The sequence below is a fragment of the Numenius arquata genome, chromosome 7 (assembly GCF_964106895.1).
Source record: "Numenius arquata chromosome 7, bNumArq3.hap1.1, whole genome shotgun sequence".
Classification (NCBI taxonomy): domain Eukaryota; kingdom Metazoa; phylum Chordata; class Aves; order Charadriiformes; family Scolopacidae; genus Numenius; species Numenius arquata.
This window is the reverse complement of record NC_133582.1, coordinates 25,926,062-26,047,957: the sequence shown is the minus strand read 5'-3', so window position 1 is coordinate 26,047,957 and position 121,896 is coordinate 25,926,062. Positions and strand designations below refer to the sequence as shown.

The window sequence follows — 121,896 nt, the reverse complement described above, 5'->3', positions numbered from 1 at the left end:
CATGAAAAAATCCAGAAGTGGTAAGTCCTACTGTTTCATCTACTGGGGGCGGGGGGTGGGGGGGTGGGCAGGAAGAGTGTAAATGTTTTAACAACAGGGTTTATCAACTTTTTAAGTTAGAAAATTCTTCATCACAAGTTACTTCCAAGATAGTCTCTAGCCAAACAAGAACTAATTTCTGTATCATACAGGAAGGCAGCTCAGACCTGTACAGTGATCTCTTATTTTTTTTCTTCTGGTCAGCTTACCAGAACTAACTGGCTAACTAAGGGAGTTAACTATCCTAATTACCGTTAATTCCAAGTGACATCATTCCACTCATAGGCAAGGCTGCTGTTCAGAGGGACCTGCCAAAGGAGCAGGGCTGACAGGAATCTCATCGAAGTCAAGAAAAACACGAAGCCCTAGGACGAGGTAAACAATGCACTGGGGTAGACAGGCTGCTAGTCCCGGGCTTGAGGCTTCCTCCGGGCCTGTGCCGACGGGGCCTTTCCCCATGAGGGGAGGGAGAGCCGCCCGCAGCCGCCCGCGCCACAGCCCGCCTCTGGAGGCTCGCGCCTAACGGCTGCTGCCAACGGCCGCTGCCAAAGGCCGCGCCGCGCGCTCTTCGCGCGCAGGCCCCGCCCCCGCGGCGGCCGCTGGCGCCCTCACTTCCTGGGGCGGGCGGGTTGAACATGGCGGCGGGTGGCTGGGGCGGGCGATGCTTCATCGCCTGCGCCGCGGCCGCTCTGCTCCTCGCAGCGGTGCTGGGTCCCGCCGCCGCCTTCTCTTCCTCCTCCCGGGCGGGCAGCCCCGGCGAGCCGCGGAGCCGCGTGCAAGTGCTGGGCGGCTCCAACTGGAGCCTGGTATTGCAGGGCCAGTGGATGTTGGAGTTGTGAGTAACGGCCGCTGTCCCGCCCGCCTCAGAGGCACCGTGCCGCGGAGGGGAGGGGGGAGTGCCCTCAGCTCGGGGAGGCCGGTATGGCCGGTAACCGTTGGGGAGAGAGAGGGTCCGGGCGGTGCTGGCCTTCCCCACCCCGCGAAGGGCAGCGCGGGAGCAGCCGCGCACCTTCCCCGCCCCTGCGGTGGCCGGCTCGGGGCGGGGGGGCGTCCACCCAGGGACACCTAATACTCCTGAATCCCCTCTTCCACCAAGCGTTGTCGGGCCTGAGCTTTGCAGGCTCACGCACACATCATTGGGGGTGGTCTGATAAAGGTAGCTTTCCTTCAGGGTCTGGTCTTGCTCGGGCACGGAGCGCCTGAGGGCCCCAAGGTTAAACCGGGCATGTCTCGGTAAGCCCTGCTGTCATTGATCACATTTCAGTGGTGTTATCCAAGACAAGTGCCTGCTGGGGGGGTAGTGTCAGGCGCTGCACCTTGCACTGCTCACCCGGTTGGGGCTTTGGCTGCATTCTGTGCAAGCTAGGAAAGCTGAATTCGGTAGGTAATGTTCAGTAGGAGTAGGTTTCCAAAGTGGTAAGTGTTGCACAATATTCCCGTACGCCCTCACTTCCAGCTACGTTGCCCTAGAGTTCTTGTTCAAAGGAGAAGCATCAGATTTCATTAAGTTTTCAGTGCGGCTGTTGCTTTATCCTGGTGACAGCTAGAGGGGTTTGCCTAGTGTGGGCTAGGGTTTTGAGTGCTTCTGGTAGTTAGAAGTGCTGTCATGGCTTCACGTGTGACATGATGCTTTTCTTGAAGTGTGCGTGACATTTTGCGCTCACCTGCATGTAATTAGAAGGGGGAAAAGGAACTTGAGGCCTTTTTTAAGACAGAAGTTAAAAAAAAAGGTAGTTTAAGTAGGCTGTATGCTGGCATGATATCTGTGCTGTGCAGCTATGAAATAGGATTTTATTGTGGTGTGTGTGCTACTGCTCTGTGGAAGTGCTTGAGTTGGAACAGTTTGAAACAGTCTGGGTACCCTGTAAAATAGACTAGGTTACCTGTCAACATCTGAACTCATGCTCCCTCATAAATAGTTACCCACTTGCTTTAAGTTTTGTTTTAATATTGAATTTGTTAGCTATAGCTTCTTATTAGGCGAAGGACTATCACTTCCCCTAGGGCTTTAATGCTCAGGATCCTACTGGAAACCTGGTATTAATTAGTGAATAGACGGGAACAATCCTGAAATAGCTGATTGAGATACCCAGGGATGCCCACTGCTGTTGCGAAGGATTTGGGTTTGATTTTAAGTCTCTTTTTTTTTTCCTCCCTGTTTTCATTTGTTGTGTTCTAAATGGTGGGGAAAGAGATGATCTTGGGGTAGGAGAAAATAAATTTATTTTTTAAATTGAGCTTTTTTCACTTCTGACATCCTAGTCCTATGTGAAAGCTATTTTATCAAAGTTGCTGATTCATGTAGGAGTTAGTGAATCTTAAGGAGGAAAAAGGTTGTTTATGGTGTCTCAAAGTTTTTATTTCTAAGAGAAAATATTTGAATAATTAGTGGTGCCTGCCCCTGACGAAGCAAGAGGAGAGGAACTGTCTGAAATCAGAAGTGGTTAGGATAGCGAACAGTTAAAATCCTTTGTGAGTCTTTACTCCATTTGAAACATTGTACTCTGGTTTGCAGTGACAGGTAGCTGATAATTGCAATGGTGGTGAAGTTAGCTTTAGTGCTAGCTGAATATGGTACGTGTTGCTACATTACTTAAATTATACTTTCTTTTATGTAAGTGTTTATGTGAAAGATCCTTGGGTCTCCATGCTACTTTCTGTGGTACATTCTAGTGCTTTCTGCTTTTCTCTTAAGTGAGAAGGAACATTTGTCTTTCTTGCTACCTCAATGCTGCTGCTGTTGAACTCTTGAGAGTTTCAGATGCCCAGTTGTGGCTAAACAGGAGTTTGAGATCTAGTATTGATTTTTTACGATTCTTGCAGTTGTTTTCATGCTGATGTATTCTGGCTTCTACTGATTTTTGTTTGGTTTAGAGCTGGTGATCTGGACAGGAGTCCTGCATGTCAGTTATGATTCCTTCCGTGCTGTGTGGTAGGTCTGTTGGCAAGACTGCGATATTGTTCATCAAAACCTCACTTGCTCGAAGAACCTCCTGTTTGTTTATACGACCTTTGTTTTCCAAGTAGTAATTTTTTTTTAAATGTAAATGGTATTATAGGGTCCCTTTGAAAAAAAATACTTATTTTGGTCACCTGCTCTAGATTACTGGTTTGAAGCATTCTGCCCTGGTAGGAATGGGTACTACTATTTCTGTTTAATGTCATTTTTTCTACTTGTGAAAGTAGTGTTGCCAAATTGCTGTATGCTACTGCTTTTTTGTTGACCTCAGGTGCATAAATAGAGAAACTTAAGTCAGAAATGACTTTTGTGCAGGATTTGTAGTGGAAATTTTTCTTCCTTCATCCCTCCTAGCTAAAGTGTGTATACTTAGCTGTTTTTTTGTAAATATTCAGTTATTCATAGCTGGCAAAATTGCAGTCACTGGAACCCCTGCTGCATTTCATTGATAAAAATGTTCTGGGTAACCGTGTCTCTGAAAGACATTGCAACACTTTTTGCTTACTGTTACTATCGCAGCACACAGATCTGGGCTGAAGTGCTGTGAGTGTGATGCTGGAATGAACTGTTATAAAAGGTTTCCTTATTGACTAATTTCCAGTCTGTAGCTGCAAGATAATGGTACATTAATATGAGGAATTTTCTTTTTGTCTTTTTTTTTTTTTTTTAATATCGTGTCTATTAGGAATATGAAAAAAATAATTTCTGGTCTGTTTTTCTAAAAGTGCATTTTGCATTTGCAAACATAGCTTGTTCCAAGCTTGATTGATCTTAATTTAACATCATCTTCTTTTTGAAGTAGATTAAAACAAACACACACCAAAACCCCCTCAATAATAAACTTGTTGTCTTTATGCCTCCTGTTAAAAATGAAGCTGTTTAATATGCCCCTGTTGTACCTGCAGTACATTAGGCACTTGCCTATCAGGAAAATCTCTAGTTTAGTTCCCACACAGGGTATTAAACGTTTTGGTTCCTGTTTGTTTCAGTACAGACTTAGTGCTGTGTGTACCTAAAAAAGAATGTCTTAATTTTCTATTTTAATTCTAGCCAGGTGAAAATCGGGACAATAGTGTAAGTAGTAGTCATGTTCTCAAGGCTAGCTTATCATACGTATAGCATAGACCCATACTTTATTTTCTCATTATTGTTTATTGTTAAACATGGCCCTGCTATCTAGTAGGCCACGTTATCACAAGGGTTCAGTCCTCTCACTAGCACTTTGTCTGTAGTTTCAAGGGAGTGTGCTAAGGATCTAGCTGAACGTTTTGGTATTTACATGGTTTAATGCTTTTAAACAGTTGACATGAAACACTTTGTTAAATAATTCATGGAATTCTTCAATGATTGTAACAGATTTAGAGTTCAGTAAGATTGGGAATTTTCTGACACTTTTAAGAGTGTAGTCTTCTACTTCCTCCTGATTTGTTAGTATCCAGGCTTTTCTTTGTCTTAGTCTTAAAAAAACAAAACAAGACAACACCCCAAATAGCAGGAGGGAATGAAAATGAAGTCACCAAAGACCTGTTTTGGTTCTGAAGCTTCTGCAGCCCCGCTGAGTTCAGAGGAAGTGACAAAATTACTATGGACTCTTATTAAATAACCAAACATGTGGCTAATTACTGTGTCATGCGTTGGCTGAACAGAAACTGTTAAAATGGGAAACTGAAATATCCTTGGCAGCAGATGCTTTACTGTTATAGAAGGGAACAAATATATCTAGAATGATGGAAGTTAGTCTGTTCAAGTTCTAGAAGATTTCACATCATTTTTCAGTGATTGATTGGCTTTACATTTTAAAAATCAGTTCTCCGTCTTTAAAAAAAAAATGCTTGTGAATGTAAAGTTGCTGGGGTCTTTTTTTTTTTTTTTTTTTTTTAAGTTGCGGTTAGCACTCTTATGCTTTTCTTGTTTTTGAAAATAGAGACCTAAATAATTATGATATACCCTGCTTTGCTTCTCATCTTGTTCTTGGAAGTTTGAAATGCATCTTGTTACTCAGCTGTAGAACAAGTGGAAAGTAGCACTTGAATATTATCTGAGAGAATACAATTTGCTTGACTTTTAGTGCATCACAATGGTATGCAGTTACTTTTCCCCTTTATTCGGGTATTACTGGAAACGATATGCATGTCAGGTTACTGAAGTAGATATCGCAGAATGGGAATTCACAAGGTTGAGCCTGGATGCTGAAACAACTTCCCCAGAACAGTGTTGTGGTGTATTATCACTTCAGCAGGCCCATCTGTGATTAAAGACATTTGAGTGAAGCTTGGCAGGAGAATCCAGGGAAGAAACCTCCTTTGTTTTCTCTTTGAGATAGCGAGGGCTTCAGCAGTTTGTAAATTAAAAACTTGTTTAACTGTTATGGAGCAAGTGTTTTTGGGTTGGGAGGCCTTGTCTCTTTCGGAGGTGTTTTGCCACTGGAGAAAACTTTTTGTCAGCTTCCAGAGCCTGTACTATTGTGATAAAGGAATTAGTAGATTACAGGGACTAACTTTTGTGTCTTTGGCTACCACCTGCTCACTTGAAAAGTAGACTAAAACCATATAGTTGACTTTCTAAAGCTTATCTTTTGTTGAAATTCTGCCTCAAGAGCTATTTGTATTTAGGAACAAGAATGAAACAAATAGTAGTCTTAAGATAACACCCAAAGACATCGGCAACTGTCTTTTTTTTTTTTTTGTATGTTTAGGTACTCTGTAGCAATAAGAAAAAACTACTTAAAAGAATAAAAGTTATTTCATTCTGATATTGTTGTTACCATTCTATTAGGTACTGTCTCAACATTTGCACATCTATTTTTAATATTAACCCCAATCTGAAATCCAGCAAATAGCTTGGTTTACTGTAAGCAGTACCTTTTATAAAAGTTGTGTGCCTTGAATCGAGAAAAACTAGACTAAACAGGGAAAATTTCAACTTGGCCTATTTTGCTGTTTTCAGCAAACCCTCTCATGCCTATATATGTAAGCTGTTTTTTTCTTTTGTTCCTAGATTCTTGCAACTTTGTGAAATTATCATCAAAGTGTGGAATGTTATTCGAGGTTACATCTGTTCAACACTGATAGTTACTGGTAGTGAAAAAACAGATGAAAGAGTCAGTTACATTCATTTGAAAATGAGTGAATTGGTGAATTTCCTAGCCAAGCAGTTACAAGAAGAGAGATTAGTGACTTGGAATTGGAAACTGTGTATCAGTAAATCTTATTAAACTCATTCTGTGTTTACTGATCAACATTGTAGTGAAATGGCTGATTGGCATATTTGTTCAAACTGGTTTTAACTTAGGGTCGTTTTTTGTGGTGTTTTTTTTTTTTTTTTTTTTTGGTTGCAGCCATTGGTGAAATTGCTGGTATTTGGAAGCCAAACCTTGGTCTTTTATGCTTTAGATCAGAGTTATATTTTGCTTTCGACTTTTTTAAGAGCTTAACATTTTGCTTTTGGATTGTTATTTTTATGGCCTCTGAAAAAGCTTTGGGTATTGTAATGGATTGAAGTAGGCATTGGAGAATACCTGGCTACTTTGAAATAGTGATTTTTGTCCACTTAAGAAAATTGTTCTTGCAATGAACCTGACCAGTAGATAGATATTAGTTGACTCATTTGTGGAGGGTAGACAGTGCATGAGGATATTTCAGTTGTAAAACTTTGTACTGTAAGAGTACCAAACCTGTAAGAGGTTAGGTCTGGTAACGCCACAAATGAGGTGTATGTTGAGAGATGTGTGATACCTGCTTGCAGTGAATAACTTGGTAATGTGTAATTAATAAGTATGTGGTGTTTTCAATCTGATTTCTAAACGGTGGAGGTCAGTAAATTGCTTTTTAATGTGTAACAGGCTATGAAAAACTTTCTTTCCTTAATCAAATGCCCAGCTCTTGATTTAAATTCCAGTGGACTTTGATTTTAAATTGGAAAGACCCAAGTGCTGTTTTCTTCGCACGCTTGTATGGCATAGGGCAAAGTGCAAGCAACTTAACAGCTAAAGGTGTCCCCTTGTGCAAAGGGAGAAACTAGAGGCGTAACACCTAAATTTGGTGGTGTTGATGAGGTGCTAATTATATCCTGCTCTGTCTGTGGAATATAGCAGAAGAAATTTGGTTACATCTGCTTTTGTAGGTGACCTGGTCATGCATTTTGTGACTTGAGGAGGAGTAACGAAGTCTGGTTTCACAGCACACACGTGGATCTGTTTTCCTGCTCCTACAGATGATTTTTTTTTTTTTTTTCCTGGGGAAGATAAGAATGGTAGTTGTACTGTGACTCTTGCAGAAATACAAAGTGGCCACAGCTCTAAGGGATTCATTAGAAGCCTACGTTGAAACAAAGTACCTCCTAAAGCTTCAGTTCTTCAGGGTGCAAAACGTTTTTTGAAGGTGTTGATAAAGGTGACCTAAGTGTGAAATATTTTACTCTTCTGTATCTTACTGAAAGAGAAAGTGCAAGGGGAGGTATTTTAAGAGTGAGAGGGAGACGCAATAAAGCTTTGGCCATAGAATGTTTTTGTTAATCCAGGAGGCACTACTGAATTCTTAGTGCTTCAAGTGCTGCATAACAAACGCCAACATCAAAGCTTCAGAACAGTGAGGATGTTGAAGTAAGCAGCAGTGATAACTGCAAAAATCTGATGTTTGTTGCAAGTTCTCTCTTGTATATGTAGGGACAGGGTGTTTCCTGGCTGGAAAAACATTGAACATGTAATTTCAGGAATGAAAAACAAATAGTTTAAGCCTGATTGTCTGTGCCGATGTTCAGCTGGAGTGGCTGGATCTTGTAGCACTGTATGTGACTGTTGCCATCCCACATCTAATATTGGTAATAAAAACTAAGTAGCCAACAACTAAGTCTTTTTGTGAAGTTCATTTTTATGTTCTGTCACTACCAAACTGTGATATGTGTGGATTTTAATGCTGCTTTGAGCTAAAAGAAATATTTATAATCATATGAATATTAGCCATGTGTGTAATATTCTGCTTATTTTCATTTAGAAGAAGTGCTTATGGATGTCAAATGTAAACATAAATGTTGATAGATCCCAAATTTCTGTTTCAAGATCAGATAGTACCTTAAACAGGCTAAAGGGTGTGTTAATCTTGAAAATCTCATGGCATGAATTTGATGCATCTAGAGAAGCTGGATTTAGAAAACATGTCAACTTCTGTCTTTAATTTTGTAGCACCATGAGCAGGATTATCTCATGGATGTATGCAGTTTCTTACTTATCAGTCAAGCTACTGTAATAAAATAATACTGTTTGTAAAGTACAGTATCTGTCAACCTATTATTAAAAGCACTCCGTATGCCAGCAGCACAATGGAAAGCAATTCTGCATGTGAGACTTGTTTCCAACATCTTTTTAAAAGATACTGAGGGGCTGTTTCTTGGCAGGGTAAGACTTACGTACATTTTTTAAATACTTTCACACAGAATGATGTTGATTCCAGAAAACAAGGTATTGACTTTCATACTTAGAGACATAAATTTCTACTACAGTTAAATGCAACACATATTTTTAAATTGTATTCTTTTAACTTCTAAATGATAAGATTCCTTTTTTAAATACTTAGGTTTCAAAATTGCCATTAGTACTCAGAGTAAACTTGATTCTACCTCTTCTATGTGAAATTACCTAGTTTCGGTTCAGTCTTATTAATATGAAACGTTTGTGGGTGACTGGGGAAATCTCTATCTGCATCCACTAAGTAAGTAAGCATTTCTTATCAGAAGATGGCCAGACAATAGGAAGTGCCGCTCTTTAAGTCAGGTAGTAGTACTGGCAGACAAATGGAAGGAGCAAGGGGGCTCCTTGTAGAGGTTCCCAGTTAGAGTCTAGTGGTTATGTGGGCTGTTAAGGTTATCAGACTCTACCCATGAAGAAATTTGTTTCTATTGTTAACAATGAAAGAGGAGCATGGTAGCATTATCTGGAGTACTGTGAGAAGTACTGTGCCTCTAGACCCACTACTTTTGTTCCCTTTCATTTTGAAATACCAGACATCTGCATATATACATTTCCACCTCCTTCCCCCCACCCTCTTACCCCCACCCCCAATAAATCAGGTTAAATCACATGAAGGTCTTTTTTTCATTTGTAAAAGGTTGTCTGTGTATGGTCAATTGCTGTAGCTCAGTTACACGCTATACCTAGCTGTTCTGTGTTAGCTTAGTTGTGTATGTGGTAGACCATTGCAAGCTGCACAAGTTTGATACAGGCTTTGTAAACCGACTTAGGGTAAAATACATAAAGATAGCAAATGGTGTTTTATCAGCATTTAAGCTGATAATTATCCTTTATCAGCTATCTGTTGTCTGATATTATCCTTTTATATTAAAACCTCTGTCTCCATGTTGATATTATCAGTAAGAATTGCAAACTTGATTTGATTATTCTGATTGGTAGTATAGAAAACTCAGCTCTTGAAACAGGCTTTCTTGTTTTCCTGAGATTATTTCTGAGAAAAAACAGAACTTGAGAGAGACAATTGGTATGAGCAGTAGGAATTTGATGTGCACTTTTTTAAATCTCTAAAGAGTGCTATCCAAAAGGGCATGCTTTGATGTATTGAGTAGTAGGCTAAGGCAAATTTCCAGAAGTATTGAATTCCCACACCTCAGAACAAAATGTTATGTTGAAGGCTACCGCTTTGGATAGCTGCCATGGAAATGGATTTATTGCATATGTAAATAGAACAAATCACAAGCGTGAGGGTTTTGGATCTGAATTTCTCAAACTTGTGGAGATTTGCTTTTGTTTTAATAACATGAGGAGGAACGTAGGGATTGATACAAAACCACTTGATTATCATAGAATCATAGAATACCAGATTGGAAGGGACCTCAAGGATCATCTGGTCCAACCTTTCTTGGCAATAACACAAGCACTAGACAAGATGGCCCAGCACCCTCTCCAGCTGAATCTTAAAAGTGCCTGGTGTAGGGGAAAACAGTAGACCTGATTAAGAAAAATTGTAGGTTTTCTTCCTGTGTGATTGATGTGTTTGTATTTTCTCTGTACAGTAAATCAATTTGAATGTCTATAAGTGTAAGAATATTAAAATATTTAACCTGTCTTTCCCCTTTAGCTATGCTCCTTGGTGTGCAGCTTGTCAGCAGATTGAATTGACGTGGGAGAGTTTCGCAAAGGAAAGCGAGCATCTAGGTATCGCTGTGGGAAAGGTAGATGTCACTCAAGAACCAGGTATAGTATGAAATTGATGATTTTAATAAAAGGTATTATTCAGTATAATAACACTTAGTATCTGGGAGTGTGCTTTATTTTACTGGAGTACCTGGGATACCAGCCAAGTCAGAAAAGAGGTTTCTAAATCAAAATAATATTGTCCACATTTTGCTCCTCCATGTAGTTTATATCTGTGAACCTAAGTTTATAATTTCAGTTTGAAGGATTAAAGAATTGGGGAGTGATCTGGCTTAATACTGTATTAAAAGGGTCTTATTTTCTATTTTAATCTACTTCACTGAAAGCTATGGCCTGTCTCATTCCTCTCTCCTCCAAACTGCAGAAGAATCTAGTTCTGTAGCCTCCAGTTACCGAGAGGTTCAGGGTGTGGTAGCATTACCATGGTGTGAACCTGCTTTAATAAGTTCTTAACTGTTTCCATGATGGTGCTGGTTTATTGTCCTGTTTAATTGTAGTAGTGTTTTAAAGTACAGACATTATTATTTTTTTCCTGTTGGTGATGCACATATGCAAATGTGTTTACAAAAAGAGTTTCCTTACTATCCACAGAAGCAGGGATCTTAGTTATTCCTTTAGTGACTCCCTTCAAAGTTTTGAATACGTGTTTGTGTAAGCAGTACCAATATTGTCCAAACCTCTGCATGTCTTGCTTCTGACAGAGTTAGGAAAAGACTAAGCTTTACTGATTTTTTTATTATTTTTTTTTTATTTTTGTTTGCCTTATAAAGTGTGTGGAAAATATGTCCATTTTATTATTTGAAAGCATGCCAAACAAGTTAGCTTTATCAAGTTAACAGAAGGGAAATGACTTAAACTCTGGTCTCAGAGAAATTTAAGTTCACAAAAAAATACCAACTGTTCTAGACCTTGTGTAAGTTAATGTTTTGTTAAAAGTTTAGAAGTATATAAAAACTCTGGTAATAAAAAGCTGTTGATGTGGGGTTCTCCTTTAGTGCCTATGTTAATCATGAACAGTTTATTAAACAGATGAGTTTGAATATTAATTTTTTTTGCATAGATATAAACTTAGGCAGCTTCTGCACATTAATAAAGTAGTGGTTACTCTGGAGTTAAGGCTGCAAATGAGGATTCATTATAATCCCAACTTGTTATTTTCTCCTAATTAGACAGGGATTCTTTTGTTTATGCAGTATTCAAATAGAAGGATTTCAATCTTGATTGTGGCATTTGGGTATGACTGTAACTTAAAGATGCACTTCCAGAAGTGATGCTGTAAAATTAAAATCCTGGAGATCTCAAAGGAATTATTCTTCTTGGTAAAAAACTTGAATGGCAGTGTTGGGACCTGAAGGAGTCAGATACTTGATACTTTTTTTGGTCTAAATTTTTCTGACTGCTGAGTGATGCCAGATTCTGAAGACCTTAGATAGTACTTTTAACCAGAAGTTCCTTTAATATTTGAATTTCTGATGTTGCTGAGTCTTGACCTCTGAGGATGTTTGACTTCTGCAAGTCTGACTGACCCAAAATGATGAATTTGTACCTAAGCATGCATAATATATCTACAATATCCAATTCAGCACAAAGCATGAACACTGTAGCCACTTCTAAAACTAATGAATACTCAAACTGGAAAACAAAGATTTATTCCAGATTTGACCTTTGATGCTGATGTGATTTTGAAGGTATGTGAGCTCCTTTGAAAGCTTTCCAAAGTTACTGAGATATTTTTACTATAGGCTGTGCTTCAGCGTTTTGGTTGGTGTGCTTAAATGCTCTTATCTCTTGTTCTTCCTTGCACAAGGTACCTTAATTAGTTTTGGTTATGTAACCTCTTCATCAAATTGAAAGTAGTCAAAACGCGTTAAATTAGGGGAAAACCACTAGATGAGTGCAGGGTTGCGTAAAATTACACTTCCAAAACCTGCAGGAGAAAGTAGCCATTCATGGTCCTTAATTACAGCAGATCCTACTCTGGCGGAATAAATCCACCAGAGCCTTAATGGATTTACAGCGTATTTTGGTCAATTAATGTACTAGGCTTAAAGTGCTTATTCTTTCCTCATCTTTTCTATTGAAACATTCAGTATTTCAAGAGCAAGTAACGGAGATGCTTCTCGATCTCAAAGTTCTGTATATTTGTGGTACCTTTCTTAAGCTCCCAATCACAACATTTATCGTTGATTTAAAATGAGACTTCTTGGACCTTCTGTAGTCTTCTTTGAGCAGTTGTTTGATGAAAGCAGCTGTATTTTTAGATGGCATATATATTCTCTGTGTATTTTGGGGGGTTGAGGGTGGCATCCAAATACTTAAGGATTTTTCCTATTCTTGTTTAGCTGTTGACTTCATAATGGGTGTATATCTGTTTTTAATTTACAAAGACAGATGCTTAACTGTATTTCAAGTTAAACTATTAACCAGTTCAAGTTTGTATTATACTGCACCAAAACAATTTACTGTCTGTTCTTAGCTCTTTGTAGCAACAAACCTCCAGTTAAAGTTTTGGGGATGCTTAGGTGCATTTTGGCAACACATTTTATAATTTACAGATTTCATTGTTAATTCTGAGACCATTGGTACTTCCTCTAGGATAGGCTGCTGGTAAGAGAGATTTTAAGGTAGCTATTTCATTTTCTGTTTGCCTGACTAGCATTTGTAGGAACTTGAGAGAATCTTTGAGTGTTCCTATGACTTTCTCTGCTCTTAAACTTATGTTCTTTATGACTCTCCACCTAGTTTTTCTTGTGCAGCTGTGCTTTCTGCTTGATGAATTCTACTGTTACACTTGTGTTTTTGTTTACTTTGTATCTGCCTGTGCTGGCACAGCTTTTAACAGTCTTACGAAGTTTTCCACCACCCTGCCTCTCATAGCAATAAAGGCAGAAAGCTAAAAAGTTGAAATGAAGACAGCTTCCTTTTTAGAACTTTAAAGATGCCTGCACTTGGTTTGATTTAAACATACTCAAAAAACAAAAAGAAACAGCAACAAAAAAAACCCCAATAAAAATCCCAACCCAAACAACAAAAAACCTCACAACTGTTTTATGCCTATTCCATAGGGGAGTTCACACTAGAAAAAACAATATTACTGAAACTTTTTAAAATACCTGGCTCAGTTCACTGTGGCTCATCTTTGTCTCCAAAGGCAGAAACTCTCTTGCTACAATACTTTTCCATGGCTAACTTCCTGGTGCCAGAAGACATTTGCTTTATTGAAAGCCAAATAAGGACTTAGTTTCCCAAAAGATTTTCACAGAAATTTATAAAAGGAAAAGTTAAATAACTGTTTGGTACTTTATCTGAATGGCAATTGCTGACTAGAGGAATTTAGCCCCTTACTAACGGAGTTAGACTGCATATCTAGGGGTTGACAATCTTTGAAGTCAGCTGTATTTTTTTTCCAAAATAGACGGCATTAGTAGCACATTTTTCATTTCTGCAGTCTTTAAATTGCATGTGTTGAATAGTAAATAATTACTAAGCACTAAGGTGAATTCTTCCTCTCGTTTCCAGGTTTTGTAATTGTCAGGAGGTGGTAGCATCAAGTAGCCCTGACTTTCCTCAGATTTGGAAGCAGAGGAGAGTGAGTGATGTCTTCACCTGGCGACTTAGCTAGTTGAGTCATACAGACAGCTTGCTTATGAGATGTTTGGGAGCTGTCTGCTTCACAGCTGGCTTTCCATACACTGGGAGATCTTTGTAGGTGTACCTAATGCAGCAGTGACGCTGGAAGTCACTTGCACCTATTACTTTGTAGCGGTACTGAGTGCAAAACCAAAGAACTTCAAATACCTTCTGCCCTACAAACTGCTTTTTGATGATATGGTGCTAGATTCTGTCCTATGAGTTGCATTATGTTGTCACTGTCTGGGGTGATGCTTGTAAAAAGGTTATTATGTATTTGCCAGTCAATGAAACACTCACTTTCAGTGTGGGGATCAATTCCAGACAACTTCTTGAAGCCCCGCTTCAACCTTTTTTTGTCCTTTCTACTGTTTTATGTTTGTTACTCAAAACTCTGACATGACCCACCCTTCTGGATGGTGTGAAAAATGGTTAAATTATTCTCATGGCTTAAATGTGCGGTATTTTACAGAAGAGAATGCTGAGACATCCCAAGCTTTATTGTCAGTTTCTTGGCATACCAGTTGTATTTACCTAGAGAGTAATGATGCATGGGAAGAGAAGGATAAGAACCTAGAAACATCCAGAACATTGTCTTGCTACGGTCATGTTTGCAAGAGAGATTGAACCTTCCTACAGGATATAAGAACAGACTGGTTGTACGTTGTGCATTGATTATTTGGAAGAGGCAAACAAGCAAATACGAAGATTAATTTATTTAATGTCTTGAAGTACCTGAGATCTGAAATGTGCGGTTCTTAAATCATTTAAAATCAGCCATTGTTGTCATTGCTATTGTTAGTGGCCCAATTTTAGATGAAACAAAGGTCATCTGGATGAGACTATGTACAGACACAGGCTTATAGCATCCTGGAATATGGGTGCATTTGTGTGGCTCTTCTGTCTCTTTGTTGGAGGGGCACACTGCTGGTCTGGTCAAAAACTTCAACTGTGGGCAAATATTGGTTGGGAAATCCATGTAGAAAAATTACCTTGCAGTAAATATTCTTCAAGGTCAGCATTTTTCCTTAATTTGTCAACAGTGTTTAGTACCTGTTACTGTTTGTAGCATTTCTGAAGACACACTGTTAACCTGCATTTACAAAACAGTGGTAAAAGCTATGCAATGTGCTGCTTTCTAGTCTACAAATACAGATCTGTAGATATTTATAGAGAAGTCAGAATGCTGAGAAATTTCAGTTTTATTTAACTGTTTGATGTGGCTTTTTCTTTCCTTTATAGGTTTGAGTGGTCGTTTCTTTGTCACAACACTTCCTACAATTTACCAGTAAGTGTGTCACACTAGAAGCAGTTGTCTGTTTCAGCATGGGTTCTTTTTTCCTGTCCTATTTGAACAGTGGCATGGAAGATGTAATGGACAACTGGCTTGTTTCCATCTTATCTATCTCTAAACATTTCTTAGGAGCTCAATGCACTAAATGAACACAAAGTGTCTATTTTTAACTTACTGTGCAAGATTTTCCTACAAACAGCTTTGTACCTAGATAAAAGTGATGTTTTTTTCAGTCTGGAAACAACATTTAATAGCATTTGTAAAAGTTGGTGCAAGTTTGCAGTATTGACTTCTGGAAGTCTGACGATATGTGAGCAGACATACTTGACCTTATGTAAGTGTCGCTAAAATTTCTCATTTGAATAATTGACTGCATAGGTTGCATGTAAAACAGTACAGAAATTTTCCGCTGTTTGTGGTATTGCTTCTCTTACTGCTAGCATTCTTCATCTGTTGACTCTCTACCAATATGTAGCTGTTGACTCCTACTTGTCCTTTGTTTTAAACTGTAACTTTGAAATGCAAGTAAAAATGAAGGATTACTGACTTTTGATTTCAGTTCAGGTTATTTTTTAGAGCTTTGATTGTATTGATATAGTCCTCATCTGAGGCTTTTCTTCAGTTTAAGCACATTATCAACACTGTTAAAAACAGATCAGGAAAGACACTTGCTGTAATCTCTTCTCCAATAAAAAGATGTCATCCTTTAAACATTGAACCCTTTATTAAGTCATGGTATTATGCGTCTTGCATATATATGTACACACACGTATTTATAAGCACACCTTTAATTCTGAGTTGTGTCTAAAAAATGGTTTGATTGTTAACCTCTTGTGCTTTGTATTTGCTGTAGTATCAGTATTTAACAAAAATAACTGTTTTAATAAATGGCAAAATCTCATGTTGTTAAAACACTGAGACCTTCCATCATGGATTACAGTTTCAGAACATACTGAAAATGCTTAGGTGTTCAACTTTCTGAGCAAGTCAAATTTATAATATATATGGTTTTTTTTTTTAACCACAGATACAGTTTAAGGCCTATGTGTGTTAATGTGTATTTCTGTTTTTTAGTGCAAATGATGGAGTATTTCGCAGATACCGAGGCTCACGGACATTGGAAGATCTTCAAGGTTATGTTTTAGAGAGAAAATGGAAAGCTGTGGAACCTGTAGCAGGATGGAGGTCTCCATCTTCTATAATGTAACACTTTGTTTTTATTAACAAGAAACATGTTTTATAGCTTATTATTCATTAAGGGTGCGACGTTGACAGCTTAATCACAGAAATGTAGGGGTTGGAGGGGACCTTCAGAGATCATCTAGTCAAATCCCCTGCCAAAGCAAGGTCACCTAGAGGAGCTGGACAGGAAAGCATTCACATGGGTTTTGAATATCTCCAGAAAAGGAGACTCCACAGCCCTCTCTGAGCAGTTCCAGTCCTGTGTTACCCTTAAAGTAAAGAAGTTTTTCCTCGTGTTGAGATGGAATTTCCTGTATTCCCGCTTGTGTCCTTTGTCCCTTGTCCTGTCACTGGGCACCACTGAAAAGAGTCTGGACCCATCCTCTTGACACCCGCCCTTTACATATTTCGAAGCATTGATAAGATCTCTTTTCAGTCTTCTCCAGGCTAAACAGACCCATGTCTCTCAGCCTTTCCTTATAAGAGGGGTGCTTCATTCCCTCGATCATCTTTGTGGTCCTCTGCTGTACCCTCTCCAGCAGTTCCCTGTCCTTCTTGAACTGCAGAGCACAGAACTGGATACAATACTCCAGATGAGGCCTCACCAGGGCACAGTAGAGGGGGAGAACAATCTCCCTTGACCTGCTGACCATGCTCTTTTTTAATGCACCGCAGGAGACCATTGGCCTTCTTGGCCACGAGGGCGCATTGCTGCCTCATGGTCAACTTGTCCACCAGGATCTCAGGTCTCTCTCTACAGAGCTGCTTTCCAGCAGGTTAACCCCTAACCTGTACTGGTGTGGGGGGTTATTCCTCCCTAGGTGCAGGACCCTACACTTGCCCTTGTTGAACCTCATTAGGTTCCCCTCTGCCCCAATCTCCAGCCTGTTCAGATTGACAAAAGGCCTTTCTCCCCTGGATGTCTAGGCTTTGCAGAAGCAATCTGTATTGACAGCTTGCTTTCCAGTTTGTCACCTTTAAAAGCAATTTATTTTCTGCATTTGCTTTTGCTTGTGCTTGCTAAGGCTTGTTTATATCATCTTTGAAAATGTATAAAGAAAAAAAGTACAGCCACTGAGCATTATGTAAATGTCAGTTTCAATATCTGCCGAGTACTGGAATCAAATGCATGTTTATGTGGATTATTACTTCATGACTTCTGGCTACTTGAGGCAGGCAGCCTTTAGCTTTAGGGATTTCTTGTTTGTTTATTTACACAGAAGTCTGGTGTCCTCCCTTGGAATAGGAAACAGTGTAGTGCTTATACAATATATCAGAATTTGTTTTCAAAGCATTGAGCTATGGGGTATTTAGTAATGGGGAGAGGAGCTGCAGGGCTGTGTGCTGCTGTGAATTGGGGAAAAGGCAGTTACAGCTGCACCAGGTTTAAGCTGTGGAATTGCTATTTCTTGATTATGCTCAAATGTCATGTTTCAAGTCACTGTTTCAATGCTTTGCATTGAGCTGGCTTAAGTGAATATAACACAGAGCAAATGTATTTATTTGTAGTAGCCTTCTTCTGACAATAACTAGAGGCTGAATGGCATTGAAAGTTTATAGATAGAATCTTTTTTTGGTTTCTTGGCAGTTTGCTGTGTATCTGAGCTCCTGTCTCTCTTAAAATCTGTTCCTTCCTTATCTTTGTTTTGTAGGATGCACGGTATGGCAGGGTTATTTCACCTCTCTGGATGGATCAGGGTAAGTAACTATGTGTTAGGGTTGTCCATTCCCCTCTTTATGCTTAGGATAATATTCTGTTTAGAAGTCAAAACCTAACTGAATGTTTTTATTACCATTTTATGAAAGTTAAAGTTTCCTTACATTTCCTGTGCATTGGATGTATAGTATCTTTGCACCATCAATTTTGTAGTACTAATAGTCTATGCCAAAAATGGCAGTTTGATTGTAAAGATTATCATCAATACTGAAAATACTCACTGTTCTTATTATCTTGGTGTAGTTAAAATGTTCTGTCAAAGTATGCTAACATGATAAAGTAGTTTTTTGAGAGCTGTTGCAAAAATTTCTATAAACATCAGGAATTCCTTTAGCATCTACTAGGTTCTCTCACTTAATACTATTCTTAAGGATTATATCCAGGTTCATTTTCAGAGTTGTAAATCATGCTCTTCTGCAGTTCATTTGCATCTAGTGCATTGTACAGGAGAAGAAAGGGTAATGGTTTTATTGTTTAGTAAGAATTTCTGCATCTGGATTTCAAACTGTCAACACCATTTGCTTAGATGGCAACATAAAAATTTGGACAGTAGAGTAATTGTCAGAAGTAAAGGATAAATGCAGAGCATACACTGAAGTATGCTTTGAGCTTAAAAATATCTCAATACACTTTCATTTGGAAGCTATCAAAGTTTTTCCTGTAGTGTGCAGATGCTGAGACTTTTCAGACCTGTCCAGTTTTGGTTAGGAAACACACTCTTCCTTAAAATCTTCAAGCATAGCCAAGGTTGAGAGACTGTATTTGATTGTGGCAAAAGGTCTTAATATTGTAATGTGCTACAAAAAATAAACGTAGTAGAGAGTTTGACCAGAGTTTGTATCGCTTCTAGTAAGCATCTAACTAATCCAGAGTCAAACAAAACTTTCAGTTATTAGGTTTCCTGTGCAAGCTATCTTTGATTCTTTATTACTCTAGAAAGTATTAAGTTTTTATAGCCTTCTGGCATTTCTCTTCCGTGGTTGCTGTGTAATGATGTTGCCTTTGTCTAGTTTCCTTCCTGAAAGATTAAATGCTCTGGGAAGAAACCTTCGCTAATTTGCTTTCCCCTTTGATGAATATTTCAGCTGTACATTTCCTCACTCTTCTTGCTGTCCTATCCTTGCATATGCTTTAATAAATGTGGGAAGCTGTTCTGACATTAAAAAAAAAAAAAAAACAGACCCTGGAATTTCAATATTGAAACTTCTGTAAATGTTGATTGTGGCTTGTTTTCTAATGGATGTACTCTTGGATGAAATCTAATGTACTAATTTACTTCTTACCCAGACTATCTGACTCGATGTGGTGCTTAGTTCAGTCAATTCAGTTTGTAGGTTTGAATAACAGACTTCAGTTTCAAAGAAATCCTAATATTGTATTTGGATTATTATCTTCAGGTTTATAAGTGAAATAATTATCTAATTGGAATGGCTCCTTCTAAGAACTAAAGAGCTTGAGTAAGAACTTAATGGCTCAGTTTTAGTTAATGAATGAATGAATTCCCAAATTTAAATATGTATTTTGATCTTGTGCAACTTAAGTATCTATCTCTCTGCTTCCCAGATGTAATTATTGGGATAAAGTTCTGCATGAGGTTTCATTTTTTTCATTTGGTAGTGTGCTTGTGAAGTTGGGTATAAAAGGACACTTGCTTTTAACCTGACTTGGTTGCTTTTTTGGTTCTAAATTACCTTTTTAAAATAATCAGCTTCACAGACTTCTGTTGGTGCTGTGACTGTCATTATCGGCGATGCTTACCGTATGGTCTCCTTCCTGTAACAGAGGTCATGAGAACAAATGTACAGGTTCATGCTGTGGGTTCACCTAACCCAGTAGCCTGTCTGTGACAGTTGCTACCTTCTTACAGAATATAAAGATCAAGAATATTTTGATGTTTTCCTGTATGCTCTGAGCCTTCCTCATACATTTATCCGCAGTACAATTACATATGACATCTCTAGTGCCGAGTACCTTAGGAAGAAGTAATTGTGCATCCTTTGCTTAAAAAGCCTTTTAATGTGAACAACTTGGTAAAGAAAAAAAAGATTTAATGGTATAAAAAGAAATACAGTATGACATTTAAGGATGAGTAGGGCTTGAGAGGGAAGACTTTAGTATAAATACTGTTAAATGAAAGGTCTTAATTAGATATTAATTTATGTAATGGTGACAGCAGTATAAATCATAAGTGCTATTAGGTATGAAGTTTAAGTGGTGCTAGGTATGAAGTTACTAACTATCTTCTTCTCATTTCCAGCAAATTCATAGCTACCTCACTGGCACTCTTGGAATTCATGTTTGGATTTCTTATTCAATCTTCTTCTTAGCTACCTTATTGATTGGCCTGTTCCTGGGTTTGGTAAGAAAGCATATTACTTTCTTTTTCTCAGTTACCTAGAGCTTTGCATTTAAAAAAAATGAAAAATAAATTTCACTGATAAGATGTACTGAAGTGCCTTATCTTAGTGATATATCTTTTGTCCCTGATATCCAGTGATAGGATGAGTGGGAATGGTTCAGAGCTGAGCCATGGGAGGTTTGTACTAGACATCAGGAAGCATTTCTTTACTGAGAGGGTGGTCAGACACTGGAACAGGCTTCCTAGAGAGGTGATCGATGCCCTAAGCCTGTCAGCATCTAAGAGGCATTTGGACAATGGCATTAATAACATGCTTTTACTTTTGGTCAGCCCTGAATTGGTCAGGCGGCTGGACTAGATTGTTGTAGATCCCTTCCAACTGAAATAGTCTATTCTGTTAAAATTCTTAAGTATTCAGTACTGCGGATGCCCTCTCTAGTTTTGTTACCTACTTCTGGTAAAGGTTAAGACTGCTTCACTTTAAGTTAACCTTTTTATGAAACTCATGGTTCAATTTAGATTTGTTTAGTTCATCCACTAAACAAGTGATTTTTATATTGACCTTGTGTATCTACGATTTTTGTACGTAGGGATTGAATGCATGTGGTCAGAATTGTGTGAAAACTCCCAACTTTCTAAAAATGCAAGCTTTGTGGAGGAATTTTTATTAGCTGGAGTGGGATTGTATTTGTGGGAGTTAGCAACGTAAGTATGCTGCTGCACTGTTACTCAAAATGAAAGGATGAAAATATTTTGTGAAAGGCTTTGAAGATTTGGGGTTTTAATTTATTTACTCTATTCCAGGGCATAGCTTTGTGGTTACAGCTTGGTTTTAATAAAACCTTACTTCACTTCTTTCTTCCCCATGATCTTTTGGTTTGAGTTCTCATTAGTAATTGAAAAATCTGACCTCTCTTGTTACTACCCAGAGCTGATGCATCAATCTCCAAAACACCAGGAAGGTTATTCAAACAAACCCATTAGCTATATATGTGAATGTTAAGGACCATATCCCGAGTCCTAAGTTGTTTCATCAGTGGAAACAGTTCAAAGTTGCTTTACCTGTGGAGCTGGGATTATTTCCTCTCAGAGTATTTGAATTCTGTGGCTCTATGACCTCTCCAATATAAACGTTAAGTGAGAAACTGAGCTGGAAAAGGAGATATAGCTGGATGGGAATAGAAATTCTTACAAACCAGTTGCTTGGTCCACAAGTGCGTTCTGCAACTGCAAAGACATTTTAAAGCAGTTATGCTGTTAACTGGTTTAATTAGCTGCTAAGTCACTATTCCGTGTAGGAAGTGTAAAGGTTGTTTCTGGCACTTGGTGCTCTGTCCTTCAGCCCAAATACTAGTCTTAGTGAAATAAAGAAAAATGTTCTCAGTATATTTCTCAGTAGTACTGGGAAGTGGTTTCAAAGTGTGTGTGTGTATTTAGGCAAAACCACATTTTTATACATAATATGTTTACAGAATTGGCACAGGTAAGCAAATGTCTTTTATTATAAAATTTAAACAGCTGCATTTTTCTAGATGGTAGATTTTCAACACCAAATGAGTGCAAATCAAGTTAGAGTAACTAGGAGCAAATGAATGTGATAATTTAAAAAAAACCCTTCCCTTCTTCCTCCTTCACTAAAAAAACCCAAACCTGAAGAAGCTTAAAAAATGTAAAATTAATCTCTCAGCTTTTCTAAAAAGGTTTTCAGTGATTGAAATTTATTTCTTTAACGTAGTATCATCTGTCTCTTTTCTTTCCTTTGCATTATTCTTCGCACATGACAGTAAGACACAAATATCTTCCTTGCATTTTGATTGTATATGTTCTACACTAGGCTGCTTTAAACAACAACAAAAAAGCCATAAAAGACAAAATGAAGCACAAAAGGTGGAAGTACATGTTGTGTATTGGGGAGTCAGGAGTAGGAATTGAATAACATCCTAAAATATAGAAAATCTTGACCAAGAAGGTTTCAAAATTTTTAAATAAATAAAAAATTCTCAACTGTGTTCTGGGCCTCTCTTCTTAAGATGCAAGCTGTTTCAATACTGAGTAAATTTAGGGAAGTAGGAGGCAGAAAGTTTGGAGTAGAAAGCAGAGAATGTTGGTTGGTGTACACTGAGAACACACTGCTTTTTAGTGTTTTTATTTAGCTCCTTAGGACAGCTCTTATCTCCAAGCAAGGTACTATAATTTTCTAAATTTTATTGTATGTCTGTCTAAAAACAATGAGCAGGAAAATACCTAATAGCACAAGGGCTGCTGGGATAATTTGCTAATAAATGCCTTTGCTTTTTTCTTTACACAGATACTGGTTTTGATTTCAGACTGCCTTTGCCCATCCAAGTCAAGATACAGAACTGAAACATCTGGTAAGAACTCTTAAGTGGGTGAGATACTGTAGGTTTAAATGTGCATGTGTAGGAAAGAGAACTTAGCTGTGAACTGACGTCAAGAAGTTCTTAGATGTGAACCCATAATCCAGGTATTCATTTAGTCATACTGGCAAGGATCGATATGTTGCACTCTAAAATATCAATGTCAAAGCATCCACCTGGAGGATAGCAAAGAGGACAAAAAACCCCCCAACTCAACGGTAATTTGGTCTAGCTTCCACAACTGTTAAGAGGCTAAATGCATTCAAGTCTTGAAGAGAGATACTGGGATTTGTGTATTCTATGCAAGTGCATATTCACCAGGCCTGTTGCTTAAATATAGAAAGGAATTTGCTTTGGCAGGACAGTTCCACAACCTAATATACACTCTGCATATTGCATTAGGAGATGCAGCATTCTGAACCTGAAAAATTATCTATGTAATTTGTGGTTGGGGAAAGGAGGAGACAGAGAGAATCAAAGGAATCTAGAGACTGCAGGTGTGGGGAAGGGCTAAGGTGTTGCATCTCCTTCAAATAAAAGAAGAAAACATGCATCTTTCTGATCCTTAGTGAGAGGACTTCTGAATAGTATTCTGCTCCCTGTGAATACGGGAGGCAAAAACTTGCACACGAAAAAAAGTCTCTTGTCAGCACCAGGTGTGTGCTGAGCTCCAGAGCACCTTTTGGTATGTTCGTGCTATTAAGTGGAGTCAAAACTGTAATTAAAAATATTTTTTTTATTGTGGACATTTGTGTGTATTGCTTTGCTGTTGAAGATGACACATCTGTGACACTTGCCAATAAGACTTTAGCCAAATCTGGAATTCATAAGCGTGCAAAATTACTATCTTCAAAATCTTGATGTTCATCACTATCAAATGAAAAACATGCCTATGCATGCTCGTGCAATATTTTGTCCAGTTGGCTGGTTGACTCAACAGCAGATGTTACCTGACAGAGCTTACCAGTATCTTATCACTTTCCCACTGATTTGTTTGATAATTAAACCTCTTCGAGGAGCCAAGTAAAATTGATCTGTCTTTAGTGTGTAACTTGATGGAACAAAATGAAACCTATCTATGCCCCATATGCAAGAAAAACAAATGAAAATGGAAGAGAAATACTACTGAAGATTTTAAATAATTGAAAAATAAGGAAAACTTAGTCCCACGCAAGTTTTCAATAATAGCGTTTATGAATATTTCAGAATACAAACATGGTGATGTAACTGAGATTCAGTCTAACTCCAGTATTTTAAACTCTTCTTTTGTTTAGATGAAGCAATTACAAAAGATAATGTGGAGAATGCAGCATTAGAAGAACCGGAGGAGGCTGCAGAGCTTTCTGCAGATGATGCGGAAGAGACTGCAGATGCAAAAGATCTCTCAGATGGAGAAGGTGCAGCAAATTCAAGTGCTGATGACTCAGAGGAGGATTTAGCACTTGGAAAAGAATCAGGGGAAGAAGAAATGGAAGACTTAAGTGAACAGCCTTTAGCTGATTCAGAGACTGAAAGCTCAGTAAGGCAGCGTAAAAGTCAGGTAGCTGATAATGGACTATAGCTGTTCTGGTGGTGTATTTTGTACACTTGGACCAAAGAAGTATCAGACCCTGCGTCTGAAGCTTACACTTGATTTGTCATTTGTGTTTACGCAAAACCTCTGCTCTGTCAGCAGGCTTATCTTTTTTTAAGCTAATAGTTGCTCATTTGGTTTGTTTTATAAGCACATATGCTATGTATATAACTTTAGCCATGACAATCAAAATAAGTATATCTTATTTGTTTGAAGTCTTCTAAGAGAAAAGGGGTGTTACAGAGTCTCAGTTCACCAGCTATAAAATGGTTATCTATGCTTGTGTTCCTTTGTAAGTATTGACCTGAGCAAGATCAGGAGTTTTAACTCTTTACCGTAGCTTGGCAGGACTGTGATTTTTCTGTCTGAATGTTTGTTTCCAAATGCCGCAGAAGCACCAGAGAAGTGATACAGTAGTGAAAGAAGGCACCTTACTAGTCTTCTATTAAAGATGTTGTGTATGATGGGATTATTTTTATCACTTTCAACTGAAGCACCTTTCTCTTTCATTGTTATTAATGTTTGTTTTGAAATTTTATCATACAGTATGCTGTGTGCCCCCAGATTTTTCAGTTTTTGGTAATTTGGAGGCATGCTGCACAGCTCAGGCTTGTCAGCTGTGGGTTTTTTTGACCCAAGGAGTTTGAGTAACTGAAAACCTCAGGCCAAGAAAGAGTGGCAGCTAAATGTTTAAAATATCTTTGAACTTTTAAAAGGTTTAAAGGAAATTATTTTGGTGGGGGAGAATTTTTGCCAAAGCATGACTTCCCCCCCCCCCCGCTTCAAGAGATTGTAGCAAGAAGTATTCACTTTGCAGTAAGTTGTGTATTTCTTGCCAATACAAGCTTGCCATATGCAGTGCAGTTCTGCCATTTCCGACTTGGAATGCTTTTGGCAGAACTCAAACTGCTTTAATAATATCAACTGAAGAGGCACTGAAGGTTTTACCTTTGATCGCTTTTCTACTTTTTGTCACTGGAATCGGCACATTAGGAAAAGAGAAGGGGCAAGGGTGGATAGTAGGGAGAAGCTTTTGGGGTTGCTACTTTTATCAAGATAAATGTATATCTGTTGAACTGTGTAATATGAAAATGGCTTGCTAGGTAGACAGCATTAGGTGTGGTTAGAAGACTAAAGTCATTAAAGATATCAGTATTTCCCTCCTTTGACTTGGTTAATATATAAGGCTTTTTTTTTGGTAAGGAATACCTACACCCTGGATGTGTTCAAGGCCAGGCTGAATGGGGCGTGGAGCAACTTGGTCTGGTGGGAGGTGTCCTTGCACATGGCAGAGGGGTTGGAACTAGATGATCTTTAAGGTCCCTTCCAACCCAAACCATTCTATGATACAGTGAGATCCTGTATGTTCCTATTTTGTTGATGTGTGTTCATGTCCATAAGATGTGTTTTAATCTTGATTTTATTTTTTTTAAATGTATATATTGCATAAACCTTGCTAATATGCATGAATTTCATCTTGTTCTTCAAGAATAAAGAGTAAACAGAGATGAAATCATCTCATTAGAAGAGACAAGTTGCAAGTGCAAAACGCTGGTTTCCTTTGAGACTGAGATTAACAGGGCCAATTTGTGTTGGAAGTTTGTTTTTTTCTTTTTAAAATGCTCATATAGAGCATATTTGCTAAGAAAGCTTAACTTTTCCTGTCTCTGTCCTGTTGCATATTGTGTCTTGGAACTATATGGTAGAAACTTTGCATTTGTCTGTTACAGCTGTGTAAAGAAGAAAATCACACTGCATATATTGAATAGGAATTTTTTTAAGGAACCTTCTCAGTCTGGAGCTTGAATTTCATATAGTGGACACGTGTAAATATGCTTTCACATATGTGAAAACATACAGTTGAGAATATATATATATTGCACTATAACGAGAACAGTTTGTCTTGTGTTATTTGAGAGGTGTCCCATGTAACTGAGCAATTGTAGAAGCTTACAGACAGTGGAACACAGTAGCAGTTGAGGTATGTTGAGGTAATTGAATCATGCAAGTATAGTACTAATTAGACTATTACAGTATTATTAAACTTGGTGTGTTTCCATAAAAAAAGTCCATAACAACCTTTTGTGCAATCTGAGTGTTCTGTTATCTCTATCCTTTGTTATGATTAATTTTAAAAAATAGAACTTGTTATTGCAGTCTCGGTATAGACAAAATGTCCTTGGAGAAGCTGCTGCTGACACTGTTCAAAATGTTTTGATTAAAGACAGGGCTGTAAGGCTTGTAAACTAGAGCTGCACATCAAAAATAACGTAAGATTTTTGAGAACCAATTTAAATTTCAAGCAGGATGTGTGCCACTCCAAAAACCAGTCCCTGATGGATCTGAATGTGAATGCTTAAAAGCAAATAAAAAAATAAAAATAAAAATTGAGTGGGTTACTTTTGAAAGAGGCTAGAAATCCATACAGCCTTTCAAAGCTCCTGTCCTTGAGATTTTTGTCAAACTCGTATGCAAGTCTTGGAATACTCTGTATATGCTGCACCTGTGCTGGGCAACACTTGTTATGTGGGCTTTCTTCATGGAAATGTTATACAGGATCGTCTTTTATATGAAAGTTTGCAAATTTATACTATGGGTATTTTTACTGAAATTCCATATAAATTTTGTATTTGTGATCTTCTTGTAGTTAGTTTTTATTTTCTCAGTGTGTAGGTGGCTCATCTGTGTAATTAACAAAAGATTATCTTTTTAATACTGATCTTCCAATTAATAATACAGGTTGTGACTTGTGAAGATTTCTTAAACTCTTTAAAACAAACCTGTACATTAATGAATTGCTTCCTTGCTACGTGAGTGAAAGCACACCTACAATGACGTTTTTCCGTTATGGTAACTCTGGGCTGAGCAGTACATTCTCGAAGGTAGAAAATGCAGCTGCAACTCAAATGGACAAAATTTTGCTGGGCAAACTCTGAACCTCTATGTTAGGTTAGTTTTTCCTCCTCTTGAGAAATCCACTGTCTAGCTCTCTAAATGGTGTGCTAACTCTGGGGTTTGGAGGACAGCCGGACATTTCTCCCTACCGATGTGATCAGGAAGTGTGCAGGTCTGTATGGCGCATCTTCTGGTTGTAGTTCACAGCAAGCAGTCGTTGCCTAAGAAGCAGGCCTTCGGGCTGGGCGTGCTGGAGGGAGAAGTGACCACCAGGAATCATCGCTGCAAGGTATTTGGATGATGTGAACAATGACTTGGATCCAGCGCACAGATTTGTTTTCTTCAGGTGAGTTTCCTGACCTGCCTTTTTCAGAACAGCACTGCTACGTGGCTTGGGTAATTGGCCATTCACTTTGGTCTTCTTCTTTTCCATAGCATTGATTTCCTGATGTAAAGTTGAAGGGGGAATGGATGAAATTAAGCCCTCATGAGCATTTTGTTGTTTGACTATTTAATCAGCTGCTTCTTGTTCTGGCTCATGATGTGAGAATATGAAATTTTCCCCATGAAAACGGGCAGGCAGGGTACTACAGGCAAAATCCAATTGGGTTTGTAAAGTTACTTTGTTTAATCAATCAGGCAAACATTAGCTCTGTTTATAGAGGAAACACAAAGATAACTCTATGATGGCTGTACTGGAAGAGTAGAAAAGCTTAAGTTTCTACCTTGGAATTTTGCACTGGAGCAGTGATAACTCCCAGCTCTGGCAATGGGGCTGCCGAGTAGTGTGTGCCCCTTCCTCGTGGCTGATCACGCGTTGGAAATGAGAAGCTGTGTGGCTGCTGTTGGCAGTGTTGGAGGAGGTCTGTTGGCTGCAGTATGGTAGTGGGAAGGGAAAGGATCCCTTCCCTTTCCCTTTTCTGAGTATTACCCGAACACAGAGAAATCACCAGGACGCTTGAAGGGCTGCCCAGAAGGAAACGGTCTATGTCCCTTTTGATGCTTTTGCAGCTCTTCCCAGGACACTCTTCCTGCTGGTTTTTCTCCTATTTCCTGCTTATCCTTCCGCTCCCAAACCGTCACGCACCAGCGGTTCGCTTGTAAGCTCGCTTTCCAGTGAACCAAGTCTGCTGACACCTTTCTTTCATTCCCTTCCCTACAGGGGAACAAGAAGTGTTGTGTTTTACTTTAATGAGGACTGTAGGGACGACTTCTTTTAATCAGGCATCTTCATTTCTTTCCCAGTAGAAAAAGACTTTAAAAGCTCCATGTGCTTTACTTTCACTTCGTCTTTCCTGAGGAGAAAGGAAGGCTCTGAATTTAAGCATCCAGGGAACAAATGGGGATTTAGTAATCAAATATTTTCATTTGAACTTCTGTTTTCTATGGAAAAGCCATTTTTCTTGGCTCATTAGAATTTTCCAGAGCCTGCTAGTACTTTATACTTTTACAGCTGTTAACCTGAATTCCAGTGGGGTGTGAGAGCTGAACATAGACACTGCCGATTGTCTCGGCACAGGCTATGCCAGTAGCTCTCGGGCTTGCAGAATTTGCAGAAGTGACGGTGGTCATTCAAAGTGATTGACCTTCAGTCCCATATCAAGGACATGATAAGGGCTTCTTTTTTGTGTGTGTCTGGTTATCACTGTGCAGTTGGGGGGCCAAAAATGGTGCTGAGAACCTCTTTGTAAATCTCCCCTGGATTTTTCATTCTACTCGGTCACCTGGATCCTCCCAGGAGAGCTGGTCCTCTGTTTGATGCTTCAGTCTGCCTCCACCCCAGTGGTACCCAGACTTCCCAACTGACTTGAAAAAACAAGACACTCCTTGGGGCTTGTTGCGTGCTCACTGCCTGTGCTGAATGGCCAAGAAACTGCCCTCATCACTGCAACAGGTCCATCATTTTCTACTCGGTCTCATGCTGATGTCACAGATATTTTCTGTTGATTCCTCTGACTGACTGGGAGGGGCTGAAGTAAATTGGTTTAGCTGTGATTAATGTGAGCTACTCACTGAAAACGCTTCACCTTACAGTTCACAGACTGTAAATAGGTATTTCCTGATTTTATTTGGAGAAATTCACAAATGCTTATGGGGAATTTGGAAGTCAAAACAGCCACTTATATAAGTAAAGGTACTTGATAAAACAACTTTGCACAACAGTCTTGAGAAATAGGTAATCGCTGGGACATTGAAATATTTTAATTATATACTGCAGCTTAACTTTTCCAGTTAATCTTTACTGCAGTTAAGTGAAGTGAAAAAATCCCAGCTGACTCATCCTTGACCTATGGAGGTTTTTGCATGTTGACAGGAGACCATCAATGTGTCTGATGTGCAGTAGGACACTGGTTCGGACTAAAATGCTATATAGCGATCTCCCTCTCTTCAAATAACATACATAAGGACAAGCATATCATGATATTCCTTAGAACACTTTTTTGGCTTTTGATTGGAGAGCTCTCTAAGTCGGAAATTGTATCTCTGTATTTTATAGCCCTCTGGATTTTTTCTTCCAGGATTTGCCATACCGCTTTTTGAACTAAAGTGCAAAGTTTCCTTTGCCGAGCCACGTTCAGCTGAGCTCCAGTTATGTGACACTGTTCTTGATTGGTAATTCCCCAGAGACCCTCCAAAGGAACGAGTGAGAAGCAGTAGATATGGGAGAGGATGTTAACGCTACCCTGATTGTGTTGAGGTTTGTTGCTTTTTTCCCCTCTATCACATCTTTGCCCTAATCAGATCTGAATGTTTCAGTTGAATTCCACGTTGACTTTTATCAGCGAGGTTTACTGTGGCTGCTTGGGCAAACTCGTTGCTGTTAAGTCAGATGCTGTTCTTTTGCTTCAAGGTTAAAGTTTAGGCAGCTGATGTCTCATTTAAGGGCTGGAGGAAACCTCTTATCCAGAGAAATTCATTAACATGAGGGAGCCAATTACTTGGAGGGAAGCCTTGTCAGAGCTGGTCTGTGAGTTGGTGTCAGATGTGCTGGGGAGATGTTTGCTATGCTCTCCTAGGGATTCCACCTGCAGAAGGTGAAGTGGTCCTTGTTCAGCAGCAGATGAAACTTCTTGTTTTGCTTCCTTTGTGCTGATACTGGCACCTTCCACCACACCCTGGCTCATGAACTGGCCAGCAGTGGTGGGGGGATGTACTGCTGGAGTAGAGGAGACCTCAGCTCCTGGTGGACTCCTGAGCTCTGTGGAGCTTCCCAGGGTGCGTGGGCTGGGCGGCAGCAAGAAGTCGGTGACTCCAGTTGGGCTTTGGTGTGTGATTGGCACATCTGGGGGGATCCGCAAAGGGAGCATGTGAGAAACTTTGTGATAGGGGAGGGATGAGGAACTATAGCCTGAGTGGCACTTTTTTTTTTTAAAGTGAATATAGACATACAAGTGTGGGGGGGAGTTCAGTAACGAAACAGTATCATTACCATCAGCAATTTCTATGCAACTTTCGAACATTAAAGGCTTTTGAATTTGTTAAGCTTGGATTTAGCTGCACAAATTAAAATGTTTAGCTACGGCACAATGCGTACTGTCTCATGCTCTAGGATAAATACCTGTTTTTTGTACAGGCAATGCAAACTTTAAATTAATGATAGCAGATGTGTCCCCAGTTTTGTTCTGGGAGCATGGAGAAATGTCAGTGTTAAGCCAGTTTGCATTTATATTGTATCTGACTGATGTGTGATAAATGCCTCATGGTGTAATTGTATGTATATTGCTATTTATTGCCAGTAATTCCTCCCATGAATATTCTGTAAATTGACCCCCTCTGCACCCCATGCAACTTAATCTGAGATGCCCTCTTCTGGGAAAGCAGTTGGAGAAATAGCTGCAAATCTTAGTGCCATCGTTCTCTTTAAATGATTCCTGAGCCTGAGCTTACAGCTGGCACCATCCTTCCTGCCTCAGCCCCCGAGATACTCATCTGAAGATGTTTGACAATCTCCTTTGAATCTTAAGGATTTTTTCCCCCTTTTGGCAGAATATTGTGCTCCTAGTTGTTATTTATAAACAAGGATCAAGGAAGATGGCAGTGGTTTTCACAGAGGTATATGTATATTGGTGTTATCCAAATTCTTCACTGTTGCTGAAGAATGAAAAAATCAAGTCACTCAAAGCCCAAAATGACCGCAGGGAGTGGAGCACAGGTGTATTTCTGTGGCATTGCATTTTTTCTTCTCGGTGCGCTCCAAGTGATGAACAAGATAGGGGTTCTCTGGTTTGCTTGCACCAGAGAGATGCGTGTGGTGAGCGCGGTGCAGGCTGCTTTGCTCCTCTGCACGCTGCGAAGCCTGCCACATCTCACAATACGCTTTGGGAGATTTGTTTCCAATTAAGGTATTGATTTTTCCCTTCTCCCCCAAATCTGGTTTTAATAAAATGGCATTAATGATTGAAATGTGTGCAGCCAGAAAACTGAATTATATACACACATGATATACTTGTAAGTTTTCTCTGTCAAATACTGTAATACCTGTTGCAAACAATGTACATTGGTTAAAGTTTAAGTCAGGATTTAATCAAGAAATCTTAACTGAGTCTGGTATGCTTTGGATGAGCATCGTCTCTTTGATAAGGTAGCTTTATTTCCAGCTGGTGAGTGCATTTGACTTTATAACATTTTAAGAATAAGTAGCTTGCTGTGGGTTGTGGCGGTGGAATTATCTTAAACAGCAAGAGTCATTTGCCTGAGCTTGTATTAGGTGCCTGAGCTGCCCAGCAGCTGGGTCACTGCAACCTGAATCAGTATCCAGGGTTTTAATGTAAATAACTGGAAACCCGCGTGTGTCAGGTACTGTCCTAAATGCCTGTCCAGGCTGGGACCCGCTTTTATAAATCATCTAAATCAGAATTTTGGTTTTGGGGCATAAACAGTATGTTTCTTGTTTCTGTCTCCTGGATATTTTGGATGATAAAGGCACACAGGGGAGAGTGTACATTCCTGTTATTGCAGATTTAAGTCACGCATGCTGCACGTATCTATTATTTCCTTGCTGATTCATTTTCTTTCTTTTTGTCATTTTTTTTATTCCATTGTGTTCTAGGTTGGCCTTGACCACATGAAATAAAATGTGGTGCCGAAGTCCAGTATGACACAAGAAGTTGGTGTATTTTTTTAGGTATGTAAGTAAGTTGAATCCTCATGAAGTCCTGTATTAATGATTTACAGAGAAAAATACAGAGCTTAAAAGAGAGGGAAGTAGGAATAAACTAACCCTGTGAGGTCTGCAAACATGTCTGGAAAACCAGTTTGCATTGCTGATTTTGAAGAGTATGCTAAAAAGTTTCTCCCCAAATCAGTGTATGATTATTACCGATCCGGAGCAGACGACCAGGAAACGCTGGCAGATAACGTAGCAGCTTTTTCAAGGTAGGAGCATGATTTAAGGATGGAGTGGGAGGTGGGGGGTGTAAATTCTGCTTTATGAATAGATACGGTGCAATATTAGATTTCTCTGTGTGAACAAAACTCCATTTTTCTAGCTCTCTCCCCTTTCACTCCTTCACCTAGCACTTTCTGTCAAAAAGCAGTCCCTAAAATCCATTAGCATCTTTTTAGCTTTACCTGCATTTTATTTCTTTTGTTAATATAAATTTTATAAAGAGTCCTTTGGCTCCAATATCTAATCAGCTGATGAAACTGTAATTTCTATATGTTTGGCTATAATGCAGGCAAGGGATTCTTGTGGTGGGGTTGTACCTTTTACCTTCTGAGTCAGTTTTGCCTTTTGCCTGTTCCTCCTAAACCAAAGTAGTTAGGCAGCCTTCCCCCGTAAGTGCTTGTGCCGCATTGCTAGATCAGAGCTGCGTAGCCCAGCAAAAAGGAGCTGTGTACTCTAGCTTGAGTCAGCCATCAAAGCCAAGGCTCAGCCCTGGGTGGCCAAACCGTGCTCAAGGGGTCTCCAGCAGAAGTTCAGTGCTCACCGGCAAATATCGTAAATGATGGGAACTATTATAAACCAGTTTTGACTTAGGCTGGCCCCCTGAACTGTTGTCAAAACCTGAAATCGGGACACTCTGATCTACAAGGTCAACATGACGTAAGTCAGCATTTGCCGTCAGATTCAGTGGAAAATTGTCAGAACTTACATCGAGTCAGTTGGTTCCTCATCCCCTGGATCGCTGCTGCTTCTCTCTCTGCCCCCAGAGCATCGGCTCAAGCGCTGCAGAGGAAAGGAGGCAGCTGGAGGCTGATGGCCTCAGCCTGACTGAGCCGGGTCAAACTGCTTAAACAGCTGTTCGCTTCTGTGTCCTTTGGGTGCTGTGTTGGTGCAGACATTTAACCCCCCTGCACTTGTCTTTGCTAATCTCTAAAGGCATTGTCTTAAATCCCTCTGAGTCTAACAAACTAAACCAAGTTTTTTCCAATTTGCCTTTAGTCTTTCTCCCTCTCCACTTTGCTTTTCTGTTGTAGAGCAGCAACCCTACTTACTGCTCCAACTGCCTTTCCATAGGCTATGAGCAATTCAGCTGGAAATCCCTTGCAGCTTTAGTAAGGCTCTGGTAAACTCAGTAGTAATTAATTTAATGGGATCTCAATGGCCAGATCTCAGAAATCGGGTCAGAACCCTCATTTTAGGGATACGTATAGGAAAGCTTTATAATGTCAGGAGAAGAAGAAAGCTAACCTCCACCGTGATCACTTATTCCAAACCTCTTAGTTTTATGTGGAATTCTCCATCACAGATTGAAAATCCCCTTGTGCTTGGTGCTGCTCAAACACAAGCCGAAGGAGTGCTCTAGCTCCCAAGGAGTAAAGAGCAGCAGTAGGGGATGTAGTAGTGCTCAACCTTTTTTTTTTTTTTTTTTTTTTTTTTTTTTGGTAATGCATGCAGATGTTAAGATGTTATTTGCCCTCATGAAATTAGAATGAGATGTTAAGGAGAGGACACTCAAAGGAAGTGCTCAGATAAAGTTTAAGTGCTGAATAAACTGTAGTAGTAGTGAACTTCTTACTACTATCTGCTAGAGTTAATCATGATTAAATAGAAGTTGGATCTAATCTGCCCAGAGACAGGCTAACAAAAAGCTGGGTATATCCACTTGCTGTTTTGGTATTAGCAGAGCTAGATGTTGGTGGTGAGATAAGAGCAGGTCTGCTCTGAAGTTGTCTCCCACTGCGGGGGCAGATTCCTCTGATAAGAAGACCTCCTCACATCAGGCTGGTCATCTGTGGGGTTCCTGGCATCCTTCCTGGCATCTTCTATCATCTCTTCAATAAGAGCCTCCAGTTTTAGGTGTTCAAACTGCAGAGCTTGCAGGCAGCCTGGAACTGAAGGAGATATTACTTAGCAGTGCCTTGAACAGCCTGAGACATTAAAAAAAATGTAAATGAAATTTGCCAGGCCTTGGTATGGCTAAAAGGCCCTCAATGCTGTCTTCTTGCTCTTCAGCTGTGAAGGTATGAAGTGGATGAAGCTGTGTTTTCTGTCTTTTCTCCCCCTCCCTTTGTATATTTGTCTTAAAGAAAACAAGATCTAATTTCCGCAGTAGCTTTAGGCCATTTAAACATCTTCCAAAAAGGCAGTTAATAAAATCTAAAAGACCTGACAAATGGAGTTTACTCTATTAAATCATCAAACAAAAAAGAACTTGTTGACAGCCAAAGAGATAGGTCACAGCACAGAAATGCTGAAGTCAAAGCTTTGCTTGTTACCTTTCCATCGCTCTATATCTGTGTCTCTGGGTGTCCACTAAAGCACAGGAAAGCGGGACGATGTGCTGACAGTCACCCAGCAGCTCAGCTGGAGAACTGGGGTCAGAGCCTGAAGCCCAGCTCCCGTGCTGAGACGTGCCCTCTACTCCTTTCTGGTCGCTGCGGTGCCAGCACAGGTCTTCTTGCGAGGAAGGGCAATCACAGCTGATGTCATCTGCTAGGGCTTACCACCTTTACCTGTATGAAGTGGAAAGGAGGCAGGATTGGAGCACGGATACAGTGATTTACAGCTTCATGGACAAATGTGCTCTTTTATCTGTCTATAATGAGAGGGAGATGATATTAAAGGTGGCCAGAGTTAAAAATAGCCCTTATGTAGCGCTGAAAAAACTAAGTTGAATCATTCTAACATTTCTAGTGCCTTTCTGTACCTGTCTGTTTGCAAACTGAAATATTGCCATTAAGCAGCATGCACTTGCTGCCTGGAGCCAGACAGACCTTCCTCTCTTCAGAAGTGACCCCCTTGCATGGGCCGTTGAAGCTTTGTGGAGGCACGTTGAGCACAGGGCTTGATCTCGATAGCTATGGTGGGTCCCACTTGTTGCTGCTGAGGGACAACGAGCAGTGGTGGATTCCTATTTTCTTAGCACATGGGATGCTGCTATTAACAGTTCATTACATCGTGTTTGCAATGGCTTCTGGGAAACACATCTAGAAAGGGTGGAAACCTGGTATAAAGACTTCACAGTATTTTGGTTTATAAGACCTGTTTGACACAAGGAACTTTTAAAATCTTTCTTTTTTTTTTTTTTTCTTTGATGCTGTTGGGAGAAGGACAGCCTAATTGTCAAGGACACGGGACTGCTTTTCACTCTGACTCTCAGACAGTTCTTGTGTGTCTCTGAGCATGTTACTGGTTTTTCTCCCCGTTCCTGAGTGCAGCTTTTGAGTAAATATAAAGTAAAATGGACTTTACACCCCCAAGCCACAAAGATCACAAAGTCAGGTGACTTTGTGAAAGAAATGAGTACATTCAGCTTCACCTCCCACAGCCAGAGAACTCCCATTGGTGTCTGCTGTCCAAAGCTTAGCCATGTGCTATTTTCAGGACACAGGATTCAGCCTGATTAAAAACCTTTATAGTTTATTTAAATATTTACAGGTATGTGTATACGTGTTTGTGTTTAAATGGAAAAGGAGAAAGAATGAAACTGAACCAGAGGCAGGAATTGTTAGCCTGTACGCTTGTGGTGCAAGACTCTTAGGGTGAGGGAGACTGCCAGGACAGATTGTATCTGGAGGAAAATCAGTGTTGGGCTTCTCTGTAAGCTCTTTATTTTTTTGGCAACCAAATGATTGCATTTATCGAGAAATAAAGAGATTATTATTTAGGACTGACCTAGCAAATGAATGATACTTTTGATACCGTGTTCCTGCTAAGGCCAAATAATTATTTTTCACTCATAGTTTTCAAATCACGTGGAGGTGACACTGGTGTAAGTGAGGCATTAATGACAGAGAAGATGATTTGGGATGTCAGAGCATACGTTACTCCCTATGGCGTCTGACTGTTCATCTTGCATTTGCTCTGCATCCTGAAATGCAATGTGTTTTTCCAGCACTGTGCAATTTCCCAATTAAATTCACTCACAAGGTGTCAAGGAACTAAGGGGCCTGAATGGAGAATAGATTTTATGACAAGGTCATAGAATCATAGAATTGTCTAGGTTGGAAGGGACCTTTCAGGTCATCTAGTCCAACCATCAACCTAACGCTGACAAAAATAGTCACTAAACCATATCTCTAAACACTATATCTACCCGTCTGTTAAATACCTCCAGGGATGGTGCCTCAACCACTTCCCTGGGCAGCCCATTCCAATGCTTGATAACCCCTTCAGTGTAAAAATTTTTTCTAATATCCAATCTGAACCTGCCCTGGTGCAGTTTGAGGCCATTTCCTCTTGTCCTATTGCCTGTGACTTGGGAGAAGAGACTGACCCCCACCTCTCTGCAGCCTCCTTTCAGGTAGTTGTAGAGAGTGATAAGGTCTCCTCTCAGCTTTCTTTTCTCCAGGCTGAATAACCCCAATTCCCTCAGCTGCTCCTCATAAGATTTGTACTCCAGACCACTCACCAGCTTTGTTGCCCTTCTCTGGACATGCTCTAGCACCTCGATGTCTTTTTTTTTTTTTTTTTTTTTTTTTTTTTTTGTAGGGAGGGGCCCAAAAGAGGACACAGTACTCGAGGTGGGGCCTCACCAGTGCTATCCCCCCCCAAGGGGGACGATCGCTTCCCTACTCCTGCTGGCCACACTGTTCCTGATACAGGCCAGGATGCTGTTGGCTTCTGGCCACCTGGGCACACTGCTGGCTCATACTCCGCTGGCAGTCGACCAACATCCCCAGGTCCTTTTCTTCTGGGCACCTCTCCAGCCGCTCTTCCCCAAGCCTGTAGCCCTGCCTGGGGTTGTTGTGACCCAAGTGCAGGACCCGGCACTAGGCCTTGTTGAACCTCATCCCATTGGCCTCAGCCCATCCGTCCAGCCTGTCCAGATCCCTCTGCAAAGCCTCTACCCTCCAGCAGATCAACACTCCCGCCCAACTTGGTGTTGTCTGCAAACTTACTGAGGGTGCACTCGATCCCCTCGTCCAGATCATTGATAAAGATGTTAAAGAGAACAGGCCCCAATACCGAGCCCTAGGGGACACCACTTTTGACTGACCACCAACTGGATTTAACTCCATTCAATATCACTCTCTGGGCCTGGTCCTTCAGCCAGTTTTTTACCCAGTGAAGAGTACTTCCATCCAAGCCATGAGCAGCCATTTTCTCCAGGAGAATGCTGTGGGAAATAGTATCAATGTCAGCAACCTCATGCAAGCTGCTGGTTGTTATAGGCTGCCTGTGCTCTCCTGGTCTTTCCTCAGCTCTGAAAAGCCCAGGAAAAGCCCCTTTTTTGCTGTGAACCCCTGCTCCCTTGGCCGAGGTACCTACATGGGAACTGTCCCTCGGTGAGTGGGTCAGGATGCCCTTAGCTTGACGGCATTCAAGAAATCAATCTGAAATCTCCCCTTTTGGCATTTTAACGAAGGAGGACGTGACGTTTCTGCTAATCCGCTGTGACACATTCTGCCACTGACTCCCCGGCAGCCTCTGGAGAAGATGTGTTTTGTTGTTGTGTACGAGGAGCAGCAGCTGCTTGTTTGTTAGTGACAGCATCGATTTGTATTTTTCTGCGGCTGTATTGTTGTCTTGTAGCTAGGTATTAAGGGTGCTAAAGTGACTGGGCACATAAATAATTTAAATATTGGTTAAAAAAGCAAGGCTGAGAGTGTGATTGGGGTCAAACAAGCCTGTGAAATTGTAGGAGGGAGAAAAGGAAAGGAATGCTTGCAATAATAAGTTGATTATGTTTCTGCGATGTCTTTCACCTTGGATTCGCAGAGTGCTGGGAAAAGAGTCACCGTGTGGATGGCAAGACACCCGGGGAGAGAAAATCAATTTTCCTCAAGCAATAGCAGCTGTTGCTTCGCCCTGCACGGCACTGGCACCTGCCCCCTAGGGTGGGAAGTGGAGCTGGAAGGGAGATTAAAGCAACAAAGTGGGTTGGAGTTTGGATGCCTGAAAGGTGTGTCCTTGCCTCCAAGCGCATCGCTTGCGACGTAGCACAGAGGGATTATTTAGCATGGACTTGGAAGGGAAACAAGAAGAGCTGCTTCAAAATGTGTTGCAGTTTGAAAAATTCCACATTTTCACAGCTGAAAAGGAGCGGGGAAAGTAGCGAGTGCTTCCCTCCTACCAAACTGCAAGATAATTTACATTCTGAAACTTTTGAACATAGAAGGAAAAGGAAGAAAAAAACCCTGCATTAATCCCCCCTCCTTTCCTTTCATCCTTCTTTCCAAACAGCATTTAGCTGAAGATGCCTAGATTGGGAGTGTTCACCGTCTGCCCTGCTGCGGCATCTCCCTGCTTCCAGCTGGGAAGAAAGATGCACTCACTTGCAATTGCTGATTGCAGCATGCGAGGGTGGACTTGGCTGGAAAAAAAATGTGGGTGTTGAGGAGAAGATGAATAAAAAAAAAAAAACACACCAATGTTTTTACAAAATATCCATGAAATCTTTTCACTCAAAGATATGGAGGAAGCAGGTGGTGTGTGGCAGCCTAATGAACGCACGGTCTGATTAGAGGGAAGTCTGCTCTTGAGTTTTGCTTGCTGCTGTTAAGGGCATTTCTCTATGGCTTGTCCAGAAACACCTCCCTTCAAGTGTCCGGCAAACTCACAGCTGAAATCACCCATGTTTCCAAAGAAAGATCAGGTTTTATTTAAAGAATAATAAGGTAGTGATCCCTTTTGGTATTTTTCATGGGGACCCAGTAAATACTCAGTTACAAGCAGTGACTTGATGTTGGTCTAGAGGATGCGACCTAATAAGGTGTAAGGGAAAGAAAAGCCACAGAAGACACTGGAAGAGACATTTACGTTTAAAGTCTGGGGCTAATGAGCCTGAGGACCCCAAAAAGCTCATGAACAGAATAATTTGGTAGTACATAAAGGTGAGTGGGAAGGAGGCTGTTTATCGCCGCTTGAAACAGCATCTTTTTTCTTGCATACGCTGTTGGGAGGATTTTTGCTCTTTCTGATTCTTTTCTCAGCTAAAGGCACTACAGAAATGTTGGTACTTATGGACTGACCCTCCCATGTATCCTTTGAGATGGCAGGGGTTTGCACCAGGTAAAAATCTGATAGATCTGGGACAGCAGAGAAACTAGTAGGCTGAGGAAGAGGGAGATACTTCACATCCTTATGCTTTTGAGTTTGACCGTAAAAATGAGTGAGGTTATTAGAGGATTTTTGTTTTCTTTATATTTGCTGGGAAAAGATGTCTCAGAGCTGGGAGAAAACCTTTGGAATGAGGATTAGGAAGAAAGGGGGAGAAAAAAGTCATGTTTTCTTTGTCCCACCCTCAGCCCATCCTCCCCTGAAAAATAACAAACTGATACAATAGCCTGAAAACAAGTCTGAGGAGACATACTTGCAGTGTGTGTCTTGGCATTGAAGAATACAGCTGACTCCCACAACTACATGTCTCTTTCCAAGCATCATAACCATCTTTCTCCTCCCTGGGGAGCGCTTCCTGGAGAGCTGGCACAGCCCTGTGCTTCTAGGGCTTTAGAAATTTGGGTCTCATCCTGGCTCTGTCCCAGGCTTCTTATGAAGATGTCTCTTGATCGTTTTATAAAATAAAGAGATTTTCTTTTCTTTTTCCTCTCCCTCTCCCTCTCCCTCTCCCTCTCCCTCTCCCTCTCCCTCTCCCTCTCCCTCTCCCTCTCCCTCTCCCTCTCCCTCTCCCTCTCCCTCTCCCTCTCCCTCTCCCTCTCCCTCTCCCTCTCCCTCTCCCTCTCCCTCTCCCTCTCCCTCTCCCTCTCCCTCTCCCTCTCCTCTCCCTTTTTCCTCTCGCTTGTCAACTTAATGTGCAAGCTCAGGCTGACCACTAATTGCTGTACTCTAAGGGTAACAGTGGCTCCGATTGTTATCTCCTTGCTAGTAATCCTAATATCAGTCTTAGGCTTTCTAGTGCTGAGCAGGTAGTCAGGCTCAGCAGTACTGGAGCTTAAGCTTTTAATTATTTTCTGTAACTAAGATTCAGTAGCCATCATTGAAAAGTGCAGAGTTCTTTCTGAGGCGGGGATGCCTTAGCCAGAGGTTGATGTGCACTCCAGTACCGCTTTTGGGAGCCTTTGGCCTGGCTCAGCACACGTCTGTGTGGAGAGGCAGCCCCTACCATTGCACACCCTCTTGTGGCTTGTCCTAACAGTGGCTGTGCTGTAACATCCCCTGGATGGTGAGAAAAAGTCCAATTTTACAGATATTCCCAGGAATGTGACCCTATTAAGGTAAGTTTGGATGCTGCGGTGTTATCTAGTTGACCTCATTGTAAGAAGGATTGTCATACTGTTGTGCTGCTGTTGTAGGGGGGGAAACAAAGATAAATTTCGATGTGGGCGAGCATGTGGTGTCCAGCCTGACTGCATTATATCATAATTTCAGACTTAGCGTGTTTTAGTTTGCTCTGTTTTGGAGCCAGCTTCCATTTGTACCTGAGCTGAAGACTCCACTGGAGAATAAAGCCCAGCTCTGGGCTGATGTGGTTTCTGTCAGACATTGAAGGCAAAGCAAGGTCAGGAATGGTGGAGCAGATGCTGGACCACATCATTCAGGGACTAGATCATAATTTGCCCTATTGGGAAAGCAGTTGTGCTACTTGGTCTTTTCCTGCACCAAATTCCAGTGGCTGCGTTTGGTCTTTTCCTGGGAGTCTGGGGTCCCTGCGGTACAATAGGCTGTTCCTGGGGCTGCGGCTGTAGTCCCTGGGACTATGTGTTGCACAGCAGCTGGTGACTGCTGGCAGCGGGACCTCTCCGAGCCAAGGGACTCAGTCTCTGTGCCAGCAGAGATGGGGTACAGTGAATTTCCACCTTCCCTGAGCTGAGGAAAGCCAGGGCAGCCACCCTGCCCACCCACTTTCCACAGGAAGAAGCGTGGCAGCTCATTTCTGTGCGGTCTCATTTCAGAGACCCACAGTGCAGGGCCTGGGAGAGCCCAGCATGTTGGTCAGGCTAGTTTTATCCCCTTTGGCTCCCTAGTCCCTAGGAGAAATAACCAAGTGGGGGGCTGATGACTTCTCCTGTTCCTGCACACCTTCTGTCATCCGGTTCTGCCACAATGCATTTTGGGGAGGCTGAGACTCACCGTGAACCTTATTATTTTGCAGTTCCTGTCTTTTCTTTCAAAAGACATCAGCCAAAAACGTTCAAAGGCTCTTTGCCTCTTTCACCATCCATGTCCCTCCTTGCCTGCTCCCTCCTGGCTTTGTGCATTTCGTGGGTCCTGCTGCAGGTCTGGGTCATGCAATGAGGTTCTCCAGTCCCAACACCGCTTTCAACATGTTTCTCCTGACAGCAGGAAAATATGCTCTTGCCCCTTAGGAACTGTAAATAACCCCGATGATGCAGGCTTTTTATTCTCTTTGTCTCTGTGTCAGATGGAAGCTGTACCCCCGGGTGCTCAGGGACGTGTCAGTAATGGACCTGTCAACTTCAGTCTTGGGGCAGAAAATCAGCATGCCAGTCTGTGTTGGAGCGACTGCTATGCAGCGCATGGCTCATGCGGACGGAGAGACGGCTACTGCTAAAGGTAAACCATGCAAAGGCCACCCTGCAGTGAGTTAGAAAGGAACAGAATAATTCTGTGTCTGCTGGTTGTGAAGCCCGGCTTGGTTTCTTGCTCCAGATGCTGTGACCGGGATGGGTTTGAGTTGATGCTCAGAGTAATTGGGTTTATTTTTCGTTTTGTTTTTTACCATTTTCCTTTGCCTGTTATGTGTGGGGGTTCTCCCTTGCCATGAAACAGGGATAAGAAATGCAGGATTTAAGAGGGGAATCATTTGTAACAAATACAAAATCGAAAACTACATCTATCTATACATCTTTCTATACATTCTATAAATATAACTATATATATATTGTCATGGCAACATTCTTCCTGTTATAGAACCATTTCTAGAAATTCCGGAGCTTTTCCTGTCTGGGAACAATACTCACTTTGAAGAGAGCTCTTTGAGAGCACCCTAGGGAGCCAGCGAGATAAGGGCCTCACAGGGCTAGATGCTGCGCAAAGATGTTGCCAGCGTGGAGGCTGCAGCCTAAAAGGAATGCGAGAAATGAGATGTTAGCCAGGATTCAGATGTGAAATGGTTTCTTACTTCTTTAACCCGAGCTACAGGATGACACAAAATGTGAGAAAAGAGGTCACACGGTGTGCCTGTTGCATATAAACAGCATTGTGCTGTGTGTTTCAGTGTGATAGCACTAAATGAAAAAGGATACAAAATCTAAATAGATGATATTTTTTTTATAAAAAAAGTCCTATGCATGATTGAGCTATTTATCTGACAGCGTTTCCATGACCTGTGCAGCAAATGCTAGTACGAAATGTGTCTAATTATCTGCCCCGCAGTGAGAGCTGGTCTGAAGTCTCATTCAAAAGCCGCATCGCTGCGATGTGCACTGTGCTGCAGCCCAGCTCCAGCAGCAAACTCTATAAAAGCAGCTCTCTCCGCTTTTATAGAATGTTTGGGGATAAGTTTTTCTTCTTCCCAAGAGATTCATTAGGAAGCCAAAGATTTTATGCCTTTTGTATGTGCCAGCGCGTTCCACACGATGGAGCTCCAACACCTTGAATGGGTTTGTGAAGCAGCATCCAGTAGGGTGCCTCGGTGCTGTCCTTGCCTTTGGCAGCTCTTGCGGATTATTTCTGGCCCAGGTTATGCTGGGAGGAAACTCTGAAGCGTTATATTGGTAAGTGCAAACATATTAATGCAATGTTAAGAAACACACCAAATTCAGGATGTTTCTTAACAAAAATTCCTGCCAGTGCTATGGCCCGGCATCTTTTAAGGCATAAATCCCTAATGGCATGTAGAGTTGAGTGGTACAATAAGGGTGATTACCAGGGCTGAGTTATGGTTGTGGTAGATAGCTTTAATTTTGGAATTTCCTGACTTTTGTGCACTTACATTTTCAAACTTTAACGTACAATTATTGCATTTAATGTTCTTGGTTTTTCAAGCTGGGAGAGCTTGGTGTACTGGCCATGGTTTGAACGTGCGGTCAAATAAACATATGCATGGGAGCTGGTAAATTTTTCTTCGCTTTCAAAGGAGAGCATAATTAAAATCACACCCTCTGTATTGCATTAGCGTTTCTTGTAGAAAAAAATACGGCTTCAGTTTTGTGCTCTGTTAGAGGTGGAGTGTGGCATTCAGTGCTAAGCTTTTCGTTTGACCTTAGAGGATGATAGGGATTAGCTGTAAAGTGCATGTTTGGTTTAAAGGTCCCCTTATACTTGGGGCATTCGGCATCAGGGCTTTTGCTACATCCAACTTCTTTTAAATTCCATGCTATCTCTGAAATATAAGAGAACAGATTGTTGGTTGCTTTAAACCGGCTTTTGCTTCAGCTGCACCAGTTTACACAAGCCAAGAAAGTCTGATCCATGGTTCTGTGGCTTTTGCAGAGCCTGGCATACTTCGTAAGCTTGACTTTTGGCTTGGGTGTGTAGGAAGCAACGTATGTGGTTGTGTCACTGCTGTTGTGACAGCCCTTGAAAAGCATGGGGTGGTCTGAATCCCACCCCTTCCCAGCCAGGGAAGCAGGTGTTGTGTGCCCTGAATCGTGTCGGGGGGGCAGCTGCCCAAAAGAGCACCCACAGCAGGTGTGTGAGTGCCGGGGCACCACTCAACAAGTGCCACAAGCAACACTTCTGCCTAGTTGGGATTAAACCCTGAGAGGTAATCCTGGGTTTGCACCATCCCTACCTGCAGGGCAGGGGGCAGGCAGCAAGAGCAGCTCCTTCCCGTACCTCTCTGGATTGCGAGAACGATGCCTCACCATCCCTGGGAGGATGTGACCGCATTTTGCTTTGAACTGCTCCGCGCTCTCAGCGGGTTTGCCCGCAGGTTGCAGTATAAATGTCCTCTCACGGGACAAGGGCATGTCTCGGTGTGCCCTCCACAACCCTGCACTTTGGGACTTGTCACGGTTTTGGGCACTGCTGCCCCTTGCTCCTGCTGCTCCTTGAGAGATGGATGCTCTCCTGCAGCGACTAAGCTGGTGGAGAGGAGTGTACATCTTACCCAAGAGAGGGCAAAGTCTGGCAGCTTGCCTTAAAGACACCTTCCTTGTCAATTCGCTTTCATTAGTAAAGGGTCTTTTTGGGGAAAACCATTCAGTTGTGATTTTAGAAGTTCCTGGTGACGGGCAAAGCAACACAATGGAAGTTATTCCAAAGGTTAACTAATTCCGCTCCGAGCAGTATCAACTGTGATTGTGGTCAAACCTGGCACAGCTTCAAATCCAGATGTTGCATTTTGCTATACTTCTGTCAGCTAAGCTTAAAAAAAAGGAAAAAAAAAACCAGATATTGTCCATATAGGCTGTAATAAGGTTGCTCTTCAGTTTTCTTTGACATGTTTAAATGGACCTGGAGTCCTTCCTTCTAGAGAATGCTCTCTCATCCTTAAAACAATTTCAGGGACCTTGGCAGTTGTTCCAGTTTTTCCAGGTCTTTCTTTAAGTATATTCCCTAACATTTCAGTTGTAGTTCATCAGTCTATGTGGCAATTTTCCAAATAATGGATTTTCTGTTCAGTAGAAACTGAAAAATTGGGAGGAAAATTGTTTTGAATTAACTGAAATGTTAAATTTGATCCAAACCACAATGTTTTATTTCATTTTCCTACTACCTAATGCTTCTAGCCATAGTTCTGTTTTGAAACAAAAGTGTTAGCTCAGAAGAAAACATTTCCATTTTGAAAATATCAACACATGACATTTTGACTTAGGTGATTTTTTTTCTTGTCCTTCCCACTCCAATTTCAACCTCTTCAACTAAAAATATTTGCCAAATTTGATGAATAATCTTAGCCATCATTAAAGCGCAAAAGGCTATTCTCAACACATTTTTCAACAGAATTTTTCTGGTTCTACATGATGGTTTTTTTACTTGTTCATCAGCAGATTCACAATTCCTCCATACAGAGACATTCATTTGCCATCCTGACTTCAAGCTGTGCTTGCAAACCAATGCGATCCCTGTATCACGTCCCTGAAAGTGCCATAGTATCCATGCTCCTGTAAATAGAACTCACCTTCATGTGCACCGAAACAAAATCTTGGGCACCATCCAGCTGCTGAGCAAGAAATAGCAATTTTTTGAAACCTCAATTGATTGTAAACCAATATGTAGCGTTATTTTATTGAGATTTCTTTTCTGTTTATGTTGCTGCTAATTATGCAATGTTCTCTAACTGACTGATTACCTTATATTCTCATGTTATAGCTCAGAAGGGATATTGCAATACCTGACTTCTCTCAGACTTGCTGAAAACCAGGCTGAACAGCCTGGCTATTTTCTTGGCCGGATCTTTTGACAACTTTGAATGCTGGTTGCTCAGATTTGATGATTTTGTGTTTACGCTCTGCAATTGCTCTCAAACAACTTTCTGAGTTACTGCTGACGCAAGAAGGGTTTCACCATCACCTGTGATGTGCCTGCACCATTTCCTTTGCCAATTAGAGAATAGGAATATTGACTGAAAAGCTTCTTCCCCCACCCCTCCTGCCCCATCTTAGTTGAGTTACTGGCAACTCTATCATTTCTGCTAGAGAGGAGCAACACCTTCATTCTTTCAGCTCTTAACAGACTTCTACAGCACTTTTTATTTTCTTGGATGGTGCTGAGCATCTGAATTCATGTTCCTTGTGCTCATCGGACATCCCTGTGACTGTGAAGGAGGGATTTTGCAATCTGTTACTTTTTGTGCTCAGCCAGTGAAAATAGTAGGACTTTCAACCCATCTTTCACCTATTTCCTATTTGGTGTTCTAAAAAAAAAAAAAAGTTAATATTGAGGTATGACTACTCCAGAGTCATTGAGAGGACAGTATTCACGTGGGACAACGTGGCCTGGGCTGACCTGGCCCTGACTCCCCACAGAGACCAGCACGGCTGGGGGACTTTTTGGTGCAAGTGTGCGCAGGCAGTCTGGCACGACAGCCCTCCTAGACCAGCTAGATCCATCTTAGCCACGTGTATTTTTCCCTGCTGCCTCCAGCCTTCCTGCACAGCTGACAAAATGCGTTGTGTCAACAAAATGATCGTAGGCACAACTCGCACGCAGTGTTTTCTAAGGGGTAAGTGAGGTAAGGCTGGGCAGGGGATTTCTCTGCCAAGTGTGTTTCGTCAAGAGAGTAATGTTAAGTACTTTAAACAACTCTGTTTCTTGGGAGATGCAGCTCCAAGAACGTAGCTACTTCTCTTGAGAAATACCACCATGACAAAAGGACATCGTGTTGATCCTCTAATGTCCTCTGGCCCCTAACTTTGGGACAGTGGATTCACTGGTGGATTCAGGGAAGAATGACCACAGTGGGGCTGTTTGGCTGCCATGCTTCAGAGATGCCCCTAAAAGGGAAACGATGGGAATTTGCACTGCTAGAGAAAAATAGCAAGTTCCCATTCCCATACAAGGTAACCCTGGCAAAATACGCAAGCTTAAACTGGGCTCTTATCCAGGGTCCTCTCCCGAAGTATGTTGCCTCTGGGTTGCCTATTGGGACAAAATCCATACCCTTTCCAAACCACTTAATGAAGCGATATCCCATCAGAGGGGGAAGGAGACTCTGAGGTTTCAGGTTGAAAAAAGGCCTAGAAATTTTTATTGATCTATTCTCCCGTGGACTTCCCAAGTGGGTCCTGTTTCATGGTCTGCCTCGATTTCTTGCTATGTGGAATGCTTCAGTTGAGTTCCCCAAGAGAAGAAAGCCCCATTTTACTATGGTGTTTATTCCCTGGTGAGAAGGTACGTCCTTGCTCGTGGCTCCCCTGGGCTAATTACAGACAGGTAGCAGTGGGGCTGAGGAACCTTTGCCTGCTCAAGGCGGCGGTAGAACAAAGGCTGTGAAGCTCCTCTTTCCCAAACACCCCGCCATATCCCAATTCTAGCTGCATTTGGCCCTGAAACAAAGGGGAGTACAAATAACTCAAAGCTTTATCGTCCTGATATTGAAAGCTTCCCCAGCCTCCTGCGTGTGGCTAATGCCGTGCTCTCTGCGCTGCCATTGACCTCAGCGGGAGCCTGCAGTGTGTACAAAGGTAAACGTGTGCTTTGGGCACTGCTTGGGATTAAGAGAAGACCGGGGCGGGGGCAGGGGGGAGCCTAAAAGCAATCCGAAATGGCATGAGGAAAGGCTGGTTTACAAAAATCTGATGTTTAAACTCTGGCAAATGTCACATATTGCTGCAAGAGCATCTCGTGGGAATAGGATCTAGTAGTACTGATTTGTAATAATAGAGGTATTTGCAGTGCCCCAAAATTGAAGTGTAAAATATAGTTGTTGGAGGAAACGAATTGCTTGTTTTCTTCAACTCTAGCTAAATATGCAAAAACCGGGAGTATATTTTTAGCAAAAAACCTGATTCGAGGTAGGAAAAAACCAACAAAACCTGGCAACACTTCAGGACTATGTATCATATGTTTTTGAAAGTCTAGAAAATTGTCAAAATAAACTTTAAAATTATCAAAATAAAGCACAGATCAACCAAAACTGGAACTTAGAATCTTGGAAACTTTGAAAAATTTTGTGTGTGTGAACTTTGAATTTGACCATGCAGATCTAAAATACATGTAGTAAGCTGGTGCTTTACCAGAGAGTCGTTATCTTTACAGGACAGACGAGGAATTTTGTGAGTATGCTTTTGTGAAAATGCCATAACCCAGTCTGGGACAGTTGAACTCTGAACCAAACTGCTTAAATCTGATCCTAAATAAGATGAAACCGTTATTTTCTCTATTGCTACGTATGCAGTTAAGTTGAAAGAATATTGTGGTATTTTGTGTTTTAAATCTTCTATTCACCAAATATATTTTCATTGTGCAGTGTGTATTTTATTTTTTTCTTTTGCAACTATTCTTGTGTCCGTGGGGCTGTAGAGGTAGACTTCAGAATAAAAGTAAGAATGGAAACAAATGGATACCTAAAGGCAGATTGAACCATAACATTTACATTTTTCCCTTATCTGATCTGAGGGTTTTGCAACCGCTGGGTTAGCAACCCACCCTCTCATTCATGAACTCATATTTGACAGAGCAACAGGAATGCAGATCCCTTGTTTCTTAGCATCACTTAATGGATTTGACTTGGCAAATCGCTTATTGTGGGATTTGTGATAACCCACCACAGCTGATTTTAACAGGACTTTAGGCATTCATTATGCGTGGCTTCTTCGGAAGAAACTCCATTTCTAGGTACTTAATCTGTGAGAGGGTACTATTTTCAGCAATTTTAAGGGGAGCAGTGACATGGCTACAATGTAGAGAGCTTGGGGTCATTGCTACTGTATTTCCAATGATTGAAAAAGCTGCCTGGTGGCCCTGGAAAGGCGTGACCAATTTGTTTGAATAAGCTGTTCATGAATTTCCACTCGGAGACTTGTAATCCTGATTTAATAAAATGTTGTCATAAAGACCACTTTTAATTCCTCGATGGGCTGGAGATGACGTTTTGAAACAGAGGTGCATTTACATTAAAAATATGCATACTGCGGTAGACCAAGAAAAATAAGCCTTTATATGATATTTTTGAGTTTCACGGTGTGTTTTCCTTTATATTACATTAAGTGACAGATTACTCAAAAAAGAATAAGTGATAGACTTATAAAAATATAGTTGTATGAGGTTAGCAGGTTTATAGTGCAGCCTGGGTTGGAAGTTGCCCCGGGGAGGCAGCCAGCACAAAGGCTCCGGCTGCTTGAGCCTATCTGAGACTGCTTGATGACATTTAACCTCAGGGATGCCCACACCTCTGGAGTGATTTCACTCCACAGTTTTCTGAAGGTAAAGGAGGAGAGGCCAAAACACAGTGGGCATGAGCACACATCCTTTTGGCCTCAGCGAAAAGAGGCCAGCGAAAAGCTTTGGAGACCACTTGTCTGTTGTACCAGTTCATCTTTGAGAGCAGCCCTGAGGAGAAGGACTTGGGGTTGTTGGTGGATGAGAAGCTCAACATGAGCCAGCAATGTGCACTCGCAGCCCAGAAAGCCAACCACATCCTGGGCTGCATCTAAAGAAAGCATGGCCAGCAGGGCGAGGGAGGTGATTCTGCCCCCTCTGCTGCACTCTGGTGAGACACCACCTGGAGTACCATATCCAGCTCTGGGCCCCCCAGTATAAGAAGGATATGGATGTGTTGGAGCAGGTCCAGAGGAGGGCCACGAAAATGATCAGAAGAGTGGAACACCTCTGCTACGAAGACAGGCTGAGAGAGTTGGGACTGTTCAGCCTGGAGAAGAGAAGGCTCCAGGCAGACCTTATAGCCCTTTCCAGTACCTAAAGGGGCCTACAGGAAAAATGGGGAGGGATTCTTTATCAGGGAGTGGAGCGATAGGATGAGGGGTAATGGTTTTAAACTGAAAGAGGGGAAGATTTAGATTAGATATCAGGAAGAAATTCTTTACTGTGAGGGTGGTGAGACACTGGAACAGGTTGCCCAGGGAAGTTGTGGATGCCCCATCCCTGGAGGTGTTCAAGGCCAGGTTGGATGGGGCTTTGAGTAACCTCGTCTAGTGGGAGGTGTCCCTGCCCATGGCAGCAGGATTGGAACTTGATGATCTTTAAGGTCCTTTCCAACCCAACCCATTCAATGGTCTATGTATTTAATTTTGGGGTATTCTGCCTCAGGACTGCTGCTTGGGATGTGTTTCTTCCACTCTCAGCAAGATCAGAACTTCTGTTTTCTCATTAGCACAAGAGTCAAGCTTTATCACACAATGGATGTGGGCTTCCTCTCCTTCAGGCCATGAGACAGGCAGCGAAATTGTTGAAACAAAGAACAGTGGAGCTTCCTCCTTGGGTCTTTATATGAGGTTGTCTGCTGGATTGTGTCCTTCTGTTTTATTATGCCCCAAAATAGTGTGTAGGGATAAAACCAGGCATTTGCTTAGAAGAGCACTTCAAGAACATAGGTTTAATGCTAGTGAACATTTTGGGGATGAGAGAAAGGCAAAACGTCATGGTCAAAATGCTCAAGGGAGAGTGTGTGGCAGTAGCAAGGAGGACTGATGGGCAATGTTGCGAATGGCAGACCCGAAACACCAACCTGCAGCAGTGTGGCCATGTACAAAATGTTGGAAGCCTTAAATGAAATAATTTTTTTTAGGTCATTTAAAACTGAATATGTGTGTATGTCCTTAAATGTATATGCCAAAATTTTATGACAGGTGGTAGGCAGATGCTAGGGACTTAAAAACAGGCTCCCCATAGGAGAAAGAATTATTAATATGGGTTAGGCTTAGTTTGACTATAATAACTTTTATTTCCAGTACTGGAGCAGGGAACATCCTGAACAGTGTGCAGAAAACAATCACCAGAAATTTGTCTATAAACACAGAGAATAAGCCAGAGAGTTCTCACAGCAGCCCACTGCTGTTAGTAACTGCTAACTATTAATGTGGCATTCCCTGGAAGGCTGAAAATGCGTTAACGCTGACGAAAGACAGTGTGAAATTACGTGCACCAACACACTGACGAGCCAAGTGCTCCTGTTTAGAGCACACTCTGTGTTTTGGACAGTCTTGAATCTAACTTTATGTTTCTCCAGCCTGCCATGCAATGGGGACAGGGATGATGCTGAGTTCCTGGGCTACCTCTTCCATAGAAGAGGTGGCTGAAGCTGCTCCATCTGGACTTCACTGGCTGCAGCTTTACGTGTACAAGGACCGGGAGGTTACCAAATCCCTCATGAAGCGTGCGGAGAGAGCAGGCTACAAAGGAATTTTCGTGACAGTGGACACGCCGTTCCTCGGCAGGCGCATCGATGATGTGCGCAACAAATTCCAGCTTCCTCCCCACCTCAGGTAGGTGCCCGCTGGTGGGACGTGGGATGGGCGCATGGCAGTGCCATGGTCACCATGAGGTGCTGTGGGGAAAATTTGTCTCTGGCACAAAAGCAATTTCTTCCAGGTGCCACATGACATGCTGGGCAGTAACACTGGGGAACTGAGCACATATCTCATGCTGTGCTTGGGCTATCATCTGCTTTGGGTCAAAATGAAGCTTGCTGTTTGCAGACTGTAAAAGACACTTTGTGCCAGGCGACATGAGGCTGCAGAATGATGAAGTTAGAGCGATGGGATACCTTTTCGTACATCTGTCAATACATTCTTGGACATTTTCAAAACTCCGCTGGACACAGTGCTGTGTAACCTGCTCTGACTTTGAACTTGGATCCAGCTGCAGAGTTGGCTGTGCTCTGAATGGGTGCCTGGACTACGTGGACCAAAAGTCCCTTCCAACCAATGTTATGGTCCCTTCTAACTTATGTTATCCTCTGACACTGCACTGGGTCCAGGGCTGTGTTGCTACCAACCACAGAGCACCTTTCCAGTCAACTTCAGTTCTTCTTTTAGTCAAATACAGAAAAACGTGGGGATTAGCCTTTCTAAATTCTCCGTGAGGATAATCTTCACCCTCACATGTATTTTCTATATCTCGGAAGAATTTGTGGCCTCATGATTTACTTCGGCACTAGTTCTAGTTCCTCTCTACTGCGGGGTCTATGCAGGATTTAATTTTAAGTTATCCACTGGTGTTGTAAGGGCACTGATCTCACTAACCTTTTGTAAATATAAATTGGTAGACTGGAGAGACCACCCCAAAAAACATATGCTGTAGGTCTGGCACAGCGTTAGCAATGTATTTAGTGGATGGGATATCCAGGACTTGGGTTTGCAAAATGGAGCTAAAAATCTTGTGAGAGTCTTGCAAGTAGGTCTTGGTAGTGACCGCAGTCTGCCACAGCATATATTAAGACTACTGTATTTGCTCTTATGTAGAGCCCCCAAATGAACTCAAAAATGGAAAGAAAAAAAAATTAATTATGACTGAATGTATTTAGAAGCAGATTAACTTTGATTTGAGTTCTGGGTGAAAGCTAGTTTGGAATATTATCAATGGATATGAAGTGGTGTTCTTATGTCTCCTAAGGCTGTTATGCTATGCTGTGTACATACTTAATGCAACTTGTACAAAGAAATATAATATTGCATCCTGAGGTCTGTCATCTTTTTCATAATATTCAAATTTAAGGTGAGCCATGGGACTCTGCAATGAATCTGAGTCTTCACCTCTCAACCAAAAAAACCTCCAGAGCTTGGGGTGTCAGATCTCCCCCAAGCTCTTGTACTTGAAGCTAATAGATGATACGATGAAGGTTGACAGAGCAACTTTAACTCTTCCTACTATTTCTGTATTAAAGTACAATCTGTAAGGAAAGCACCAGAAAGCTAAAAATCCCTGTCAAATCTAACATAAAAGTATGCCCCATATAGTAATCCTGCTATAGATCTGTGAATGGTAAAACATTAATGATACACATTGTCATTTTACCTTAAAAAAAAAAAAAAAGTTTTTTTGGGGGGCAGTATCATTTTAAGGCCTGGGGTTAAAGAGTTTTTTGAATGCAAGTCAAATAACCCAAAAATATCTGAGGAAAGCAATAGAGCGTTTCTGAAACACTTTGACCCCACCTGACTGAACCGTAACAAGGTTTTGTTTGACTGAACCATGTGAAATAATATGAAGTTGGTGTAATCTTTAAAGGTTCAAATTAATCACTTCAGATTTCAGAACGACCCTTGGACAGTGTTTTGTTGCAGAGTCGGTGGTGAAACTCCCCCAGTGCAGGGCTCTGCTCAGTTGTGGGATAACTTTTTCTTGGCTTCAGTTTTTCAACAAAGTTTCAAAGCAACAACAAGGTGCCATTGTGCTCAGAAACCTATGTAAGGCAACATTCATTCAAGTGTTGATCTGCATTTCATGGGCCAAGAAAAACAACAGTTATTTATATAATCTTATCCATGGTTCTGTTTTTCTCTGGGTACCCCACCCTCCACAAACCAACAGCTGAAAAGCTGGATCTTGCAGAGAGCCCGCTCCTTTCTCATTTTCTTCTGGGCCTGGAACTGAACGGAAAAGCCATGTGAAATGCTACTTGTTGCGGGCATGAAATCAGCAGTGAAACTAGCCAGTTTCCATACAAAAATACTGTGCGTTTCCCAAAACGTGGAATACGAGTATAAAAGAGTGCAATGTGGAATGAGACACGATTTCCGAAGAATAAAGCCATCAGCCTCATGTGGGACATGGGTGTCCTTGGCGGTACTGCTGTTGCTGATGGCGGTTTAATGCTTGTGCGCTCTCAGGGGCTGCTTCAGCTTTCTAACATAAGCACAACCTGAATTTCTATATTTGCCCTCATTTCCCTTTCTGCTTTGTCTAGTAAGGCTGTCAGCTCTTCAGTGCAGGGGCTGTTGTTTATTATTCAGTCTTTAGAACTGGTGAGACTGATTTGGTGCCAATGAGCAGGTAATAGCTAATGTTTTTATATTAACTTCATTTTCCCTCCCTACGTTTTACCAGAAAACAAACAAAAAAGACACCAGGTGGACTGGGTGGATGCTGGTCTTGTTGGACAGATGAAAATTCTCAATTCAGGCTGAATGCAAGGCTTCATTCAGACGCATCTAACTCATGGAGCTTAATAAAATTTCCCCTCCTCCTCCTTCTCTCCCACCTAACCAATCCCCTATTCCCTCTAGTAGCCAAATTCCCTGGATTTGGAAAAAAAAACACCCCAAAAACTAAAATAAGAGTTGCTGCATGAAAGCTAAGAGGGTTTTTTGCTGGTAAGTAGAGGTGCACCTCTTGACTTCAGTGGGTCCAGGGTTATGTCAAGCAAGACTGATGTTCTCTTCTCACATCCAGCCTGTACCGCTCTCGGGTCTTAATGTCCCACAGTCTCTGGTGCATTTATCCTCACAGTGCTCCTGGCAGATATTGATGTTCCTATTTTATGGGGAGAAACTGTGGCTTACTAAGGACTCTGATCTGACATGCTGAGATAGGCTTTTTTCACTTCTGCTCTGCAGTACAGCAAAGATTTAACACAGATATATTGAATGCTGATATTAGGGACTTATTCGTGCCTACAATGAATCTTTTTCAGACTATTTGTCTATGTCTTTTGTTGTTTTAGATTAAAAAACTTTTCAAGCAGTGATCTGGCATTCTCCTCAAGGAAAGACTTTGGAGAAAATAGTGGACTGGCTGTGTACGTAGCTGAGGCGATTGATGCAAGCGTCAACTGGGAGGACATCAAATGGCTTCGAGGGCTGACCTCGCTGCCCATCGTCGCGAAAGGAATTCTCAGGGGTGTGTAGCTCTGTCACTTCCCACGGGGCAGCCAAGGCATCCCTTCTCATGGAGGTACCAGGGAAGGAAAAGTGCTTGTACTGGGGAAATTTCTACAGAATTGCATTACTTTTTAAGGGCAAGCATCTGCTTTGCTGATATGGAATATGGTGGGATGCATGTTCATAATTCTGGACTGTGCCAAAACAGAAAAAACAATCAAAGGGGAAAAAACCTGCTCTTCCTCATGCGTGGTTAGGAACCCAGCAACCAAGATACTCACAGAACGAGCTGCTTAAATAAGTACTTGGAGCTGTCAGATTGTTTGTGTGTCTGTGCCACAGGGTGTTTACCTTGATGCTCAGTTGGTATCCACAGGGACCACAGCTGCTGGTCACTAAACTAGTCAGTTGGTCGGGTGGCATTGCATCAGTTATATCTGAAATCAGAGGCGGCCAGGAAGACTGAACTTGCTCTGTTCATTGCTCCCGTAAGCTCTAACTCTGATCTGAGTTGTATACTAGGTAAAGGAAAGCTGGATTTCCATTCTGTCAAAAGCACTGAGCACAGTGAAGTGGTTTAATTAAGTATGGATTATTACTGTAATCATGTCAATACTTTTGGCTTGGAGAAAATAATTTAGCAAAGTAATTTCTTAGTGATGAGTTATGGGACGTAGTAGAGAAAATAAAGGCTAGCAACCAAAGCGGCTGCTAATCCAAAGTGGTAAAACATTCTGCTCCAACATATCAAATTATTTTTCTGATCTTATTGCTTAAAGATAATCTGTTTTCTGTGTTGAGATGGCGCCTTGGCAGGATGAAGCCCAAAGGTGTCTTTGCAATGTTTTTTTAGTGATGCCAAAATTTCCCTCATCACCACGTCAATAAAGGTCCCAGTGATGGAAAGGCATATCTTGTTTGTTTGGTTTTTTTTTTTTCTAGCTGATGATGCTAAAGAAGCTGTAAAGATTGGGGTAAATGGTATCCTGGTGTCAAATCATGGAGCGCGACAGCTCGATGGGGTCCCTGCAACTGTAAGTACTGATGCCAATATGCAGCAGTAGTCTCTGGGTCTCTCCACCTCTTGGCTTCTTGTTTGCTTTCTCTGAACACATGGCAGCTGCAGGAAAAACCTGTAAATATGTTTGTTATATGCCTTAACCCACAAGCAGTCATCTCTGTCCACCTCTCTATGTATGTCACATCATGCTCTGGGTTAGACACAGCCTCCCCTTGGTCAGATCAAACAAAAAAACCACAGGAGTCTTTACATGTGGCTGTTTCTTCAAGCTACCTGGGCACCCTGTCCTTGGCTGCAGCACCCTGCATGGAAATCCAGAAGAGCAATTTCAGATAGGATATTATTGTCAGTTAATTTATTAGAAATTAGAAAGTCTTTAAGAATTTTTTTCCAGTCTCCTCTTTTATTTCTTCTTTCGCATCCTCTTTTGAAAACCCCCTGTTGCCTTTTGCAGTTCACTGAAGGTTGTAGTAGAGTTGGTTTTCCCCTTTAATATTCTTCAGAGATCTCTGAAAAATTACAGAGTTTACAGAACAGCTAAAGGCAGAATGAAACTCTCCTTTCAAACATGTTCACCTTTGGAAAAGGTACAGAGTGGTTAAATAACATTTTTTTTCCTTTTTCCTTTTCCTTGTCGTGCTACTCCATGCCTTTTCCAAAGGTGAAAAGGGATTTGAGAAATTCTCAATTGGCAAAAAAGAAAGAAGCAAAGGAAAATGAAGAAGTATGTGTTTAGGCTGAAGGAAAACCCCCAAAATTCCAGTCATCACTCATCTTGCTTCATTTGGTGTGGGAAAGCTGCACAAGTGAAAAGAGAATGAAAGGGAGGAGAATCAAAGCCCAGTTGTGGCTGTTTCAATAATCCTAATGTGTCCTTGATGAAAAACCTCCTGTTTTCCATGATGATTTTCTGAAGAGAGAGGGGGACAGGTAAGTCCCTTTTCACTGTGGAGTGTTTTGCACGTGAAGTCTTATCTGCTCAGCTGTCCCACTGGTATGTCCCCCCACCCCTGGAGCACTTCTGCTCTCTGCTTCTCTCCTCGGGGCAGCTGAGGACTTCCCCGGACAATTTCCTTCATCTGCTGATTTTCAAGTCTTCACGTGGACCCATTGATCTCCTGGTAGTGTTGGCTGGTTCTTCACCAGACAAGCCCTGCATCAGAGAGCCGAATGCCGGCACAAATGGTTTTCTAAATGGTTAATGAAGTTGAGGCATTGTCCTCTTAAGTTGAGGCATTATCCTCTGAGATGCTCTTGCCTGACTATCTCTGCGTACTCATTGTGAGAAATACGAAAGCTCAAGAAATACAAATCAATTTTCAACTGCAGTAGAACAGAAATTAAACTTGCAAACTACTTCTGATGAATTATTCCTTTGCAACACCACAGTGCAGAGAAGGCAGCACTATTAAAGCTGATGTGTTCACTGGATTTCACTGTACAAAGAATATATTTCACAATGCAGTTTTCATAACAAATATCTGTATCAGATCATGCTAAACGTTTCTGTTTTAGAAACATAATAATTTGCTTTAATTTCATGGATTTTCAGAACGTGAGCTAAACCCAAGCTGGTTAATATTTCTAGTGTCTAGTTACACATTGAGGAAATCTATGTTTTAATTATGGTTTGCATCATACTTTAGTTATTATAGCACTTTAGTGTTGTTACAGTTTGTCAGGATGTAGAAAGCAGTCTCTGTGTATGGAAAAAGATCCAAAATATGTTTGGCAAGAGAGCAAAACCAAAGGGAGGGGAAAAAAAATCACAGCAAGTGCCAAACTTCAAGAAAATTTTAATTCAAATCTAAAAACAAATTTCACTTTTTAAGTTCCACACCACTCCCCCCAGCCGTGTCCTAGTCTTTTTTTTTATCCATTAGAAAGGAAATTAATTATATCCGTATTTGAAAGACAAGAATTTGTGTGCCTTTTGTCTTACTACCACACACTGGTTCCAGTCTCCTTAGTACTTAGCTTCCAATTTTTTGTCTTTCCTGATTTTCATGAATAGTAACTATTCAGATATTATAGGAATGGTTGCCCTGTAATTAGTGCTTGAGGCTTGAATTCAGGAGGCTTATCTCTTCATTGGGACCTCTTGCATGGTGTAGATGTGCTACTTAACTCCCTGTTTACTTAATTGTAACTTGGGAACAGTAAAAATCCTTTCTCCCCTTATCTTTATCACTAATGTAGGGGATAAGTAGGTCTTGGAAGTAACATACATATGCGTTAAAGGAAAGCATTTCCCAACCTGCTCACAACTCAGAGGAAAGCTAATTTTTTTTTTTTTTTTTTTTATATATGAAGATGTTTACAATGTAAATTTCCTGTAATCAAGGTGCATTTTCAGAAGGAAAAATACGGTCATTAAACTTTTTCAGCCACCTTGTATGTTCCTCAGGGCACATCTTTCTCTTACTCCGTGTCTATAGGTACAATGCCTGCCTCTGGGCTCCTTGAATCCAGTGATTCAATTTCATCCCCAAACTAGTGAACACTGGAAGTTTGGAGGGTAAGATCAAGGAAAAGCCTCTTCTGTGCTTGCTGTTTCTTATATTCTTCCGAAGTATCTGATACTGGCTTGTGTTGGACACATGTCATGGGATCAGATGGCCATTTTGTGTGACCCTGCTGATTCTCCTTCTATTTATGTGACTCTCCAAATAAATTTGACCTCTGTATATATCTGCTAACATGCTAAGTCACTGCTGGTTTTCAATACAAAGCTGTGTTATTTGTGCATACAGTTAGGCATGCAAATGTTCATTTAGCTTCTTTGAAGCTTGGATCTTTACAAAAGAAATCATTCAAAAAATAAATAGGGTTGCAGAAGGAGACAAGCTGTATTCCTGTTTTCACTCTTTCAGATTGATGTCTTGCCTGAAATCGTTGAGGCTGTGGAGGGGAAGGTGGAGGTGTTCCTAGATGGTGGTGTAAGAAAAGGCACAGACATCCTCAAAGCACTAGCTCTTGGTGCCAAAGCCGTATTCATCGGAAGACCTCTCATCTGGGGCTTGGTTTATCAAGTAAGTTAGAAAAAGCTCAACTTTATGTTTTTAGATACCTAGACTTGCTGTTTAGGCTTAATGTGTATGTGTGTATGTGTGCACGTGTGTGTGATGGTGTCTGTGTGTATCCAGACCATCTAATCTAAAATTTGCTATTACAAGTACTCAAGAGATGCGGTTGTGCATAAAACGTGGTTGTCACACATATACATGTCTGCATCTACACACATGAGCTATATGTACACATAACAGCACACATTTTTTCCTACTCTCCAAGGGTGAAGAAGGAGCAAAAGAAGTTCTCCAGATGCTGAAAGAAGAGTTTCGCCTAGCAATGGCACTGACAGGTGACATCAGTGTTTCCTCTCGGAAATAACCACCTCTGTCTCGCATTTCCTCAGAGATTTCATTTGCCCTGGGCAAGAGATGCTGTAGTAATCTACAGAAGGGAGATGAAAATGTTTGCAATATAAATAGATTAGGCTATGGAGAGATGGGAAAAGGACTTGTCTTTATCCCTGTCTTACAGATGAGAAACTGAGTAGATAAACTAAAAAGAAGTAAAAATGTTTTTCACAAGGAGAGCAATAAATCAATAGAAAAGTAGTGGCAAATCGTTGATCACTAGGGGGTGGATTTCATCTGACAGGATGTAGATTTCTATAGGATAGACAAAGAAAAGGCTTAGAGTGGGATAGAAAAGCAGGGCTTTCAACTGATATGTAAATTCTCTTCCAGGATGCCAGAGAGTAGAAGAAATTGGCAGGACACTGATACGAAGACATCAAGTATTTTCCAAGATTTAGGTCTAAAGACTATTGCCTCATGTGTCATCCATTGTACAGAAAGCGTTCTACCAGACAAAAAGCAGCCGCATTCACTCTTTGGGCCTCATCCTGCAATCCTGACTGAGAAGAGGTGGTCTGTAGGAGATCACTTGTTGAAGACGGTACTTGAAGGAAATTTTACAGGTGTTTCTGTATTCTCCTGGGCTCTTAAGGAAAGCTGCTCTACTGGGAGATGTGATTAAAGATGGGCCTTTATACAAGGCCAGCATAGAAACTTCGAGGTGTTTTGCAACAAACGCTAATATTAATTTACATGCGGAAGTAACTTAACTGTTAAAATGGAACCATAAACAGAAATGTTTTGATAGCAAACAGCTATTAAAATGCAGAAATTTAAAATGTAAAAGATACTTCTTGCTCACTGTTTAGAGAAACTACACTGTAGATTGTAGAGATTAAATCTTGCTTTCTAATGAACCTAGTGTCATTTCCCAAGCGACTATGTGCTATTGTTTTATAAGCACGTGGGCTTGTAGCGTGCAGGATGTAGGAGCTCAGAGGACTCTTACTTGAAAGAACTGAACAGCAAAGCGGAATTGGGGAAATTCTGCTGTTTAAGTCACGCGAACCCCTTTGCAATCAGACGACCATTATGTATGTTAATCAGGTATAGGTCAGATCTGTGGCTGGTGCAAATCCTTGTAGGCCTTTTGCCTTCACCAAGCTGTGCTGACTGCACCCAGCTGGAGCCCCAGGTCACATTTTTCACCTGGATTCATTTGCTGGCAGTGGCAAGTGAAGGCTGATGCTACCTGGGAGAGTTTGTAGGATTTGCAGCCATGTGCAAAAGAGAAACTTGAATAGTTGAGTTATTAACCCATGACTTGGGATGATCCTAGTGGCTCTATTCAGTTTCCATGAACATCATTCAGGCAGATAAATCCTAGTGTTACTCACTCTGCTTATGATGAGGATACAGAAGCACACGAGATCTGCTGCTCTGTTCTCTGAACAATCCAAATACACACTGAATTCAGGAGAAATTTTGCAACTGTGAAGAACATAGGAATAGCTTGGTACTGCCAAGTGACCTTTCCCAAAGTGAGCAGGCAGAAGAGGTAAGACTACTAATCTCATCTTCGGTAAAACTAAGGATGGCTCTTCACCTCTCTCACTTCTGTTGCGGGTATAGCAATGTTACTGGGAGCAGGGAGAGGCCACTGCAGAAAGGTTTTGAAAATCTTCTTGTGGAAATTCAGTGTTCATTTTAAAGGAGGATTAAAAAAAGAAAAGCCTTAATTTCACTGTTCCACTGTCACTGACATCACTGGCTCCACCATTTGTTTCCCATCAATGTCAGGAGGACTCATGCATTCTGACTCTCCCTTTTTGCTCTATTTGAAATATCCCATACTGAGCTTTAGAGGCAGCTTTGTAATAAAATGATGGAATATTTCACTGATGTGAACTAAAGCTGGGGCTGGAACTCAAAACGGGGAGAAAACCCAAAAGGCCACATGCTTGCCCTTCAGTTGTAGAATTCGTACTTTTATTTACTGCAGAATGTAGTGTGTTGTGTGAGGGTTGCATAGCAACAAAATAAAGTTTATCTGTGTAAGGAAATATGAATGTTTCTCAGAGCATAGAGAAGCATAATTTCTGCTGTTTACTGCAGTTATCATATCTGTTGCAATGTGGACTGTGTCAGATGTCAATTACAGACTAACTTCAGAAAGACTGTTTATTTTAGATAATATAAATGTTACTTAAAAGATAGGGCCATAATATCTTATGTTTACGTGTTTAAGATCTATTTCTAAAGTTTAGAAGATGCAGTTTCCTGTCTTTGCCCCAACCAGATTCAAGGAAAGTTCTGTAACTCTGTGGTCCAGGATAAATTCTGATGGTGAGGAAACTGGTTTTGTTACTTGTGCGCAATTAACTATTTCTAGTTCCTCTGGGATAATGGGTTTACATTGTTTTTTCCTGCTTCTTATCTGAGAATCTGCCTGCCTTCCAGTTCAACCCTAGTAAGAATACACATGCATTAAAAACCACAATTAGAGCCAAATACTGCAAGACTGTGAGACGACAGTAAGAGAAATGAAGTTCATTTGCCTGGTAGACTTCTGTTTATAAAATATTCCACAGTGAAGAGAATTTCCCTTGATTTTGTGACAACCGAACACAACTGCTTTGGAAATTATTAAAAAAAAAAAAAAAGTAGGAATTCTGTTTGGTTTTGGTTTAGAAAGGAGGAAGACTGAGTGCCCTCGGCCATTTTAAAAACTGAACAATGCACAGGCTAAGAAAAAAAAAAAACTACCTCGCACTTGCTTCATCTGGAGAAGTTGAGAAGAAAACATCGCACATATAACAGGTGGTGGTCTTTTTGAGATATGTTAAGTAGGAAAATACAATATTTGCCTCTAAAATAACAAATGAACCCAACAAACTCTTAGGTACAATCCTCAGATCAAGGCACAGTAAGGGGGAACTTTTGCTTCTGCAAAAGACCATTTTGAGCTGCACCACATTGGCAGTCTGGGCCTGGAGGACAGGTTTGGCTGCACTGGGAATGAATTTCCCATGAGAGCCTGGCAGTTAAAGACAGCAGAGGAGAAGGCTGAAGCGCAGAGGTGCATGGCAGTCTGGTGAGCAGAAGATGGCAGAAGTCAACTGGGGGTTGTGAGACCATCTGACCTTTCAGATAAAAAGTGGAGGAGGAGAGATTGGTGTAGCTCCGGGACAGATTTTTCTCTCGCTTAGCCTGTCAGTTCTTTGAAGCAGAGACCTGCTGCTTTTTGAATGCTTGGAGCCTGCGCACAGGGTGGGGAATCCAGTAAGTAAATAATAGGAGTTGTAATTCAGTGCACTGAAGCTGAAGAGCTGTGAAAGACATGATCTGTTTTCTTGTGACCTCCACCTCTTGCTGTGACTCTGGGACACGTTATTGTGTTTTATCTTACTAGTGGCCAAGTCAAACAAATAGCTATGGAACTGGTAAGAACTCCATCTCCATCCCTAATTTTTCAGGTTAAGCATGAAAATTGTCTGTCTTACTGGGAATTTCTGAACATAAATAAACAGACACTTAGAGTAACTCGCTTTGATAAATGGGCAGTGTAGGTCGGGGCCTGTTGGATATGCAGGCGACTCAAAGATGAAGCAAAGCTGGGGAAGTAGGCAGGAATGGCTCTGCTTTTCTTGGCTTCTCAAATGGTTTTTCAGGCTGAAATCAAATACTGAGAGCACGAGGAAAGCTGGCTTCTGAAGTCATGATTTTGCACTGAAACTCACTGTAAGGATATCTCTTATAAAGCTACTTTTGATGTGGAAATTTGGCTCCAAACCACACTGAAGCCCATTATAAATAACCACTTCATCACAGGACACACAGAAGTTGGCTTCCTTGAACACTCCTAGAAAGCAAGTCTAACCTTATTGAGCCATAACCTCAGCTAGTGTAAATCAGAGAAGCTCCATTGACTTCATTAGTTTATACTGATTTACAGCAGCTGTGACTGTGGCCCACAATACAGCAAGATATGTCAGCTTTTAAATTCTGTCACTGAGTGTTGAACAAAACTGTTTTTAAAACAAGATTGGCAATCCCAAATTTAGATACTAATGAGACACAGCACTGTAATTGTTTCACGATGCCTATATGTTCCATTTTGTTTTCATTTTGCCTTGCTTCTGTTTTTCTTATCTCCTGCCAAACAGAGAGAGAGTACCACATATGTTACATTCATAACAAAGATGTTTTGCTGCTTTGAGAACATGTCCTCCAGATGCAAAATGCCTTTGTGCTGTAGTTCAGCTTCTTCCTTTGCATAGGTACATTGGTTATGCGCCGATATGAGAATGCCCTTGAGGGCCACCCCCATGTTTCTGCAGGCCCTGGAGCACTCTAAGGGGCACCCATAGGCTCTCCCAGCTGAACTTCAAAGATCTGATTCGCCCTTAGGGCTTTCCAGCTCCTAAGTCATCATTTCAGATGGACGGGATGAATTGTGTCCAGGAGCACCTTGATAGGAATGTCTCGAGGCCGCCAATGCATCTCCTCTGTCACAATCCTACAGGGTGCTTGTGTAGTTAACCATACTCAGTAATCAATTGCACTGGCAGCACCTTCATGGTATGGAAGGCTGGTAGATGCATACAGATGATTTGATCAGGCAAGGGGAAGACATTCATATAACTAGAATGACAATGATTGATATTAATTATTATTTTGTGACAACAGCAGCTGTAAGTTCCAGTCAAGGTCAAGACAGCATTGTGCACTGCAAAGATGCTTTTCTGCAAGCAGAGTCTGAAGTGTAAATTTACAGGCACGGGAAAAGAAAGTCTCTCTCTCTAAAACGAGGACAGAAACAAACTGATTTCCCCAGTTAAGTGGAATTTGTGTTCTACTGCCTTAATTATAAATCATGCTGTTCTCCCCAAGGCAGATAACTCTGAGGTAGATGCCACATAGCACAAATACTTAACCATGGGGAAGGTCCACAGATGAACTACAGAGCAGAGGTAGAGCTGGGCCACAGCTGAGCCTTTAACCTGTGTATTTTTCCTTGCAGAAGGTGGAGCTCCTTACGCAATTGGGACTATACCTTACGCTCTGCCAGTTTGCCAAGCAAAATCTGATTGTGTTGGCTTTGCAGTATAGGAATGGAAGACCTCTTATTTCTTGCTGGTTGTCTATAATTCAATAGCATAACATGATTTTAGTTGGGTTCTCCCCAAGTCCCTCAGTATACTAACCCCTTTAATTCTGTGTAGTGTGTTTTATTAGATTTTCTTGTTAGGAGGACTGAAAGTAGTGGATTTAAAACATTTACTTGTCATTAAAAAGGTTCCTGCAGACCAAGTCTCATGGTTAGGTTCATTTCACATGAGATTTGTCTAATTTTCAAAAATGATCACAAAGACTTCAAACAAAGGTGCAAAAATCCTACAATAAGGCGACGTGGTAAAAATTTAGCTCTCACATGAATTCCGGATGTGTATTGTGCACATTTCCACTTGGTATGGTTATAAATAAGTTCTGCATGTATTGCTACCGGACCCAGAAATCTAGCATAGATGAGAGATAAACAATCTTCATAACAGATGAGACCTGAATGCTGATTGGAATTGGGAATTTGAAAAGCAGAATCATCTCACATACCTAACCTCTCCTCTGAGCCTGTATGAATGCTCTTATCAAAGATAAGCTAGCCTGGTGTAGGTGGGGTCTCTATTATAATTTTAATACAAACTGTCCCTGACTCTGGAGTTACACATCTGCAGCCTTCCCAGAGCAGCAAATACTGAATTTTGTATAAGCAAATTCCCTTAGACAAGCTTACTTCTCTACACAGGAACCCGGAAAAACTAAAAAAGCGCCCTTCATATGAGAAACTCCAGTGGCGAGCTCTTTGAAAGAGTTACAAACAGAGAAATTTATATTAGGAAAAGAGAACTTGGTCACAGACTTAGGAAAACACAACAGAATGTATCTGCAAATAAAGAATAAGAGCTGGCAATAATCCATCTCATTTCCTTACTGCCTATTGGTGAGTTTGTTCCACAGCTCCTAATCCATGGCTGTAGGGCCAGGGGTGCCAGCATCCATCTCTGCTTTGTTGTGGCATTGCATCCTGCCTATTGCTGCTGTGTCTGCATCAGCCTTTGCTGCAAAGTTCTTGGTTTTGATCTCACAGGGAAACTCGACTAAAAGAGATGCCTGGGACTTTTGGGCAGAGTCTTTGCTGTTTGGAGATACTTTGAAATTAAGTGTGGACAGGTGTAAGTGTTGGTGAAGGGCTTTTGGCCAAAAGGTAAGACCTCTTTTTCATTTTTCAAGAGTCTCCTACCAAGGATTAAAATTGAAGTCTAGTTATAGTGGTTTGTCAGATGGGACAAGGGAACCTGTGTAAGTAGGAGGTTGATGTAAGCCATAGGTGGCCTGTGGTGTTTCAGCGGCACTTTAAATCAGTAGAGAAATCACCAAGTGCCTCCTCAAGGCAGAGGATCCCAGTCCCTGGTTCCCAGGATATGTTCTGCCTATAGACGTGGGAAAGAAGTTAAAAAGGAGGCTAGCAAAGACCTCGGAGTGCTCTTGCCTACATCATGTTACTTGCTCAGTAATGTTGTCCTGGGGCCAGGGAGGTTAGTGCTTGCTGTTCCAGAGCTGCTGCTGTAAGGATCATGCATTTGAGTAAATAAAGAAGCCCACCACCATTACAACATTCTTTCCAGTTCTTCAGTTTAGATGCTGATACGATCTTTGTCTAAAAAGTTCAGGGCCAAATTGTGAGCGAGCATAGCTCTGTTGCAATCTGTGGAGTTGTACTGATGTATGTTGGCTGAGATACTACAGGCTCCTCTCTCCCTACCCTCCCAAGAGGCACCAAGGTTTTCATCGGTTTCACTGGAAATTTTGGGTGCATCCCATCAAGCCCATCAAATTTGAATTTGTGGGACTTGCAGCTGTCAAACGAGGTGCGTGATTGTCACTTTTATCAGGAATTTTGAGACAACAGATGGAGGGAAGCAGCAAGTTCTGCACTGAAGACAAGATGGTTCTTCTGAGTTAGGCAAGGCCTGTACAGTTACCTTCTCAATGATGCTGATATTTCCCAAAGTTGTTCTGTTACAAAGTTGATGCTGAACATCAGATCATCTTGTGTGAATGGAAAAATGAATAGCCCTGGTGAAAGACATACACACTTTAATGTATAAATAAACGAGTAACTTATGACTTCCGTACTTTGCTCATCACGTTACCCATCCATAAACTATACCCTACCCTGATTCAGTCTTGCAACCTTTGCTTTTTTATGTGCTCACTGTTAACCTGGAAGACTGCCACAGCTCTACAGCAGGCCTGAAAGATGCCTCTGGTAGTTCTAGTCCCGGTTTATTTTCTGGTTATTTGGTGGTGCCAGAGAAACTCTGAAGACCTCATGGTGCATCATCAACAGTATCTTCTCCTGTTAGGTTTTGAATAGCCACTTGCAAGCAGTTATGTGTACGATCATAACTGCTGCATAGCAGACTACAGAACCACACACGACCTAAATAATTTGCTGGCATGCTAATGAATAGTAAACCCAGACAGCTCAACCATCTGCGTGCTCTGCTTTTTATCAGTTTTAAGTGTGTTGGGTTTGGGTGTATGTGTGTCCCCCTCCCAACATAAAACCATACTTTTGATCTATCACAGAAAGACGCTTTTACCATAAAGATAAAAAAGTATTCCTTTTGATTCTCAATCCTTTTTCCATTATTGCTCTGATATGGATGGAATTTGTATTGTCAATTATTATAGAGGATGTAGAGTGTATTCAAAGAAAAAGGAACTGTAGAGTATTGAGCCCACAAGCTCGTTTATTAATTCGTGTTGCTGTTTACTGATGTGTTTGAAAATCTTCAGTACTATATGATGAGCAAAGATGTTGGCTCCATCGTAAAGCATCCCTAAGCCAACACTGCGCACTGCTGCCATGGTCTCTAGTGCTGTGACTGCAGTGCAGTCATGGAGAAAGTCTTCATTCTGACTGAACCTTCCCTGCAATGCACTGGATAATTTACCTTGGAGGATTTTTATTGCCTCTATCAGAAGTTTTTTGTTTATTGGGAAAAATATATTACTACAGATATTAATACAGGGGTATCCAGGAGAGAATATCCTGAGCGTTGTTGCTTTTGACGGTTAGAAAAATGCACTGATTGATTGACATTTTCCAGAGAGTTTGAAATCTTTATAGAAGCAAAGTGTCTGCATGCCATCTAACATGATGCCTCAAGGTAAAGGTGTCTTTGCATAGGAGACGGCCCTGGTAAGCAATATTCCTTTCTCCATAGCTAGCCTTTTTCAGTCTCACCTCCCTACTCCCTTGAGAAAATGGCTAAGGACAAATTCCTCGAAGTTTCCCTTTCCTTTTTCTACTTGGAATTGATGTATGCTCCTTTCTCCACTGCCTCATTGGCTATGGGAAGGTGCTGTTGTGATTAATTTTTTTTTTCTCTTGTTTTCGTTTCTAGTGCTGGCAACAGTTAGACCGTCCTGCACTGCAGCATCATCATGGTAAATGCCAGAACAGCTTCTCTCTATTATTGTGTTCAGTGAAGTGTGTCAATTAATTACTGTTCACTTATGCTGTCACAAAGACACTTCCATTGGCCCAACAATATGTTTTTAAGCAGCATGATGGTATGTAAACAGCTGATAAAAATGGGGTCATCAACATAGTAAGAACTTTGGATTTTCGGGTGTAGTGTAATTTGCTGCAAGAAAACAGTCAGCATGTAACCTTATGGGCTGTTTAGCATCAAAAGCAGCAATTCCCGATACATTATTTTCTCTTTTCAGAATAAAATCTTCCAAATTAAGTGATCCCAAGTCTATTCCAGCAGGTGATTTAAGTCTGCAAAACAAAACTTCATAAATGTATCTGGCTAAGGGGCTGCCTTTTGATCTTATGTCTATAAATACATCCCAGACATGCACACACAAAGTGGTTACTTGTATGTGGAAGCAGAGGGGCCGTGCTAAGGTATGTATCTAACATCTGCCTTGTAATTTTTCCTGCCCTGGCCATGACTTCTTAGATTCCAATTATATCCATAGCTGAGTAGCTCTAAAGAATAAGGCTCTGGCCAATGTGCAGCTCCCTGAGCTTATTGCTTTTACTGTTCTTGAGATACATTAGCTAAAGGCTGCCTGAGGTCCTCACTGAATGAACCTGATGGTGAACTTGGGTCTGATTTCACAGACATGAAGCCTGCTTTATTGCCTGTAGGTAGAAGTCATGCAGGACCTAAGATCTTTGCAGGCTTTTTGTCAGTGCAAATATACTGAGAAATGTACACAGCTGATTATTCAGAAGGTGGAAAGAGTACCTGATATTGGTTTGGAGGTACCAGCAAGATGATTTGGGGGCTCTGTCATCTCAAAATAAGACATAAAGGATCCAGTGGCTGGAAACTGAAGGTATTAAAAACAGTGTAGGGTGTTTTTTTAAGAAGCACAAGTTATTAGAGTGGGAATGTTCCCAAGGGATTTGGTAAATGATCCTTTGTAGTATTTAAATGGAAAATAGATGGTTTTTGAGAAGATATGCTCTATTTTGGCCACAAAATATTACAAACTTGTTGGGTGGCATGTTCTGGGTTTTTCATGGTGAAAATCAAATTAGATGAATGCAAGATCCCTAAAACTTACTAAGCCTATCACTTTCCCTTTGATGTTTTTGTTGTTTTTTGTTGTTTGTTTTTTTAATTTGTGGCTGAATATATGTGAATCAGGCAAGATAGGGTAGTTTGTATGACTGATTTGTGCGACCCAGGCTATGAAGAGGTGTACCTGTTCCCTGATTCTGAATGGTGCTGAGCCTCTTTATCAGAACTTCCCTATGACATTTAGGGTGTTTAGGACTTTTAAGCCTCTTAAGATCCAGTGATGCTTTGGCTTAAGGTCTTCATCTGTGTCCAACAGTACAGCTCTTTTGGCTGGATTGGTACCTTGATGAATTAGACTCGTTAAGGCTCTGGGTTGTCATCTTGTTTCTCTGTCATCTCTGCTTTTGACTTGCTGGTGTGGATACTTCAGATGCTTTGCTGTCTTGCTGACCCATGGTAGGTTTGAGAGCATAATTCCAGACTTTGTGAGCAGGGAACATTTGTAAAGCAGGACCCCCTCACTAATCTGCAGAGGGAAAGCACGTATAACAGGCAGTGGGGATTCCATTTTTCAGGATCCAGAGTTTAAGGCAGGATTAAAGGAGTCTTATTAAAAGTGTTTTCCAGTGCATGTGGCTCCTTCTGACAGCACCCAGGTGGTTAAGAAACCAGCATTAAGAATAAAAGCTGTTTCTCTTTTCTGCACAACAAATGGTTCAAGTGTCTGGTATTCGATTCAGAAAGGAAACCTGCAGCAGTCATGTCCCCTGAAATAAACCAACCAACATTTTGAGCTGCCAACACTTCTGTCTATTACGTCAAGGCATCGCAAAGTTTAAAGTATAGCAAAGTAATATATATTATTTTTTTTTTTCAGTAATCCCAGGGTAAATATTAGGTGGACAGCATTTCTGCTTTGCGCATTAAAAACCCGACTGAATTTGAAAAGCCTGCAACTGCACTTTGGGGATTTCGGAAAGTGTCATTTGGCCATGAGCTAAGACCAGAAGCTGCCATTTTGCAGATGGGGCAGGAGGGAAAGGCGTTTGGCCTCATTCATAACTTCACAGCTACTGCAAATATCAGCTGATGAATATTTATGTTATGACTGGCAGAGGCCCGAAAGGCAAAAGTGGGGGGGGAGCAGAGGGAGAAGCTTAAGTTAGGAAAATGGTTGTCTGAACTCTGTGGGCTTTCTTTACCAACACTTTCCATGCTTGAACAGTAGCTGCTGAATGAAATCATTATGTACTGAGCCCCTGTGCAGGAAAACAAGGTTTGTCAAGACTCTGTTCGTTAGCACCTTGTACTTTGTTTGAACCTTGGACGTTTGCTGGGCCCTGTAAAGGGAAACTTTTTTCCTTCAATTCAAACATGCTATAAAACTAGCCAGTTCTTTTTTTGTTCAGTCATTGCTGTGACAGCACTAATTGTATAACAGGGTGTCATCGTTAGGAAAATAGGGGCCCTGACAGGAATGTGAAGTGCTATAGGGTGGTGTGGGAACTGAGGAGGTGCTGCTGCAAGGCAGGCTAAGAGAGCAGATATGGAAAGGGTTAATTTGAGGTGTCACTATTGAACAGACCTGCAGCACCTGACTAGGCTGGTGTCAGTAGGCTCATCCCCTGTGCCAGGAACACACTTGAAACCCTGCAAGTTGCTGCACAGCTATTAATAAGCAGAGAAGATGAAGGGAAATGCAAATTGAACTGTTTGGGCACAGAGCTGGGAGAGACTAAAAGCGAGCTACACTTTCATCTTTGCACAAATCCCCAGCATGAACACTGTGTTGCGTTTAACTGCTGTAGGCAATAAATGTTTGTTTAAAATGAAAGTTACATTGCTTCTTGCAAGACAGTAGTACCCCAATAATTCCTGCATGTATCAGCAGTCTCCAGTGTTGCTGGTTTAGAAGGTAGTGCTCTTGAATATTGCTCAAAGAAGCAAAAGAGGTGAGTGTCCTTCCTCTGTATAACATAATTTCAAAATAATGTATTTCTTCGTATTTGTATTATCTCAAGTCACTCATTGAGAGGGGAAAAAATCCAAATCTCTTCCTTTTGCCTTCACCAGGCTGTAAATTAACAGCAAGGAGCAACTTCCAATAAAGTTCACGAACATAACTTCACTGTTGGGATGAATCAAGCCCAGGAAGGAAACCGGCTGGAATAAGTAACTGCTGAAAGCCAGCTAGGGCTTACTGAAGTGAGGGTCGGCTGTGGGTGGCCAGGCTGAGCCCCCCTCACAGGACCACAGGGTCAGAAAGCAGCAGCTCGGGACTGCCTGAAACGCAAGCTCCTTTAAAGGCAGGCTGCTTGACTTAGATATAGAGTAAAAAATAGAAGTGCCCAGAATCAGTCAGTCACTTCAGAAAATCATTCCCCAAGGGCTCTGCAAAATTTACCAGGCTCTGCTTTAGAGAAACAGGGAGAAGCCTAGATTTTCCCTATTGTACTTCTTCAGTGAAATCCCTAAACTTGGCACCAATTTGTCTGTTGTTTCTCCGGGGGGCAGCTTTTCTTAGACTGCTAATTTAGAGGTACCTTAATTCCTTTACAAGGAGGAAAACCTTCAAGAAACATCCATGTGCAAGAAACCCCAGGGGCCTTGTACCCCATGGAAGCCACTCAAAGCCTTTCTGCTCCTTCCCGCCCTGCGGGGAGATGCCCTCCTGTCCCATTTACAGAAACCAGCAGATGGTGCTGCAATACATCAAGTATTTATTTCCCTGCACAGGGAAAACTTGGGACAGAGGTACTAGGGGCTGCTTCTGACCACCCCCAGCCCCTAAGGCAAACCGCCCCCTCACCGGCAGCCATTGTAGCATCACAATGGCAGATGGTGCAGCTCCGTCTCCCGTCCTGGACGTCTCCCGCTATCTTTCCAAGCACGCGAAGCAGTTTCTGATGCCAAGGGGGTCTTTCAGCTTGATCTTTCCTCACGCAAAGCAGCAAGCTGGAGCGGCTGTGAGGGTGGCTGAGTGAGGGGAAGCTGCGTGCCTCTCCTCAGGGGTGGTTGGTGAGGGGTGTGGGGACAGTGAGGTGGCCGTGATCCCCTGGCACTTTGCCCAGCTGGGCCTTCCTCAGGGTGAGGGGTTTGCCCGGTGGCACAGGTTTGGTGGGCACCCCTCAGAGAGGGCGGCCATGCCTCACTCCCTCCCTGGCACTTTTGTTGGTGACGGGTTTGTGCCCATAACTTGGAGTGGAGGTGCTTGGGATATAGAGAAAGGCCTATTTTTCCTCAAAAATGTTAAAAATACCTCAACCCCTCCCCCCCCCGCAAGAAACAACGGTGAGGTTGTGCCCAGCACTGTAGGCCGTGCTGCTAGGCCGGCCCAGAGCCCCAGAACCTTCCGGCATTTCCCCTCAGGGCAGTGGGGGCCTCCCAGCTGCCGCCTCCACCGCCTGCCTGCAGCCGGCCTGGTGAAAATTGTGAGGAAAACTCCCCCAAAAAAGGGGAGCAGAGGAACGGGAGGACTTCGGAGCGAGGCGCGGAGACACATGCGATGCACCATGAGCAAGTAAGGCATGTGTGTGTGTGCCGGGTGGACTCTGCAAAACATGGTGGTGTAAACCAGGACCGACCTGGATGCGATGCATTGTTTTTCCTCTCTCCCTGTGGAAAAAGGAAGTCCTCAAAATGTTTGCTGTTTATTTGTGAGATTGTCCTTGCCTGCCAGCCAGCACCTGGTGCCTGGTGAGGGGACGATGTGCCATGAGGCGAAGGGGCTGAGGAGCTGCTAATCAGCCAGCAGCAGCAGCAAGGACAGGGAGAAATGTGCTTGGGGAGGGACCCAACTATGTTGTGCAGCTGTTTTTGTTATACCACCAAGCTGTAAAGTTGAAAAATGATTTGAAAAGCAAGGGATGTGCCGGGAGTACTGGCGTGTCCTGCTTATGGGCGCTTGGGGCATTCTGTGTAAATTGAACTTTTTTCCCCCCTGTTTTTTTGGATGGCTTAATATCGCAGCAGTAAAAGGGAAGAGCAACAGCATGCTTGGAGTGCAGAGCTTCTTCCCTGATCCCTCTGGCACTGAACTGCACCAGAGTGAGCTGAGGACAGAGGCAAAGCCCGGCTGCTCCCTGTCTTTTTTCATTCCTGTAATCCCAAACCTGGAGTTTATTTCAGTGCGGAGGTTGCACATGAGAAGGTCCTCAGTTGCTTTTATTTAAAACAAAAAATCAAAAGAAATCAACTGGGACAAGAAGGATAACTTGTGCATGATTTACTGGACAGCAGGGGAGCGAGTGGAGGAATCTGGCTGGAGATGGAGTGATTTGCACCAGGGGGAAGGTCTGGCCTGTTGGCTGTACCCAGCGGTTTGTACGCTGATGCTCTGCAGACTGAGCTCACAGCCCCCAGGAGCGAGACCGCCTGCGTCCCTTTCACAAGTAAATAGCAATATGCAACTTTTCATTTTTTTCTTTTTTTTTCTTTTTTCCTGCAGGATTATGTGATAATTGTGAGTCAGGGGTGTGTGTGGAGGCTTCTGGGCTTTTTTGGTCTGCTCAGGAGCCTGTTTGGAAGGTGACCCATTTGTTTCCGACCGAAAGCACCTAGGAAAACCTGCCCCTAAGAGGAATTTTTCATTTCAGTGAGGGAAAAGGGATGGAAAGACAATAACTGTGTCTTGTGACTAACGCAGTACGTGACTCAAAACATTAAGCAAGAGTGCTGACGTGATAGCCTCTTCCCCACAACTTGAATTCAGTGTGAGAGGCATCGGTTTGAAATGTGAAGTAGTTCCCCTGAAGCCAGGTTGCTCTGGGTTTGCATCCAAAGCCTCTGGAACTGGAAATTAGTCCATAATCTAGAGAAAATGGAACTGTTTATTGGGCTTACTCTTACTACAAATAGAAAATCTCGAGGTCTCTGCTGTAGTCTTTGTGTTTTTATTTAGCAGGTAGAAGGTGGATTTAATGCAAAAAACCAAGAGGATGCTGCAGAGGTGAAGCAGCCTCATGGTGTCAGGCTGCAGCCCTACTTTGAGACTTCTGCTATGGTTTGGGCAAAACCTGGGAAGTAATTTCATCTTATCCTCCTCACCGGACTTCCCTCTGTCACTCTCCGGTTTGTTGTATGATGCAGATTTGGATTTCATTGCAGTGTGGGAATGGGTACTGGTGTTCCTTTTGCAGGATGAGATGGCTGTGAGGTGTTTTTTCCACCCTTTTCTGATGTGCTTGATCATGTCTCTACTCTAAGAAGTTTGAGGAGCTGTGAATCAGACTGTAAAAGGATGGTTCCTTGCAGGTGCTCCTCATGTGCAGGGTCTGGAGAAGCTGAGCTCTTTGCAAAGGACAAATAATTAACTTTGCATTTTTAGATTTCAGAATACGGCTTTAGGCTGAGTCTGAGTGACAACAAAAATAATTATTCTATGAGAGAATTGGACAGTTATGGGAAATTCAATAAGTCTCCTAGAAAACTGAAGTTTATTTTGACAAAGTTAAAAGAAAGTAGGGGGTGGTGGTGTTGGTCTTTTTTACCTTTGTGCTGAAATTAAAAATAAAAGAAAAAAGAAACAAAACAAACAAGAAATTCCTATGAAGACTTAATCTTTGATGCATTTTCCTCTGGAAAATATCAATGTAGATAATTTTTATGCTGCTAGGGGAATCTTATCTTCCTGTTCTGCACACAAGCAAAGTCTTGATTAAGCTGACTTGTTCTGTTAGGATATTCTGCCAGTGGTATTTCTGCTGGAGAGCAGTTATCTTGCTGTGGTTTGCTGGGTACTTCTCGAGAAAAGTGGTGCTGTAGTCTCGCTGAGGCAGGGGCCATTGGAAAATGGTATGCATTTAGAAAAGAAAATGCGCTGATGTTGTTAATGTCTCCAGTCCATATTCATGTTCAGGAGTGGTTTCCAGTCTGTAGTAGGATGTCTCACTGAAGCATTATGAAAAATTTTATTGGCGGTATGACTGAGGTGATCTTGCTCTTGGAACTACCTGCATGTGCTTGGTTTCTCTCCCTTGTGAGCAGTGATGCACTAATCTGGGGTGATGCTGCTGATACTTTATATATAAAAGTTGTAGCTGTTGCAAATGCTTCCTACAACACGTAAGGTTTTTCAAAATTACACGTTGCAAACATTAGTTTAAAAGAGGTAAGAAATTCAGACTTAAAAAGGATGTTAATTACAGAAATGTCCTTCCTTGTCATTGCTCTCTTCCCTAGCTCACCTCTTCCTGCCTTCAAACCATGCATTTATAGCTGTGGTCTCTGAGCTTGAGCACAGAGTTGTTTAATTTTTTCAGGTAGCAGATACAGAAAGAAGTGAAGCTTTAGGTAGGTAAGCATTCATTTTGTTGTGGAAACCACACGCTGCCTTGTGGTGGCACATTGCAGAAAGTGCCTTTAAGGGGTATTGGAGAGATCATGCTGCCAGTGGGAGAGCTACGGTGAGGCTGATCTCAGTGTGGGGGTTAAAGGGATCACAGTCTGACTCAGGACAAATCAAAGGTGAGCGAGTCCATCTGTGAGCTTGATGTCCCATAGATAAGAGCGTGTATCCTCCTGCCCCCAAAATGTTTTGCAACTGTTTTCACGCTTACTTCAGAGCTGGTCACAGGATGTAGCACATCCCTCTGACTTTTGTTGCATTGTACTGCCTGAAATGATGTTTTCTTTAATGAAGAATAATTTCCCAAAATATATCATACTGTGTTTTGAAATAGGGTGGCAAATACTGCTTTGTTTGTCAACTATGGGATGTACTGTGGATGATAAATGATTTATTGCCTAATAGGCAAGAGTTTAATTTGTAAGAAATGTCTTTAGTTTGGCTTTAAGAAATCTGTATTTTTTGCACGTCTTGTGAGAATGATAAGAATTTGGATGAACTTTCACAAAGGTATCTAGGTAAGTGGGAGATTAGACATCTAAAACCTTGGCAGATTTGGCCATAATTTTATGCAGCTACTTTTTTTAAAAAAAAACCAAAACAACAAAACAGCTGTGATTTTATTTCTCGCTTCAAGGAAACTTAATTTTATACCTTGCTTTGGGATGTGACATGCACAGTTGTTATCCCTGAAATTGGACAAAAGCAAAGCAGATGGGTCTGCTTTGGAAAGGATTTCAGTTTTCTTCTGGAAGTCCGTGAACTTTAGCAGATCACAATATACCTCCCATCCAGGAAAGTGTTGTGTGGTTTGAGGTTTTATTGTGGACTTTTTCTCCAGCTCCACTTGGCGTACATTCATGCATAAGTGGAAGCCCAGCAACGCAAAAGCCAGGTGTTTAGAAAGTGGCATTGGTGACTCAGTAGGTGGTACACTTCCTTCTCCGTCAACATTAAACAAGTGCCCTTGTGTGGTAACAGGGATGGGTTATTTCTTGGCTGACATGAAAAAAACCAAGGTCACTACTAAGACTTCAGAACTTGTACAGGAAGGTCTTCTGTTCTCTGTAGTGAATGGGAAATTAGCCTCAGGATCACTTCAACTGAAAAAATGACATCTTTTAAAATTGAAAGCTGTGAGTGTTGTATTGCAATAGAAGCAAGAAACCCCAGCTGATATCAGGGTCCCGTCGTGCCTCACATGAAAATAAGGATGGGTAAATGGGGAATGCTCCCTGCTCATGTTCAGACGGAAACATGATTGAGTGAGCACCAGAGTTACCAGAAAGGGCATGGGTGAACTTGGAGCTGGGGTCTCAGTGGGGTGCATTAGCAGAGCTTTATCTTTCCTGTTTCTGAGCAGGTATGTGAGTGCTATGGTCCACGCAGTTACCTATCGCTTACATGCTTGAACTTGAATTCATCAGCTTTGATGCTGCCCCCGCAACTTGCTATTTGCTACTGATTTGGGAAGGACAGATTATTCTGGCTGCTCAGTTGTGACATGGCTGGGCTTTGTGTGTCTGGGAAGTGAAAACAGGGTTTAATTGTACCTCTTAGCTGTGTCTTTGGTCTGAAAAGGGCCAGTCTTGATAGTGCTGCCATTCAAAGTCCCCTGGTGCTCCAGTCCCCCGACCCTGTAGAGAGGCACAGGGGAGGTTCCCTCAGCTCTCAGAGGTCTCCCTGCAGCAAGTCTGGAGAAGCAGGAATGAAACTGTATATCCCACAGTTTCGAACCTCTCTGAAACCTGCCAGGGCTCACAAATGACCAAAGCATGCATGATTATTGTTCTGCTTAAAAAAAAAAAAGAAAGATAGTCAAAATCACATCTTGGAGCAGTAAAAATGTTTTTTCACCTTAAAGATTGTTATTTCAAAGGGTATTTTCTTAGTGACTGAAAAAGGAACTGGAAATCCCATATTATTTCTTCTTTCCTCCCTCAGCCAGGTCCTTTCTGTGCCCAGAATTTTATCTGGTGTGAGCAAAAGGCTCCCTGGACAGACTGTGAGATGTTTGAAGACAGAGAATTTAGGTGGTGTATGCCACCTGGCCCGAGCGTAGCTGGATGGCTGCATATCCATTGCAGATGGCACAGCTAGGGGTTCTCTTTTCCAAACTCTGCTTTAAGGGATGGGCTGGGGAGGAGCGGAGGGGGTGTGTGTGTGATTTTAGAGATTTTTATTGTAAAATGGAGAGAATGGCACTTCTGAAGTAAGAAAAATACAGAGAGAGCTCACGGCTCTGTGCGTATTCCCACAGATAGTAAGATAGAACGTTGTTTCTCTTTGGCTACAAGTGGACCTAGAACATGGAATTAAACAGCAAAATTTGGCATCCTGACAAAATGAAAAACTTTTCTGAGGTCAGTTCACATTTAAAATCTGCTTTATTGTAGCCACAGAAACAGAAAAACATTATCATGAACTCTATTCTACAGCACAGCTCTACAATACCACCTTCTGTATCTCCAGATTTACAATTTACATAGGCTCTTAGCCTTGTTAGAAAGATCACAGTACACCTTTTCAGTGTAAAGGTTTGAGCACCATTGCCTGTCAAAGTAACGGTATATATGTGTATCTTCTTCCTGTGTAAATGGCATCTGCGTATTTATATTTTTTTTACAACATTAAGTCATTACATAGGATTATGCAGCTTTACATTAAGCAGTTTCAGGAAAAGGTATGTGTCTTTCTGAATGCACTCATGGCCTCTGGTGTTTCAGCGGAAATCTGGATCTCCTAGATGTTTGTGTTATCAAAGGGATATCAAAGATCCTTAACCTCTGTAGGGACCTTTGAAAACCCTATTAAGTGCCTGTCTGTGCTTAAACAATTTTGAAAGGCTGATCCTTACTCTCTCTCCACTTCATTTGCATTTTTCTGTAGTGACATAAAGAAATACCTAGGCTAATATTGTTCTGTTCTTTCTTAGTTAGCTGTTGTCTTGACTGCCTTGAAATTGCCCACAGAGAAATATTTGTTGATTAGTGGAAATAAACCTGGTACCTTTCTTCCTGTATTTTATAAATAAAATAAAATGCAGTAGTTGTGCAGTTTGAAAATACTTATAACAATTCTTGAAATATTTTTTTTCCTACTTTTAGACAGATAGATAAGAAGCAATAGTATAAGTGAAACATGGCAAGTGTCATGTAGCTTGCTTTTAAAAAAGAGGAGTGGCAAATTACTAATCTTGGGGGGTTTGCCATCCCAGATGGTGAGATTTAAAAGGTGATACTCTGATTTCCTGGGGCATGAAAACCTGTGTCATGGTGCACGTGAAATGAAGCTCATTTGAAAGGCAGACCAGGAAAACAGGGCATGAAAGAAGGTAATACAAAATTAGGAAATGCTGGTTGTGATAATACTTTTGTCAGTTGTTGGTCCATAGCTGATGCAGCTCTTCTGCAAGCACTAAATAAGCAGTGCTAGCAAGCTGTTAACATTCAGGAAAGGTAGGAGGAAAGAAGCATGTGTGTGTTTACTGGTAAGGGCAGTTGCTGGAGTAACGTTTCTACTGTAATGTAACTGTCTGTACTGCCTATGTTGTAAAAAGAGAGGATAGGAAAAGTACCTTGAGTTATATCCTGATTAGTCACGTACAAAGGAACAAATGCTGAGGAAAGTTTTCACTGAACTATAATGCTTACTCATGGTGGGTGTTATGTTATGATTTCTTAGCTGGAGGCTCAGCTGGAGATTAGTGCTACAGAGAGACACCCAGGGAATGACTGCAGAGGAAAACAGTGGCCCAATTAGTCTTGAGCTTCCAGGCAATTTGTACTGGATGCTGATGTTGGAAACATTTTATTTTTTTAGGGAACTTTTGTCTGTTTGAAAAGCTGAAAATCTTTTTGCTGGGTGGATTTTAGCTCTTCTGATGAAAAATTGCAGTTTTCTATGGAAGGCACAGCCTCTTTTAGGAGGGAACTGTTCTGATGGACGTACAGATGGCTTTACATGGAAAAATTTCCTTTGAGCTCCACACATTCAAAAGAAACTGTTTCTGAATGAGCTTCTCTAGTGACAGTGAAGCTATTCCAGTAAGTCTCAGGCAGGCAGAATGTCCCAGGATTGGCATATGGCTATGTTCACTGCAAGCTGTCCAACTTGTTACTTTTAGGACAAATAATTTTCATTCCAAGACTCTTTGCATTGTGCAAGAGCAGACACAAACCACCTTGTTTCAGTAATAAATTTACTGTTATCTGTAGTAATTCCTGTAAAATGAGGCATTACATTGAGCTATGTGATCTAGCAGCTATGATTGCTGGGACCTGTAGTAAACAAAGTGCTAGCGCTTTTTTGCAAACAATGAAACTGATTCAGAGGAACCTTATGTGAGTTCCAGCGTGGTTTACTGGTGGTGATTTGAAGGTAGTTTGTGGGCTTTCACTTTCACTTGAATTTAAATGGTTCTCAAATTTCCTGCAGAATTATTTTTTACATTTGAGTACTGATAAAGACATAGCTCTTCAATCACAGAATGGTTAGAGTTGGAAGGGATCTTAAAGTTCCAGCTGCTGCCATGGGCAGGGACACCTCCCACTAGACGAGGTTGCTCAAAGCCCCACCCAACCTGACCTTGAAGACCTTCAGGGATGGGGCATCCGCAACTTCTCTGGACAACCTGTTGCAGTGTCTTACCACCCTCACAGTAAAGAATTTCTTCCCGATATCTAGTCTAGATCTTCCCTCTTTCAGTTTAAAACCATTACCCCTCATCTTGTCACTCCACTCCCTGATAAAGAGTCCCTCCCCATCTTTCCTGTAGGCCTCATTTAAGTACTGGAAGGCTGCTATAAGGTCTGCCCGGAGCCTTCTCTTCTCCAGGCTGAACAACCCCAACTCTCTCAGCCTGTCCTCAGAGGAGAGGTGCTCCACTCCTCTGATCATCTTCGTGGCCTCCTCTGGACTTTAAAACTTACAGGGGCTGAGTAGTTGGAGTGGGAGCTGAACCTCCCTTCAGCAGATAAAGAGGAAGGTGAACTCCAGTGGATGTGAAAGTAATGTAAGTAAGATACTAGCAAGCAGTACATGGCAGGAAAATCTCTTGGATTGGTCTGGCTGCCTGGGGAAGTATTGGTGTACACATGATGAAAGATGTGAAGATCTTAAAAAGATTAGGATCTGTAGGAAAAGAAGGTTGAAACATGAGGGGCAGGGAACAAGCTAGTCCATCAGGGAAACCTGACTGCTATAATCATGGCTATTTTCTCCTTATGCTCTTTCCTTGCCATCACTCAAAGCAGATGTGTCTTTTTCTCCTGGCCTAATCGCTTTTTCTCCTGGAACTGCTAGGGTCACAGCTAAAGTGCTCTTCCAGTCATGGTTATTACTCAGGATGTGCTATCTGTACTGGGCTCCAATCCCAGTCCATACTGACTACAAAGGGCCTCGTGGCAATCACAGTTATTTTACCATCAACAGAGAGAACAGAGGTCAAATGAGTGCCTTGATAAACCCAAAAGGATTTCACAGGGAAGCAGCAAGAGGGGTGTCCTGGCGTGTTGTGAACCTTATTTACTCTATAATTTGCCAGTTCCGCATGAGTTTAGTATTGAGATAGGGCTCACCTGACAGTGCACAGTTCATCCAGTGGAGACGAGGAGCATTGGGCGGAGAAGGGGGAGAAGGAATGGGAGCCCATAGCTGACAGACCCTGTGCAGCTGCAGGTTTTCCTATCTTTGTCTCAATCATCTATTTGTGGCATTGGTGATTCCCATGACCTTGGTATTTTGCTGTGAAAGGAAAGTTTTTAAAATTACCATCATTTATTTATAATTATAAATCGTAATAAAACCAGAGACAGTTTCTGGGCTCAGTAAATTCCTCACAGCAGGATTCCCCCTTGACACCGATCTCTGTTCCAGGCTGCCCTCCATTCCCTTTCTACACTAAACTTTCCCTCCTCCGAAGAGTAACCCTGTGTTGATCCCAGTAGCTCAGTTGCACCATAGTGCACCACAGTGTCAGTTCCACTGTCTCTCCCACCCCAAGGCCTCCTGCACTATTGCTGTGCTCTGATGGGGAAGGTTTTTAAGCAAGAAAAAATCCAGAATATTTAAATTAATCTGTAAATTAGTGTCAGACAAGTGATACCCAAGTATGCTATTTCTGCATCTTTCCAAACAAACCGTATATTTTCTCAGAGATTTTAAAGCAAGCTTGGTAGGCTGAGTATGGCAAAAACCAGTGGAATCAGCAAATACTGACCTTTATGATAGAACAGAAAATTAACTTTAGTAATTGTGGCCTGGGTCGGGTGATCTAGATCGGGGAAGAAAATAAAGTTAATTTGCCTCTTAAGGTGATCTGATATTTCTTAACATCTGATATCTAGGAATAAATGTCATGTCATAAAACCACAAAATTACGACCAGGAAAATAGCATGGAAGTTTTAAAATATAAAAAGTTTTTTTTTCTTTTTTAACTTGGGCTGAAATCATGTGATATTTTTAAAATTAAAAAAATATTATTGTTAGTATGTGGTAATATGGATCTATTAACTACCCAGAATAAGGAATCAGATCTCAAATGCCTTGTACCTGAGTTGTTATTTTAAATAGCATTCAGTCAGTACATGTGTTTGAACTATACTGATTCACTCCAGAATAGAATCTGGCGAGTTAGTGGTTTGGGGTTTTTGGCTGAGTTTTGTTATGAGTGTGAAAGTTAAATAGTTATATTGACTCAGTCAAGACGTCATATAAGCCTTTTTTGCATTCCCCTGGTTCCCAAATTTCTTAACGTGTTAGTCTGGACTTTCTGGGAGTGACTGAAATGTCTCTTTTTGATATTAATCTGGGTTTAGGTAGGAATAGATTCTTTGAATTCAAGTAACTCATTTCTACCTTACAGAGAGAGTAGACCTGGGATTCTTACATCATTGTCATGAGAGGCCTTTCCAGTGAAAGTCTACCAGTAATCAGAGCAGGTTTGCCCGAAAATAAAAGACGTGGGGAGGACTCTACTCCCTGAAATGAATGTATCTTGAGTTTTACCAGATTTAATTTTTAATATTTGTTCTTTAACTTGAACACCCTCAATATTAATTGAAATTAAGATCCTTTTAAACATCAGGCAGCTCTGTCAGCCAGCACAAGCGTCTGCCTGTAGATAGATTTTGGCCTCAAGCACATCAGTTACCAGTCATCAGTTGAGCTGTAGCAACTGATCACACATGTTTTCTTAGACAAATGCTTACAATTAATATGAACGGGAACTGCATGTACAGCTTCCCTAGTGAGATTTGGACTTTTTGTCCAATTTGAAAATATTTTTTATTTTGTTCATTTTACTCCAGAGACATGTGTTTGCTTTTATTCCAATGGAAATTAAAGAGCTAACCTCGGTCAAAGTTTAAATTTGTTATTAGTGTTACATTATATTTTCAGAAATTTAATCAAGCCTAAGTTCACTTAAGAAACTCAGCTCCTCTTATTAGCTTAGCCTCCTTTTACTCTTAAGTTCTTCATTGACAAGTTGTGTTGCATTGTAGTGGGCAGAATTAAAATTAACCTCCTATTCACCTGAATCCAAGACAATACTGAAGCTAATGCAAAACAACCTCGTGCAGTTTTAGAACTGGTTTTGGGAACATAAATTTCTAAGCCATTTCATTTGTTGCCCCTTAATATCTGTCAGCGATAGAAGCTCATGTTTATGTGTTAATGTCCCTCCTGAAGAACGGGGAAATGGTGGATTGAATTGATTTTAATTCTCCTGAAATGCCATTTTTTAAATTGTCGGCATCTGGATGCCTCTGGAATTGTCACTGGTAGAAAAAGAAGTTCTTTCTATGGCTACACAGGAGGAGTGATTTTGACAGGGGACTGAACTGAATTAATTTTTTAAGTATTGTACTTCCAGTGCCTTCCAGAAAGTCCATTAAATTGTCTGGGCATATAGGTGGGCTGAGCATTAAACCAACTTTCATGGAATAATAAATACTGGTTTTTGAAATTAAGGGAGTCAGTCAGTCGATGGAGCCTATGAATAGAAGAAGGGGAAGTCACTCTGTATAGCTGTGTAAACACAGATCCTGCTGTATATAACTCAAAATAAGACTTTGCAGCTTAACATGTGCACTTCTGAATTCTTACATCATACATCTTCAGTGTTTCCTCTATAAAAGGGTCAGAAACTTCTGTTAGAGCTGTTTGCTTTGAAGTAAGTTATTCAGTACTGCATCCATCTAATCCAAAGCTTTTCCATCAACACTAGACTGAAAGTTTCCTGTTCTTTGGTTTTCTGTGGTCTACCTTCTTACTCACCGTAACCTCTTGACTGCCAGGTCATACATGACTTGTAAGTTCAGACTTGTGTTTGATTATAATATGAGCTCCTAAACCCCTAAATTTGGTTACTAATTCCATTGGGAAAGACTGAAATATGAGTTTGAGAACAAAATGTTATCTATTAAAAAGCCTGTTTTACTAATATGTAAAAAAATTCCAGTTCCATCTAAAACCAGCTTTTTTTGTCTTAGGATATAACATTCTGGTGACATCAGAGACACACTTACTATATTATTTTTGGCCCACTCACAATGGCTTTAGTTGTCTGTCTTGTCTCAGCCAAAATTGTGTCACAAGGGGTCAAAAAGGAGGATATAGTAGCCACACTAAGAAGATCATTTTTGCTTAATATGTTGGGTGTGCTCACTTAAACCCTGGGGCTTAGTATCTAAAGAACATTTGATTTGCTTGGATCAAGTACAAGTGCTTCTATACTGGAAACTAATCCTGATAGATTTTACAGGATGTTTCAAGTTGCTAAAACACAAAACTTTGGACGACAACGAGTAAGAGGGAAGGAGGACCCTGCTGGGCTTGCCTCTGGAAGAAACGTCAGATGCATAACGACTCATTTACTTTAAGGAGAATGAGTGAGAGGGCGTTGGGACACTGACTAAGGCTGACAGACCCTTGATGGCTGGGGAGATGGGAGTTACACACCATTTCCATTATGTTAATGTCGACTTAAAAACACAAATGTCAATCGTTGTAAGTCTCTCTGCTCCACATAGCTTTCTAGCAGCTAAATAGAAATAACAGCCTAACTACTGTGTTCCACCTCCCCAAACTGTGTAGCACTGCTTTTAGTCATGTCTTTTAAGGTCAGTCCACACCACTGGACAGAAGTGAACATTATGGGCACATATTCTTCATGCAAAATGATGTGAAATCTTGGCAGAGGCTATAAAAACCTTCCTCTCTCCTACTGACAGTTCCTTGAGACACGGAGTGATTGCTGCGGGGAGATGTTAGAGACAATGTGATAGTCAAGGGAGAATCTTTAGGTTTGTGAGAGGGGAAGGAGAACTGGCTGAAGTAGATGGCGTGAGACGTGTAGGCCAGGAGCCTGCTGCTGAGATGCCACTTGACCTGTATTTTCTCCACATGGTTCTTTTTTGTCAACCTGCATATGCTTCTCTACCTCTGGGGAGCTGAGAATGCAGAAAAACGCAGCTGTGCACCTGAAACTCCATGCTGCTTGCTGGAAAAGCAGTGGGTGGCAAAGATATTCTTTCTGTCTTTAAATACGATCAGTGATGATGTCCTGATATAAACAATCTATTGAGGCATCATTCTCTCATAATTATGTGTTATTTATAGTTAAGAGGAACCCAAGCTTTTCTGTTCATGCATGGATTATACGAAGAAAAGAGAGTTTCCTTCTTTTTCAATCCCCAATCTCTTTACCAATTCTGAATGAACTAGTCATTTCAGAGAAGACAAGAATTAGGGCAGAGAAAACTATAAAATAGTTTTATTCTTGCTATGAGAAGTTAGTTATCAATTCAGTAAGTTTTGGTTACAGTGACATTGATCTACTCAGTCCTTTAACTTTCTATATGATTTTGACAATAAATATGTGTCCCTTAATACTATTTTAAAAATGTAATTTAAAACATTTTATTAGTTTTTAGGTTTAGACTTTAGCATGGATTTGCCATTATTGGATAAATATTTCTTTCTAAGCACAAAAAGATCTCACTGACATTTAAAATGGCTGAATTTATCTTATTTTATTTTTAAATGGCTTTCAAGTCCTAAAGGACAGAATATAAACTGGACTTGGTGTTGATGTAAGCCACTTCATCATACTGGGGAATCAGAGCTAAATGCACAGGCTTTTCCGGCCTGTGAATGTGTCGAATGTAGCAGCCTGCAGTGATTCTGATGTTGGTGCAATGCTCTTCTCACCAGGGTTCTTCTGAATCTGCTGTGGCATTCACAGCTGTTGTTGTAAGCCTCAAGTGTCTTCTAATCTGTGTGTACTTTGGTGTGAGAATGGAAGCCTGGGATGTTGTGGATTGACCTCGTAAAGCAGAAATTCAGATCTTGCTTCTAATAGTTTTTGGAGCACCTAAGCAAGTAGGTAGGCTTTTGAAAAAATTGAGAAATGTATTCTTTTCTGCTTAGGTTCTGTTATCAGTAAGTGGTGGTTTCAACACCATTTCAGTAATTTCATGAGCTCTTGTGTTACTGTTGCTCTGTTTGCCAAATGGTTGGGTTTAGGTGCCATTTTATTTGTAATAATTCACCATCAAAAATAACTTGGCTCATGGTCTCGAGGCAGTGAACCAAATGCTTCTTCAGAGACTTTTCTGCAAAGGTCTTTCTACTCCTGCTCTTTCTGTACTGATGCCTTAGCTGAACAGATAGAAGCAGCATGATTTTTAAAAATTATTTCTATTTCTGTTCATCCTAGATGTGAAAAGAACAAAAATCTTATCAGATCTCTCATTTGTGAAATGGGAGTTAATGAAACTGACATCTTGTGTGAAAGATTACGTTCGCATTATAGGCTTGGAAAAACCCTTAGCAATCTCCTCCCCTGAAAACACTGATATGATTTCTGTTGTCTTTCTGCATCGGAACAGTTATGTCTAAGACCTTATACTGAATTCATTCACGTTGGTTGCAAGTCTTGTGCTGATGTCAGTTGAAGTCAGGCCATAGTGAAATTAACATCATAGACAATGTCTCTAGGAATAAAGGCCAAGGAAACAGGTAAAATGGCCTAAATTTCTAGATCTTTGACTTAGGTCAAGAAGAAAGAAAACAACAGGGACAGAGTTCTCTTCACAGAGAAATAGACAGGAAGCACAAAGTGTGAAATAAGTCAGTTATGTATTTTCACTGCTGTTTGTTGGAAAGCAGTGAAACCTTTTTCCTGCCTACTGCCACCATGGAAGGGCTGAACTAAAAATCATTTGAGTTTTAACTTCTAGCTTTTCTACTAACCTTTTATGTGAACCTGAGCAAGTGACTGATCATTTTTTTAGCCTTATTTGTTCTCATTTACAAAATGAGGATAGGAAGTCTTTTTTTTGTTAGCCTTAAATATGGGATTTTTCTTATCTAGCAGTAATCATCACTAAACCCCTAAAAAACCTGAAGAAGTTAACCTTTTTGTCAAAGTTAAACTTTTCCTGGAGAGCAAAGAGAGATGAACACCTACTGAGCCATCCCACCCCATGGATGGGATGAGTTGTCATTTGAATGTGCCCATCTGCTTTGACTATACGAGGAGACTTTATGACCAGTTCTTAGTCAGTGCCTCATTTTTACAAAGGGGACTGTAAGCATGGACTCTCTCTGTACAACACCTAGCATGGCTGGGATCCCACTCTATTAGTTTTTATTTGTACTAAGAAATATGAACTGGAGCAAAGGGCAAAGGCTCTTCTCAGTGGTGCCTGGTGACAGGACAAGGGGCAATGGACACAAGCTGGAACACAGGAAGTTCCGTCTCAACATGAGGAAAAACTTCTTTACTTTGAGGGTGGCAGAGCACTGGAAGAGGCTGCCCAAAGAGGTTGTGGAGTCTCTTTCTCTGGAGATATTCAAAACCCGCCTGGATGCGTTCCTGTCCAGCCTGCTCTAGGTGAACCTACTTTGGCAAGGGGGTTGGACTAGATGTTCTCTGAAGGTCCGTTCCAGCCCCTACAATTCTGTGATATCATGGGAGGGATAGAAGATCCTATCTGGGTAGTTCCTAAGATACTTATGACTTCCTGGGATCAGTAAAACAGGATCACTTGTATGATACCCTCATGAGAAAATGAATTCAGATGTTCACCCATAGGATTTGCAGACGCTTGGACAAAAGAAAGTTAATAAAAATGCATTGCTGGTAACAGACTTGTTCTCAAACATTTTTTTAGGCCAGTTTTACCTAGCATCGTTCTGCAGGTAATTTGCACCTCTGGGTGCACGCGTGGTGTGACATATTTCCACTAAGCCCAGACCCACTTCCATCTCTGTGCAGAAATCATGTCAAACACATGGTTTGGCAAAGTCAAACTGAAAACATGAAGTGGGTAACCAACTGGCATTCATACCTTGTAGGTTTATTCAACTGGAGATGAATAGACTTGCTGTTTTCAGAAGACTGCTTTTCTGAAGAGACCACTTGTATAAAGTTGTAATGAAAGCGAAAAAAGGTTTAAGCCCTCAGCCTTGCTTCAAATAATAGGAAATAGACCTAGAGTCACCGCCAGCAGCTTTATTGATCAGGGATCCTGGGTGACATGATAGGCCTGCAGAAGTCCAAATACCCTTTTTTTAGTGGCCCAGGATTTCACCCACCTCAAACTGCGTAACTGTAATATTGAATGAGCTTTTGTTGTCCTGAGAATATTTATGATTGTGAGAACAGAAATCTTAAAAACAAAACAAAACAAAAAACCCCAAAACCCAAGCTGGGATTTTCTTCTGTGTGTGTATGTGTATTATTTCTGGCTACCATGGCATTTTTCCTATGAAATTTGGCTTTGTTCAGTTGATAGTATCACTTTGGTCAAACCAACTACATTTCCAGACCTGTGCTGCACAGACCATTACTGAGGTGAACAGAGGGTTTTTTAACAAATAACCTCATTAAGCTGTTATGCTTTTTGCTCAGCAAGAAAATGTTCAGTGGGCAGTGTCACAGTTCTCTGGGCTCTTAAAACGAAGTGGAATTTGCCCACCTTTTCCTGAGGTGCTTTTTTTCTCTTGTCACATGCTCTTTGCTGTTTACCACACATGAGTTACAGATGGTAATTTTAATTTAAAACCCAAAATGTAATAAATTCAGCAGATTAGTATTTGGCTGGGATTGAGTGCTGAGATTGTTCAGTTGACTATTATGGAAAACACATCAGCAAGCCTCATCCCTGACCAGAGAGCAGTGGTTCCATCCCCTTACAAACAAAGCCTTTGTTATGTCTTCCTTGCGCTGTGACTCTAGTCTCTACTGTGCCTTTGTTTCCAAAGCAAAACAAAGAATTCATAATCCTTGGCAGTTGGAATATTTGAACTTGGATTTTCCTGTTATACAATTTACCTACTAGCTGATTAAATATAAGAGATGACCTCACTGCTGAGGAACAGTAAGTTTTCAGATGCCTTCAGCCCCATTTGTTTCTAGTGCAGCTTTAACCAAGAGTGAACTGTAAAGCAGAGTCTAAGGGTCAGGGTGCTGGCACTGCTACCCCACACTATAAGCTATAGAAGGACTCAAGCCTGCTCATTTGGATATAGTTTTCAATAGATTTCAGAGTCTGGGACTTCGGTTAAAGTTTGGGTTATACCATTGTTACACATACAAGGGTTTCTTTTTTCATTGTAGGTTTGGAAAAATTTTCTAGTTATTTTTATTTGGAGTTTCCAAACATAAATAGGATAATATATGTACTCACAACTATTTGTTACTAGATACATTATAGTCTGTATTATTTAACTGCATTTTACAAACATGAACATACACAAATGCATTATTTATATTCACTGTGATAAAACTGTAGAGGGATATGGATAATCAGTGTAGATCATACAGCTTTTGACTGTTCAACCTGTATTCTGCCTAGTACTTTCATCTTGTTTATTTATGACATGTCTAGACTTCTATCAGATTCAATGAAAAAAATCATAATGGCAACAAGGACTTAATTTTTCCTCCAAATGTGCACTAAACTGACACTGACTTGGAGTTCAGGATGAACGTTTTCCTACAGACATTCTGGAAGTCCTGTCATGTTACAGGGTATGTACTGGGGACAGATTTGAGCAGATTTGAGCACAGATTTCGTGTAACCCTCACGAAACTTAATTTTCCAGTGAGTCATGTGGTATCACTTCCTTATTATTTTGGCCATTCTGTTTAGATATGTTTTAAGTGTTTCATTTTTTTCTTCCCAGGTATTGAAAACAAGATCCAAAGAAGCCTAGAAGAGGAAAGGAAGAGAATAACATGTAAAAGGCTATAAGGTACTTGGCTGCTCTCTTTTTCTTTTTTCTTTTTGTTTATTTTCCTTGTCCTTTATCAGTGTAAACTGCGTGATCTGTTAACCATTGGTTATGATGGGGTCTTCAAAAAAGCAACTATTAATTTAGAAAATGGATAGACTACCCAAGTAAAGACTGCATCAGTATTAGTCCTGAAAGATGAGCAAGGAATGACTCTTACTTTTCGGATGACTATTTGTAGGATTAACATATAAAGTTGAAAGTTGAAAGAGAGAAAGGAAGTGAAAATGGAAAGAATGACACTTCTGTACAGGCTTCCCTGCCGACCATTTGATTTCTCTAAGAGTGCGTTTTTTGACATTTAGTAACAATTATTTGGTTTATTTTAGTATTTGAGGACCTTGAGGCCATGACCAAGACTGAGGATTTGTTATACATTACACCCTGCACATGTAGGGACAGCTCTGCTCATAGGACTTGCAAAGTGTAGGAACAAAAATAAAGACACACAAAGGTGCTATTTGTTTCCATGGGGTGATGGAAAAGGTGAAACAGCAGGTTACTGGAACAGCCAAGAGTAAAGCCCAAGTGTGCTGACTCCTGGTCTTGTGTCCTGCTTACTAAAGTTTGCCTCCTTTAGCAGGAAAATGGCAGCCAAAATGCTGCCATAGTCTGGGATGGGAACAGGGGTGGGAAAGATGCAGAGAAAAAAATATGTTCAGCTTTTTATGAAGCTACCATAATCATGGTTTGTCACTAGCAGTGACAAAGCTACCTGTGCAGTTTTTGTTATTTTTGTTAGTGGGTCTTGACTTCTCGTACTCCCTCTCTTTCAACCTTATGCAGAGTCCCTTTCTCTCTGCATAGTGACTATACAGTCTGGTACTTCATTTAATTGTTTTATAATGTTCCAGTGATAAATAGTGTATACACCCAATAGCAATATATGAAATTAGGCATCTTTAAGTGGTGAAGTAATGGAAATTTAAAACCTGGCAAGTCATCTTTTCAGGAAGAGTTGGACAAATGTTCTGTCCATTCTCCTGAAGCCTTTACGCGTTGGCACATGTACAGTGGTTGCCATCACCTTTTATTAGAACTTTTTTTCCATTTCTGGTAGTAAACAATACCATGATGTCTGCTGCATTCATTGTGTTCACTGTAAGAAATGGATAAAGCATACTATGCATATGGTAATAAAGCTAAGTGCCCGCCAGCTCCAAAGATGTATTTGATAAGTACAGTATGGGTAAGAATTAACATGCTTAGGGTACAGTAGAAGTGTTGGGCTTGGAGTTACTCACCTGAACAGTGAGTTCATTTAACTTTTACCATTTACCACTGAGACCTAGATTTATGTGGTTATAGTCATTTCTATGTCAATACGGCAGTGCTTAATGTAGATCAGTTCCCTCTGAAGTAGACAGGAATGATCAGATTTCCTCTTTACTGATGGGTGAACTGGAGCTGCTGAAAGACTTCATGATTTGTTCACACAGGCAGCCAAGACGAAACAAGGGATTCCCAATTCCCAGTTTGTTGTTCTAGGGATTGGTGGAGTCTGCTTCCATTCCCAAGAAGTAATGTCTGTCCTAAACCGATTAAGAACACTCCTTCCTATTCTATATTCCAAACTAGAACAAACTCTACTGATCTGACCTCAGTTGTGAAGCTATAAATTTCATTTACAAGGTCATTTATATGGGAGGAGAAGTAGTGTAAAAATACAAGAATCTATGTGAGGAGAAAACAGAAGAGGCATAGATAACATAACCCCTGTAAAATGTCTCCACATTTGATTTGTGTGGAAACAGTTGCTCTGAGATCAGAAGGAAATCTGTTGCTTTTGGCAAAACTGGTAATTCTACAGCTCAGTAGTTATTAGGGCCTTTCTGAGCTATCAACTTAAAGACTTCCTGTTTTGTAGCTTTCCGTCCTATCAAGATGTATGCTTTAGCGTGATTCAGTTCTGTTGTTATAATGATATCAAGATTTACAATGAACTGGTGAAAGATTAAAAGATAGTATGACCGTAAACATAAAGATGAACATAGCCTGGAATGGAAAGCAGAAGAGTACACAAGAAAATTTCGGGCTGGATGTTGATGTAGCAGTATTTTAGGGATCTCTCTCTGTGTTTTCTATAACTCCTTCAGTCCAGTGAGCCTATCCTCACTATAACACTCATTAGCACTAGAACCCCCTTTCTTCCTCTGTCACTAGCTGTTGTAGTGCAGCATGGTCTAGAACAATTGCAGAAGAAGATGGAAATTACCAAATTAAATTTATCAGATTTGAAAAATACTGACCATGTCATTACAGAAGTAACCAGAGCATATGATATCAGAAGTTCTTCTGTGCTAGGTGCTGACACAGTTAAGTGTGCATGCAGAGATGGTAGATACTCTAAGTGATGCTAATCACAATAGAGCACAACCATCTCTGTTTTAAGTTGTGGACTCACAGGGCTCATTTTGAAGCTAATAAAGACAATTATAGCCACATTCTTGTGGAACTGTGGAAAGAGAGCTGAAAAACAAACTATTATTTGGCAAAAGGATCTGCCCATTCAGGGTCTTCCAAAGGCTATAAAGGGCCTGACCATCCGTGGGAAACACTAGAAAATCTTCCTTTTTGAAAAACTTGTGAAAGTAATACCATACTGGCAGTGTCCTATCTCAAGACTCTCCAACCCTGCCAAAACCCAATCTACCTCATACTAAATAACAACAAAAAGCCATGAAATCAATTGATCTTAAAATCACAAATCAGTGCACTTGGAAAAAAATTATGTCCAAGCAGAGTTCTTAGCTCCCAAAGACAGGGCGGGTAGAAACTAATCTTCTATGGTCACTATGTGTGCTGTCAATTTTAGTCAATGTCATGCATCAAAGTACTCAGACGCTACCAAAATGTGGTACCATAAAAGACAGAGATCGAGTAAATAGCATTAAAAAGCACAGTAGAACCAGGTATTTTACCAGCAGTTCTTGAAGTGTTGGACAGCATTTTGTCTACAGGTTCAGCTTTCTTTCCTGAGTAATGTAGCATGCATCTCAACAAAATAGATTGAAGCATGAATAGACTTCTCATCTGAGATTTATCCACACTCTAAAGAAAATATTAGCAAGCTAGAGAGAGCACGGCAAATTCCCATCGATCTGCAAGGCAAACCAGGAGGGACATGTCACACTTGTACAAGCTCTGTGTTAGAACTAATAGAAATGTTAAAACATGAGATTGTTTCTGGTGAAATGCACGCAGAACAGAACACTCAAAGAAAGAAAACTGGAAGAGATCTGCCTTTCCATACAGTATCACACTCTATAATTGAGTTGCGATGCAGCACAGTTCTACTGCTGACCTAAGCATCATGTGGGCAACTGTTTTCCCCAAGCCACAAGTGATGACTAGAGTAGTTGATCTAAATTCATGATTTACTGTTTCTTGTTAGGCTAGAGCTTCAGAACTGCCTGGCAATGTTTTTGGTAGAAGAGGCAGGCTCCAAAATTAAGACTTCTAATGTCTCTAAGTGACAAGAGTTATGCTGTCTTACCTGTCTGTAGAAAGAAAAAAAAACCCAAACAACCCAGAACTCCTGCATTTTTAGGCTTCCTCTTCTTAGCTAGGGCATATGAGGAGGGAAACCTTGGTTCTGATGAAATTAGTGGGAATTTTGCTTTTGTCTTCCAAGGGCCCAAGATTTTACCCAGGCCTCAGCAGCAGGCAAGCCTGAAAGAGAAGGTCAAGTGCTTCTTGTTCAACTGTATAGGCAAAAACTGGGCTGAGCAGGGTAATCTGGGCGTACTTCAAGGTTTTTTCTCCTGCCACGGGAAAGAAGAGGGAGCTTCAGGCTGTTTCAGAAAGTGGAGTTCTGACTCAAATGTCAGAAATAAAAAATAAACAAGTGTGAATGGATGAACGAATTGAATGAAATGATGGACTAGTTCATAAACTTACAATTACTCATCTGGTCTCCACAGTATAAAGTCACCTTCCTTCTTTCAGTGGCAGGTTTTGTTGTCACATGTAGTTAATAGTCTAATTAAATAAACATAGATTTGACATGAAATTTATGCTGGCCTCTCTGTCACATTCATGCAATAAGTGAAGAGATACCTGTCTGACCTGGCCCTAAGACACATGGGACCAATCAGTCAAAGAGTTTGCTTTACGGAATAGTTGTTTAGATAGCAATTCACAAGATTTACAGAGGAGATAAATTAGACTGTACTCCAAACCACACCATCTCCCTTGCTTGTCTTAAGGTCGAAAGGGGAAAAAACATTTACTAACGGATAGAGGACTGGATGGGAGCTGAGCTCTCACTTCCACTCTAACACAGAAGCAGAGTATAGCTGTTTTAGGCTGCATTTATATCTGGGAATTAGAGACTTCTGACTGTGCTGCTGAATTTGATGCAAGCATGGGCACTCAGAAAGGTGCTGATTTAATAACTCTTGAACTCTGCACAGGCTCTTCAAGGGATGTTGAAGCAGCCTTGGAAAAAAACCTTTTATTTCTGTTGATTTTGGGAGAAGAGAGATTCGGTGGCAGCAAATGTTCTGTAATAGACTGGAATTTTTGTATTGTGTTTAAGAAAAAAAAAAAGAAAAATCTCTGTTTTGAACTGTTATTAATTGTCACTGTGCAATTGAAAGGTCAAACCTGATGTTCTTGCTCAAGCAAAGCCTTTCTCAAAGCCAATGGAGTTCTGCCTGGGAAAATACTGGATAGAAGCATGCACAAATGTCAGCATTGGGACTGGATTTGAACTGTATTCAGGCACTAGTTAAGTGAGTTCCAGAATAAGCTCTAAATGTAGAAAGAATGCTGTCTTTAAAGGGTACTTCTACATAAGAAATACGGGGTGATATCCTCAATTTACAAACTCTCAGGAAGGAGAACAAGTGGCTGTAATTCATGGCTCTATTCCCTTGGTCCTAGAGGTGCCAGTAGTCAAAGTGTTATTAAATAAGTCTAAGGTCAGTGTAAATGCTGCTCTAAAAAGTGCCAGCTGGCTGTCCACACCCTGACCCCATTCTCCACTCCTGAGCAGGTGGTATAAGGCTAACTTTAAATTTAGGCCTGTTTGCAATGCCTTTACATCCATTTTTCCTGCGTGTGCATGAAGCTGCAAGAGTATTTACAGCATGATTAACAATATATGATGCAGCAACTGGGAAGGTGCTGGAAGAAACAGAATTTTGTGTGTACAGAGCTCTACTGCTTGTCTCTTTTCATCCTGAACTTACGGTCCCACACCAAAACATGCGCCTCCTGCTGTCTGATATCTTCTCCTGTGATACTTATTCCGTAATATTCACAAGACCATTTTATGTGTGACTACTCAAGCACTGGCTCAAACATTTCCTATTTCTTTGTAAAGTTCCTAACTTGACCTCTGCAGATCTAGTCTAAGTAACCAATCACGGGACAGAAAAAGTAATGACTAATTTTTGTAATCAACTTACACAATGCAGTGTACTAAATTAAATAACGAAATATTAACAGCAAACTTCTCGTAAGTTATTTTGGGAAGGAAAGGGCAAAGAAGTTCACAAGTCCTTTCAAATAAATCTGAGAATATCTCAAGGTACCCACAAACAAAAGAAAAGAGTTGAAGGTTTTCCAATAAGTTTATTTTACTGCTCAGCTCTATTCCTGTCCAAAAGGTTGGGAAAATGAACAGTCACTTCTTGCTTTCACAATTTTAATTTCTAAACAGGATGGGTTATAGAGCATTGAGTAGATTGTGGTTATTCCTGCATTGAGTGATGTCTCCTGCAAATAGGATCAAATGTTTGCAATTCTCATATCATTCTGATATCTATGAATGAGACATTCATGCTGACTGTTCATAGTGGTCTTTAATCTACTTCAGTTATGTTGGAAGGCATGATGGATGGAGGTGAAGGCATATGGAGGGGTTCTTGACTCTTAAAATAGTAGTAATGATAATATTAAAGGCTGGAATACTAAACCAAATATCAGCTATCCTTGTGTTAAAGCATGACGTAGTCTGTATATAGAGACTATTTCCATATACTGACTATTCAAAGGGCAAGATAAACTAGAGTAAATAAGTAACAGTCCTTGGCATCAAAAGATGAAAGAATTTCAGGTTCTTCTGAATAAAGTGAGGGACACTGTGCAATTTTCTAAGGGTCCAAAGATTGTAATCATGGAGTTCTCTACTCTGACAGATGAAGGTATGAAAAGAGCCAACAAATAGAAGGGAGATCCAATCAAAGTAGAAGTAAGGCTGCATTTTTAACAATGAGGTTATTTAACAAGTCTGGAAAAATTTATCCAGGAACATAGTGGATCTCCATCACTGGAAGTCTTTAAATCAAGAATGGATGTCTTTCTGATGACTGTACTTGTTGCTGTAGCAGGAGTTATAGGCTTTGAAATTCCATGGCTTGTGTCATCCAGGAAGCAGAGTAGATGATTGTTTTTGGTCTCTAGTGGCCTTCCAGTCCTCGCAAAGCATTCAGCTAGATTGCTACTTGCAGCATGTGTGGAAGAGGAAAAGTAACATTTCTCATATCTGGACAATAGATGACAAGTGGTTTCCACTGGAGTTACAGATGAGGTTTCCTTTAATTTTCCAAGCAGTGCATTAATTTTTCAGGGAATAGGGAAACTGCCAAAGGACCTTTTGATTATTTTAAATTTCTTTATAGCAGCCTTTCCACTCCCACTTGTCCTCCCTTCCAAACTCACTGCAGAGGTAAACAATGCATAGTAGTGGTGTACTGGTCCAAATATGAACACATGGCACTGATAACTGTGTTTGCATTGGGCATCCTTTAAATGACATTAATAAAAAGTTGACTGAATTTCTCGGAGTAGTCTGAAATCAGTTTTGAAAGAAAAATATATATTTCATTTGCAAATGGCATATATTGACCGAGGTTGGCCATAATATTTATGAATAACCATAGAAACATAACGAATGGGATCTACGCACTTACTTCCAAACTTCATTGCCAGAATCAGTATATTCGTATAACACTCCTAATCTGATATACCAGGTAATGACAAATGTTACATACATGAAAGAGAAGAAACAAACAGAGGCATTCCTTAGTGGTGCTCTTCTGCAAATAGACCAACATTATGCACACACTTTGACAGACCATAGCCAATTAATTAAACCACAGAATATCTGCAAATATTTACTTGATGGCTGTGGTTTGAAAAGGCTGTAACAGTACATAAAATAGATTTGCTTTACATTTCAACAGACTTATTGGCGAGAGTAAATGATAGAAAAAAAAGAGGAAAAAATAAAATTAAAATAAATAGATTATGTTTCTAAAATCCTACCAAATATATGATCCACTGAAATTATCAGACTGTTAACTGCTTGTAAATCTGCTTAGACCAGGGTTGTGAAATTATTTTTAGTATGACAGCAGAAACCTTTCTAATGCTACCATTGTGGCACTGTGTCAGCTGAGTAAGAGGCAGCAAGAATGGCTTAAAAGTCAACTGGGCAACCTGAAAACAAGGCATTTTAGCAATACAGAATTTTCTTTCTAAACAGAGGAAGAAGAATACAGATGTCATTGTATTTATAGCCTGTGAACTTCTGAAATCCTTGGGAGAGTACATCTGAGGACAATGCCGTGGCTTTACATAGTCCAACTAACAGCTACATAATTTTTGAAGAAAAGCACCAAGAACTGTTGCTCAGGTGCTTAATAGAGTGTGTTAGAGTTTTGCTATTCTTAGTGTAAGTGGTACATTCCCAGGACAACAGTTTTGCATCCATTATTGCCAATGTCAAGATCCTACCCTAGTCATATCTTATGCTTCCATAAATTGTAAACTTGGGTTAAAGTGAAAGAGCTCCAAATAATTGTCTTTCAGTTATTTTTGTTTCCTGTCTGGTTTGAGAGTTTGGTATTGGTAGGGAATAAGATTTTTGTGGTCTCCGAAACATACTTTCTCCTGTAGGACCTTTTGCATAGTCTATGCATCAGGCTGGGGCATAGTGGCAGCAAGGAGGACTTTCTCTTTGGAAGAGGAAGAAGGCAGAAGAAAATGCTCTCGTGGAGGTGTTCTGGTGATTAGGAGAGATCTACTGCTCTCAGCTGCCTTTTGTGTTTTCCATTCCCATTGTGTTATAAATTGTATGAACTTCTCTACTGTTTCCAGTGAGATGTAAAGACAGATACTGGGTACATACTAGGACTTTAGGGTGGCGTTTTTTATGGCACCGAGGAAAAGTAGACTGCAGAAGTTCAGCTGAGCGTTTCTGCTGACATCCTTAGCTGTGGAGGAGTTAACCATATTGACACAGACTGTCATCTTCTGGTTTCAGATTTACTCCACTAGGATGAGAGATATGAGTTCACATCCCTCAGACATACTGTTTCAAGCTATCTATAGACTAGAGAAGATGACAGTGCATCAGCTTGCATTTTTATGGTTTTGCTTGTAATCGCAGAAAAAGAAGGTTGAATTTTTGAGTGTTGATTTCAGTGGGAGCAGAAATGCCGAGGGACTTTTGAAATTCTTGTCTGCAATTTATTTTAAAAATGATACTTTAGGTTTATAATACCAGTTCTGTGAAAAACGTCAAAGATGGAAAAAAAGTATTAGACCCTGCATTTGTGCAGAAATAGATATGACAGTTCTACCTGATTAGTTCTGAAGAAAACCAGCATGGCTTTATGCAAATGAAATTGCTCAGAAGTATATGAAGGCCTGAAAAATTAAACTAAGGGAGGTGAAAACTGGCATTTGAACATCAAACTAAAAAGAGCTTCTTACTTAACTTTGTAAATCATAACAATTCCATTTCTCCAAGCTACTCAAACAAATTGAGCTTTGTCTTCCAGGCCAATGGAAATATATTATACAGTGCTGTTTCAAAGTAAAATGGCTTCAAAAACTTTATGGAAAGGGGAATGGTTCCCAGGCTTTCTGTTCCCAATGCAGTTTAATTTCAAGTCTCACGCTCAGTTTCACTTTCAGAGTGCCCTAAGAGAAAATGTAATTTAGACTAGAGCTGCATTCACAAGTTAATGACACTAACTGTAATCCTTCAAAATGATGGATAATGGAATTTTCCCCCCTTTACAGGAGGAATCACATTTCTCAGTGTCACATAAGGCAAAGAAACAAACATGCAGAAACAGCAACTGGCCCTCAAATCTTTGAAGATACATTTGTGTTTCCGAAGCTGAAGTAATTTTCCTGACAGAAATCATTGTGACCTAAAGTCAGAACTCCTGTGTCTGTGCCCTTTGTACTGTGTTGATCTTGTTGCAGATACAATTCTATGCATTATAGAAAAAACGGGAATTGTGGGGGAAGCAGAGAGATCATCAAGCAGGCTACGGTTTGTCTCTTGAGGTAAAGGAAAAGCTTAGACACAAAGCCTTGTTTCTGTTGTTTGTCTCATGTTCTGTATGTTGCGAACCATCAGCAAATACTTGAACAATATGGTTTGGTTTTGACTGATTTTGCAGTATTGTATCTGCTTTTCTTTATTTTGCATGGGTTGGTTTACTCCTGTTGCTTTGCTACACGTTCACACCTGTGCTATGCACACAAGGGGTTTCCTGCTGAAAAGCGATATCCTCAAAACGTTCTTCAAGAACCTTTGAGGTTAGAAATTGATGTTTTCGCCTGAAACAGGTGGTGGAAGGATGATACAGAGCCGCACTGATCTCTTCCTCCAGTAGCACAAACACTAGTAGCAAGAAAGGAGTACTAACAGGGATCTACTTTTCACAGACAATATGGGGAAGGTTACTTCACTTAGAGTAATCGAACTGCAGAGCCAAACTCTGCATCTCTGCAAAACTGTCCATGTCCTCAGTTGGAGCTAGATGGGGAAGATAATTCTCTTCCTTTGAGACTGTTGTATGGGCACAGTCCTCACACCTCAAGCTCAGCACCATCGAACACAACAGAGGTCAGAAACCCTAAAAGCATTGAAAGCAACAGCTAGTAGAACAGTAGCATGTCTCTCCTGGCTAATATAAATGGCTGGGAACAGCTGTGTGTGCTGCTAAAAGAACTACTCAGGGTCTCCTTCAAAGAAGGTGCACATCAAATTCATGGGTAAATATCAGGGTTTAGGCACTCAGTCAGCACTTAACCCTGAGGGACTAAGAGTCATAAAATCTTTGCAACACAAGGCATAACTCAGCTTTGACTCAGTGCATGTTGTATTCAGAACTAGCTGTTAGAGTCTTCACCAGGTTATTTCTGTTCCAGGTGACAGTTATCCATTCGGTGTTATGGAAGCAGCATGTACAGAGATGGTTTTGTGTAACTATACAGTGTCTTATGGCCATAGAGTTGAAACCTCTGTGCTTATGTTATTGGACTTCGCTGCAGCTTCATCGGAGTGAAGTACAAGGTATTACTATTATGATATATATGACATGATACAGGGTGGTATTCCCAAGAATTTGGACAAGAATATTAACTGGAATAATATTTGTAGCTTTTCATGCCCTTTAGTGCTGGTGTACCTAGTCTGAGGCATATCCCAGTATACTAAGGTATTGCAGTGTTGGATGGAGGTCTGGTGCTGTCCATTATTTCCCTTATATGTGACTGCCATGATGAGGAGGGGACAGAAGGGTTGAAATAATCAGATGATTTTCCTGGGCAGTATCAGGCATTGGGTTTTGTTGATATTTGTGTTCTCTGCTCTTCTCAAGTGTCCCCCTCCAGAAATCTTCCCTTACCACTATGTTTGTTCCCATTAAACAGGCAGGGAATAATACCAAGAAAAAACATAATAAGAGGAAGGCTTTGTTGATGTTTTGTGGATAATTTTTATGCAAAGACTTCTAACATTTGTTTTTGCAAAAAGATATTTACCTTAAAACACAGACAATTGACAAACAAGCTGGAGTAAGTTACTGGATTGTATCAAGACTGTTTGTTGATGCATCGACATTTGGTGTCATGACTCCATTAATCAAAAAATTTTGTAGGAAATTCTTCCTGGTTCATTCATCCACAAATAATTTACACTGGGAGCAGTAGGTCTAAACCTCTTTGGCAGACTGAAATTGAGGAGCATGATGAACAGCTAGCCTGGCTCCTGAGTGACCAGATACCCACTGCTTACCAAGGGTTTCATTTTTTTTTCAGGCATGCAGTTAGTCTGTTGTGCCTGGAGGGAGCTCACAGTAGGTATTTGTGAATGATAAAATAAGAAGGGACTGAGGGCCCAGGGCCTCAACAGAGGATCTTAGGTGAAAGAAAGCGCAGTTGTTAACCTTCTTGTGCCTGATATGTGGTTTGTCAATTAGGCAGCAGAAGCTGAGTTGGTTGTGTATTGACCTACAAGCATTAAACAACTGGCTGGGAGCCATATCCTGTAAAGACTGTACTATCCTTTTGATTTGAAAAGCAGCACCACAGTTGTGGTTCCACTTAGAGTTTTTGAAACACACTCTTTTTTTATTTTTTTTAATAAGAAAAAGAAAGAAAAGTATCTTTTACCAGGTGCACTTTGACTATTTATTTGGAAAAAATATAAAGAATTTTGCACAGAAGTGTCCATAGTTTTCCAAGGGTTATTAACATGCAAAGCCATGCCTGGCTTGACCGTGCAGTATGCTCCTAGACAGAATGACAAAGCTGGAAAAATGAAGTCAAGGAAATATGAGCTGATTTATTTTTTATGTGTAACAAGCTAAACCTTGATCCAGTGCATCTGTGGAGCAAAAGAATATTTATTCAGTTTTGCCATCAAAAACACTGAGAAACACATGAGGTGAGTGTGAATTGTCTCGGCTGAACTCATGTATTCTCCAGACATAATTAAACACTGGCCCAATTTTTAATGTGGGCTACTTAATTGGATGTCAGAAATTCCACATTTGGAGGTTCAGTTTGACCTTTAGTTACATAAAAGAAGCATTTAAGAGTCTCCAGTGAGTGTCAGTGTCTGAATGCAGATGCCTTACTTGAAAACTTTGTGCTCCTTTACAATGATGCATTCCAGGAGGAGAAAGCCCTGATCCTGCAAACAGTTTGAAGCAGGCTTCAGCTTGCTGCCACTGACACCAGCTTGCTGGAATCCACTCATTCCAGGGAATGGTACGCTAGTAAAGACAAGCACATGTGGAAGCAGTTGCAGGCCTCAGATCTAAATTAGCATGAGATTTTTCTCCCATCTAAATATATTATAAATTTGAGAATATACTTTAATTTCAAGGTGGAGGTTCAAAAATGAAAGAGAAAGTGCTCAGACAACCATCTTTCTCAAATGCCACAGGATTTGTAGAGAAAAATCAGTTGCAGTGAGACTTTCAGTAAGAAAAGGACCAGCTTGTTAAAGCTGGTGTGACCAGGTGAAAAGTGGGACTTTGATATACACACAGGGTAACTTTTAATTCAGCCAGCGCAGAAGACATAAATAGCACTGAAACCTGGCAAGATCACCTGTAGCTCACACTATTCACCTGGGAAAGAAGCACAGGATATAGAGAGGTATTCCTGGTCATAGCTATTGGAGAAGTCAGTAATCCCTAGTGAAGTGTCCTGAAGGAACGCTTCTGGAGCAAGGAAGTCTTAAAGAATCTGAAGCTGTTTGCTCAGGGAAGTTTTTCTATGCCCCCAGATCTGCAGAGACTCTTGCAGCTTCTGCTATCTCAAGCTTGGCTCCTGTCAGTACATTGCACAGCAGGGTTAAAGCCAAGTGAAGCACCTAATCTGCATGCTGCAAACACTGCTCCGATCAATAGGCTCATATAGGCTGTGGCTTGCACCAGCTACCTCTGCACGCAGCCAGTGATTCCCTTTCTGTAGTTTAAAACAGTCTCATTGCAACACCAGGAAATTAACCCATAAAGGGAAATGGTTTGCTGACTAGTTTTTAAATGCTGTGAGCTGCTTACAGGATTTAGGAGTGATGTGAGAATGCCCAAACTTAGCCTTGGTTTCTAATATTGCTTGGATCTGTATGTGCAGGTCCCTGTTTACTATGATGTTATGCTGAAACATGCAAACTGATGCTCTTGTTCCCGTATTGATTTGTTTGGTCAATTAAATTAATGTAAAAATGTGGCTTTATGGGTAAAAATGTCATCAGTAAAAGGCATTGCTCACTGAAGTGTGTTCCTCACTTGCCAACTACTACTTGGCAGGAATGAACAGGCAAGGTCATTAGTTTGGTACTTTCTGGGGAAGGATGCAACATACTTCATACAAACTACAGAATCCAGGAGGATGCCAGACTACAAGTGTAGAGTAATTTTGTTCGCTGAGCCACAGGGGATGTTAAAAATCTGTAGATAGTTTCTCTACTTTAAACAAATGTTCTTACTGTGTAAGGGTTGCAATTCACACAGCACAGATGTCCATGAGAAAACAAAACTAGATGAAACCTGGACTGTCAGTCAGTCAGCTCTGAGTCTGCTTCTCTAACTTGAATTACACCCACAGTACTTGCTAGTGCAACTGTATATATGTAAGACAGTTTGAATTGGCTGGTCTAAACGTATAAAGTATGCTAGCAAACAGGGAATCCCCCAGGAGATTTATTTTTGTCTTTAGGAGTAATTCTTTTTCTCATTGTATCTATTTAAAAAAAAAAGTTTCACAGATAAAGAAATGCAAGTTCTTTCCAGGCAGACAAAATATTGCATAATAAATAATAAGTGGATTGGATAATTCTAGTGATTTGATTTTAAACTATGGAATATGCAGGGGAGCAATCTACAATCTTGTTATTTCTAGTGGTTCTTAAATCACAAGTTGATCCTTGCAATATTCTGACCAAGGTTTCAAAAGTAAAGACAGTTATAAAATATGTTTTCAAGCAAAAACAACTTGGTGTTCATGTTTCTGTAATTCTGTGGACTAGAAACTAAAAGAAAAGTAACACTGAAATTCTCAAGATTCCAGGAGCTGGAGAGCTGGAGGAACTTTTCTTTTCTTTTCTTTTCTTTTTTTTTTTTTTTTTTTTTTAATTTTTTTTTCTTTTTAGAAAAAGCCCACCCAGTATCAGAATAAGTAGCAAAAATCATGAGTGTGGCAATCCTCTTGTCACACTGAATTTCCTGCAGTTTTTTTTTTTTTTAAACAGATGATGGCCCTGGTGAGAGGGTGAGACTGTGTACAAATGTTTGTGGTTTAGAGCCCAGTTTTCCAAAGAGAAGTCCAGAATACACAATACGTCACCTGTTTGTACTCCAGCTCCATGAGGCAACTAAGACAGAATTATACAGCGTTTCCAGATCAGCTCTCCCGTGGGGCTTTAAAGCTGAGTTTTGGTCTCCGTAACACACAAAAATGTTTCCCTACATGAATTAAAATATTACTTCTTGGCTGTACAGCATGCTACAGGCTTTATCCACTGGTGTTACACTTTTATATGATTTTAACTATTCCCAAACTAAGGTGGGGAGCATGGGTTTGCCAGCGTAGTATTAGTCTGCCTTTGGCTAAGGAAGTATTTGCATTTCTTGTGATTACTGCTAAGCAGATTATTCACTGTTTATGTGAAGAAAATTTATGATGTCTTGCAAGGTTGTAACATACCTAATGAGAGACAGAGGGGGTGTTGCCAAGTGGGGTTCCTCTCCCTCCAATTTGATCCAATTTATGACTGACTTTGGAAGCAGCAGAAATCAGACCCAGTGTGGATTTTTTAATTTGATGTTATGTGAGTTTAGAGCCCAAGTGAATAAATACCTGAGCATGGCAAAAGAAGGATTGCTATTGTCTTCAGTAGCATTGGAGGATATCCAGTGAAAAGTACCAACAAGGACTTTACTAAAATTAAGACTGATGCTGGCATGTAGCTCTTCCTCTGCACCTTTCTCCTAGAACTTACTTCCAGTCTGTGAAGGGAAAATTTATCCTGTGAGAATGAACACTTTTATGATGATAACACAGATTCTCTGTGCTGACAGCAGAGAATCAGCCAGTGTCAGACATCCCAATGTGCATGTTTATTCTGCCCCATGGTCATCCATATTGGGACATCTATGAGCTCCTTTCCCACTTGTGCTCCTTGGCCTTACTCTGAAGTCATACATGACACATAGGCCACTTGCTGGTTCCCAAGACATGGAGTAAGTCCAGCAAAGGTAGACTCGAGCAATCCTTCTGTGTCAGATTTCTGAGTACAAACAGAGAAGGAGCACAGAGCACAACTATTGCATAGAGAAATGGAGAAGCTGGCAATAGATGGGTCAGGTCTTCATTACATTTCATTACATTTTTTACACACGTATCACACAGCTAATTACAAGCTGCAGCACCAAGAATATTTAGTTTTGTTGAAAGGATGTGTGGTTTTCTGGGTGGTGGGAGTAAAGTAGCCAGGCGTACTACAGAGGTGAAATGTCCTAAAGAAAAGGTTTTAAAGCATTCCCTGTCCATCTAAGCAAGCACCTTGTGGTATTGGGATGTTATATATAGCTTCACCCCTGAGGCCAGCTTTAGGATGTTCTCTGCATATAACCTTATAGTTTCACAGCAAGGTGGATTCAGTTATGCCAGGATAATCATCCTTATTCCAATTTTATTTGGTTTGCTGATATAACTTTACCAATTTTAAAACTTAAATGTAGAATGCTATTATAAAGAACTAGTGGCCCTTGTACAAAGCTGTGGAGTTTGGACCTGCATGAATCATAGAATCATAGAATGGTTAGAGTTGGAAGGGACCTTAAAGATCATCGAGTTCCAACCCCCCTGCCATGGGCAGGGACACCTCCCACTAGAGCAAGTTGCTCAAAGCCCCATCCAGCCTGGCCTTAAACACTTCCAGGGATGGGGCATCCACAGATTCTGTGGGCAACCTGTTCCAGTGCCTCACCACCCTCACAGTAAAGAATTTCTTTCTGATATCTAATCTAAATCTCCCCTCTTCCAATTTAAAACCATTACCCCTTGAATATCAGCATTGAATATACTTGTTCCTATTGTTCTGCACTGTGATCACATCTGTCTCCTTCTGGAGGCATTTGCTGAAGCTTACAGGAGTTTACTGGTGTAAATGGGTGCCAGTAGCTTTTCTGTCAGCCTCTTTGGAAACTTCAAATATTTGGCAGAGCAGAAAGTGAAGGAGAAAGCTGGGACAATCCTGAGTTTTCAGCAAAAAAACATTTAAGCCATATGGAGCCCTAGGCAGCTGATCTGCTTTCACATCCTTTATTCAACATTCAAGACCGAGACTCACACTGGATGCTCTGGGAACCTGAACTGGCCCTTTTTCTCCCTAACTCCACCTAGGATACCAGTTGGAAGTCTTCATGAAAGGATTGCCCATAGCAAAATAAGTCAGAATTAATTCATTTGGCTCATACCACTGCAACCAGTTGAATCACTGTGAAAAGACAACTTGAAACTAGTTACATGGGTACAGACTTCATTTAAAGTGCTGAGAGATGAGGCCCAGAATCTTATACCCTTTTTTTTTTTTTTAAACTGGAAACCCCTCTGAAGAATTAATTTCAGACACAAATTCTTATTCTATCAAGGTTTTTAAAAAATAAAATCTATTTATGACTCCTTAGAGCATGCACAAAGATTATCTATTGGCAGGAACCAAGACAAAGTTCTCAATCTGATTATTTTAATTCCTTTTTTATTTGTGGGGAGATGGCTGCAAGGACATAATGTAGTTTCTCCAGTGAAGATGAGTGCTTTGACATTGCCTTCAGACGTCCCGTTAGTCGCTCAAATTAAAGGTTCTGGTGTGTTACTAGGAACAGCTATTCTTATTAAACTCATTCATTCAAGATACAAACGAATAAGGCTTTAATCTCATCTGTTGTCAGTCAGCAAATTCATTCAAGGTATTACCAGCTGAGGAAATGTGTGTTTGCTGCTGCTAACAAAGTCAAAACAAAATGGAGAGCTTTTCTTTATTGCCTTGCAAATATTCTCCAAATTGTGAAGTGGATCCCATTTTAGACTCATTTAGTGTCTCATCTGCCATATATGAGAAGAAAATGTTATAAGTCACAGGTAGCAATTGTTATGGCTTATCAATAACCTGTATCAGTTTCAGTTGGATTTTGGGGGACAGGATTCAGCCATATTATTTCAGGAGAGGGTTCATGGCATGTAGGAATCACAGTACTCTGAGTGCCAGAAATACTGACAAAGAGTTGTTGGTTTTGTTTTTTTAAGTCCTTCTATGGACTTGCCATGTAATTCTTGAAGGCTTCAGTACCACAAGAGCTGCAGAGCAATTCTGACAGAAAACTCCTGCTTAAATACTTGCTGGCAGAAAATAGTAATATTGTAGAACTAATTAAGTTTCTGGGATAACTGTGTATGTTTAGATAATGATCTGCTGATGGTGAGTGGTAATCTATGGTTATAAAGCCAACTGAACCAGCTGAGCCGTGATCCCTGTAGTCCAAGAATTCTTCTGTGGTCAAAGAGACCGATATCTCCAGAGAATATCTCAGGCAGTAGATGTTGTCTGTCTTCATGCTGACTATAAAGGGATAGGATGCTCTAGACTTAAGCATCTCCTTTAAGTTTCTAACTGTAGATAGCATGAACCTGGAACTAGGGTTTTCTCTTTTCTCTCTCCTTTTTTCCCTTTTTAATGTAAAAAAGGTTTAAAGGAAACTTTTAGAAAGTACTTCTACAAATAGCAGCCAAATTATAATAGCATTTTCTTCTTCCTCGTGCTACTGTGAAGAATAGCACAATTTGCTTTTCTTTGCACACTGGAGATGAAGCTGAAACAAATATTAAAGTTTAGACTAACCATGGCTGGAACATGTAAGAAGCAAAGTCATGTTGGCCTTTGGGATTCAGGTTTGGAAGGAAAAAGCGGTGGCACTAGTCACAGCCTTGGTGTTTCAGACTCAGAGCTGTGGTATTTTAGGGTCATGTCTGCTCAAATGATCTTAAACTAGCATGTTAATAGCAGTGGTATTTGTATTTTCCAGGTCAATTCTACCTTTGGTGGTCTGTTTCTCTCTACCTGTATGCTCAGGAAAAAAGAGCCCTGCATCACTTCAGGTTTGGTAAGTTTCCTTTGGGATGGGAAAAACCAAAAGCCTTAAGCTGAAAGCATGAATCTATACCACACCAAATAAATGCTCTGAGACAAGTGTCCATCTGTATCCTGATATCTCTGAAGAATGAAGTGTGGAATCTCTTAGATACAGATATCCGGTGAGTCTGTTGTATCTAGCTAGGTTTTTATATGATGGGGCAACTTCATGGTGTCTTGGTGTCTTTTCAGTTCCCACAGATCTGCTTAAAGTTAAGGCTGGTGTTTAAAAAAAAAAAAAAAAAAAAAGCAGCTACTTATCTGTTGATACACAGTACAGTGTTTATTCTGTCAGTGTTTTGTAACATAAAGGCCCTCAAAACTGTAGGCCTGGAAATAGATGTTTCTTTCCTCTTAGCAGCGGCTGGGCGGTCTGACTCCTGAACATTTATTACCCATTACTGAAGACTACTATATAAAGGTGAGTGTCCACAACAATGAAGTACTGCAGCTTGCACTTCCTTAAGTAAAAGTACACTCCTTTATCCAATTTTTAGCTTCCCTACATAGTTAATAGTAGTTCCCATATGTAATGTTTAATGGTTTGAGCTGCTGTAAATCCACTGAAACCTAGTCTTCAAGTTCAAAGTTGAAGGGCTAAAGCAGATCTGATGCATTGTTGTTGTTGTTAATATTATTGTTATGTCAGCACTAAAGAAACGTATCAACACTTTTATAGCTGAAGACTACTCTTTGCATGGTTTTAAATTGAACTGTTTTCTTGCTATTCCTGCCACGCTTCCCCCCTCCCCTACCCTGGTCTCCCCAAACTAGGTATCTAGTAGAATTTAGATATGGAACCAGGTTATAGTTTTTAAAACTTCAGTAATCATGAAAAATGGGAAGTGTTAGATATGTTTTTGTCAAATACATACATTTGTAGTGAAAAATCCTGCCAGTTTTATATTTATGTACATAGATAAATACATATAAAGTGTTTGCATTGATGTCAATGGATAGAGGCAGTTTTGGGACCTTATTTGTTAACCTACAATGGGTCTAGCAGACCGACTTCTGAAGTCAAGTATGAAAATATAATCATAAGGGCACAATCAGAGCTTACTATCAACATGCTCTGCAGCATTAAGACATAGTGGAAGAAGCAATAGCTGTGTGTATAGACTGTGTATGTTATACAGAAACATAATCGTGGCAAAGCTGAATCATCTAAAGCATTGGTCGTGATCTTAAGTAGGAATGAAGAAGGGTATGCTTTCCAAAAAATTCTACTGAAGATTTTCTCACATCAGTTGTCGTGACAATAGGTGGCACCCTTATGCCAATAAATATCATCTTGTTTAACTTAACTAGGTTTCCTTGGACTTATCTACTGGAATTCCTTGAACGAAAATTATTGGAATTAAAAGCAAAAGCAGGTCATCAAAGCAGAATATTCATTTGGGAAATGGGGGACATGCCTGGAAAGCAAAAATGTAAACTCCGTTCTGACTGTTGAGTTAAACACATGATTTAACTACCAGGACTGCTCTGTTGAGGAATTTGAGAATTTTGAGTATGGGCATCTATTGAGTGATGCACACAAACCGTGTAAATGTATGTTTTATAACTGAGGATTTTGACTCCTTTGGGATTACTTCAGCATGCAAGAGAAACAAGATGTGTCCTGTTTTATTTGCTGTTACACAAACACTTGGGTGCATGGGATATCCAGATGGTCTGAAACTCCCACCTGTGCACAATGAGAAAGGGGATCTTGTAAGAATGGACTTCTCAGTAGAGTTTTTGTCACTTTTGCTTCCGAAGTGAGCCAAAACCTGGAAAAAAATGTTAACCAAACTTTATCAAGCCACAAGCATTTTGGCTTGCGGTTTGAATGAATGTTCAGGTCACTTCTTACTGTACCCTGAACAGACCTTATTCACTGCTTCTCTGCTGAGATTGGAAGGAGATTAAGAAGAGGCAGAAGAGAGAACATTAAAAATGCCTAAGTGCATTGTAGAATGATGAAAGGACACCTCATGTTAGGAAGCGTGAAGAGACATCTGCTTTTATTATATATTGATTTTGCTGATAAAATTGAGTATAAGGAGAGAACTTTTGCTTAGCATAAATTTTATACATTTTTTTATTTTCATGAAAATAAGAGTTTAAAGATCTGATGTAATTCTGAGGACATAAATTGTCATAGGCTTGCAGATGGCCCATAAAATTTGCAAAGCCTCAACCATTTATAGGCTGGAATTGGATCAGAAAAAGTTTCAGGATTCATTGGACTTTGCTAGTCTTGGCAATGCCTCTGTTACGCTTTTGCTGGCATTTTGTTTCATCCTTACATTGCAAAAGTAACATCTTATGGTGGTAATGCAAAACTGAAGGGGAAAAAGAATTTTGAAAGAATTAATGGAGCTAATGAGGTTCCATTGTAATTTATGAGCCTTACTTAACACAGCTGTTCTTTTAGCTATAATTTTGCTGAAGTAGCTCTGGTGTTGTAGGGAAAATGAAAATTTCCAGCGTTTCATGAAATGTTATTTATTTGGACCTCTCCTCATTTCCCTTTCATCCTCTCATGCTGATTTTTGAAAATTTTTTTTGCAAAGCAGTGTAATACCTGGATAAATTATATTCATTAGCATCAATGCTGTCTCTAGGCTTTGGTCCCAAAATGGAATGGTTGATTTCTGCTTAGCATTTGCTCCTCAGCAGCAATGAATCTGGTTTTAGACAGGTGGTTACAGAGCCAGTAGGACCAAGAGACCATTGCAAGTCGGTTAAGTCTATCACGTTGCACTTAAACGATATTAATGAAGATGCTTTACCAAACATTTTCATATGCTCATCTTGGATTGACAGATATCCTGTTGCCACTGTTGAGTGTATCTATTCCTTGAATTTCTCAGATGGGAAAACTCATAGGTAGAAAATTAAGTATCTTGTAACACTGTCATGTTTTGCAACTTTCTACAAAAATACAAATCGTAAGCTTGATTGTACCTTGTTTGATGCTTTAAGAAGTCTTTTTTTTTTTTTTTCCATCTGCAAATTCAATTTGTTATAGCGTATAAACAGCTTAAGGAGCTGTACCGTTTTCCAGCCTTTTATGTGTGTGAGTGCTCATTCTGCAGAAAAGATGCACTGGAAAAATGAGCTTCTCCTGGCAGCAGATACCAATTGAAAGGCAGTGTAATTTCTGGTCTACCAGCTGTTGATTATGAAGTGTAGGTTTAAGTTTAGACCTCTGTGGTCCTTGGTGAGTGGACAGTGGAGTCTGACTGATTTATTCATATAAAGAGGTCCCTGAGGTTGTTAATGAGATGCAGCTAATCTGTGTCTAAAGTTAAATAGCAATATTTAAAATACAGTTTCTAACTCATGTTTCATGTCTCCTAATCCTGTGTTCAGTTCCCAAGGGTGCAGTTGCTGTCTTGAAAAATCAAAGTATTAGGTTATGACAGTGAATGAAGTCCTTTGGAGCAGTAGGATCATACTTTGTTGCTTCACTAGGAGTGAGGAGGAGTATTCTGGTTCATCATGTGCTTTCTCTATGCTGGAATGGAAACAGATTGTGCAAAAAGTGTTATCAAAATGCCACCAACCTTCCCTTCCTGTGAGCAGCAGGCCTCCAAAGGGAATCAGTAATGTAGAGGAACACATTTAATTCATATGGGGTAGAGGCAACACTGTCTCATTCATATTCCTGGTCTCCCCTTTTGTAAAGACCAAGTTGTATGGTGAATTCTATACTCCCTAAGTGTGTTTCACTGCGAGCTCCAAGCAAAATACTCTTGGTTAGCAATACTATTGGGAAACTCATGTGATGTAATAAAGGAATCAAGCAGTCACGTGTTCAGTATATCAAACAGAAGCAAATGGGTGTATGTGTCTGTCTCTCTTGTCACTAACAGTAGCCTAAAGGGGTAGAAAACCCTTTTGGTTTAATCTAGTTGCCAATTGATGAAGTAGAATTCCTCTTCCATTTCTTCGCTTTTATCTTTCACAAACATGTAAGTGCATCATCAATTGCGGATGCTATTAATACATCCTATTATTTGCACTTTACCTTAACCTGGCTTTAATTCATGAGTAATTTCAAGATTGCTCAATACTGAGGTGTTCCTTGCCACAGGGATGGCAAATCTGTACACGATTGATTGTTCCTTGTTTCATCTTAACAAGGCCCAACTTCCTACCACATTCGCCAAAGTATCTAAAGGATAACAGAGATTACTTATGCGCTCTTGAGTATGTTATCAAATATGCAATATGTATGATATATTAGAATTGCATGTTATCTTTGGATCTGTATAAATATATCCCAGGGAGAGATGATGAGAACCCACCAAAGTGAGGTTCTTAAAGCAGGAAATTGTCACAAGTCCTGGTACATGTGGTGGTGTTCCACAATAGAAATCTTGCTGGAAAAGTGGAGCCTTACATAGGGAGGATGGAGACAAGGATGGAGCAGTCTCATTCACTATGTTTCTTGAGAACATTCCATGAAGAGAACTGTAGTCAGAATTGCACCTGGGTTTTGTTTCAGAAGAAGTTACTCAGCTGACTCCAAGAGACAGCCTGGAAGGAAACTGATGTTTATATAATTTCTGTAACTGGGGAATGGGACTTGGGGCTGAACTTGGAATTCTTGATTTTAAAGTGTACATGTACCCAGTCAATGCTGAAGGTAAGCCCCATGAAGCAATGGAGCACTGGTATTGCAAAGGACAGGAGAAACGAAGAAATGTCTTCCTATTACAAGTGGTAAGAAATGAAATATTGCTTGACTTAAGCCACAATATTGTGGAACTACAGCTTGAGTTCAAGGAGGGTAGAAGGACAAAGGCTCTTGAGATCTGAACTTTCTACATGGCTACAGAAGCAATCTTTGCAGTCCTCCTGACTTTAAGAGTTTTTAACTGGAGTCCACTAGGAGTTGAGTCCAGAAATACATGATTGTAAGGTATCACTTACAAGAGGTAGATAAATACAGACTTGGAGAAGTCAACTGGTTCTGAGAGGTCTTGCTGTTTAATGATTCAGGTATGGGACAAATAGGTGGATTCTTTCTTTCTGTATGACAGCTTCTTTAAAGCTTGTTTTTCCTGATCTCCCAAAGTACATCAGTATCAGAATAGTATATTGGGGATAATTTGCATAAGCCATTATTACATGAATATTTTAGAATTTCTAAAATCAAGATCTTGCCTAATCTAGTGGATTAAGCATTAGAATGATAAACAGTGATGGTTCTAAATACTATTTTCAATGGGACAGAATTTAGGATGTCTAGAGCATACTGCACCCTGACATTGGTGCTGGCACTGTCCTCCGTAATTTTCGTAAAATTTCCCTCAAGATACATTATTTGGATTTTTCACAATGCAGTCACTTCTTTTGATTTTTTTTTCATATCTGAACATAGAATAAGAGATTTCACTTTAATTTTTACTAATTCCTATAAGAAGAATGTTCTAACTTACAGAATTCCAAAGTTTAGGAAGTTTTACAGAAGTAAATTCCATGGTGTATCAAGCACTTGCAGAACCCTTCTTCATAAGAAAGAAAGGGCCTATTTACAGGCTTGAAACAGATGGTCGTCTTCTGCTCCAGAAAAACAGGGTGCTTTCTCTTGCCACACTGCTCAGTACAATGTGCAAGTCTGCTTTTCCTGTCTGGGAGTTGCAAAACTAAATGAAGCACATTCAAAATACATTTTTGGCATAATTCCATTTTCCAAATTCACGTATTAAATATGAATATAATAGCCCAGGTTTTAAAACCAACACTGTTCTCAGAATTCAGCATCTTTGTTTTCAGAGTGTTAGGAGTTTCCATGAGTTATGTTGTACTCATAGCACACAGAGATGGGTGTGGGTACTAAGTAGGACACTGGCCTTCATGGAGCACTGTGAGAGGTCAGGAAATTTTGAGCAATATGAAGGCTAGAGTTAACATCCACATTTGCAAGTTTCATTACAAGTTCCTCAAGGTTTTCAGTTTCTCAGCTAGGGGCTCAGATTTAAATTCCAGACTTCAAGTATGAAAATTCTGTACTAGAAATAGGTCTTAATGTCTCTGTGATTCAGCTCACTGTTTTTTGCTTGTGGACTGTGCCCCTTTGCCTGTTGAGACAGTAAGTTCTTTGGGGCATAGTCTCCTCCTGTGGGTACATATGGATCCCAGTGTGAGGTACTCTGAGCTCCTGGGGACAGGACCTCCAATTTTTTCTCTCTCATTGAATAGTACTCTCTGGTAGGAGAATTGAGATGTTAAATCAAATGAGTGTGTCCCAATTTTTAGGCTAGCACAACCTGCTCAGGCCTGGAAGCATTACAATGATATGAATAAATAGTTGCAGGAGATGCCTAATTGCCCAGTGAAGTAGCTGCGGGTCTGAGGTATGCTTAGCATTTTGTAAAGGTGTACAGCTTCTGGCACGCTTGGACAAACTTTTGGCTTTCCCTTATTTTGTTTCCAACAGTACAGCAGAGATGCTAAGTGCTTTGTTGCTGCCACAGAACAGGTCACCTCTGAGTATCACCCCTTTCTGTTACCTTAATGTTTACCAGCAAATGGTTTAATAAGGCACGATAGCCTTGCTAATCTTCAGACAATCAAAGTGCCTTCATGTGTCAGACATTTCCACAGGACTTGCGGGGACACAACAGTAGAGTTGACCACTAAAATGTGCTATTTTATTGGACATGGGCAAACAAATAAGGTTTTGGTCAAAGTGGTTAACAAAGACCAAACTGGCATGCTACATGCTCGTTTTTCTGAAAGTTGTGTGTGTACTAGGGAGCTTTGGGCTTAGCTGGAAACCTTGGATGTCATTAATGAGCCTCTGTGCTTTAATTATGAGCCTTCATTGTAAGGTTGAAAGGTGAAAGAAAGAAATCCCAGACCTACGCACCATGCTGCAGAATACACATATTTATCATGCAAAGATCTAGGGAGATGTCCCCCACCAAGCTGACACTAACACTGACAGCCAGATGTGCAACTCGGATCAGAGCAACAATGAAAATAGGCTGTGGTTTACAACTGCTTGCAACAATAAACAAAGCATATCAAAGGATCCCCCAAAACATACTTTCTCTGTAGAAACCTACATGGTTTTATTATTCCAGTCTCTAACTTTAAAGCATTTTTGTCATTTTTGTAGAAGAAGAATTAAATAGCTGCAGATTCCTACCAGGGACAATTGTCAGGGACTGGACTAGGCTTACTGGTCAACCACATCCATCCAAAGAGACTGTATGCATAGTCAGCAAGAACTTACTTAAGGAGGATGTTACTTGCCAAAGTCTACTTTCCTAAATTTGTGATGCACTTTTATACGGGCATTACTTATATAAGGCTCTTCCCACTGCCGTTACAAATGTGATTTTATGTAGCTTCAGTTGGGCTGTGCAATATTCAGTTCTTCTGTCTGGTTAACAGGATAAAACCAAGAGTGTCCATCCCCTCCAAGCAGATGTTAATTGCTTTTTACAGGTAGGCACAAATATCACAATATGGCATGACAAAATGCCATAAGAAGCCTTTGAAACACATTTCAATATTTAAACATTTAAAATGTGTAAGGTGTAAATTGGAAGTGTTGCCCTGTAGAAAAATTAATTCAGCTTTGCAAACTGATCTGGCAGAACTAACCTGTGAATGGGAAGGCAACAAAAGCAGCTTTAATATGAAAACAAGTAAAGCCTCTGTTTCAGCTTGCTTTTTTCCTGAATCTATTTTAAATCTTTAGCGTTCTTTTAGCCTCCAGATTCCTATAAAGTTGAAAGATGCCTTGTTCTCCAAGGCTCATATCACCTTACTAGGAAAGCCATGGAGGAGGACTCATAATGTCTTCTATTATATAGCTATTATCTTTACTTAATGTTGACATGAAATTCTTTGCTAAAGTTCTGGCAATAAAGTTGAAGAAACTCATTCCCTAAATTGTTTCAGCTGGTCAAGCAAAATTTGGAATTCTCTCTATGTCCTGAAACTTCAGAAAGTTAATAGTTTGTGTTATCCTGACTCAGTCAAACTCTTGTCACTTTCCTGGAATCTTTTGGGCTGAAATATTTAGGTATTTTTATTTTTGCAGACATCTGCACTCTGCCATGGAATTAAATGTGAGAAAATTTTTAGTTGTATTTTATTACTTCAGAATACTTCTCTGTAAGGCATTCTAGGTGGAAAAGAACAGAGAAAATAATTGTTCTTGGATTAATTTCTTCTATTCTGGCCCTCCCCTTTTTACCTTGGTGTATTACTTCGACAAGGTTCTGAGTTTTCCTGAGTCAAGCTAGGAATAACCATCAGGGAACAAAATAGATAGGTGATAATTTCAGCCATGCATGCTACGTCTTCAGATTTCAAGCGATCACGCACAATATCATAATTTCCTTGCTTCTTAGAGGTCACATTTAGGAAGCTGGTTGTTAAGGAAGCATATCAGAAACCGAATGCCTGCGCAGTAATCTGTGAGTTTGCTGAATTACAGGAGAAGGCAGGGAGGTTTTGAGCACATTGCTGAGAAGCTAAATGATACTCCTTATAGTAGACTTTGTCTCAGATGGATGTTAACCCTGTGATACCTAATCAGAACCTGCTCTTCTCTAACACCGAAGATGAAGCTCTCTAAAAAGGTGAGATGCAGGGAAAAAAATTGATAAAAACAGTCAAAATGGGTCTGCCTGTCAAAGTTGGTGGCTATCAAATTCCGGGTGTGAGCAACTGTGACTTCTTGAGTTTTAAGATGAGATTAAAATGTTCAGAAAGTAGAGACAAGGACTGTGTGCCCTCCTCTCCAGGCAGTGCAGACGCTTTTACTCACTGTCGTGAAGACCCAGAGAGCTTGAAACCCTTCATTCCACAGTAGCATGGCTACAGAAAGGAGTAGAGTTAGTCCTGGCTGCAAAGCAAGAATACAAGCTTAAACATGAGACTGAAGAAGACGTAGAACCTGTGCCCCCACTTTCTAGGCGTATGCTGTTCCTGGTGTCACCTGTGAGAAGGGCAGATAGTATTTGCTGGGAACCTTTATCATCATCTGCGTATTTATCATTACTACTGTAGGTAAACCAGTAGCTGTCCCACCGTTTCCCTGTCTTCCCATTATTCCTGGTAGACTGAGGACTTGTCAGTGAGTGGAAGTGGGGTGGAATCTGGAGTGCTTTCCTAACTCACTGGATTACACGCTTTACATGCTGCAACAGACAAGCTGTTGTGGTCATGGGATTAAAATATTACAAGCTTTGTTTTTAAACAACGACACAAGGAATGTTTGCAATGACTCCTTGTGCAGTGGTTTGTGATTTAGCTCATGTCTGGAAACCACAGTTTCTAGATTGCAGGACAGCTCATAGCTTGGGAATTTCCAAAGCGACTATTAACTGGAATGTCAGTTTATATAACTGTGTCTGTCTGAGTTCAAGTTTTGTCCTCTTACAGGTGGCAGTGGTAGTGGGCAGGGGAAGGGAGAACAGGAGAAAACCTATTACTGTTGATTTTGCATGGATGCGGTGAAAATTCAAACTTTGACCGACCATGTCTGGAACTAATCTATCTGGCAAATCAAGTACAATCATGGCAAGGTGATGTTTGCTAGACTGAAGCCTTTCCTATGGGGCCAATCCAGCTTCTTATGAGGTCAGTGGAAAAGCCTTCGTAGGCTTCAGTGGGAATCAGAACAGCTCTAAGTGGGCTCTGTAGGTTCTTCACATCTTGAATGAATGCAAGGGCCTCTGTTCCATTCTGAAATTCATTCTGAACTAGGCACTACAAAAGGGATAGGATCAGAAAGCACATAGGAGGGTGTTTGAGATCCTTTGCTAAGAATGAGAAATACCATCTCTGTTGTGTCTTCGTCATATTTTTTTTATTCAGTGATTACTTAGGGAAAAACACTTAGAGAGTCCTTGCAGAATTCTGTGAAGTAAATACATAACAGCAAGGAATGGCTTCAGTCTGACCCTCTAGTCCTATAGAGAAGCAGCACTGCACCTGTACATTAAGTACCTAACCTCAGGCATGAGGCATGGTTTCAGATGCATCTCTCCAATTAATCAGTTTGCACAGTGATTATTAGAAATTTCAGGTTAAGATATCTTTTTTTTTTTCTTTTTCTTTGCCTTCATTGTACGTGAAACCAACGTGCAAATTCAGCACCATAAACGCCAGCCTGCGCAGTGGTGCCCAGCTCTGCTGCTTCCTTACTGAATACCTGCTGAAGCAAAACCATGCAACTTCAGTTCTGCAGAACTGAAAGGCAAGTTCATAGCATGGGACCGCATAAGGTCAAAGGCTGAGAATTGAGAGACTATTATTTGCTGAAGACACCATGAGCTGTAAGAAATCGTGTACACTCCCCAAAACTCTCGTCCAAATTCAGAGCATGTCTGAGCTGACTGTCTGGGCACTAACGAGTGAGAAAAAACCTTAGGAAGGAACGAGAGACTGTGTTCAGAATGTACTTTGTTTGTTTGTTTTACTGGGGTCAGTATATCTCCAAGATGAAGATGAAAGATTCTTCAGGCACTCAAAGCTGTGTGTTTTTCTGCTTTCATTGCCACTTTTTTCTGGACAACAGGAGTGGTGTCTGCTGCAGATTTGGTGCCTGGGGAATGCAATAGAGAAGCCAAGAACAGATGCAGTGCTGCAGCACACTCAGATTGGTGGAACATAATAAACTCGTGGAGGTAGTGCTTTCAGAGGACCAAACACAGTAACCTGGTGAGGACTCAGCTGTGGGCAAACCAGGATAAGAATTGCTAGCCTGAATTTTTCCAAAATTGTCTTCCCAGGCTCTCAAAATAGCAATACTGTTCTAAATACTAAGAAATAGAAAACCATAATATTACCAATGAATTATTTTTATTTGCCTTCTCATCTCATTTTAAGGTGGCTAATTTTGTGTTGTTTTATGGAATGGAATGCTCTTAGACTCCCATGTAAGAGGAACGCCTAGCTTTCTCCAGTGCCTAATTAATGCTTTTTTCTTTAGTCACCAATGATTCTTTGAATTTTTCCTTGTATCTAGCATGACTAAAAATCTATGCTTTTAAGGTGAAAGGTCTGATTGCAGTTTGGTGTCTTTGGCAGGGCCAAATCTTTTCAACAAGAACCACAAATATTGAAGGATTCCTAACACAGTGGTGAGAAATGTTGACATTACAGACGTGTTTACTGAAAAGTGGTGTAAGTGTAGTAAAAATGGGTGGTGAAAGCTAATGAACCCTGCTGTAGAAAATTAAAAGCTGCATTCATAGCTGAGACCCTCATGTCAGGAAATGTGGTGACATGCTTTCTTCATAACCATGAGTTAGCAGAGTTTACAGCAACCTACTTCTGAACCTGGCATAGATATTTTCCAGAGATAAATTGCTGCCTAGACTCTGTGAATCTGAAGATTATTGGACAAAGAGGGTCAGCAATCCTTCTTCTGAGTAGATCTTGGATTAATTTGTAAGATGCAGAATTGTGTTAATACCTTAAATGTAAGAAAACAAAACGAATGATAGGATTTTAAGATGGATTTTATCTCAACGAGTGAGGCATTTTAGTGCACCATAAACATGTAAAGCTCACCTCTTCTGCGTTACAAGGTAACATATTGTTTTGTTTTCAGTTTACTTCCCACCCTCTTAACTGTTTTTCTGTTTTCCATTACTGCAACTTGCAATGTTAACAACAGAATCGTTGAATCATATGAGAATGGTCCAGCAAATCTTATTTGTTCCACCAAAATTCCTTCCATGTGTCAAAGCTTCCTTTTTTCTTTTGCTAATTTTTGTCATGTGCTCAATTTTAGTCATTTCTCCCACACATTGGAGGCCAGCATCCTTCCCTCACCACTGACAGGTTTTGAGGCCTTACAAGAAGTAACCAAAGTCTGTTGGACTTACCACATCCTTAGAATAATGAAATCGCTGTGCATAACTAAAAGCTGCTCTCAAGAAGAGGGGAGAGGAGAAGAGCAAAATAGAATAGCAAAAAAAGGGACTTGGACTGGAGAATGTAATTGGTAATTCAAATTAGAGATGCTAAATGGTATGAGAAGAAATGTAGACAAGAGCTAGACTTCTCACTAATATTGGAGGAACATATGATTGCAAAATGGCTGATGACATAAAATCAAGTAGCTAAACTCAAGTGAGGGAAAAAGTTGCATCTCCAAGGTAAACTCGTATGGGAGAGTGAAAGGCAGCATGGGATTTTGAGCATGTTTCTCTGTAGTCCCTTTGAAGTTTGTCAGCTAGAGCTCAGAGTCATATAGGATTTCGTGAGGGACTACTGTCTACTTCATTTGCTCAACAGTGCATTTTGTGCATGTATGTTTGGGGGCAGGTTTCCAACCATTTAATGCTTCTTTCTTTCCTTTGGGAAAGAATAATTTGGGTCATTGGTCTCTAAAGAACTTTTTCCAACAACGGTTTTGATTTGCTCAAGGAAAGTGAATGGGAATTCTATTAGAAGCAAATGCGTAGCAGAGACATCTACTACTGCCCTTTAGCTGCTGGAGACTTTGCTCTCATGTGTTTTATTTACCTCATAAAAAAAAGCTTAGAACCTTGTAAAAAATATATATCACAGAAAAGATGTGAGACTTAGCACAAATATGTGCCACACACATAGACTGGTCTTTTCTTTGCATGTATCCAATAAACTTTCTTCTTTTTATGTTGTTTTTTCCAACTTCCTATTGTTTCCTCATATATGAATTTGCTTTGGCTTGGGCCATGCTTCCCCCATTGTTGTCATAGGCTTTTTCTCCCTCTACAAATTTATAGCTACCCAATAAAAAAAAAGAGAGTGAGGATACACTTTGTTAGCAGAGCCAAAGTATGTAAATGTTTATAAGAAGTGATGCTTACATTAATCTTAAGTAAACTGTAAGAACATATAAAACTTTAAATGCTTAATACTTTCTGGACACTACATTTTGGTACAGGATTAGAACTTTTGCTAGCCAAAATGTTAAGGAATAAAGAACTGGAGCTCAGATCTGGCACTGTCACATACAAGTTTTGAATATATGGAAGGTTTTTAAACAGTGTTTGAAAAAGCACTTGAAAATATTTGGGTCATACTCATAACCAGGCCCCAGAGGAATCTTTGCATTCTTCCATTTGGTCAAAGGCCTGTATTTAGAGGTGGAGGACTCAGTGTGCTTCCTCATGGCTAGTCATCCATCAGTGGGACTACTGTCATAGTTGGCTCTGCAGTTGCTGTTCCCCATTCACATTCTTACTGGAGAAGCCAAACACTCTGGAATGTGGATGCTGAAGCATGGTCTAAATTATCTGTCTTTTGCAAGGCAGAAGTTTGCTTTTCAGCACAGTCTTTAATTGCACAGAAGAAGCTAGGCAGAGTATTTGCACCAGCATGCTACTTATAATCAACATGGTTTTCATTTGAGAACTTTTTTTTTTTTTTTAATCTATTTGGGAGTACGTTCCTTTTTTAAGATGTTGGACTTTATTTTCTTAATTTTAGGATCATTCAAGTTTCCTGTAGAGGAATAATTTATCCATGACCCTCCTGTATCTATTTTATTGTGCTATTTCTCATATGAGATTAATTTGTAGTGCTGCCTTTTAGTATGGATAGAAGCTTCCAAGGGTCAGAAAAGCCCATGAAAATCACTATTTTGACCTAGTGTGGGTATTACTGGCATTTGAAAATCATGTCTGTGCCAGTTTGAAGTAAAACTGAACCAATTTTCTGTTCTGTAACTTTACATTTTAGCTAGGCCTCCCCTCTTCTAACTCTCTGAAATTAACGGCATATTGTGGAGAAAACGGCTCGTTCTCAGAATGATAAGACCAACGTTTGTGCTCCATGCCAAGGAATGGTATGCAGGGAGGCCCTTGCTTATACTTATTGCTATAACAACCAAGGTCAGCCAATTTTTGTTATTTGCCCCTTAGAGGGTCGGAAACAGAAAAACGTAAAGGGGTCACATTGATGGGGAGGAGCAGACAGGACAGGTGACCCAAACCTGACCAACTGGGGTATTCCATCCCATCTGCCCCATGCTCAGTATAAAAGCTGAGGGATCAAAGGGTCAAGGCTCTTTCTTCTATGGCCGACGTCCGAAGAGGACCCAGTCTGTTCATCTGCCTTTGATCCCGATCTGTGTGTTCCTGACTCCAGGGCTGGAATCCAGTTCCCATCCATCACTGAGTCCAGTCTGGGACTTCCCCAGTGGCTGCCGGTGACGTGACTGTCATCCTGGGAGCTTGACATGGTTTTGTATATATTGTATCTATTTCATTATTTTCTTCTTTATTTTTATTTTAATATTAATTCTTCATTAAAGTAGTTTAGTTCATTCTAAACTTCTAAATCTCCTTATCTCTTTCGCTCCTCTCTTTTTGCGGGGGGGAGAGAGGGGGGAGGGCCATCTGTCAGTCTGGTTTTGGTAAATTCGGCAGAAAACACGACAATGTCTGTAACCCCTTCTGGGGTCAATAGCTGCAGCTAGACAGAAACGTTGTAGAGAAAATGATAGTTTGACCAATAAGCCTACATTACAATTCTTGTGAAGCACAGCAGCAGCCTCTGTAAATTGATTTTTTTGATGTTGTTGTGTTTCTGAAAAGGAATTTTTTTTAGGAGAAAACACTTAAAGTTATTACTTTTTCAGTTTTATTGCAGTTTTGTGTGTG

At 40.7% G+C, this 121,896-nt stretch overlaps 2 protein-coding genes across 3 annotated transcripts; both read left to right on the top strand.

Moving 5' to 3' along the window:
- Positions 1-662: 662 nt before the first annotated feature.
- TMX4 (thioredoxin related transmembrane protein 4) lies at positions 663-26,928 on the top strand. Of its 2 annotated transcripts, none has more exons than XM_074150726.1 (8): positions 663-874; positions 10,084-10,199; positions 15,033-15,078; positions 16,159-16,287; positions 17,919-17,964; positions 20,241-20,342; positions 22,651-22,714; positions 23,995-26,927. In XM_074150726.1, exons 1-8 carry the CDS (start codon positions 675-677, stop codon positions 24,279-24,281), a joined length of 990 nt encoding a protein of 329 aa, XP_074006827.1. In that variant the 5' UTR covers positions 663-674; the 3' UTR covers positions 24,282-26,927. The 2 variants fall into 2 exon arrangements, with proteins under 2 accessions (XP_074006827.1, XP_074006828.1); XM_074150727.1 differs by having other exon boundaries at positions 664-874; positions 16,159-16,269; positions 23,995-26,928.
- A 5,499-nt stretch (positions 26,929-32,427) lies between these two features.
- Positions 32,428-59,506, top strand: HAO1 (hydroxyacid oxidase 1). Its single transcript, XM_074150698.1, has 8 exons — positions 32,428-32,564; positions 41,900-42,051; positions 51,074-51,329; positions 54,509-54,684; positions 55,608-55,699; positions 58,560-58,718; positions 58,978-59,047; positions 59,439-59,506. Exons 1-8 carry the CDS (start codon positions 32,428-32,430, stop codon positions 59,504-59,506), a joined length of 1,110 nt encoding a protein of 369 aa, XP_074006799.1.
- The last annotated feature ends 62,390 nt before the right edge of the window (positions 59,507-121,896 follow it).

What these genes read in the sequence shown, in the direction of transcription:
- TMX4 (XM_074150726.1), top strand. Translation starts at nt 675, where the DNA reads ATGGCGGCGGGTGGCTGGGGCGGGCGATGCTTCATCGCCTGCGCCGCG. An exon ending in AGGTCTCCATCTTCTATAAT is followed by an intron (nt 16,288 to 17,918) that starts GTAACACTTTGT and finishes TTTGTTTTGTAG; the next exon opens with GATGCACGGTATGGCAGGGT. An exon ending in TTGGCCTGTTCCTGGGTTTG is followed by an intron (nt 20,343 to 22,650) that starts GTAAGAAAGCAT and finishes TTCTTTACACAG; the next exon opens with ATACTGGTTTTGATTTCAGA.
- HAO1 (XM_074150698.1), top strand. Translation starts at nt 32,428, where the DNA reads ATGTCTGGAAAACCAGTTTGCATTGCTGATTTTGAAGAGTATGCTAAA. An exon ending in TCTGGGGCTTGGTTTATCAA is followed by an intron (nt 58,719 to 58,977) that starts GTAAGTTAGAAA and finishes CTACTCTCCAAG; the next exon opens with GGTGAAGAAGGAGCAAAAGA. An exon ending in CCTAGCAATGGCACTGACAG is followed by an intron (nt 59,048 to 59,438) that starts GTGACATCAGTG and finishes ATTCTCTTCCAG; the next exon opens with GATGCCAGAGAGTAGAAGAA.